Genomic DNA, 144179 nt, shown 5'->3' on the forward strand with positions numbered 1-144179 from the left:
ACAAGAGAGATTCTTCAGCTTTTATTATGCCCGCTCATCCAGGACCATGGCTGTTTCCACAGCTTTTTCCAGAGGTTTTCTGGTAGTTGACATCTGCCCAGGGGGCCAATAGTCATCTATGCATACGTTTGCTAATCAGTACTGCTAGAGAGCTCAAGACAGTTACGGATATATTTCCAGGGATGTGTTGTACACCTTTCTTGGTTAATTGGCACTACTCACGTCCATGGGATTATTGCTTTGGCACTCAGTCATTAAATGTGGATTCTGCAGGAACAAGTATCTATCTGGTAAAAAGTTACGTACCATTAGTCACAATATTTCTGGTAGATACTATATCATCACCCAGATTCCTCACTGCCCTGCCTACAACCTATGAGTTTGTGCCATTATTAATAAGATCCCACGATGTGAAAACATATCATATGTTTTGTCACTGTCATTGATGTTCTTTTGGTTCCACTTTGCACGCTTGGCGCAGCGTGGAAAGAGCACCAGGAACTGATGCCAACTTGACACTTTATCAATTCTTATGTCATAACATCAGGGACATATGGATTGTGGGTAAGGCTGTATAGCAAAAACCAAAGGAAATGACGGACGGAGTGTTGAACATTGCAAGCACTCACCCCCAGTCAACTGATCTGGGTTTAATCCATCACCGTTCTTTAGCCCACTCTGCCACCCCAGTTCAGACATGGCCATCTGCAAACCAGTCTGACCCTGTGCCTCATGGGAACAGTCCAGCCCGAACTGCCAAGCCATGTCTTCCCTGGACCGGAAACAAGCTTCCTGGGACCGGTTTCTGGCATTTCAGCCGTCTTCAGCCAGGCTTGCTTGAACCCAGTGGCAAAGTGAGCAAGGGACTCACGTCTGAGCATACCCTGCCAACTTATGGCGAACAAAGAAAAAAACAAAGGAAATGATGGACGGAGTGTTGAACATTGCAAGCACTCACCCCCAGTCAACTGATCTGGGTTTAATCCATCACCGTTCTTTAGCCCAATCTGTCACCCCAGTTCAGACATGGCCATATGCAAATCAGTCTAACCCTGTGCCTCATGGGAACAGTCCAGCCCGAACTGCCAAGCCATGTCTTCCCTGGACCGGAAACAAGCTTCCTAGGACCGGTTTCTGGCATTTCAGCCGTCTTCAGCCAGGCTTGCTTGAATCCAGTGGCAAAGTGAGCAAGGGACTCACGTCTGAGCATACCCTGCCAACTTATGGCAAACAAAGCATAGCGCCACCTGGTGTCTTAGCTATTGCTGAGGAAAAATGTTTCTGGATCCAGTCTGTTTAGGAATTTGTAGGAAGATATAGTGTCATGCAGAAATATTGTTACCAAAGCTAAGTAACCTTTTTACTCTTGATTTGTGTTCTATATCTGACAAAAAATCTATTCAAAATACCTAAAAAGAGTAACGTTTTTTTCAGATCCTTAGCTCTCCTCACATGCCTCACAAACAAACTTAAACATACCTCCCTCCAGTTAAATTGTCTGTCTTGAAGATGACATTCTCTCTGTTATTCTTAAAATGCAGATTATTTTGGGAGGGATTTCGGAGCGCATTTCCAAATTCAAGCAACTTCAACAGGAAAGCAGGAATTGACGCTCTTTTATTTAAACTCGAAAACTCATCCTGCCACATTAAGAACTTCGGAAGCTGCCATATCCCTAAGACCAAAAGGGAGCTGGTCAGCCAGTATATTTTGTTCACACAATAGACAAGGATCCCCAAAACATTTGCCTACCTCAATTACTGTTTTTTTGTTCGTACTCGATATATAACTATGCCGTTTGAGGTGATGTATTCTTGCCTTTCTTCTCATTCAAATTCAAATTCAAAATCTCGTTATTCGATTCAAAGAATAATTAAGCATTTCAAACACATCTTTAAAAACATTATAATAATATTCCAACTAGCACAAGCATTAAGAACAGTTTTCAATAAAAACTAAAGTGCAAAAAATTTAAACAATTAGAATTTCCCATTTTTAACATGGTACTAAAGATCATAATTCGACTAAATGTTTTGTAAATACAAAGTGCAAATGCTTGTTCAATTAGCCCTTAACTGCGCCCAAGTTAATTAAAAATTAAGGTAAAATAATTAAGTCCTAGCCAAGTTCACAACAAAAACATTCATATTGTTTTCCTTTATCCCAACATATGCTGTACCATTAATTCAATTATTGGATAAGCGAGCAATGAGTGCAGGGATGTGTATAGTGTGTTTACATTAACATTTTTGCCCTTTCTTTTTCCTTATGCAACTGGCGGCCATTAAAAATTTGCTGATACCTAATACAATAAGTTGAGAGCTACCTGATTTTAATATTCTAAGCGTCTCTAAGTAACTTCTGGTATTCAGGCTTTTACACAATAGCTTAATCCATTTACATCTGGGGGTTACAGAAGCTGTACAGAAGAATAAGACATGCCCAATATCTTCTTTTGCACCTGATGAGCATAATGTACATTTGGAATCCCTAAATTTCATTAGAGACTTTGCCCATTTAGCTCTAAAGAAGTTTAACTAAAGTATCTCTTATCTGAATTTCTTCTCATTCACCATGGCTGTTTTTTTGTGAAAAGTGTCAACATATCAGAGAACGATGACCATCGTATGTGTCCTTTTCCTGACTCTACCACTACTAAGGAATGTGGAATAGATCACAAGGCAAGACAGGGAGCATTAAAAATCTTCGAGGTCACTCGAGCTGCTTCCAGCTTGTCAAAAGGGGCAAGGTGCTAGTTTCTTTCTCTTCTACAGAATGAACCCACTTGCTGTCCCCTGGGTGAGTCTGTAAAATTCCACAACTTCTCTTGTTTTGGCGTAGATTCAATGCCCCAGAGGGTGCTAGAGTTTTGCGGACTTTGTAGTCGCACATTTGTGTCATCTGTTCGAGTGCTCCACATGCAGGGGCTGGATGTGGCTTAAAAAACATGCCAACCAAAGAACAAGCTGACTGGTCTGCATGTATTGCATCTGTAAGCGTGTGTAATTTATATATTTAAAACCATGCACAAGTGGTGTATTAGAATCATTAAATCTTTCCTAAATGTGAGGAAACAGAGATAAAGGTCTGTCCTGAAGAAAGCTGAAACATGTAGACCTGTAGATGCTGGAGAAACTGATGCTCTCCATTTGCATCAAACCTGTTTTTAGTCTTGCCAGCAGACCCCAAAATAAACTGATAGGTGATAATTGGGGAATCACCTAGTCAGTTTTATTCTTAGCTCCCCTGCCCCGCCACCCATAAGTGCTCCCTTGATGGTCAACATAGAGGCTGCCCAGATACACATGTTATCTGGGTGAGGACTCTATGATCTATGAAGTAGCGTGCCACTAAAAGTCTTAGTGGGTGAGGGTCCTTTAAAACAATACTAAATGACTTCCGGTTCAAGGTACGGGGCATTAATGTTCTTCAGAGTGGGATTCCTCTCCCACTGATATTTATACTTGGTGAGCTAAACATCTGGTTCAGTAAACCAAATATGCCTCAATCAAATGTAATCATATCAACACTAGGCCTGGGCAAAAATTTAGTTCCGTTCGCGGAAATTGCGATAATTTGACATTTTTGCGTTCCGCGGAGAGCGCGAAAATGTCAAAAATTCCGGTTTCCGCAGCTTGGCGATAATTTGTTTCTTGCTCGCGCTGTAAAATGATACATTCTCGCGCGCGCGCGATCGCCTTACCTGAATCCCTGCGTTCGCCGACAAGTTTTCTTGATCCGGTCGCGTTCTCCATGAGATGTTGTATTGTTTTTAGCCATTTGCGCTGTCTCGCGACAGTTCGCGCCCGCAGTGACGTCATGCGTCGCGCGATCACGTCTTTCTTCTCGCGATCATGCACCGCGAGAACAACTCAAAACAAGATGGCCGCGCCCGCAAGCAACCACATGGGTAAGTTGGCGACCCGCAACCATGCAGAAAATCTCGCGAACATGCCGGAAAAAAACTTCCGCATCTTCGCGATATTTCTGCTTGTTTGCGATAATTTTAAACATTCTCGCGATAATTTGCGAAGGTTAATTCCGCAAATTCCGCCCACCCCTAATCAACACTAGACACACACTTCTAGCAGATAGTTTTTTAGCCCACCCACATTGCAGGTCATACATTGAATGTTATTTTAGCGAACCCCAAAATAATGTCTATTCAACAAAATTCATCAGTCACATTGACCAGTCATCACCTTTTCAATGACAATCCCAATTAAATACCATCAAAATCCCTCCAAACCACACTAACTTTACACAATGGAACACTTTGAACATGCAGGATCTCTAATCTAACCTATTTACAAATACTCAATTGGAAACAATAATCTAAATAGAAAAACTATGATTGGAAGACCGCTGCATTTGACATAATAATTGCGAAAAGAACATCAGATAAAAACCAAAATGAAGGCTGCGGCTCCTTGGATGATTGAAGAGCCAAAATAGATAAATGGACAAATCTCAGCACTTTAACACAGATGGCTCAAATTCAAGAGCCCTTAAGACAAAATGCGCCTTTACAGACCCAATAAAATTATAGAATTTACATAAAGTTCAGAAAAATTCACTACTCAAATAGAATTGACAGTGCCAAATGCCCAGCCAAGAATCTGCATAAAATTCTATACTTGATATCTGGAGGGTCAGAAACGGGAGTAGTAGAGAGTATTCTTTTTATAGCCGCAGACATAGACACCACTCTACAATAGATTTCTTCCTGTTAGATCAAATTTTGCTATCTGGGGTAGACACCGTATCCTATATCCCAGCCATACTTTCAGATCATTCTATGGTGGAATTAAGGATAAGGCTTAAGCAAAAAGATCAAGTAAGGAGGTGGACTTTAGACAGATCAGTACTCTTAAAAGAGGAAGTGAGAGTTGACCTGGAGGCTGAGGTTGCAGAGTTCTTTAAAATAAATAGTGGTACCGCAACAGATCAAATGGTATGGGAGACTTTTAAGGCATGGTTGAGAGGATATCTAACCTCCTTAATGATCAGGAGAAATAAAGTACGAAGAAGAGAGGAAGAAGATCGCCTGATTAAAATAAAATTAACCCCTTGTGTGCCCATGACGAGCTGGACTCGTCATGGGCCGCGGTTGCGCTGTGCCCATGACGAGTCCAGCTCGTCATGAACCCCGCCCGCTAATGCAATGGCTGGCACAGGGCGGGGAAAGGGCGTGGCACACAAGGGGTTAAAAGAACAACAGTTGCAGAAGGCCTCATTAGACCATCAGGCTAATGTAGCCACTATACAGAACAAACTGGATTCCCTGAGAGCTGAATATCAGACTAACATCGATAAATTAGTCAAAGATAGATGGGAGGCAAGTAAATTGCAAAATTTCTCGTACGGGGAAAAATGTGGACGACTACTTGCCTGGAAGGTCAGATCAGATAGGGCCAGAAATTTGATTAAGGGTCTAAATATTTGTGGCACTGGGACCATTTCCCATGATAGCGATCTAATTTCTGGGGAAGCAAAACGGTTTATGCAGGATCTTTATGCAGAAGAGAGTGGTCCCTTAACCCATGACGCAGGAGAATGGTTAAATCAGCTCGACTTACCACAATTATCACATGCTGATAGAGGTTATCTGTGCTCTGAAATACAACAGGGCGAAGTTTACAACCAGATTAAAAAGATGGCAAAAGGGAAGGCCGCTGGTCCTGACGGACTCCCTGCAGAGATTTACCAAATAGGTTTAGAGAAGGTTGCCCCGGCTCTTACGTCCCTGTTTAATAAGATACTGATATCAGGCGAGATAACCCCACAAACCTGGTCTGAAGCGACAGTCACTCTGATCCTGAAACCTGACAAGGATCCTGCAAAAATTGAGTCGTATAGGCCAATCTCATTATTGAACGTGGACTATAAGATTTTTGCGGGAGTCCTGGCGGGGAGATTGGCTAAAGTCATAAAATCTATAGTACACGGGGATCAGAGAGGCTTTATTCCAGGCAGGCAGCTAAACGAATTAACCTTTCAGGTTATTGCCGCCATAGATGTTGCTACCGATAAAAAACTCCCCTTGACTATTGTAGCCATCGATGCAGCCAAGGCCTTTGACCAAGTTAATTGGTCTTATCTATGGCTGGCTCTGTCTAGCTTCGGATTCCCTGGAAACTTTATAACAGCTATTAGATCACTTTATTCTTCCCCTAGGGCGAAAATCCTGATAAATGGTTTACTTACAGATTGGGTTCATATTTCACGTGGAACAAGACAGGGGTGTCCTCTCTCCCCTTTATTGTTCAATCTTTACATTGAGCCCTTTGTCTGTCAGCTGAGAGCTGACCCTGTAATTAAACCCTTTACTATTGCGGATCTCACTTTAAAACTTGCTTTATACGCCGATGATCTTTTAATGTTTACATCTAACCCCGTAGTAGCCATTCCCAGGCTATTTGATCAGGCAGAGTCCTTCGGGAAGATCTCAGGCTATAAGGTCAACAAGGGAAAGACTGAGATCATGCAATGGAATCAGGAGGTGGTAGCCCCAGATGTAAAGCTACGTATGAGGTATCTCGGAATTCACCTAGTCCAAGATATCTCTGAGATACCAAAAGAAAATTTAAGTAGAGTCCACAAAGATGTGTGCAGTCTTCTGCAACGGTGGTCTGGCCTCCCGCTGAACATTTTTGGGAGAGTGAATTTAATCAAAATGATTATTCTACCTAAAATCACCTTCTTGTTTAATTCTATCCCACTAATCTTTAGTCCATCTGATATAGCCAAACTACAGGGGAAAATAGGCTCCTTTATTTGGAACACAAAGACATCAAGAATCTCCTGGAAGAAAATGAGGAGAACTCTGAAAACGGGAGGATTAGCTTTACCTGAGCTACTTATATATTGCCACTCCTTTCATTTTAAAAACTTTAGACTCCTGGCGGATAAGACAGATGCCTCCTCTCTAGGTCTATTGTTCCAGGCGCACCTCCATGGCATTCCACAAGGGCATGAATACTTTCTGTTTAAATATGGTGATCCTAAATACTATAAAAGGGTGAGATAAAAAGTTTTAGGCACAGCACTGAAAAACTGGATGTATATCAGGAAAAGTTTGGGCATCCCGTATTACGCCCCCAAGGCCCCTATATGGGACTCACCAGGGACACCAGACTGTCTCAAGGATAAGCTTTCATCTCCTCTTAAAACAGCAGGATTAATTTATTGGGGTGATATACAGAGAGATTCAGAGCTCCTAGATTGGGAATATCTGCTGAGGATGACCGGGGGAACACTCTCTAGATTTAAATACTATCAGCTCTCGGGTTGGTGGGCCACCATTTCATGGAGTTCTAACACCTCAAACCCGAAGTTTGATTTAGTAAATAGAAAGGGTAGATGGAAAAAAGAGCTATCTTACTGGTATTGGGCCTTGATTGAGGTGGAGGGTGTGACAGAGTGCGAACTGCAAAGGTTGTGGGGCAATGTTATTGATTCAGGCGTTAATGTCTTACAAGATTCATGGGCGGACTCCTTCAAGTTGCTCCACACGGTGGTCAAGTCTGCCCCCCTAAAAAGGAATCACCTTTTTACAATGCATAGAGTTTATATATCACCAAAAAAATTAGTCAAAATTACAAGCCTAGAACATTATTGCCCGAGATGTAAACTGTTGGCTGCAGATGACTTGCATATGTTTGTAGAATGCCCAATGTTAAAGAACTACTGGCTTAAAATACAAGGATTTTTGGTTGAGGTACTAGACACACAAGTAGTAGTCACTGCTGGGATGATTATGTTTGGATTAACATCGCATTTCGAATTGAACGATCCAGCTTCCAAATTAATTTTTTACGTTATCATCCTGGCACGACGGGAAATATGTAAGGCCTGGAAAAGCGAAAATGCCCCCGATTTCGCAGAATGTCTGAAGTACCTCATATACATAAGCGAATCCGATATGGCATGTGATAGCACAAGTCATGATAAGATCTGGGCGCCTCTTGTGGCATGGCGGAACAGATGAGAGTATTCCAATGATTTTCACCTGGGCACTGTTGGTTCTTTGTCTCCAAACCATCGAAGGGTCAAACAGATTGAATGGAACGGAGTGGGATAAGAAAACAGTTGTTACTAGAGGGGTGTCTCCTTCCCATCCTCAGACCTTATACACTGGGATCGGAACAACTTGGGAAGAGGAGAGAGGGCGGGTCTCTCCACCTAGAATGCCCGCTATGGTATATGAGGAATAAAAACAAAAAAAAAAGTCATATTGACCAGTCATCACCATTTCAATGACAATCCCAATTAAATACCATCAAAATCCCTCCAAACCACACTAACTTTACACAATGGAACACTTTGAACATGCAGGATCTCTAATCTAACCTATTTACAAATACTCAATTGGAAACAATAATCTCAATAGAAAAACTATGATTGGAAGACCGCTGCATTTGACATAATAATTGCGAAAAGAACATCAAATAAAAACCAAAATGAAGGCTGCGGCTCCTTGGATGTTTGAAGAGCTAAAATAGATAAATGGACAAATCTCAGCACTTTAACACAGATGGCTCAAATTCAAGAACCCTTAAGACAAAATGTGCCTTTACAGACCCAATAAAATTATAGAATTTACATAAAGTTCAGAAAAATTCACTACTCAAATAGAATTGACAGTGCCAAATGCCCAGCCAAGAATCTGCATAAAATTCTATTAGTGCTTCACGATCTCAAAAACGGACAATCTCCACCCCTATATTACAATTATTGTGCAGTGAACTAGTGACACGTGGGGGCTATCTGCAAATTTAATCCCAACTACCCAGTTGCAAGACACTTTTGTGAAGTCCTCAATAGTAATGCCCTATTACTTATCGTCAATCTTCATTAATCCTGGTCCCGTTGTCCTACTCCCATTCATGACAAGTGTAATAATCCTATCTTTCCAAAAGAAAAAGGAACAAAAGAATGCTGGACCCCTACCTCAGCTACTCCCACCAGGAGTACATAAGTGTACTTAACCAGCATTCCCTCTGAACTAGCAAACCCCAGATGAAGGCCGGCAGACTGGGAGGATAGGATGAAGGGAGGGAGGGATGTATTGAATGGGACAAGGACAACTGGACCAGGAGTAATAAAGTTTACCGGTAAGTAATAGGGCATTACCCCCAGGTCCCTCCCGTCCTCCTCCCATTCATGACAAGTGAGAATACCCAAGCAACACACCGGCATTCATTACCAACAAGCCACCAGGACACAAGGAAACAGCATTGCACAGTGATTTATTGGAACACAGATGCAAGAAGTCAGTAGCTCACAAGCCTGCAGCACCCCAACCCAAAATTAGCATTATCACCCAGCAAATTTTAGATCCCATAACACCTCACAAAAGTGTTAGAGGTCACCCATGTATCAACCCTACAGATCTCAGACAGGGAAACCCCCGCACCTAAGACCAGGAGGCCGCCATTCCATGAGTAAAATGTCCCTGCACCCAACCAGAGGAGGGGAACCAGAAAGGAAGTAAGCCAACTCAATCACTTGCCTCAACCAATGGCCAGTGGAAGAAGAAGAAGCCTTCCTGCTTGAGAGGAAACCCCAAGAGAGACAAACAGGGAGTCAGACTACCAGAAAGGACGAGTCCAATCCAGATAGACACTCACGGCATTACTGGCATCCAGTAAGGACCAAGGGAGATCATCCCCAGACAACTGACCCCGCTCATGGCAGGTAAAACCAACTCCTGGGAACAATGGAACTGCGAAGGCACCTTCGGGACAAAAGAGGAGTCCAAACGCAAGACCACCCCATCATCAGAAAACAACAGGAAGGGTTCCCGTGCTATCAGAGACCTCAACTCGCCATGGTGCTGGGCCAAAGTGATCGCCACCAAATAAAACACCTTCAAGGTGACAAACTTAAGGTCCACCTCAGCCAAAGGTTCAAACTAAGCCGCCACCAAAGCACGCAACACAAGGAGAAGGTCCCACAAAGGGAACAAGGTCCTCACCAATGAACAAGACAATGAAAAACTCCTCAGCAACCAGGAGACTAAGTCAACAAAACACTCTAATTGTGGCCCACTGAGCCCGCAAGGTGGAAACAGCCAAACATTACTCAAACCCTTCCCAGAGAAACTGCAGCACCTCCAGCAGAGAACACTCCAGGGGAGACAACTCCAGAGCATGACCCCAGCCCTGGATATTCACCCAATCCCTCTTTTAGGATTTCAGAGTTGAAGGCTGGCGAAAGCTAAATGCTCGGGGATACCCCTATGCCACCACCCCTGCCTCTCAACCTCCGAACCGACAGCCGCAGCCACAAGAGAGGCAACATGGGAGCCGACCATAGAGGGTACGGAAAGCAGGGGAGCAACCACAGATCCCGAACAGCCAACAGCCTCAGAGTGGGAAACCAAGACTAATGGGGCCAAAACGGCACCACCACCACCTCCCGGGACTCCTGCACCAGGTGAGCAAGGAATCGGAGAATCAGAGCAATGGGCTGGAAGGCTGGAAGGCATACAACAGGCAGTCTGGCCAAAGAAGAGTCATAGTACCCACTCTAGAGTCAAAGCATCCACTCCCCAAGCCCCTACCTGAGTAACCCTGGAACAAAAAGCAGATGCTGAGCATTTTGCCGGGAAGCAAACAGGTCGAGGAAGGTAAGACCAAACCTCCCGCACATCTCCTGAAAGATCTCCGGAGACAGAGACAGTTCCTGGGAGGGGGAGGAGGAACGACTGAGGGCATCCGCCACCCCATTGTCCACCCCCCTGATGTGAACTGCTGTTAGAGACAACATGTGCTCTTCTGTCCAATAAAACAAGGGAACCACCACTGCATCCAGAGACCAGGACTTGATCCTCCTCTGATGATTCAGATAGGCCACAGTCACCAAGTTGTCAGACCGCACAACCACATTCTCACCTAACAACATCTGCTGGAACCCCATGACCTCCAGTGACACCGCTGATGACTCCCTCCAATTGGAGGAGCGCCTCCCTTCCTGGAGAGACCAATGTTCCTGCAGCGAGCCCGACTCCAATGTCGCCCCCCACCCGGATGCACTGGCATCTGTTGTCTGGACCACAGGAGGAGAGGGTTGCAACGGCAACCCCCTGGAAAGGTTGGCTGACACTGTCCTCCAGCGCAGAGCGGGGAGAAGGGAAGAAGACACCAGAACAAGAAGCCCAAGATTCTGATACAAGGGAGCCCAACGGGCCAACTGATGCAACCACAGAGACTGGAGATGAAAGCGCGCCCATGGCACAGTTAACACATTCCCCATCATGAGCCCCAGAAGCCTCAACCGAAGCCGAACCGGAAAGGAGACCCCACTGCAAAAAGCGCAAAGCAAGGGAACCCCTGGTCAAAGCCTGGGAGTCTGGCAAGAATACCCTGTTCAGTTCCGTGCGAAAGCGGGCACCAATAAACGGCAGATTCTGAGAGGGTACCAGTTGACACTTGGTAAGATTCAACAGAAACCCATGAGGTTCCAAAGCCAAACACACCACCCTCTGATCGACCTGCAGCGGATTCCAAGATGGAGCATGGATCAGCCAATCGTTGATGTAAGGGTAAAGCAGGATCCCCTGAAGATGCAGGGAAGCCACCAACAGAGGGAGCCTCTAGACTGGTTAACACCCTTGGGGCAGACCGAAGGCCAAAGGGCAGGACATGGAACTGAAAATGACTGCAGCGGAGGCAAAACTTCAGGAACCTGCGACAGCTGGGAGTAATCAGGACATGATAGTAAGCGTCCTGCCGATCCATGATGCACTGAAAAAGCCCCGGGAGAACCAATGGGATCACCCGCTGAAGAGTCTCCATCTTGAAGGGCAGGTAAACCACAAACGTATTCAGAGCCTTCAAGTCCAGCACCAGACGGAACACCCTGGTCAATTTGGGCACAAGAAAAATCAGAGAGTATAACCCTTTTCCCCTCTTCGTTAGAGGCATCATCTGAACTGCCCCTTTGCGCAGGAGTGACTTGATCCCCAGGGACATCTCCATCCTCCTGGACTGACAAGACGGCCAAGGAGTTGAACAAACCCCGTAATCCAGCAGGGTCTCAGCAAACTGGATGTGGTACCCCTGGCGCACAATGTCCAAAACCCACACATCTGAAAAAGACTGCAACCAGGCTGGAAGAAAGTACTGAATCCATCGTCCTACTAACAATCCTTAGACAACCATCATATAGTCAGGAACGAGGTTTAGGCTACTTTGCCTTCCTGCCCCGACCCCATCCAGAAGAACATCTCTCATGAGCCCTAGAAAACTGCTTCCTGGAATGCTGACGGAAGGGGGATTTAGGCTTCAAAATCCCCTTAAGAGCGGAGGACTGCTTCAAAGAAGAGGAGGGCTTATTCTCCTCAAACAGTTTGGGCAACTTGCCCTTCAGCTCCTCCCCAAACAACATAGTCTCCTGAAAAGCCCACCGGTTCCTCGATATGATCTAGAAGCCCAGCACAGTGAGGTATCATTGTGGGGCTGAAAAAGAACCTTGACATTGGAAATGAGGGATTGCGCAACATAAGTCTCATAAATCCAAAACAACATAGTCCCCTGAAAAGGCAAAGGCAGGAAAGAGATATTTTTAGCAGAATCAGTGTTCCAATCCTTCAAAACCAAATTTCAGCGAGCTGCCACACAGGTGCCCCCCGAAAAAGCGAAAAAGCCGAGGCCCTCACCACATCAAAGGACACATCCGAAAGGAACTTCACCTGTCTCTCGATATGATCTAGAAGCCCAGCACAGTCTGAGGCATCATCCAGGGACTGACATCGGAAATGAGGGACTGAGCAACATAAGTCCCATAAAGCCCAGCACTCAGAGCCAGATGGGACCCCGAGAAAACTTTTCTCAAGGATGCATCCACCTTCTTATCCACTGGATCCTTAATAACAGTGCCCAAGAGGTCCGGCCCACCAGACTAGCCACAAAGGAATCGATTGGAGTCTGGCAAAACTGAGGACATGTCCTGCAGAGGATACAACTTGGCCATGAAAAGGGACAGCATAATTCGATCAGGATATTTCTACTCCCGCTTCAACACCTCATAAATGCTGGGATGGACAGGCATATCCACTGAGGCCATACTCTGGAACTGGCAAATTAATGAACCCCCAGACATGCTGGGCGCCTCATCCTCAGGGACGCCCATGTTGGATTTAACATGCCGCAGCAACTGAGGCAACATCTCCTTATCCACATATTTCCCTCTATGCTCCTCACCCCCCATCCACCCATCTTTATCTGGACTGGAAGAATGAGAGGGCAGAACTGGAAGAGAGCTCTTGGGCTGGCCCCCCCACCCATTTCCTGCAAAGTCTCTCTGATAAGCTTGATACGGGCATAGTCCCCATCCCTGTGACGTTTGGACCGCCCCAGAACAGGAGAAGAAAAGGAACCAGAGGATGAGGTAGATTCCTCCTCATGCTTGCGTTTCCTGGAATGCGTGCCCATCTTGACAAACACCAGCACCAGGGAAACACACAGCACCAGCAACAAGGACACCAACAGATGCCAATGCACAGCCCCGTCAAACTGACCCAGCACACAACACAACCCAACACAACCTCTATGCGGTACTCACCAGTCCCACCAGGAAAAGGAAGCAACCGGGACTTGTAATTCCAAACGTCCCTGAGCTTCCCACCGTCATCGGCTCTCCTGACTTCCTGGACTGCAACTACAGCCAGGACTCAGGCAACAGGATCCGGAAGCGCTCCACTCCCCAGGAGCGCAGAGCCGCTTCATCTGGAAACCATGTGCCTCTCGATCAATCAATCAATCAATCAATCACTGCATTTCTAAAGCACGCTACATACCCGTGAGGGTCTCAAGGCGCTGGGGGGTGGCCGCTATGTAGTGTGGGTTAACCACGCCCTATGTACAACGCTAAGTTAGCATAACCTCGATGGCTGCTAGAAAGCCAGCTTGCTGCTTCTGCTGCTTTTGCACGCGACACTGTTGTTACATGTTATTCATTCGAGAACTGCTGACTCGATTTTGCTTCACATGAGAACCGTCTGTTGTTTAACATCCTTAACAGCGAGCAGTGACCTTGGTCTGTACACCGTGTAAGGAACGAGTCTGGGTCACTAGACGGGGCAGGTTGTTGTGTTCAGGTTGATCGTACCACTTTTTAGCCATAACATACATACAGCTGCCAATACCTGAAAGACGAGCCCTTTAATATTACAGAGCAGCATGTTTTCTGTTACATTCGAAACGAAGAGCTGATGCAGGAGAGAGCCTAGCTGATCCTGTGATGTGATTCCACTAAGCTGATCTATAAGGTATGGGGTCCCCCATGCAAGCCTAAGAGACCTTCTATTAGTCTAATAATACCTTATTAGTTGCTAGCGAAAGGAGGGTGGTTGTGTTCCACGGTCATTATTATTATGATTGCTCCTTTCATTTTCTATGGTATTGTAACAATGCTGATGGTGCTGATCCTAACCATTTGTCTGCTTGTGTTAGCCAAAGTACTGCATCTTAGGACGCGAGGTTTATAAAATAAACTCTTTAAACTTTTACTGTGTCTTTGTTATTCTGTTGTGGACTGATATATAGCTACCAACGGGTATTTCGGGTTCCCACCACTCCTGAGAGTATCTAAGTCGCTTGTTCTGGGTTGTCTATACATTGGGACCGCCGAGCCAAATCTCGGATAACGAATGTGACACTAAGCTAGTCGGATAGGGGTTCTTAGTTCTGAGGGGAGTTTCTGGTACACCACAATTCTCTGAGGTCCTGGTTTCCTGCGCATAGTTCTGTGCATAAGCAGAATCCCTGCAACATGGCGCACCTAACGTTTGGTCTTTTGATCTGAAACGCCTTAGTAGTGCTTTTATTAGTCCACAACGCCCTCACTCTAGTTTCCGGATAACTTGAGTGACGGCTTAACCTACCTAGGTTTCGACTAAAGGTTCTTTCATGTATGATAATTAAAACGGATTTCTTTTTCTGAACCCAGTGCTACAGTAAAGCTTTTCGTTGTTCTTTCAAGTGTTCCGATGGCGGTCAACGTTGCCGCACATAGTAGGGTTCCCCTGACCGCACATTTGAGGGTCTATGGGGTCCCGGATGATGGCTTGGCTGTTATTTTAGTTGTAGGCGCTGATGCGGCGTTCCCGTATGAGTTGTTTTACTCTTGGGTGATGTTTGACAAAGTGGATGCAAACGACAATTTGTTCCACGATTATACTCACAACGCGATGCCTGCTGCCTATGCCCCATATCGGACACTTGAAATACCCCTTAGTGCCTGGCAGCATACTATTTGGTTTAATGGCGCCCTCCCCCATGTGGTAGCGCCGGCGAGAATAGGCCCGTTGTCAATTGCAGGGGCCACATGGCCGGTGCTAGCTGGTTATGCTCCCCATCCCCGCTACATGACTGTGGCGGTGGCGGAGTTACGAGTGCTACACACTGCCCTGATTACGGTCCATAGGGCGTTAGTGCAGTACGTGTCTCGCAATGTGCAGGTGGGGGCACCTGCGATTGCGGGACACACGACTGACCATCATGCGACGGTCATTAGTCCAGTTATGGTTAATTCGGTTGTCGGCAAGCGCCACCAGCAGAGGGATGAATTCCCTTACTGGCTTGCTGAAAAATTTGATCAATTTGAAGCCGTGTTTCCCAATACTTCTCCTGTGGATAAACACAGGATACTCACTATAACATTACCTAAGGACCTGGTCCCGGATATTGTCGACTGTGATAATTGGGGCAAGGTCTTTGCTGCGACCTATGCGAAGTGTTACGGCACTCCGTCTATGTCTGTACTGCCCTCGATCATCAAGAAGGTTCAAGACAATCATGGTGCCGAGGCGGCGATTGAGTTGGGATTGAGGCTTGTCGATAGCTTCGATGTGGTTAGTTCCATGGTTATGGGCAACCTCAAAGGAGATGCCATGCAATTCCAGGTGTGCAATATGATGGCGCTTGTGGATCCTGGCGACAGGCCAAAGGAGTTCGCTAAAGTAATAGCGAAAGCCTACAGAATGGTGGGTCGTAGCACCTTGGGTGTGAAACCCGCCGTAGTCATTCCGACTGCAGTACAGCAGCCTAAAGTGAGTTCGTCAACTAAAGACGAAAAGCCCAACTTTCCAAAACAAAGTTGGCGAGCTAAGTAACAGGGGAAGCAGTAAGAGAAACGGAGGTCTCGTTCTGCATCACCGGTGCAGACACAGAGTGAACGCACTTATGATTTGCGCGATCGTTCTAACATTAAGTCACCTGATAGATTTCAGGTTCCTGAACAACGTTCTCCTCGTTCTTCACAGGAAACATCGGCTTATCAATCCGGTGGCGGAGATCGTGGAAAGGGAAAGGGTGCTCAAGGTCGTGAGCAGCCCCGTCAGACTGACGGTAAAGGCAAACAGGACGAGTCTGCACGTCAAAGACCCCCGTTTCAAAAGAAGAAAGTTGCTGCACTGACTGCGAGATATGCCTCAGATGGTACGGACACAGCTTCTGAACCAGACATGGGCACTAACGCTGCTAGACAGCGCGGCGGAAGTTACAATAGTGCGACAAGCGCTGCGTCCGTTTCTGGCGGCGACAGCAACTGATACATTTGTAAGTGTTGAAACTGCTGATACTCGTGTAGCTCCCCCTGAAAGAATGTTTAAAATTACCCTTTTAATTGAAGGTGACATACAGCGTAAAATTAAGGTGGTATTTTGGGATCATCTAACCTCCACCTATGATATACTTTTGGCGGCGGCAGATTGGCCCCCGGCTTTCGTGTTGGAGGCTCCTAGAGGGGAGGTGGTAATCCTCCCTTCCTTTGGGCACACTGTGCCATTGGAACATTCTAACAGGTTAGCCGGGGAGTGGGCGCAGGTGCTCGCGCCTGCGTTGTACCGCACTCAGGTTGGCTGGGACAAATTTTCTCCCAATCATAAGATTCCGTTGCGGTCGGAACCCCAGCCACAACCCCAATACCCCATGCGGCGCGCAGCCCGATCTCACGTCGCGTCCATCCTTGAGCAATTGGAATATCAGGGAGTGATTGAAACATGTGTGTCACCCATGAATAATCCTTTATTTACTGTGACGAAGCCTGACGGTTTGTACCGCCTAGTTTTGGATTACCGGCATTTAAATTCGCACTGTCGGACATGTGCGGTACAGAATACACACAGTTCGGCTCTCGTCGATAGTCTTGTGAGAAAACGTTTTAAAACTACACTTTACATCTCCAATGGCTTTTATAGCCACAAGCTGTCTCCTCATAGCTATGAGTGGACGGCGTTTACCTCGGATGGCAAACAAAAATGGTTCAAGAGGCTCCCAATGGGCTATAAAAACAGCCCCGGGGTCTTTGCTGCTCGTGTGGTCTCACTCTTGGAGATGATTGACCCGGAAGCATAGTCGTATGTAGATGACATCTACCTAACGGACGACGAGTTGCTTCCACACCTTGCTCGTGTGGATAACATAATAACTATGTTTGCTGACTCTAGTTACAAGTTCAACTTTGGCAAGTTCCACATTGCCGAGTTCACAATGTTGTTTTTGGGGTACGAACTCAATAATGAGGGTCGAGGCTTGGCTCCGCAGTTCCTTGAGAAATGCGCACGCCTCAGTACTCCTTCGTCACTGAAGAAATTACAGTCTTTGCTGGGCTTTCTGAATTTCGGTCGTACCTACATTCCTGATTATGCCCAGCGTATCAAGCCGCTTTATGCCTTGGTACAACCTACTTATACCAAATCTTGCTGGCTGCCTGAGCATTCAGCTGCTTTGCAAGCATTGCAGTCTGATCTTCTAGCTTCAAAGTTTTTACAAACACGTGATAACCACACTAACCTGGTCATTAGAATCGTACCGGGTGCAGTGGATTTCACCTACATGACGTTCAATGAGGGCGACACAGTCCCCATTGCATACAAATCTCATCTGTACACTTCGGCTGAGCTGCGCTTTTCTGCTGTCGAGAAAGTACTGACAGCAGTTCAGATGGCGATCTTGAAAGAGCGAGCGCTATCACAGGGAAAGCACATGCTGGTGGTAACACCGTACCCTGCCCTTGAGGCGGTTACTAAAGCCAGTGTACCTAATTCTAAGGCTTTGCATCCAAGGTGGATACAATGGGCAACATCCTTGACTTCGCCTGACGTCACATATGTTTTTGACGCGGCATTACAGACACAGGAGTTCTTGGAGTATGAATTTGTTCATCCGGCTCCTCTGACTTTGCGCCCGCTCGAGGAGTACCATTGTGTCATATACACTGATGGGTCTGCGCAACCCGCAACTGGATCAAAGCACGCCTATTCAGCGGCCTGCGCAATTGTAGTAGGTACTTTCGTGAACGGTGAGTTCCAGTCTGATGTCGTGCATACGCAGTCATTGGGTGATTGTACCGCGCAGTTGGCAGAGCTGAAAGCTCTGGTGCTTGCACTGGAGTTTGCTGATGCTCGGGTCACCACTCTTATAGTGAGTGACTCGTTTTATTGTGTTCAATCATACAACGAGAATTTACACTTTTGGAGTCAGAATGACTTTCATGATTCGAAAGGTAGCACAGTTAAGCACAAGATGCTTTGGGTTCGAGTGGCAGAACTTAAAGAAGGCCTGCCCCTCGTGAATGTAATTCACACTCTTGGTCACCAGCGTGTTGGTGTCCATGCTGTCGGTAACAGTTTGGCTGACGAGGCATCAAAAACCGCAGTGGCGACATATTTAGTAGCAGCAGTTACAAGATCCAAAACTAGGATTGATGATGACATCTTGGCAGGTATTGCTGCGTCCGAGACAGGGACGGGCTTTCCGAAAGGATTCCCTTCCCGCTACCATTATCGTTTAAGTCCTGATAACGTTCCGTTAGTGAGGATTAACGACGTTGGTGACAGATTGATTCCCAATGCGGACTGCAGACCATCTCTGATTACAGCTGCCCACGAAGGTGTTGCGTCAGCGCACGCCGGCGTTTCGGCGACTGTGTCTCTTTTACAGGAGCGTTACTGGTGGTACGGTTTGTACAAACAAGCGCGAGCTTATGTCCTTTTATGTGACATTTGCCAGCAGATTAAACCTTCTACTGTCACGCGTCCACCACAAACGCAGCTGTTTATATCTAATCAACCACTTGCGTGTGTTTATTTAGATCACTGCGGTCCTTTTTCCTCTGATACTGCGTACAAGTACATCTTGGTTGCAGTGGATTCGTGCACACGTTTTCTGTGGGTGTGGCCGCAAAGGAGTACTGATGCCCGGACGGTCATCAAGGATTTGCGTGTCTTTATTGGGAGTTTTGCATGTGGTACCCTTCATTCTGATCAGGGCCCTGCGTTTGCCCCTAGGGCTTACAAAGAAGCCATGAGAAGTTTGGGGGTCCAAGTCAAATTTTCGTCTCCATCCCGGCCTGAGGGCAATAGTGTTGTGGAGCGAATGAACCGTGACCTAAAACAATCTTTGACAGCAAGGGTATTAGGTACAGGCCGAAGCTGGCTGACCCACTTGTATGACGTGCAACGTGCACTTAATAATCTCCCTAGAAGGTCTCTGGGTGGGCGGACCCCATACATGATGCTCTTTGGAGTACGAATGTTTGTTCCGGACCTTGAGGGTCTAGACATGGCGGCGGCTGCCGCGCCTTTTGACCTAGATGATCACTGTGCTGTATTGCAGAATCTACAAGAAGCAAGAGACATTCTGGCGAAGGAACACGTACCCTCTACATGCGAAGCTGAGCTCCAGATTCCGGTAGTCGGCTGGCTACCTCGAGTTGGTGATCTGGTCCGTGAGAAGGTGGAGAACAAGAAAGAGTTTGGCCCCTCTTATCGTGCACCAGTCCTGGTGCTTGGAGTCCAGGGTACCCGTACAGTCATTTTACCACCACTTCCTGGACGCAAGGAAAACAGGTACATCTCGATTGACAATGTCAAGCTACAGCGAGTGGCCGATACTTCATAGTATGACACCTTCAGTTTCTTGCCCTTCCATTCTACGAAATTCCGTTGTGCTGCCACCCTCGACCATCATGCCTGAGGTTGCCGTTGAGATGCATGCTGTTGCTTCCCCTCTTATACCGCTAGTTGATGGTGGTTTGCCTGATGATCCTGAGTATGCTTATCCTGCAAGTGTCCCATTGCCTCTTTTACATTCAACAGCGATTGACCAGTCCCGTTCTTCCTTTGACACTGAATCAATGACTTCCACTGCCCTATCCAAAATTGCTATATTTTTTGCCTGGTTCGAGAGACATTTTTAGTGGCACCATGGACTTACATCTGGCTGGTGCTAATCTGTGTTTTTTTGTTCATGACAATTGGCTTTGTGGTAGTGTTTTTTAAAATTATAAATGGACACTACCTGAATGAGCGATCTTCGATTGAATCCATTGCTGGAACTTTGGCCCCCCATTCCCCATCACACATTATGAAAAGGGACCAGACTTTTGTGAACATTACTGCCTGGCCTGTGCGTGATGGGATTGCTTGGGATGCTGCTAAATTTCAAATTCATGGACCTACAGAAGTGATTAATGTGCCTAATGTATTTCGTGTTTCTATGGGTGATGTGGTTAAACAGAATATTAGATCTGATGATTGGGATGTACACGCAATAGAAGCACTGTTTTCTGATCTAAAATATTATGCTGCATTTGATGCTGAGGATTTATATTTAAATTCTGCTAATTATGGTGAACAATTTTGTTATCAACATTATGGCACACATTTCCTACACAGAGCAAATACATTTGGAAATTTTGTTAATTACACACAATGGGAACATTGTCCGGCCCCTCTTCAACGTTAGTGAACAAGTTCACATACTTTTTGGATTTCAGTGTGTCTAAGCCGGCCTCCTTTTATTTTAAGATGGCACCTGAAACCGCCTCGAAGGTACAGTTAACACATATCAAATTATTATATTCCAAATCCTTTATGGACGAATTGGCAGTCGGAGGCTACGAGCTATGGAAAACTACTGTCGATCTTAAATCGGTTTGGGGTACTAAACAGTGGCCGGTTCAGGGGACAGAAGCTTTGCATCATGCCTGTCTTATCCCTAACTACATGTTATTTTTAAATTCATCTATTTTTCAGACGACTTGCTTTGGCTTATCTACGTCTAAAAGGATGAATTCCCCCGCAATCCCGGATCTGGGTGCTTATCCCGGATGGGGTAATTACACAGATCTTTCCCTTCTTAAGTTGCAGTCTCTTATTTCCAACTCCTCCTTTAATGTTTCGGCATTTAATCCTGAGGGTTGGTTGGTTTGGCAAACTGGTTCAGATTCTTGTAAACGTCAATTTTTAGCACTGGCACCTGGGTACACTCAAGTCAGGGTAGATCCTCGTTTTGAATCATCACACACTGTAACTACCTACTCTTTGGGTAAGTTATGCCAGTCATGGCTGCAACATTCCACATAAGCATCTGTTAAGCTACATTTGTCACGTTTAGACGACAAAATTGATTTGAATGATTTTATTAAAGGTCCTGCAGTACGCAGGTCCAAAAGATGGGTATATGCTATTTACAATGAAGTTTGGAAATTGTCGCAAATTGAGGCTGCCTCCAGATTACGTGCTATTGACCAAGCCAATATGGAAAAAGTGTTGGCTGTGATTGATAATAGTATAAATACCTTGTCTTCTAGGATTTACACTTTAGATAATATTGTTTCATCTGTCGTAGATATTGTGCAGGATGATTTGTCTGTATTATACCATGGCCAGAATCAGTTGCGTTCTGTTATGCAATTTGCATGGACTTTGCAAACGTTAAAGGCAGGGAAAGTGCCATGGGATTACATGAATGTTTCCTCTTTGTTCCTACCTTTTAATTTAACTGCAAAGCAACAGTTTATGTCTATGAAGGATGCCACTTATACATTACTGCACATTGAGAAATTAGAACCTTTGCCTTTCTCTATTGCCGAGTTAAATTCGGCCACGTGGCTTATACACGGCGTAATCACTTTACCTTTTTCGCTTTTTAAGTTTAGTTCATGCATGAAACATTATGCTCTGGGCAGATATGAACAACTTGGTAGTGCGTTCCTGCACGAAGTTTTTTCGCTCCCATTTACATATAGATGCATGCGGGAGGGCAGAGAAGTTTATCTGAAAGGTGAGGAATGCACTTCTGCTCCTGATCATTCTGTAGTGTGTAGACATATACAATTACATGGTGCTTGCAATGTACACGCTCCTAATTTAGCTTGCGTTTTGAAAGGTGTACCTGTACCAGTTATAACCCCTTCATTTTCACTGCTTGCTAACGGTAGTTATTTGCTTTTAAATAATGAGAATTGCTGTGGGATGCTGAAGGGCATTCCGTACATAGTCACCGTTTCCCAGCGTGTAGTTTGCTGTAATAATGTCCTTTTCCCGCCCCCAGCATGGCCGGCTCGATGTTCCATCTGGCCTTCGATTCCAACCTTGAGCGCAGAGTTCAACCAGATGAGAAGAATAAGGGCTCTTTTGTCTCAAAGGGAGGTCGCTTTAACTTCATCCCGTGAAACCTTTCTTCTTCACGTGGCTAACACCCGCACGGAGGTGCAGGCGCTTTTGAATACTGACCTCCCCTTCCATTTTGGAACATTGATACAGACTATCTTTAATGCCTCGTCTACGACCGGCATTGTGCATTTTTTTAAACTAGTGGGCTCCGGCCTCGTGACCTCCTTTCAGACTATTTTTGGTGTGATCCCCGCATTTTTTCATTCTATTTTTTCCAGCGTCTTCGGAGGTCTTCCTTTGCTTCTTGCCCTTATTGCTGTAATACTTTTGCTGGTTTGCGTCCTACGCAATGGCTGCGCAACTTGCGTACAGAGACAACATGCCCCAGCTGTTTCACCTGCGCAACCGGATGCTTGAATACTATGGCACGTTGCCCCTGGCGACTTTAAGTGTCGCGTATGGATTGTCCTTCCGGTTTCCGTTCTTTACTTGTGTACAACCCGTCTTTCACTGCCTGGATTGTCCTTTCCAGTGGGCTCTGGATTTGTGCCTTTCAACCTCGGTGTCACCTGTACCGGATTTTGGTCAACTGATGGGCCCCTTAACGGCTCATGAGTTTGAATGTTCTGGTGTTGGGTTTATGGCCTTGGGTGCGGCACAGGTAGTCCTTGGTAATTGGGCCATCGAAGAGGCTGCGATTGACTTTCTGGAACGAAGTTATATCGAGGAACCTTCCTGTTGTCCCCGTGTGGTGCTGGAAGCTCCGATTGTGAGTGAACACGTGTGTTCCTTTCCCCTGTTAAACTGGATGGCAGATACTTTTGCGGAACACTCCAATGATTTCCTCTTGGAGGCTGTTGCAACTTATTGTGCCTATACTTTTATGGATTGACTTTTTATCATGGTCGACCCTTGATGTATCGAGCGGTGTCGTTTTTTCCCATTTTTCATGGTTTTTTCCACCTGACGACATCTTTTTTCTTTTTTTGTATATTTTTTTCTTTTCGAACTTACACTTACCTTATATGGACTTATAGTTCATGCCCTTGGTTCCGTTCTTTCTAACTTGAACTCTGTGTTCTTGATAAGTGCGCCCCTAGTGGTTAGTAGTCCCATCAAAGGGGGATGTAGTGTGAGTTAACCACGCCCTATGTACTACGCTAAGTTAGCATAACCTCGATGGCTGTTAGAAAGCCAGCTTGCTGCTTCTGCTGCTTTTGCACGCGACACTGTTGTTACATGTTATTCATTCGAGAACTGCTGACTCGATTTTGCTTCACATGAGAACCTTCGTCTGTTGTTTAACATCCTTAACAGCGAGCAGTGACCTTGGTCTGTAAACCGTGTAAGGAACGAGTCTGGGTCACTAGACGGGGCAGGTTGTTGTGTTCAGGTTGATCGTACCACTTTTTAGCCATAACATACATACAGCTGCCAATACCTGAAAGACGAGCCCTTTAATATTACAGAGCAGCATGTTTTCTGTTACATTCGAAACGAAGAGCTGATGCAGGAGAGAGCCTAGCTGATCCTGTGATGTGATTCCACTAAGCTGATCTATAAGGTATGGGGTCCCCCATGCAAGCCTAAGAGACCTTCTATTAGTCTAATAATACCTTATTAGTTGCTAGCGAAAGGAGGGTGGTTGTGTTCCACGGTCATTATTATTATGATTGCTCCTTTCATTTTCTATGGTATTGTAACAATGCTGATGGTGCTGATCCTAACCATTTGTCTGCTTGTGTTAGCCAAAGTACTGCATCTTAGGACGCGAGGTTTATAAAATAAACTCTATAAACTTTTACCGTGTCTTTGTTATTCTGTTGTGGACTGATATATAGCTACCAACGGGTATTTCGGGTTCCCATCACTCCTGAGAGTATCTAAGTCGCTTGTTCTGGGTTGTCTATACATTGGGACCGCCGAGCCAAATCTCGGATAACGAATGTGACACTAAGCTAGTCGGATAGGGGTTCTTAGTTCTGAGGGGAGTTTCTGGTACACCACAATTCTCTGAGGTCCTGGTTTCCTGCGCATAGTTCTGTGCATAAGCAGAATCCCTGCAACAGCTACTGATCGAAGAGCCAGGTCTTGAGGAGTCTTCTGAAGGCCAGCAGGTCCTGGGTCTGTCGTAGGCTGGTAGGGAGAGTGTTCCAGGTCTTGGCGGCGAGGTAGGAGAAGGATCTGCCGCCGGCTGTGGTTTTCCGGATACGAGCGACTGTGGCAAATGCAGGGTTGGCTGAGCAGAGGCTTCGGGTGGGGGTGTGGATGCTGAGTCGGTTGTTGAAGTAAGTAGGTCCGGTGTTGTGTAGTGCTTTGTGTGCGTGGATGAGGAGTTTGAAGGTGATCCTCTTGTTGACGGGGAGCCAGTGCAGGCCTCTCAGGTGGGGTGTGATGTGGCTGCGGCAGGGGACGTTGAGGATCAGTCGAGCCGAGGCGTTCTGGATTCGTTGTAGTCGTCTCAGGAGCTTGTTTGTTGTTCCTGAGTAGAGGGCGTTCCCGTAGTCGAGTCTGCTGGTGATGAGGGTCTGGGTGACGGTTTTTCTCGTGTCGAGGGGGATCCATTTGAAGATCCTGTGGAGCATTCGAAGGGTGTTGAAGCAGGACGCGGAGACGGCGTTGACTTGGCTGGTCATGGAGAGAGTGGGGTCAAGGATGACCCCCAGGTTGCGTGCGTGGTCCGTGGGTTCCGGGTTCTGTGCCTTGCGATGTGGGCCACCAAGAGTCGTCCCAGGCTGATGGGGTGGGTCCGAGAATGAGGACCTCCGTCTTGTCTGAGTTCAGCTTCAGTCTGCTGTCCTTCATCCAGTCGGCTACGGCCTTCATTCCTCTGTGGAGGTTGGCTTTGGCGGTGTGGGGGTCTTCTGTGAGGGATATGATCAGCTGGGTGTCGTCGGCATAGGAGATGATGTTGAGGTTATGTTGTCGTGCGACGTGGGCGAGAGGTGCCTTGTAGATATTTAACAGCGTCGGGCTGAGGGAGGATCCCTGTGGGACGCCGCAGATGATCTCGGTGGTTTTTGAGCGGAACGGTGGGAGGCGGACGCTCTGGGTTCTGCCGGAGAGGAAGGATGTGGTCCAGGCCAGCGCCTTCTCTTGAATACCGGCGTCATGGAGGCGTGCTGATAGGGTGCGGTGGCAGACTGTGTCAAAGGCTGCTGATAGGTCCAGGAGGATGAGGGCGGCTGTTTCTCCTTTGTCCATCAGGGTCCTGATGTCGTCAGTGGCGGCGATGAGGGCGGTCTCGGTGCTATGGTTGCTGCGAAAACCGGATTGGGAAGGGTCCAGGATGTTGTTGTCTTCGAGGTAGCGGGTCAGCTGTTTGTTGACAATCTTCTCAGTCACTTTTGCTGGGAATGGGAGCAGGGAGATGGGCCGGAAGTTCTTGAGGTCCTTGGGGTCCGCCTTGGGCTTCTTCAGAAGGGCGTTGATCTCGGCCTGCTTCCAGCTTTCTGGGAAGGTTGCTGTCTCGAAGGAACAGTTGATTGTTTTCCGGAGGTGGGGCGCGATGGTTGTGCTGGCTTTGTTGAAGACGTGGTGAGGGCAGGGGTCCGATGGGGATCCGGAGTGGATGGAGTTCATGGTTTTGATGGTGTCTTCGTTGCTGATGCTGGACCAGGCGGTCAGGTGACTGGTGCGGGTGGTAGTATCAAGGGTGGTGGACTCGGAGGTGGGTGCGGGGGGGTCGGAGTTGAAGCTGTCGTGGATTTCGGTGATCTTGCAGTGAAAGATGGTGGCGAGGGAGTCGCACAGGTCTTGTGATGGTGGGATGTCGTTGGTGTTGGAGCTGGGGTTGGAGAGTTCTTTCACGATGCTGAAGAGCTCTTCGGTGTTGTGTGCTTTGTTGTCTAGGCGGTCCTTGAAGGCGGTCTTCTTGGTGGTCCTGATGAGTTGGGGGTGTCTGTGGGTGGCGCTCTTGAGGGCTGTGTGGTTGTCTGGTGTTCGGTCATGGAGCCATTTCTTCTCCAGCTTCCGACAAGTGTGCTTGGAGATCCGGAGGTCTTCGGTGAACCAGGCGGCTTTCTTGTTGGTTTGGTTGGTTGTGGAGGTCTTGAGAGGGGCGAGGGTGTGGGCGCAGTCGTTGATCCACTGTGTGAGGTTGGTTGCGGCGGTGTCTGGGTCGGTGGGGTCGGTGGGTGGTCTCAGGGCGAGGGTGGTGGTCAGTTGGCCCTCGGTGACCTTGCACCAGCAGCGTCGCGGTAGCTGTTGGGTGCGGTGGTGTGTGGTGGGTTTCCTGAAGGTGAAGTGGACGCATCTGTGGTCGGTCCAGTGGGGTTCGGTGGTGTGGTTGAAGGAGATGTGGGGGCTTGCGGAGAAGATGGGGTCCAGCCTGTGTCCAGCGGCGTGGGTGGGTGTCGTTACGAGCTGTTTGAGTCCAAGGTTGGCGAGGTTGGCGATCAGGGCGGTGGAGTTGGCGTCGTTGTTGTTCTCGAGGTGGAAATTCAGGTCCCCGAGGAGGATGTAGTCCGTGGAGGCGAGGGCGTGGGTGCTGATGAGGTCGGCGATGGTGTTGCTGAACTGTGGTCGGGGTCCGGGAGGTCTGTAGATAAGTGTTCCTCTGAGGGTGGTGTTGGGGTTGGTGTGGATCTGGAAGTACATGTGCTCGGCGGTGGTGAGGGTGTCGTCGGTGTTAGTTGAGATTCTGATGGAGACTTTGTGGATGATGGCGATTCCTCCTCCCACTCCGTTGGTGCGGTCTCTGCGGGAGATCTTGTGGGATGGCTATGGCGATGTCTGGTGCTGAGGTGGCGTTCAGCCATGTCTCCGTCAGGAAGGTGACGTCGGGGGCGTGGTGTCTAGGAGGTCCCAGAGTTCGATGGCGTGCTTGTGAGCGGAGCGGGTGTTGAGGAGGTGGTTGGGTCCTCTGGCTGGTGGTTTGGAGGGTTGGATGCTGGTGAATCTGCAGTTCCGGCAGGTGAAGGGCCCTTGGGTGCACTTCGGGGTGGCCCGGTAGCAGGGGTGGTCTCGTCGGTGTTGAGTGCGTGGAGGGTGCTGGCGTCGTAGTGCAGTCTGGCGTTGCGGGGGGCGCGGGGTCCACGGGTTTTGGCGCTGGGCGCGGTCCAGGCGCGGACGGGCGCAGACGGGCTTGCCTTTGGCGTGCCTTCTGCGCGCCAGCGGCGCGGCCGCTGCGCAGCCTCCATATGAGGCGAAGTGGGAGGGAGGAGCAGCTGGGAGGCGGGAGCGGGGCGGCCAATGGGCGAGGGCAGGGGAACCAGAAGGGAAAGGGGGCGGGGCGACGGGGGAGCAGCGGCGGGAAGCGGGGAACGGGGGGGCACAGAGGGTTGCAGGGAGCGCCTAAAAATACAATACAATACAAGGATACAAATAAAATACAGACCACGGCGAGTACAGTGGGGGAAAGACAAAAAACACGGTTACCGGATACCAGGGGCGAACCCTCGGCAGCGGCAGAGCGGAGGGCAGATACTCGGTCAGGCACGAAGAGCCGTGCGTCGTGGGGGGTGATCTGGGGTCAGGTCACACTCACCTTCGCCGCTCGGCCTCCATATGAGGCCAAGTGGGAGGGAGGAGCAGCTGGGAGGCGGGAGCGGGGTGGCCAATGGGCGAGGGCAGGGGAACCAGAAGGGAAAGGGGGCGGGGCCACGGGGGAGCAGCGGCAGGAAGCAGGGAGCGGGGGGGCACAGAGGGTTGCAGGGAGCACCTAAAAATACAATACAATACAATACAAGGATACAAATAAAATACAGACCACGGCGAGTACAGTGGGGGAAAGACAAAAAACACGGTTTCCGGATACCAGGGGCGAACCCTCGGCGGAGGGCAGAGACTCGGTCAGGCACGAGGAGCCGTGCGGCGTGGGGGGTGATCTGGGGTCAGGTCACCGTGTTTTTTGTCTTTCCCCCACTGTACTCACTGTGGTCTGTATTTTATTTGTATCCTGACATGACACCAGCAACACTGGAGGCGCGCACAGCAAAGGAACCACAACAGCGGCCTGAAGGCGAACTGCATACTTCTCCCTCCAAGCCCGGCAGGGAGGGAGACAAGACAGCAGCAACGCCACTACCTGGCAGCGTAAATACAAACCCGCCAGAACCTCCAGTTACTGAATCGTCCCATTCTGTTGCAAGACAGGAAAAAGAACAGAGGGAATGCTGGGTAAGTACGCTTATGCACTCTCGGTGGGAGGGGGTTGGGTAGGGGTCTAGCATTCCTTTGTTCTTTTTTCTGTCAGTGAGATAGGGTTATCTCACTTGTCATGAATGGGACGAGGCCAGGAGGGACCTGGGGGTAATGTGAATTTATTGAGACTGCATACCTAAAAATCAGGGGATGGAGGATGTAGCAACCGAGTGTTGAAGTTAAGGCGCCTAGAGTCATCATTTTGGAGATCACTAGTATGGGTTAAATGTCTTGGATACATTACCTCCTCTCTATTCTTTGGTTTATCTCATGTATATATTCATATATATTTGGTTTTAGACATTTCTTTCTCTCTTAGGTATAGTGTGATGCATGGTGTACAATACACCTGTTGTTATACCACATCTTCACGCTCCATACATTAGAAGAAATTGATAGCCCACACAAGCATGATCAGTTATATTTTATAAGGTGATTACCTTGAATGATCCAGGGAGATATAACTGGATAGTATAATTGCTCAATTCCACTGTATTGACATTGAGATCCATAAGGCAAATGAGCAAGACTTCCATTGTATTTAATTTTAGCTCACTTTGGAATGGTGAGCTGTTTTAATGAAATGATGGCCTTCAGTGAAACTATTGATTGTGAGCGGATGGACGTTTTTGCATAACTTCAGCGGAGCTGTAACTATCTCAAATGCAAATTATGGATACTAATTTAGGTTTATGTACAATTACTGTAATTTTGCATAATTAGGGTGTTTTTTCTCCCATGAGGCATAAGGTTGCGGACAAACAATGATGAAATAAATTGAACAATGCCAATATGCCTTTTGATGAATCCTTGTACATGAAGCGGCCGATGGTTTTAGTACTTTGTTGACATTTGTGAATGTTACAGGAATCGTCTTTCTACACTTTTCATCATTCCATGTACCTTGCACTATGGGAGAATTCTGTATTGAACTAAGCAGTGAGGTGATATGCATCCATTCCTGATCTGCTGTCATCTGAATGAAAAGTCACACCACAAAAATAGGACATACCCTTTTCACTAACCCTCAGGGGACTGTGGTCAGCAGTTAACACCAACACTTGGGCGTTTATAATAATGATCGTGCACTACTGCAACATTCGAAACACAAAGTATGTTAAACAACGATTAGTGATCAAGAAAAACAACAATTTGTGAGATATATAAACAACGGATTATCAAGTACCATGTAGAGTAGCAGCTAAAAAATGTATTATTTATGTAAGTAAAATAGCTATAGTTCAGCGGAAAACCCCATCCATCAACCCTTTCTAACCTAAATATAACCAATATGTACACAATAACACAGATTTAAACATGGTAATACAAATAAACAAGCAAGGGAATACAGATCAGCGAGAAAGCGAAAGGAGTAAACACAAGGTCTACTATTTCTGATTCTGTCTGACGGTTGATCTACAGGTTATTCAAATTGCTGAGTCCAATCCCTACGAAGGTACAATATGTCAACCCTTCTGTCCCACTTGACTACTCATCACAACCATCTTCAGAACTAGTTGAGTATTTGTGCAAGTAGAGTGTGATTCTCGTATCTAATACCTCCGAGCAAACCTCTTATTACAAGTCATCGAATGATTCAGCTCCCAGGGGCGGCCTTAGGCATGTGCAAGCTGTGCACCTGCACAGGGCCACCAAACCCCAGGGGCCACCACGAGGAATCGGATACAATACATATTCGTGACGGCCCCTGGCAGGGATTTGGCGCATGAACGACTGAGGCGTGCTAAATCTAATGTGATGCACGCTGAATGGTTGTTCTTATACTCTTTTCCTTTCTAACCCAGTCTCGTCTTTGTGTGGGGTCGGCCTTGTTTCGGGCTCTTCTGGTAGGTCTTGTGCTTGTTTAGAACTTTTTTTCCAGGAGAATCGAGCTTGTTTTAATAGTCCAGATCTGGCACCTCCGGAGGCTCGCATGCGTGCGCATGCGCAGTGCCCGCGAGTCCTGCAGCGAAGGGGTTACAGAAGCACCATGCATCACTGGCGGCAGGAGGGGTGGCAGCACCCGTGCCCGGCGTGCAGCACCGAGACCGGCCGAGGCCATGCACCGGCGCGCCTAGAGACCCTGGGCAAGAAAGGCCGCCTTGCAGAGGATAGCATGCCAGTGTGCAACCTTTGGTGCCTGCTGCGAGGTGAGCAGCCCGAGGGTCAGGGCATGGGGAGGGGGAGTGAGGAGGTCAGCGTGTGCCACTGCAGAGTGAACCCGAGGGAAGGTGAGCCATTGGACGAGGGTGTGGGGAGCCCTGGGGAGGAGGGCAGATCAGGCATAGGAATGTATCCCAGCCCGTGGGGGTGAGGAGCCGGGGGCGTGGGGAAGGTTGGGTGAGGATGTTATTGTAGATGGTGTGTGCTTTGGGTCTGGGTGGAGGTAAGCCATGTGAGGTGGCGAGCTGGAGGTATTCTGGTGGTCATGGGAAGGGAGGGCATGATGAATCGTAAGAGAGAGCCTCTCTCTCACGATTCATCTCGGAGAGGGCGCGGGTCGGAGAGGTGGTCACCGTGCGCCAGGGGTAGGGAGTGGTACAGATCGGCGCTGTATGTTGAGGGAAATGTGAGTCAGGAGTGCAGGGGCGGTGTTTACTTGTGGCTGAGGGGAGGCATGGTGACTTTTGGAGGTGTAAGTTGGGAGGCACGGTCGTATTGGGGGGAAGAGGAGAGCAGGGTACGAGGTGTTAGACGTAATGTTAAGGATTCATTAAAATGATTACAATTACTTATCAACAATCATGAAAACAGAGTATGAAGCTGATACTTGTGATCTAATGAGTGATTCTGCCTGCACAAATCTTTTAAAACATCGAGTGTTCGAATGTACTTGGCATTTGGTTATGTCTGTTTATATGGTGTTGAGGCAGACATGAAATGCAAGCACCTATGGATGGACGCCTGGAATAGGATGGCAGTGCCTACCCATGTTAACTCAATCTAATGCCCTTTTGCAGAGACCTTGGTAGGAGACTGGCTTCTTGATCATTTCTTTAATTACATTCCAGTGCTTGTCATGTGACTAGCAGAGAAAACTAGTTTAACTAGTCCTCAGTTTGCAATTGGTGAAGCAGCCTTCTCTGTCCATACTAGGGGCATAGTTACCATTGGTTCAGCAAGTACAGTGGTACTGAGACCCAAAACCCTCAGGGGCCCATTGAACCCTGATAATTGCTATATTTTACTTCCTGAGCAGCAGCCAAAGGGGCCATTTTCCTTGCTTATGCCACGGCCCATGGGGTCGTTGGTACGCTGTGCTAGTGATTCGTACGTCTGCTTGAAAGTTGTCTCCTGACTGGATGTTCCTTGCACATTAATTTTGCTTCAGTGAACCTCTAGTGCCTTTTCATAGCCTTAGGACTCACTGTAATTAATCCTTGTTTAATAGGTGCTCTGTAAAGCGAGCAGAACTGGTTGCTGGAATATGGCACTATACAAGAAACCTTAATTACATATATTGTATTTTGTCTTTTGACAATGTGGTAAAGTGGACGAGTCTTTCGTTACCTGTAGGCTGTCTTCAGGATCAGTTAGTGACGTACTGAGACAGGTCTCTGTGTGCCATGATTTCAAGGTAGCTTACTCTCTTCCTGCTAAGGTCACATCCCAAATAGATCATGAACTATTCTCCAGGCTCTACTGTTCTCAGTGGACTGAGAAAACAGACCTTGTATGCCAAGTCACATGATCTACCCTATAGTTTTATAACACTCTTCAAATAAACCTTCCATATGTGGCTAGTCCTCATAATGTGTCATACATGTAGTGGGAAGGGTAATTACTATCAATCAGTCAGGGTTTGTAAAGCTCAGCTGCTTCACACATAAGGGTCTCGAGGCGGTGTGGGATTCATGCTGCTAATGAAAAGGATCTGAAAAAAACGTTACTCTTTTTAGGTATTTTGAATAGATTTTTTTATCAGATATAGAACACAAATCAAGAGTAAAAAGGTTACTTAGCTTTGGTAACAATATTTCTGCATGACACTATATCTTCCTACAAATTCCTAAACAGACTGGATCCAGAAACATTTTTCCTCAGCAATAGCTAAGACACCAGGTGGCGCTATGCTTTGTTTGCCATAAGTTGGCAGGGTATGCTCAGACGTGAGTCCCTTGCTCACTTTGCCACTGGATTCAAGCAAGCCTGGCTGAAGACGGCTGAAATGCCAGAAACCGGTCCTAGGAAGCTTGTTTCCGGTCCAGGGAAGACATGGCTTGGCAGTTCGGGCTGGACTGTTCCCATGAGGCACAGGGTTAGACTGATTTGCATATGGCCATGTCTGAACTGGGGTGACAGATTGGGCTAAAGAACGGTGATGGATTAAACCCAGATCAGTTGACTGGGGGTGAGTGCTTGCAATGTTCAACACTCCGTCCATCATTTCCTTTGGTTTTTTCTTTGTTCGCCATAAGTTGGCAGGGTATGCTCAGACGTGAGTCCCTTGCTCACTTTGCCACTGGATTCAAGCAAGCCTGGCTGAAGACGGCTGAAATGCCAGAAACCGGTCCTAGGAAGCTTGTTTCCGGTCCAGGGAAGACATGGCTTGGCAGTTCGGGCTGGACTGTTCCCATGAGGCACAGGGTCAGACTGGTTTGCAGATGGCCATGTCTGAACTAGGGTGGCAGAGTGGGCTAAAGAACGGTGATGGATTAAACCCAGATCAGTTGACTGGGGGTGAGGGCTTGCAATGTTCAACACTCCGTCCATCATTTCCTTTGGTTTTTGCTATACAGCCTTACCCACAATCCATATGTCCCTGATGTTATGACATAAGAATTGATAAAGTGTCAAGTTGGCATCAGTTCCTGGTGCTCTTTCCACGCTGCGCCAAGCGTGCAAAGTGGAACCAAAAGAACATCAATGACAGTGACAAAACATATGATATGTTTTCACATCGTGGGATCTTATTAATAATGGCACAAACTCATAGGTTGTAGGCAGGGCAGTGAGGAATCTGGGTGATGATATAGTATCTACCAGAAATATTGTGACTAATGGTACGTAACTTTTTACCAGATAGATACTTGTTCCTGCAGAATCACATTTAATGAGTGCCAAAGCAATAATCCCATGGACGTGAGTAGTGCCAATTAACCAAGAAAGGTGTACAACACATCCCTGGAAATATATCCGTAACTGTCTTGAGCTCTCTAGCAGTACTGATTAGCAAACGTATGCATAGATGACTATTGGCCCCCTGGGCAGATGTCAACTACCAGAAAACCTCTGGGAAAAGCTGTGGAAACAGCCATGGTCCTGGATGAGGGGGCATAATGAAAGCTGAAGAATCTCTCTTGTCCAAGACATAGACGATTTTAATACATAAGATAGCCTAATGCTGGGTCACCGCTTTGCCCTGCTTGACTACTTCAGAGCTCACAAAGAGCTGATCATCCACTGTGGCATATAGGGCAATCAAACACTGCCCGACGGGCTGGAGGTTAGTGTGTGGATCTGTTTTATGGTCTGCTGGGATAGTTTTTACTGTTGTTTTCCTTAATATTAAAACAAATATTGCCTGAGGCAAGCTCAACTCCATGCAGTCCACCATACCTTGCGAAACATCTAAACAGCTTGGCTTTACAAGTTCAAAACGGCCCCAATTTGCAAACTAGCTGTCAGATTGGCTAATGTGGGCCACTTTTATTTTGGTGCCCGGACCTATTTTCAAGTCCCAGTCTAACCCTGACAATGTCTTGTCATGGGAGCAATGTGGTAAGATTTAGCACACATGGGTGCAGTGTACGTAGCATCTACACTACTTTGATGTAATGAGGCTGATGAAAGAGTAATAGACTCGCCCAACTGAAAGGGTGGCACCATGTTTAGGATGAAAAATGGGCATGTGAGAAGGAAAAGATTATCTACGTGTAATAGTTGTATTGCTGTATATAACCTGCTGAGCACACTCCTGCCATATAGTGTTGCAAGTTGTTCTTTGACAAAGTTGTTTCTGTTTTGAGGAGACTCGTGATACATCCTCTAAAACTCATAATGCACCAGGAAACAGACGACTTCAGATTTTGTTTTACCCTGCAATAAGTGTTTTGATATGTAAAGCATTATAATGTCTGTGAACTAGGGACGAAATATGTATAGATTAAACAGATAACCATTAATAAAAGTACTATATGTGCTAATATGAGCTTGCATCCAGGGAAGTGAGTAGCTCACGTCATTCTACAGAATTACAAGTTGCAAACACATTGTTACAATGAAGCAATGTTTTTCATTTGAGGCACATGGTACTCTAGAGCACATGCAATGCATATACTGAAAAGCAGTACCCAATCCCTAAAACAGTGGCTTGTAAGCAGGAGATGGGTGAAGGAATATGTTATTTACCTGTTCATAGCTAGTAGTGCTGTAGATTCACATGCTCTGTATGCTCCTATACTGTATCTAGTGTTGGGCTTGGACATTTGCAAGTTGTTTTTGTTTGAAGAAGTCTTTCGAGTCATGAGGCCTAGTGACTACTCCTTTGACTGGCAATAAGCATGGGCACGATTCCCTTGATAGACTGTTTTACGCACAGCGGGTGAGCGTTAAGATGGAGCGTAAGAAAAGTACAGTGACCATGAAAAAGGTAAGAAACTTAGAAATGAGATAATTGCGCTTACATATGCAACAACCATAGGTTTCCGGGGAGGTGGGCACATGTGAATCTAAGGAACTACATGCTTCAAATAGATGCTTACAGCGTATATAACATATTCTGATCGTAGCATGTGTGGCTCTAGATACACATGCTCTGCACAGACTATAAGGCAGTTCTCCTGTAAGCGGTGGTTAGCCAGTGGATCATGCAGACAATTGAAAAAAAGTCCTTAAGACATTCTGGCCAACCTATGCTTGTTGGTATGCTAAGACATCCACACGGTAGTGTTTAGTGAATGTTGGTGGAGTGGACAAGGTAGTAGCTCCTTTACAGATGTCAGCTAAGGGTATGTTACCTAAGAAAGCCATAAAGATTCCTTTCTTGTGAGTGGAATGATGCCTGGGCAGAACAGGCAGATACTTTTTGCTTTAATTTAGCAAGTCTGCATGCATTTGACATGTCGCCGAGCTATGCCTGCCACCTTTGCGCACTTTGGCAAAAGTGACAAATAGCTGCTGAGTTTTGCGAAAGGGCTTCATTCCATTGATGTAGTACAAGAGGTCACGCTTAACATCAAGAGTGTGAAGGGCTATCTCTGCTACAGTCTGGTTTTAGGAAGCTCAATAGTTTGATTCAGATAGAATAGAATTTGGAATTCGTTGTAAGGACAATTCTGTCCTTGTAAACCTGAAAGAAAGGCTCCTCCAGAGTGAGGGCCTTATGTGTTTTAAGGATGTGATAGTGAGAAGGAATGGCACCGTCCAGGAGACTAACTGGAAGGGGCATTCATGTAAAGGTTCAAAAGGAGGGCCCATGACTCTGGTAAGGATGGCATTAAGGTTTTCTAAAGTGGGGCAGGAGGTACTCTGGGAGGTATCATCTGTTTTAGACACTATATAAAGGCCTTGACTATAGGGATTATGACTAAGGAAGTGTGTTCCCTGTTCTGCACGTAGGAAGCTATGGCGACTAGGTGCAGGTGTATGGATTTGTAGGCAAGACACGATTTTTGAAAGTTAAGAAGATAATAGAGAAGTCCTGGACTGGAGGCTTAAGTGGGTCAATGTGCTTAGGAATGCAGTAGTGGACAAACCTTTTCCACTTGGAAGCATAGCAAGCCAGCTTAGTGGGTCTGCACGCTTCTTTGAGGATGGACATGCACTCTTGAGGGAGGTTGAGGTAGCAAAATTCTAGGACCTTGGGAGCAAGATCGCTAGATTAAGCTACCTATAATTGGGCTGCCTGATTTTGCCTTGGTTCTGCCTGATTTGGAGCTTCTAATGGGGAACCACTGACATTTCTAGCAGGGTGGAGAATCACGGTTGCTTGGAACCAGTGGAAGCCACTAGGATGAGAGTGGGGGAGGTCTGCCGAAGCTTCCAGGCCATTAATGGAAGGAGTGGGAGAGGCGGAAAAGAGTAGGCAAATATTCCTGACCAGTTAATCCAAGTTGCATTACCCATGGACTGTGGGTTTGGGAACCTGGAGATAAAACTTTGCCATTTTCTGTTTTGGGAAGTAGCAAACATGTTGATCTCGGGTACCCCTTCATCAGCTGAAGTACAGGAGTAGGATTTGCAGGTGGATTGTCCACTAGTGGACTTGTCACTGCATCCTGCAAAGCAGGTCTGCAAAATCGTTTTCCACTCCAGGAATGTATTCCGCCAGGAGGTGTCTCTGATAGTGAATTGCCCAGTGCTTTGCGTTAGTGCTGGTAGGACTGGTGAGTACCGCCTTGTTTTGGAGTTAATACATGTTAGTCATATTATCCATTCTTATGAGGAATACCTTATGCAGAATTTGCTAGAAGAATGCCTTGAGTGCTAGCTGGATGGCCCACAGCTCGGGGTAATTGATGTGGAAGTCCTGTTGCTGTGACGACTAAATTCCCTAGACAGTGAGATGGTGAAGATGCTCTCCCCCCCACCCCCCCCCCAGAATGTAATACATCCGTGGTCATAGTCACCTGCAGAATAAGGTCCATTAAGAGCTGGCCCTGTAACAGGTTGATGCTGTTCCACTACTGCAGAAAGCGATGGGTGCTGGCCATATCAACACTAGATCCTCCCAGGGACCCTTCGCTTGTGACCACTGTGTTGAGAGGCTGCGCTGGAGCGGGCGCATGTTTAGAAAGGCGTTGGAAACAATGGCTATACTTGAGGCCAAGAGTGTGAAGGGCCATCTCTGCTACAGTCTGGTTGTAGGAAGCTCAACAGTTTGATTCAGATAGAATAGAATGTGGAATTCGTTGTAAGGACAATTCTGTCCCTGTAAACCTGAAAGAAAGGCTCCTCCAGAGTGAGGACCTAACGTGTTTTAAGGATGTGATAGTGAGAAGGAATGGCACCGTCCAGGAGACTAACTGGAAAGGGCATTCATGTAAAGGTTCAAAAGGAGGGCCCATGACTCTGGTAAGGATGGCATTAAGGTTTTCTAAAATGGGGCAGGAGGTACTCTGGGAGGTATCATCTGTTTTAGACACTATATAAAAGGCTTGACTATAGGGATTATGACCAAGGAAGTGTATTCCCTGTTCAGCATGTAGGAAGCCATAGCGGCTAGGTGCAGGTGTATGGCTTTGTAGGCAAGGCCCGATTTTTGAAAGTTAAGAAGGTAATAGAAGAAGTTCTGGACTGGAGGCTTAAGTGGGTCAATGTGCGTAGGAATGCAGTAGTGGACAAACCTTTTCCACTTGGAAGCATAGCAGGCCAGCTTAGTGGGTCTGCACGCTTCTTTGAGGATGGACACGCACTCTTGAGGGAGGTTAAGGTAGCCAAATTCTAGGACCTCGGGAGCAAGATCGCTAGATTACGCTGCCTGGAATTGGGCTGCCTGATTTTGCCGTGGTTCTGCCTTATTTGGAGCTTTTCATGGGGAACCGCCGACATTTCTAGTAGGGTGGAGAATCATGGTTGCCTGAAACCAGTGGGAGCCACTAGGATGAGAGTGGGGGAGGTCTGCCGAAGCTTCCAGACCATTAATGGAAGGAGTGGGAGAGGCGTAAAAGAGTAGGCAAATATTCCTGATCAGTTCATCCATGGTGGATTACCCATGGCCTGTGGGTTTGGGAACCTGGAGACAAAGCTTTGCCATTTTTTGTTTTGGGAAGTAGCGAACATGTTGATCGCGGGTACCCCTTCATCAGCTGAAGTACAGGAGTAGGATTTGCAGGTGGATTGTCCACTAGTGGACTTGTTGCTGCAACCTGCAAAGCAGGTCTGCAAAATCGGTGTCCACTCCAGAGGGGTATTCTGCCAAGAGGTGTCTCTGATGGTGAATGGCCCAGTGCTTTGCGTTAGTGCTGGTAGGACTGGTGAGTACTGCCTTGTTTTGGAGTTAATACATGGTAGTCATATTATCAATTTTTATGAGGAATACTTTATGCAGAATTTGCTAGAAGAATGCCTTGAGTGCTAGCTGAATGGCCCACAGCTCGGGGTAATTGATGTGGAAGTCCTGTTGCTGTGACAACCAAATGCCCTAGACAGTGAGACGGTGAAGATGTGCTCCTCCCCCCCCATAATGTAATACGTCCGTGGTCATAGTCACCTGCAGAATAGGGTCCATTAACAGGTTGATTCTGTTCCAACACTGCAGAAAGCGATGGGTGCTGGCCATATCAACACTAGATCCTCCCAGGGACCCTTCGCTTGTGACCACTGTGTTGAGAGGCTGTGCTGGATCGGGCGCTTGTTTAGAAGGGCGTTTGAAACAATGGCTATGCTTGTGGCCATCATATTTAGAAGGCACATAACTGTTCTAAGAATCTGATAAGGAGGCAGGAGGCCGTGGAAGGCCTGCACCCTTGCTTAGCTGGAGTAAGCCTTCACAATAACTGTGTTCAGTATGGCTCCTAGAAAGGATTGAATCTGCAGAGGCTGGAGGTTGAACTTGACACTGTTTATTGGGAAACCAACTTTGTGAAGGAGGGAAATAGTTGTCTGGGTATGTTCAAGGCAGTGGTGATCGATTGAGCTCTTGATCAGCCAATCGTCTAAATATGAGAATACATGTATGCCCCTTGCAGCATTGGTGGGCAGCCACAACAATGAGGCATTTTGAGAACACTCTGGGGGCAGTTGTGATCCTGAATGGCAACGTATTGATTAATAATGCGGACCACTTACCATGAATCGTAGGTAACAGGATGGATGGGTATATGAAAGTAGGCATCCTGTAGATTGAGAGCTTTCAAAGTCACCTTGCTGTAGAACACTCTGGGGGCAGTTGTGATCCTGAATGGCAACGTATTGATTAATAATGCGGACCACTTACCATGAATCGTAGGTAACAGGATGGATGGGTATATGAAAGTAGGCATCCTGTAGATTGAGAGCTTTCAAAGTCACCTTGCTGTAGAAGAGGGATGACATCCATCACAGTGACCATAGGGAAGTGTTCTGAGAAAATGTACTTGTTGAGGGGCCTGAGGTCTAGTATTGGCCTAAGAGAGCTTTCCTTCTTGGGGATGAGAAAATACAGCAAGTAAGCTATCCTTGCCTCGGTGTTGCAATAGCACTAGTTTTATTGTGCGCTTATGGATAAGTACCTGGACCTCTTCTGGAAGAAGGCTCTGGTGTTCTGCAGGGAGGGTGTGTGTGCAGGTTAGGATGTCTAGTGGAGTTGCAGTGAGTTCTAGGCAGTAATCGTGCTGTATTATGGAATGTACCCAATGATCAGTGGTGATCTCTTCCGAGCATGAAAGAAGCCCCTGAAGCCTTCCTCGACAGGGGTAGTGTGATAAGGAAGCGGGGGAAGTGAAAGGGTGTCACAGCTTGGTGGAGGCTGCTACCCTAGCACCCCCTCCCATGGTTCTACCTTTGAAATTACTGCCCCTGTAACCATCATGAGCACCCCAATGTGGACTATGGGTGGTACTTCTGCTGCCTTTGTTAGGATGAAGGAGATTTGGATGATTTGGTTTTACTACCACTGCTGAACTGGGGCCTAGGACATGACCCTCGTGGTGCAGGAGCCTGAAGGTCCCCCATCACCTTCGCTGCATCCATGTCCTTCTTTAGTTTCTCGAACATCTGATGCACCTGCGTCTTGAACAAATATTCACAGTTGAATGGCAGGATTAAAGAATGCTGTTGGACTTCTGTCATGAAGCCAGAGACACTGAGCCAGGCATGACGTCAGACCAGGATGCTGGTGTTAACACATCTGGCTGCAGTGCCAGCTGCATCAAGAGCGCAGCAGATTGTGGCATTGGAGATAGTTTTGTCCTCGACCAAAAGCTCCTGACCACACTGTTTGCATTGCTCGGGGTGGTTATGGCAAAGTTCGTCCATTTTGTTCCAGTGTGCCATGTTGTACCTGGCGAACAATGTGCCACTGTGTGGATGATTGCACGGCCACTCTTTTGCCTACTTCATCAGTCTTTTTGCTCTTCTTACCCAGAGGTGGAGAGTCCCCTATACCTTGGGCATCTGCACACTTGCACATCGTATGAATCACCAGGGAGTCTGGTGGAACATACCTGCGGATGTAAGCCCGTGCCCAACAAAAACAATATCAATGTTCCATCTGTAACGCAACTGGTGCTCATGTAAAGCGCTCTGATACCTTCAAGTCAAGTTCTCGTTAAATAAAACTCCGGGGGAAAAAAGGCAGATAATTGGGCAAGGGTTTATACTTTTTGTCTACCCTTGACATGACAACCCGGGGTTTGATCAGTTCTTGGAATGCCTCCGGTGAGGTATTCAGCATTCCCTTAAGCATGGGGAGGAATTGAAGGTACACTATGTTTTGGATAGCGTTTTAACTAGGAAGTCATTGTCTTCCTGGATGACATGGATGTCTACTTTATGAAAAGTAGCTGCTCTGTGGATGACCTCACGATAGGAGATAGTATAATCAGGTGAGGATGGTTTCGCCTAATGGATGCCAGGGTCTGTGTCGTACAGGGGACCAATATCTTAGTCATCCCGTGGGTCATCTCTTGGTTCAAGGTCATAGGGAGCATCGTAAGGCTCCCATGGCTACAATGGGCTGTGTTCCCCTTCCACATCTAAAGAGGGTTATGTGCTCAGTGGTGAAGCCAAAGGTGGTGGTATCCATGTTGGTAGAAGGAGAAAAAAGAGGAGGAGGGCGAGCAGGGATGCCACTGATGCCTCTGTCTTTGTGTGTCTTGTGCTAAGAGAAGGTGCGGGTTCCAGACATTGAAGGACACTCCTTTGGCAAAGTGTCTTGAGGCTTCTGGGGGTGCTTGGTAGTCATTTTTCATATCTGCGGATATATAAAGGCCTCTTTTGCTGAGCATTGAGCTCTTCTTGTAGATGCTTGAGAATTGGTTGCTTCGAGTCCTCGAAGCTTGCTGTTAAGAGCAAAACACATGACAGTTGGACCTCCAAAAATGAGGACTGGTCTATTCTTCAGGCGCATGTACACCTGAGGGCCATGGCCGGCTGCTTACATGACAGGACACGCCAGCTCATCTTCAAAATTCCTGTTGTTAAACCTTTATAGAAGGTCCTAAGAGACATCCCTCTTAGATAACAACTAAACCTTATTGTTAATCTTACTCAACTTGTGGGACCTCATTTTCAACCCTTGTGTGAGAAATTGGGTTGTTGGTTGAGGGGAGTGTGAGCTCTTTTCAAGCAACAGTCACAACCCTTGTCAGGATGAACCTCAAAAAGTCACTACATTTACCTGTGGTTAAATCTCTGCTAGCTTGGCACAAAAGCAGTTAGGCTTAACTTAGAGGTAATGTGTAAAGGATTTATGCAGTACACAAATAATAATCAAGTGAAAACACAACCCACGAAAAATCCCATATTAGTTTAAAAAAAAATTAGTAAAATGTAATAAATTATGTGACTTCAAAATTATCAAATTCCAATCAGAAGACCAGATGATAAGAAATTTCAAAGATTTAGGTAGGTGCCGTGCTCACAAGCACAAAGCGCCACTCGGGGCCATCTCGTCATGCTAGACCGCGGGAGAGTTGCAAGTTCATGTCAACTGACATGGAGAAAGTGCTGGATACAGAGACTTGATTAGTTCTGCCAAAAAAGTTAGCTTTTCAATGTCCGGCGCAGAGTCAAGTTCACGGAGGGGGCGGCAACGAGGAGCAGGGAGAATGTCATGGATGGTTGTTGCTGTAGCGTGAAGAGCATACCAGGCATTGCGGACGGTCATCACTTTAGTGTGAATATTCCGTGGAGTGTCGTGGGCAGTTGTTGCTGGAGTTTTGCATTGGTGGTCACTGCAGGCTTTCAATGCTATTGCGCAATTGGCAGATATTGCATTGCCTGCTGTCGCTGGCGGTTACTGTAACGCAGAGTCGGATTCACCAGAGCCTCTGCTGGTGGTTGTTGTGGGAGGCATGATCTTGAGGCAAACAGGCCCATTCGCGGTTGCAAAGAGCCCAAAACTTCTAGATTTCTCCCTTTCTTCACAGGAGAAGCGCAACTGATGCCAACCAAGGGTCCAGGACCTTGGAGGTACTTCCGGAGGTTCAGGAACTCACTCAAGCAGTGGCCAGAATGGCTCAGATGGGTCCAGTTCAGCTGGCCAGTTGGGCAGTTGCAGGGAGCCTCTGGAGCTTGTTATGTCTTTACAGCTCTCAACAGGAGGTTAGTCGGCTGACCATGGAGTCACTTCAGGTAGCCTGGGATGTACGGAGTTGGCCCATTTTTTCCCCTCAGACAGCAGGGCAGGTCTCTGGAAGCAGGGCAGTTCTTCTGCTGAAGAATCCACAGGTTAAGGACTGTACTGAATCAATAAATCAATCAGGGAATTGTGAAGCGCACTTCTCACCCATGAGGGTCTCAAGGCGCTGGAGGGTTGGGGGGGAGGGTGCAGCTCCAAGTCAGCCGAAAAGCCAGTTCTTGAGGATCTTCCTGAAGGTGTGCAGAGTAGGGGCGCTTCTGATGTTGACCGGAAGCTTGTTCCAGGCCTTAGTCGCGACGTAGGAGAAGGCTCTTCCACCCGCTCTGCTTCTGCGGATGCACGGGGTTTCTGCTAGGGCGAGGTCGGAGGAGCAGAGGATTCTTTTGGGTACATGGAAGATTACTCTTTCGTTGAGGTATTTGGGTCCGGTGTTGTGGAGAGATTTGAAGGCGTGGGTGAGTAGCTTGAAGGGTACACTCTTCTCAACGGGGAGCCAGTGGAGGTCTCGCAGGTGTTGGGTGATTTGCTCATGTCGTGGGATGCCGAGGACGAGTCTGGCCACGGTGTTCTGGATGGCCTGGAGTTTGTGTAGCAGGGATTTGTTGATTTCAGCATAGAGGGCGTTTCCGTAGTCCAGTCTGCTTGTTATGAGTGCGTGGGTGATGGCCTTTCTGGCTTCGGGGGATCCACTTGAAGGTCTTGCGAAGGATGCGGAGGGTGTTGAAGCAGGTGGAGGCGACTGCGTTGATCTGGTGGGTCATGGTGAGGGAGGAGTAGAGTATGATGCAGAGGTTCTGGGCGTAGTCCGTGGAGGAGGGGCGGTTTCTGATGGCAGTGGGCCATCAGGTGTTGTCCCAAGCTGAGGGGGTGGGTCCAAGACGAGGACTTCTGTCTTCTCCGAGTTGAGCTTCAGACAGCTGCTGCTCATTCAAGCTGCGTCGTCTTTCATTCCTTCCTGGAAGCTGAGTCTGCTGGAACTGAAGAGTTGGTTTGAGGGGCCAATATTTATACCTGGTTCCAGTTCTGAAGTGGGAGAAACTTCTAGACGTCTACCCACATCTGGTTCTGGAATTTCCTTCCTCCCCGCCCTGGTTTTAGGATGTCTGGAGGGTCACAAAATGCCAGTGTGACATTTTTTGTGCATGTGCTGAGGCAGCTCCTTTAAAGAGAATGTGTAGTAAGTAACAGCTCTGCCTTTCCCATCAGATCAGGGCGGCCCATGCTGTCAACACCCAGTCCCCCTTTGTGGTACTGTCTAAGAGCAATACACCAAGGCCAACTGTTAACTGCCAACTACACCTAGTCAGGTGACCCAGGACAAGTGGACAAGTGGACAAGAAAAGTATAACTTTCTAAAACTGGCATTTTCAGAATACTGATTTAAAATGCTACTTTACCGTTAAAGACGGGATTTACATTATAATTCATTAGAGACCAAACATGACATTTCTACCTGTTCCCAAACCAAAGTTATCACTTATTAAATGTATTAAGGTAACAATGTTATCATATGTGAGAAATATGCCCTGCAGTAGTGAAAAACAAATTTAGGAGTTTTCCACTCCCAGGACAAGTAAAACTTAATAGTACATGTCCAAGTTTTATAATACAATGCACCCTCCTCCATGGGCTGTTTAGGGCCTACCCTAGAGGTGACGTATATGTACTAAGAAGGAAGTTTTAGTCCTGGAAAAGGGTTATTTTGCCAGGTTGAAATGGCAGTTTAAAACTGTGGTGGAAAGTGGCGGTGAGACAATATGTTTAGTGTTCAGGTCAGTATATATATTGTTCTCTGTCTGCAATCCGGCTGCTCACCTTCCTCAAATATCCTCAGTCTGGGTTTTGCTCAGAGTCAACCTTGGTGCCAAAGGCTGGTCGCCTTCAAGGCTCCGTGCCTCATTTTCAAGATCTCGCTGTTTCATTGTCCAGGTTGACTCATTCAACATATTCGGCAACTGTGGCTGATGGTGGTACAGTATTATCCTGGGGCTGCATCGTGGAATAGTGCACCCATCTTCAATCCCGTTGGTAATGAATCATCTTTTGTAAGATGAAGGGATTGTAGGTTGAACATGCGCTCTTTTTCAGATCTCTTGGTAGGCAAATGTTACAGATCTCATACTGATCTGATCACAGAAATGTATTATTACATGAAGGCCAGAACTTAACTGATATATTCTTCATATCCTCACTTGAAATTAATTATCCTCATCTGACCTAGTCAAACAATTAGGTGTCTTGAATGATAAGTGCTCCATGCATCCGTTATAGAGATATGGACTTTCAGTGCAGAGCGATAAGAGAGCGCTTGGATATCCATTCAAATCCAATAACAGTAAAAATCGATCTAAGGTGGGTCTACGTCCTAGTGCACTGTGCGTTTCACGCATGACTTTGAAACTGAAACACGGACAAAAACAACTTGCAATGTGTAAGCCCAATATTAGATACAGAAGTGTGCACAGCAAGTGCCCCAATGCAGCACATGCTTCAAAACCAATATATCTGTATCAAGCACTATAAGTGGTAGTTGGACCAAGAGTGCATGGAGTTTACTGATTACAGACCAAAGCCATTGCCAATAAGACAGCAGTTTTGAAAGTCAGAAGTTGAACCATGCATTAAGCCATTCAACTATGCATCAGCTCGAATTGAGATGTCACAAGCAACAATTATAATCATGCCTAAGAAAATAAAACAGAGCTGGAGAATAGAGGTAAAGCAAACCTTTCAGAAAACATGTGACTAGTTGTGTCTTAAACAGAGCAAGCTGAGTAGGGAGATATATGCAGGTGGATAGGGCAGCCAAATAACCATTTCCAGTAGCCACTACTAGGCCCTGCTGGGGAAGAGACCTGCATACATGGATTTTTTTTTTCTTTTTCTGGCAGCCAGTATAACAACTGCAACATTGGAGATTGGGATGAAGAACTTCTACAAGAGTAAATCCACTCTGCGTGGCAGAGGAAAAAGGAACAGTGCAGAGTTTAAATAGCAAGCAGTCCCATTGTGTGCTTACGATGTTACATCACTAGCACAAGAGACCCTGACTTCACCAGCCGATTGCTCCATTTGGGAAATACGTGGATTCCAGGATTCTGCAGTAAAACTGGCCCATGGCCATGAACTAGGTGATTACTCGTGGAAGAGCGGCCAGTCCAATAGCCAGAATTGTGAACTGGTAGTGCAGAGACCCCACGATAACCTCAGATGACATCTGTGAGAAGGACATTTTAGCAGAGGGAAATAGGAATCCTGTAGGGCCCAGGGACACCAGCCAATCCCCTGAATTAAGGGAAAGAAAACCTGGCTCAAGAACAGCATCTTGAACTTCACCTGCCAAATGAAAATGCTCAGGAGGTGAAAGGCCAGGATGGGTCTAAGACTAAGACCTCCGTCTTGTGCGCCTATCCTCCATGAGCACCATCTGTATGATCTCTTTGTTCAGCAGTCTCAAAACCTCCACCTCCAGAAGCAAGTCATGCACCTGACAGCATGTTCAGGTAGAAGTAGGATGATACAGAGCAAAGAAAACGAAAGGGGGTAGCACTTGCAGATTAGATGGATACCCAGTGATCCATCATGATCATCTCCCCATTGTTGGGGAGATGGGAAATCCTAAACTCCAACAGAGGCTACTGGTGTGGTGAATCAAAGAGGCTTTGAGGCTGTAGAGCTAGTGGAGCTGCTGCTAATAGTTATGATGGATTCACCTATGCCTTATAGGGAGCAGTACATTTGTTGGGATGTTTGAGTTGGCTGAAGCACAGATATGCCCTAGAGTAGCATCAAAACTTCCTGTACTTCTAGTTTAATTGAATCACCAGGGGGAGACTAGGCTCAGCACTTATGCTGTGGCTCTTCTGTTTTTGAACACTCCAGTAAGAAGTCAGGCTTTTCGTGGAGCAGCCACTCGCCATAGACAGGCATATCCATAAAGGCTGCCTGGCTATCTCTCGAGAAACCATTGGAAAACATACAAGTGTGGTGACTTACTGTGTAAGCCAGCCCATGGATTTAAGCTAGTTATCCACAGAATTCAGGCCACCATCGAATGTTTGGAAGTCCAAACCATTGTTGACTACATCAGCGAATGGCCTTTCCATGAGCTCTGGTAAAGTGATGTGTTTTCACCAGCTCCGAGAAGACATGGGCCTAGCAGCCCAGAAAGAGGTACAGTGTAAAGGGCAAGGCTGCCCTAAGCAAGGGAGAAGGAGACGTTCTTCCTCCAAATTATTGTCCTCCATATGGCCAAAATCTTTATTGAGCATGAAAAGAGCCAAATTAAAGACACCGTCCTCAGGGGACATCTCTGTGCCCTAATGGAGTGTTGTGTCAAATATTCATCATTAAAACAGGATCAAAGGTTTTCCTCTGCCACTCGTATGATGACTGTTGCCTTTGAGTGTTTTGGAGGTATTAAACAAATGTACTCAGAATACAGCCTCCTGGGTATTGGTGTCAGACTACTCCAAACACAGGGTTTTCGACGTCTTGGAGGGCAGAGGCTTCATTGGAAGTGGCACTAAAATCAGAGTCTGTGGGCGTGCAGATATGGTGGGGTTGTGGTGTGACCCACCAGAAACGCAAAATGCCGCAGGAGAGGACCCACTCCTAGGAAGTGGCACAGAGGGCAACAGAGCTATTGTGCAGATATTCAGCATGGCCTGGCGAAAAGCTTCGACCTGTGTGGAATCAGTGCATGGAGTCACGAATTCTGGCTTCTCCTTTTCAACATTGAATCAGCTCTAACAAGGAAATATTGGGGAATGGCGTTGGAACTCCATAATGTTCCGGAAGCAAGACTGTTTCCTCAAGGAAGAAGTAGATTTCTTATTGCTTTGTTATGATCATTTGTATAGCGCAAAATGACTCACTCCCGAAGGAGTATCCTGGCGCTAGGCAGACTTAAGCAGAGAAAAGGCAACTTAACAGAAGAGCCATGTTTTCAGCATTTTTTTGAAGTTTCCGAAGTCAGAACAAAAAGAATGTGGTGTGGGAGACTGTTCCAGTAGCGTGGGGCCAGATAGGAAAAGGAGAGACCCCGTGTCTTGAGGTTCGAATGTGATGAGGCCTTAGAAGGGCTTTGTCCATGGATCTCAGGTTTCAAGTGGGGTTTTACCAGGAGAGTCTGGCTCGGTGTCAAGACAGGCCATTTCCCACAAGAGATTTATGGATAAGACATAGAAATTTGAACATTGAAAATTTCCTGCCTGGAAGCCTGCGCAAAGCTCTCAGAGTAGGAGTAGAAGGCGTGCCAGCAGGAAGTCTACAGACTAGGCGGGCCCCGGTGTTTTGAACCACCTGAAGTTTTGGACAGAAACGTCTCATTGGCAGCTGCTTGAAGAGCCTTGCCATAATCCAGGAGGCTGGTAATAGGAGCCTGGACCAATGTTCTCCTAGAACTCAGAGGGAGCCATGAGAATAACTTATTTTGTAATCATAATGTGTTAAAACATAACACAGATGCTTGATCTTTCATGGATAGATTATTGTCCACCAGAATGCCCAGGTATTTTACAACTCTCTTGGCACTCAGAGCAGGCACGAATTCTTTGGGCCACCAGTCATCTGACCAAAATGTCTGTGCTTTGCCAAGCAAAATAATTTTGGTTGTTCCTCCATTTGTTTGGAGACAGTTAAGGGTCATCCAGGCTCCCACCTTACGCATGGAGTCTATGAACCTAACTTTAGATGACTCAGAGTGCTTCCCAAAAGAGATTATCAATTGGATGTTGTTGGTGTACGATATTATATTAAAGCCGCAGGGCTGCATAGATGTTGGAAAGGGTTGGGCTTAAGGAAAACCCCTGCGGCACTCCTTTATCAATGGTCATAGATTTAGAATGAAAAGGATGTAGTGTGACCACTTGGGTTTTGTCGGCCCAAAAAACTTGAAGCCAATCTAGAGCTTTCCCACCAAGGCCAATCTCATACAATCTCTGGATAAAAATAGAATGTGGAACCATATCGAAGGCCGCAAACAGGTCAAGTAATACCAGCATGGCTGGAATACCTTTGTCCAACAGTAATCGAGTGGAATCAATTACTGCTAGTAGGGCGATCTCAGTACTATGAGAGGCCCTGAAACCTGATTGTGACGTATCCAATATACCATTTTCCTCCAGAGAATTGGAGAGTTGTTCATTGACAAGGCATTCCATAATTTTGCTAAGAAGAGGTAAAAGGGGGATGGGCCTATAATTCACAAAGTCAGTGGGATCTGCGTTAGGTTGTTTTAAAATAGGGATAACCTGAGCAGATTTCCAATTCTGTGGCAACTTTGCCATATCTAAAGATCAACTGAGCAGGGGCTGAATGAGGAAGAGAATTCTGATTGCACAAGTCCGCAGAACTACCTATCGCTGTATGAAAGCTCTTACAGATCCTAGAGATCTTGTCCTCAAAATAGTTTGCAAGTGCATCACAGAACACTTGAGAAGAAGGTATTGCAAGCTTGCAGGCTGACTGTTTGGTAAATTAATTAAGAACTTTAAATACTTCTTTTGAGGTGTTGCCTGCCTGATCTATTTTTTTAATAACATGGGATTTACAAACTTCCCTAATCTTCTTATGATAGGTGCAAAGGGCATGTTTATAGGAACTTTAATCCAGGGAGGCTTTATTCTGCGCCATCTCCTTTCCAGCCTTTTTCTGGTGGATTTAACAGTTCTTAACTCGGCTGACTAGCATGGGGCTTGCGATTTGGAAGGTCTATTTTAGAACCTTCAATAAGGGCCACTACATCTAAAGCTTTGAGGGGATTGTGATAGATGGAAACTGTGTCATTGACATTATCAAAGTTTTGTATCATTGGAGGACTAAAAACAGAGAGGAAATTTGGGGGATTAATTTGTCTCCAGGGTCTGATCACACTTCTCCCTGTTGTTTCTTGTGCTTTTTGTCAGAAGATCTATTGGAAAATAATTTTCTAATGAGAGACGTACAGGAAGGGGAACGCTTCAGTGTATCCCTGAGGGCAATGGTCAAAAATTGCTTGGGCTGCTGCTTTCTGATTGTCTTCAATGTATCAATGAACAGGAGTGATGGGCTGAAGGGCTGTGGCTTGATCCAAGACCCTGCATGCAAATTTTGTGTGGGATCGGCATTTTATGACATCTGCAGCAGGGTGTTAGGAATCAGGAAGGTAAAGTTACTCACTGAAATCCTAGTTCTCTTTTAGATCAAAGTCATAGCAATGAGTAGTCCCGCCCATGTGTGAGCATCCCGGAGCACTTTAAAAACAGATATATGAACATACAACTTTGCACAACAGTAGTTTAACATACATGTTTAAAGTCTTTAAAAAGGCTAGAAATGGCCTGATTTCAGATTTTTTTTATTTTTTAAAAAGAAGTTAGTTAGATAAAAATAATCCCTGAGTAAGAAAAGTAACCTCAGAAAAAGGAAAGGAGAAAAAGGACAGTGTTATAAAATATGCTGCAATGCACAGCATTGAAGAAAAGTGGCACAGTGCCTTTAACGGCCTCACAACACACCCTGTATCCCATTATAGCTCACAGATGACAGTTCAGTAGGATAATTTCTATGGAAAGTTGATTATAGCTGTAAGTATTCTTACTCAAGGAGGTGAGATGGTAGCTTATGACTATGATGAGGAATCCTCTGGAAGAGTACTAGGATAACAGGTGAGTGGCCGTTCCTTCTCTTCCAGGGGACCCTCATCAATAGTCATAAGCACATAATAGAATAGCAAGCTCATTCCACAAATGAGGCAGACAAAAAATAAAAATACCTTCAAAAATAACACAAAAGGTTCCTTAAAGAAGCCTGCTATACTTGAGCAGCCACTCTGAAGTCTGAATCCAGACAACGCCTAGTGAAATTGTGAATAGTCCTCCAACTAGCAGGCTTACAAATTTCTAAAATGGGAACATTTCTAGGAAGGGCTATAGTAGCAGAGTTCCCCTGTGTAGAGTGTGCTTTAGGTCTACCAAGGAGGGGCTAATTAGTTAACAGGCTTGAAGACGATTTGCAAGATACAATCCAGCTAGATATAAACTGCTTTGTTGAAGGTAGACAAGTCCTTACTGGGTCATACTTTATGGAAAGACAATTTCATTGTCCTATTTATTCTGTTGTTTCTAGATGGAATTTTAACATCTATCAACTGTGGAGACTCAGCTGGAGTTGATGGATTTGGAAAGAACATAAGCAAAGAGATTGTTTGGTTACAGTGAAAATCTGAAATCACTTTAGGATCAAAACTTGGATGGATTATTATTACCACTCCTACTGCAGAATACACTGCATGGCTCAGTAGACCAAAGGTCTTGAACAGTAGAGGTCCGTGGAGGGAGTTCCGTGGGGCGGTGAGGCGGGGCGGGGGAGGGGCAGGGTGGGGAAATGTAAACACCGGAATATGGATGAATGGAGGTAAGTACACATTTAAATAAATAAAACAAATTTCGTTGCGCGCGCTGCATCGCATTTTGCGATGCAGCGCATGCAAAGGAATTCATTTTATTTATTTAAATGTGTACTTACCTCCGTTAATCCATATTCCGGTGTTTACATTTCCCCACCATGCCCCTTCCCCGCCCTGCCTCACCGCCCCACGGAACTTCCTCCACGGACCGCTACTGGTCTTGAATTTCATTAGCTCTGTCTGCGGAAAAAAGCTTGTCAAGTAAAATGTTGTAAGGAAGCTTTGCGAATGGGTTCAAAGGACGGTCCCATTAATTTAGATAGTACAATGTTAAGTTCCCAAGGAGGAGAAGGTGACCTAACAGGAGAGAATTTTTTTTTAATACCTCTAAGAAATCCATAAACACAGGCATTATAAAGAAGGAGGTTTGTGAAGGAGATTTCCTACACGCAGTTATAGCTGCAATGCACACATTAATAGATGAAAATTGTAGACCAGATCTTGCTAAATGTAGTAAAAAATTTGATTACCACATTTTTTTCACACATGGAAGGATCATAGCTGTTTTGAATGCATCAAATGCAAAACCACTTCCACTTTAAGGCATATTATTTTCTGATACAAGGATGTTTGACTTCCCTTAGAATGTCTATGCAGTCTTGTGGTGAACTTAGATGTTCATATTGAAGAAAATCAAGAACCAGACGGCTAAGTTAACTTATAGAAGGTTGAGGAGCAGGACCTGGCACATAAACTCATACAGGAGATCCTGCCTTCAGGGCAGGCTCTTGTGTGGCCACTTGAATTGGTGAAGGAGGTTCATAAACCAGCATTGTCGTCCTTAAATCACCATTGTCGGCCCACTCTAGTGCTATCATTATTACTATCTTGGAACTGCAAAATTTGATTAGAACAGTCTGAGGATAGCCCCAGTCTTGCAAAATTGTTTTGAAAACCATGGTTTTCTTAAAATGTTTGACTGAGAGAGTCTGCTTCTACCTTCTGAACGCCTGGGAGGTGGAGAGCTGTGATAGTTACATTTCTCATGATAAGTCATTTCCAGATGGCTGGAGACTTAAGAGACAGTGGTCTTGAATGATTTCCTCCTTGCATGCTCTGTTAATACATTGTTGTGGTACTGACGCAAAGTTCATAAAGCAAGACTCCATCTTGAGGCAGCTAAGACTCCATTTTTGTCTATTTTTGAGGAATCATTGAACTGTCTGCTTTTGATGCAGATGTCATCTGTTCTTATCTCTCCAAAAACATGTGAAATTGTCAAGTCATTCAGAAAATTACATCGATAACAACACTTGATGAGATACCAATCTGTGGCAAGTGCCTTGTTATCTCTATGTCAAGGTCAGACAGGAACAATAACAAACAGTGTAGTCTGAATTAATGTGATGTTACCTTATTATATATAAGAATGTGCCTAAGGGCCAATATGAGTTTGGCGGTCCTCCTGTAGAACCGCCACCGCTGCACCCACAGGTAGACCACCAAGCCCGAGGCATTCTGAGTAGAATCCTGGGCAGATGGGCAGTGCGGTTGCGGTGGTCCCATGACGGTGGCATGCTTCGGCTGAGGATTACAGTCAGCAGTAATGCCGCCGCCGTAGGACCGATGCCATGTTGTGTGCACTGTGTGGCATGCACCATGTCGTGCATGCCACACAGTGCACGCAGGAGCATGAGCTTGTGGGGGAACATATTGAGCCCCCTGCTCCTACCCTCATGAGCAGATTTGCCCGGGGGCCCAGTTGGAGGCCCCTTACCCTACCTTTCAGTCAAGAATTTCATGGTGGGCTCACTGCTATTAAATGCTTGGTGTTAAGGCAGGTTGTAATTCGCTCATCAGTGCCGCAAATGCGGCCTCCAATCTGCACTACCACTGCCGCGAGATCTTGGATCCCGCTTGTGGCGGCGATCAGACCTGCAGTGATGGCGGTGGTCAGACCGCCACCGCAAGTGCGGTGGCCACAGGACCACCGTACTCGTAATAAGGTCCTAAGACTAGCATATTGATGCACACAGATTATGGCAGATATTCCTAAAATTATGTCAGAAATTCCCATCTCAGATAAGGTACGGTATAAAAGGGCTGCCACTTGACCACTTGTGAGGAGAGGTACTTTGCACAAGATTATCGAGCAAGACACTGCCAGAAGATCTTCAGACTGCTGTGATGTTGCTGCATCTTGTTCTGCACTGAAAGCTGATACCGAGCCAATTCATGGAGGAGAGGAGCTGATGCGATGCATGTTTTTCTTTCGAGGAACACTCTCTTCCAAACTGCTGATAAATACAGCATTGTGCTGTAAACAGGTATGCACAGCATTGATTTGCCCTAAGAAACTCTGGATGCAAGTTAAATTGCTCCATGCTCTCCTAATGTAGTGCATAAAAGTCTGTTTTAGGGTGTTAGGTTGATAATTAGATTTCAACTATGGTAGAAATGTTAATTTTATTCTCGATGTTTGCAACATGCATTTGTGCAATTTGAATATTTTTTGGGGTTATTTTAGATGTCCTAACCACCAGGGTGAGACTGTTGAAATAAACGCTTTACAGTTAAAGTATCTTTTTCTTAGTGCAGTTTATGTTGAGATGTTGTAAAGAGTGAAACTGGGCTTCTCATACTACTACTGTGTCCCTGAAACCCTGTTTATGGACTGTTAGTGACCAAAAAGCACTGGCACCACTTCAACTATGTATTGGGTGGAGTCCTGAGGGGCTACAATAACCTGTATTTCACATTCAATCGCTGGTGTATTGAACTACGTTCACTTGTGTCACCTGTAGGTTCTAAAACAAACCTGTAGAGCTAAACCAGAGTTTTTCGCAACAGTATTGTCCCCTGGAAAAACAAGAGAGGTTCTTGTGAATGAGGGCTGAAAGGATTTCTAAGCCAGACAGGCCGTTCTTCACTTTAGTAAGTTGATACTGTAGGTCTTTTCTTTGTCCTTGTGTCCTTAAATCGCCCATTTGAGCTACCCATACTTGCAGAGATGCATATGTGACTAGAGTTTGTACTGGGAGATCCTGATGGAATGTTGTCCCTTTCATCATGTTTTTCAGTTTAGTCCACATGGAAGTGACTGAATTGTTGACTGTGTCTCTTTTCCCAGCCGTCTGAGAACTGATTCCACTGGTCCTCTAGGCATTGTTGCAAGGATCTTATGTGAAGCCTGTCGTAAAGGAACCAGGAAGATACAAAACGCCATTGACAATAGCATGGAGGCTGTCTGTTGTGCAATGGGGGATGAGTGATCAATAGATTATGACACTTCAAATGGATAGATATTAGTCTCTCCTTTAAAGAATACACTTTTGCAGATTGGGTATCCAATACTGTGCCGGGGTAGTGTATTTTGGCAAATGGAAAGGTTATTGATTTTTTGGTGCTCACCTGAAGACCAGATCTGGAAAGAGTGTCGAGGAATGTCTGTAATGTTTTTAAGTCTCCTCTGAGGATGTATCCTTTGTAGCCAGTTGTCATGGTAAGGGCAGACAAAAATATTATGCCTTCTTCTATATGCTGCGACGACAGCCATACAATTTGCGAATGTCCGAGGAACGGACTTTAGTCAGAATAGTTCTAAAAGTGCTTGAAGTTACTATGAATCAAAGAAAGTCCGGATGCTTTTTTACAACTGGCTTATCAAAGTAGGCATCTAGACGATCTATTGCACACATCTAGCCACCTAGATGTAGTTGAGGGTAGGTATGTTGTAATGCAAACATTTTGAACTTCTCTTTACTATGCATTTGTTCAGAATTTAGAGATTGAGAATGAGTCTGAATTCTTCTTTTGCTCCTTTTTCCCCACAAAAGAAAGTATCAGTAATAAGTTCCCAATTCTTTTTGGAGAAATTGCATTTTTAAGTAATACTATTTTGACTTCCTTTTTCAAGAGATCGAGTTGATGGGCCGATGTTTTGACTGGTGAACAGGAGAATAGGATTTGAAAAGGAGAGACTATGCATTCTGAACAATATTCAAAACCAATCTGTCTGTCCTTATACGCTGCCACTCTTGTAAATAATTGGTTATGTTTCCCACCCATTAGAGTGATCAACAGAGAAAAGGGGAGAAGGCAGGAGGCTTTCCTGCAGCCACAGGTTGTGGTTGTTGAACTCCTCTACTTCAGGTGTACCTTCAAGGATGGTACAGTTGCCTTTGTTGTTGATGGGACCATTGAGGGGGTTTATACCCTCTGAAGGAAGTACTGCATATCGTAGGGCCTATATCTTCTTCTGTATTCTCTTTTCTTTTCTAATTCAAGAGATTTTAATGTCTCCATCTCAGTTTTCATAAGAGACATTTCATTAACTGCATGAGAGCCAAAATGAGTTTTCTCTGCTGTGCCTCTGGCTTCAGACGACCATAATCTAAGCCAGGAACTATACCTCATGCAGATTACATGGCAATATTCATGTTCCACTAGATCGGATGTGTCCACTGCTGCTCCAATGATCTGATTTAAGACAACAGCAGAGTCTGGTATAGAATATGCTCTCAGAAACAGAGGATCCTAATCTGATGGCTTATACATTTCCAAAAGCTGAGGTGGTGCTGACTCTTGTTGCAGATGGGAGGAACAGTTGCACTGCAGGATCAAGCAGACCAGGTACTAGTGGGAGTTGAGGTTTTGAAGATGTTTCCTGATGCAAGGTCTCGAATATGACTGATGTTGAAGTAGTAGTATTGGGCATTGCAATATTAAGTTTTGCTGCCCCCCTTATAAATACGTCACTAAAGGTTGTAAGGTTGTCAAATGGTGAGACTCTTGCTAGAGCTGTGTCTGTCAGAGTAGGAGAAGAGTCAAAGAGAGATGAATGGGATGAAGTTGTCCAGATGGAGTGCGCCTTCTATGGCAGGTTCAAGATTTGAGGCTAGATTTCCTACTGGATCTCTGGAACGAGAATAAGAAGAACTACCTCCAAATGTTCTCAAAGATCGAGACCTAGACCTAACCTGTCAATACATACATTGTTTCTCTCTGTTTCCGTTGCCGGCAGTTGACTGCAGAGGGCGCTGCGCTTTCGAAAGCCGAGCAAACGGCAGCGGCGAGTGAGCTGAGCGGTGCCGGGTGTGTCAGACCAGAGACGAGGAGCCGGGAGCGAGTTGGGATAAGGCAGGGGGAGAAGGTCCCTCGTCGTCCCTCTCTCTCTCGCAGACAGATATTGCCCCCGGGGGGCCTGGAGGGCTGCATCTGTCGCTGTGCCCGGTTTTGTCTACGGCTCGGGGAGCTCAGAACAGCAGGAGCCGCTAGCTTCTCAGCGACCATTGCAACACAACGCAGGCAGGTGAGTCCGCTGTGATCCTTGCCTTGCCTTGCCAGCAGCCGTGGCCCGCTCATGCCCACGCCCCCGCTCTTGCCCCGGTCTTGCCCCGCTATTGCCCAGCTCTTGCCTTTCGCCCTTCCGCTGTGTTGTTGGCTGGGTGTGGCTCCTGGAGTCCGCCCTGGGCGTCCTGGGCGTCTTGGGCTTTTGGCTTCCACTGAGCTTCCCGTAGTACCTCGGGAGCGGCACGCTAGAGAGTGGAAAGCGGTGGAAAGCGGTGGCAGCCAAAACAGCAACCACAGTGTTTTTTCTTGCAATCAGCAATCAGCAAGGATAAAACTTCACTAAAACTTAATTCAACAGTAAACATCTAACGGCTAAGGCTCAACCAGCCAGCCAATCAAGGTGGGAAATTGGAGCATAAACTCGAGCAAAATTACTTTCTCCATTTCTTCGGTCCCAGCTTCAGTTTTATTCAGTTTTATTCTTAGCTACACTCTCAGAAAAAACTTTACATTTTACAATCCAAGTACTTTCGACCAAAACATACCCCTCTTGGTTAGGAGTTACAGAAAGTAATAGCAACAAATTAACAATTAATAAATAACAAAAGCTAGATAAAGCTAGATAAAGGAACCCTTGACAAGACGCAAAGTTGCCGCTAATCCACCAATTAATCTATATCAAAGGAACCCTGAGATAGTTGGTGGTACACAGAAGCCAAAAAAAAAAAAACTAAAAGACCCTCAAGAACTAGCGCCAAATTAAGCACGCCATGAGGTCAGGCAAAATTAGGAAAACAATCGAAAATGACAACGTACCTGCCAAACGACGCAGGGCCAACAAGCGGAAACTTAACACTGACATGGACACAGATAATGTGCTGATAGATCAAGAAGATGCTGTGCTACTAGACTTAACGCCAGAAATCACAGATAGAACAGCCTTCAACAACAGTAAAACGGAGAGTAAGAGCGTTCAACCTAAACTTTACTCCTTTTTCTCATTTCTGAAAGAGCCCGGTTCCTATCTAAGCTCCACAAACAGCAATCTGAGGGGGCTGCCCTCGCCAATGGTTCCACAAGGGGGCATGCAACCCAACCACTGTGAAGGCATCGATGAGAAGTACGGTACAAAAACGTGGGTTACCCACACACCCGAGGATAGTAGCGTACATTTCGAGAACACAAAGAACCACCACAATAGTGGGGACAACAGTGGGGTCAATACCACAACCACAGATGCTACCATCATAAGGGGTCCTCCCCTGGAGCCAAACATCGTAATCCAGGTGATCGCACAGCTTCAAGATCCAGCAACAGGGAACGCGAACAGCTGTGACGAGCAAAACCTAGTAAGAAAACTAGATTCATTAGGATCCACCGAGCTGAAAACTTCAATCGAGCCACATCCAGAACCCCCTAACAAAACCGAGATAAAAAACAAAGTAAAACCCAACACAGGGAGCAGTAGCGGTACCACGAGGTCTGCACAGGCCATACTTCGAGATCAGCACTACAACCCGGTGATCCAGTCAGACAGAGACCATACTGACTTGGGGTGGAACACAGAGACAGAACCAAAGCTGGAAGGAGAAGAAACTGAAGCAACCGAGGACACGGCAAAAACCTTAACCGCTGGTGCGCGGCGGGCAAGTAAGCTAGAGAAAACACAGGCAAGGGAGCTAAAAGAAGCAATCGATCCTTCGGAATAAAACAGAAGTACTGACACAAGCCAGGCCCTTACCCAACTTGCATCCTCTAACATGGTAGAGCACGCTCAGCTAACAACAGAAGAATGGGAGAGGCTGGTTGCATCATATTCACCATCTGCCACACAGCTCGACGTTAGCACCCCAGAGAGAAAGCAAGATCTCGAGAAGATTCCATCAACTGATGACTCTGAGAAGACGCCGTCAACCGACGACCTCCCAAAAAGCGCAGATGCACTATGGTCATCCTTGCTAAACACGCTCCAACTATCCATTAAGGCTATGCAGTACCACTCTGAGAAAATGGACATCCAACTATCCCTCCTGAACTTCTTGGCCATTCACGTAGCCAAAATTGATAACAAACTGGCAGACATGACCAGCATGATTAAGAGGGTGCAAGCGGAACCAAAAATAGAGCAGCCGAGCTGCGCATGCTATACAATAGTAGACAAACTCACTTCCTTCCCTCAACTCCTGGGAGACATCCTAGCAGATCTAAAACAAAAAACGGAAAATACAACTTACAGCCACCCAGGAACTGGGAAAGAGGGCCAAACTCAACAACTTATACTACCCAGAGAACACTCAGTTATCACAAACACACAGAACCCACCAACAACATCAAATAGCCAAAAAGGTCAAACTGAGCCAAACAGCCGAACCGGCCTAGAAGTTATTAAACCGACCAATGACACCTATGCGGAGACCCTAGGGAAATCCCTAAGGCAGTTTCCTGCCAATCAAAGGAGCGAAGTCCCGTCACAAACAAATACACAACTTGAACACACGCAAGGGCATGAATCTGACACAGTGACAGCTGCCCTCAATGACTCCTCAGGAAAGGCAAGCAAGGAAGTACCTAAGACAGAAAATAAAAGACTACGAAAACAAAAAAGGAAAGGAAGAAATAAGACGGCCAACATACAAACTTTCTTCCATAGGGCAATCACCACCTCAGAAGCTGCAGCAACAGAACCATCAGAAGAAGAAGCAGCAGAAGATACAGCTAATCCGCCCATAATCACAACAACCCAACTGGCCAGGAATGTGGAAGAGCCACCACAAATTAAAAACCCCACCCTCACAATCGTAAGGGAGGGACTAACGGCAGATAGAAGTAAAGGCCCGCCCCCAAAAGAAGACTCCAGAGTCAAGGCCAACATGCTAATCTGGGAAGGGCAGAGGAAGGACCCAAAACCAGTCATAATAAACGAAATCCCACATAGGCATAAGGGCACAAAAGATGTCAATCAACGGGACCCCATCCAGGCGGACACTGATAGTAGCATAATACTGTTCATCCCAGACTATAACTCAAGAGGGAGCGGGGACACCCTCAACCGAGGCAACATCTTACTCCTACTATCCACCATTAGCAGTCTGACTGACATCAGCACAAAAGATCTAGCGGCAGTGGAATTTATCCACAGCAACCACTTGTCAAATTTGGAGGTTACAAAAACAACATGGTCAAGGAACGAAACTGTGAAGAGAATTATGGAATATGAGTCAACTTTTCTATCCAGGGGGATACGCATAAAAAGAATTAGCCGGAACCACTATGCCAGGCACGTAAAAAGAGACAAATCCACGAGCCAACATGCAGGCCACCATCAGGAAAAACTGAAAGCATCCTAAAGGGGGCTAGAAGCCACTCAGCATCCAGGATAAACAGGCAAGAGCAATGCCCAACTGATCAAACCGACTGGAATTGGATAGCGAGGACAATAAACACAAGATCCGAAAAGTCTTGACAAAATACTCAATTAAATCCGGCCATTCAGCCTCAACTAAGAACATGCTCTTGGAACATTAATGGCTTAGGAAATAAAAGAGACGACCTTCAGCTATTCTCCTACTTTCAAACATTTGACATAATAGCCTTACAGGAGACCTGGCTAGAACAACCACATCACATTCAAGGCTTCAACACATATCACCTTCCAGCGACCAGAACTACTAAATACGGCCATCCAAAGGGCGGTCTTACAATATACACTACTATAAAGTCCTTTAACAAATCAAAGTACATAAGCGCGAAACAGAAAGGTAACAATTGCACCCTCACAATAGAACTAGAAGTGAGGGGAAAAGATTCAAAACAAAACTTAAGACTGATGAATGTATATCTACATCCCCGGGGAAAAAAAGCAGGAATGACTCTCCTGGTAGAAGAGATCTCAAAAACACTGACTGAGAGAGCGAACACAAGTCTCATAGTCACAGGGGACTTCAATATGTTTCTGGGAGGGCCTCAAACAAGGGACACATCGCTAGAAGAACTGTTCCTTGCATGGGAAATCCCACAACAAGCAACAAGCAACAAGCAAATGGGGTAACCAAAACGGTTGTCAAGCTTAAGCATTAAGGATCTAAAACACCTTAATCTGGCAGCACTAAATGGCCGCTTTGCAAATGACAGCCCCCCGTCAGCTACTTTTCACAATTCAACAGTCAGCTCTTCCATAGATTTTACATTTGTATCCTTGCATCTCTTCGCGAAAATCACCGACTTCCGAATTGGCACAATGTCAACTAGCGACCATCAGCCCCAAGAATTTGTCCTTGACCTCCAGGGGGTGGTGCAAGCCAGACCAGCGATAAACATGGACAATTCACTGCAGGTGGCACAAAAAAGAATCAAATGCAACACGTCAAACCTGGAAGGCCTTACATCTGACGCAAAAAGCCGGTGGGAAAAGTGCATTACAAACAACACTGAGTACCTGAATGCCTGGGAACATTTCACGAGGAGCCTGGGACAGGCCCACACGAGGAAACCTAATACTCACCGCCAAAATTATAAAAGTCAATGAAAGAGGACCGACTCAACTGGCAACTGCGACAAGGCCATAAATCAAAACATCAAGATAAAGCACCTGAAAAGTAACATCAATAAACTGCTGCGCAAACTACATCGTGACGGACCGGACCCCATAATTCAATTGGAGATGCATAACTTAAAACAGGAAAAAAAGAGAATAATCTGGCAGGGCAAAAGGGAAGAAGAGGATGAAATGTGGGCAAGACTGCTACACGATGCTAAAGGAACCAACACAAGTGGAAGATTCTGGAAAACAGACAACTCACTCCAGAACTCCAGGACTTCGACCATTGATTCCTATGTATCAGAGGAAGCCTGGGACAATCATCTCCAGGCACATTTCAACACAGCGCCACAGCCCAAACCCACAGGGCGATTGGTTAACGCCAAAAAAAGTCCATCGCGGACGTTACAATTGGGCATTAACATTTTTGTCCCTACGGAAAAACAAATAATAAACAGGATCGCGAAGGGGAAAGCAGAGGGGGCGCCAGGCCCTAATGGGATCCCCCCAATATTGTATAAACAAAACCCGGATTACTGGGCAGCAGCCCTAGACCCACTCTTCAAGCAGATAACAGACACTGCAACAATCCCAGCTTCATGGAAAGGCTCTATAATAGCACCAATACACAAGAAGGGCAACGTAAAGGACCCAAAAAACTACAGATTAATAGCCCTAATCGACAACAAAGCCAAATATTACGCTGGTCTCCTATTAGAGGAGCTTCTGGACTGGACAGAAGAAAATGCAGTAATTCACCCAGACAGGTTTCCCTAAACAAATGGGCACTACAACAAACATGCTAGCTCTCTCGCTCCTCATTGACACTACAAAGGCAACCAACCTCCCCCTGTATGTATGCTTTATTGATTTCACCTCAGCGTTTGACACCGTCAACAGAAATTTACTATGGTCAAAACTGGAAAAAAGGAACATCCCACCTGGCCTTCTCACACAGCTGATTCTACTTCACACGGACACATGGGTCCAAGTCAAGCTAGGGCCAGGAGACCTTCTTTCAAGAAAAATAACGACCACGAAAGGTTTAAAACAAGGCTGTGTCCTAGCTCCAACACTTTTCAATATTTTCATGTCCAACCTGGCACAGCTGCTGGATGAAACCAACTCTCATGCCCCTAGCCTAGGCGGCCTTACTATCTCCAACCTAATGTACGCCGATGACATTGCCCTAATAAGTAGAACACCGATAGGGCTACAACATCTGATCAGCACCACGTTTAAGTATTCGACAGATAATAACCTTATCATCAACCTTTCAAAAACTAAAATAATGAGGATTAACGCAAAAAGACCACCAGCAGGATTCCGCTGGCATATGGGAGGGTCCACACTGGAGACAGTAGAGGAGTACAGGTACCTGGGGGTAATCTTTGACAGAAAGGGCTCATTCAACCAGCAAAAGGAAGCAATAAAACAGAGGGGCACCAGCGTAGGGATTGCACTAAGGAACCTCAAAACAAAAGCAGTCGGCCGAAGCTTCACACCTCTGCTTCAAGTGCTACAGGCAAAATTAACACCGGCCCTGACCTACGGAAGCGAATGCCTCCGAGGAAGGGATGCCCAGCAACTGAACAGCACAATAGCGAAGGCCATGAGAATAATCTTCAGTCTGCCCAACTACACTTCCCAGGCACAAATTAGGCTGGAATTTGGCCTGAGAAACCAAACTCTAGAGCGAATGGGTGCCTATGCCAAAAGTTGGCACAAGATACAGAGAGGGGAATCCACAAGCCTAAATCATCACCTATGGAAAGAGATGGAAAGTAAGAGTATGAGCGCGGCCGCGCTATATCTTAACCACTCTCTAAATTCCTTGAGTCTTCAAGAAGCCTGGATGAGCAGCGGATCTCATAACATCTTCAAACAATTAGTCAATAAATCAGTAAGATCCACGTCGTTAATCGAGGACAAAGCAAGCCTAGCAACCCGGGCCCATGGCTGGACAGTTATCCAAAGCTATACAACCAGCCTCTGCCAAAGCTACCTAGGAGTCGGGTTTACTAGGCGCACAAAGGAGAAGTTCCTACGTCTACGGCTGGGCCAACTTCCTGTCCAAAACCATCTTCCCCCATGGATAAGACCCAAAGAAACCATCAATTGCCAAATTTGTGGGAACTCAAAGGAAGACATCCTGCATTTATTATGTACCTGCAAAGGTCTGGACGCAGAGCGCAGATCCCTTCTAAAAAAGCACTTCAACAGGCTGGGCATAAGAGCTCACCGGCAGGCAGTAAAGGCCTGCTTGGACGGAACGAACATTCAAATAGCAAGCCACGTTGTCAAATTCTTGGACAAAGCAGAAAAGAAACAAGAATGACAGAGGGCGAAACAGGCCGACACCAACTAACAAAGTAAAACCCAAAACTGATAAGTAATCATCTCATTTGATATGGACAATGGCCTGATACCCGAATGGTAAAAACAGGACACAATAACACTGCAGGGGACTGTCACGACCCAACAGACCCAGTAATAAATATCACAGCTTGGCTAACATCCAGGCGCAAAGCTAACAGACAGTCCTCTTTTCTGTAATCATTATAATTATTCGAAGCTAATTTTGCTGTATATACATATCTGCCATTTTCTCTTTTAAACATCAATTGTATTTAATTTATGGTTTTTATATGTTAATAATTGCAATGGTTTTAATTAACTGAGCAATAAAGACTTTACTTACTTACTCAAATATCTAGTTTTTGATCTGGACCTTGAACTGTGCTGTATCCTTGAACTTCTAGACCTTCGAGGAGGTGGAGTTGATAAACCAGGCTATCTCTCTGAAGAAGTAGGAGGTTGTGATGGTCATGACCTAGGACGGATCCTAGGTGATAAGGGAGCATTATTGGATGGACTAAGTGAAAGCCTGAGTGACAATTACCTATTTTGTGATAAGAGTATTAGAAATAAGTACTTCGGGAGTAGCCAGAGAAAGTAAATACGTTTGGGAATACTCCTAGTCTGAAGTGCCAGGTACCCATTTTTTCCACAGGTCTTCAAGTCATTGTGGTGAAATCTGAATCGAGGGAGATGGAGATCTTGTCCTCGAGGTTGAATGAGGCTTAGATGGTGTTTTCGACATTGATGGTGATAGCCTCAATGCCAATGGCGATGGCTTTGACGCTGATGGTGAATTTGATAGACAAGTGTTTACCTGATGACCATTGGGGATCTTTCAATGGTGCCTCGACAATGAGTGATATCTTGGTGGAGTTTTAGAAGACACCTGTCGATGGAGAGCATGCAGGTATGTTACCAATACTCGGCGTCATGCTCCTCAATGTCAATCAGGACCAATGCCTCTTCACCTGGTGTCCCCTCTCCTTGGATCGGTCCCTGGGGGAGTCCATGGAGAGAAACAGGAAAGCGCTCTGCTGGAAGAATGACCTTCCCCATGGCCTCTTAATGCCCAGCAGCTGTTTTCTGTTGTTTTCTTTCCTGGAGTCCATGCAGCCTGATCTTCTTCCTGTCCTTCAGAGTTCTTCTTGGAAACATCTGACAGGGGCTGCAGGATTATGAAAGATGATCTACTGTAAGGCAGATAATCTAGAAACTGTGAGGGTCTGCTTGTGCCGTCTCCTTTTTCACACGAAGGACATGTCACAAATAGTGAATGTCTTTCCTGTCAGAAAAAGGTTTAACTACACTCTATGTTTTATAAAACATTGAGTGAAACACAAAAAACAAGAATTCACAAAGTTGTTTAGCCAAAACATACAGAGCCCAGTGCCCCAGGATCCTGTTTGGAGCCAGAAAAATGAACTGAAGGGCATGATGGGATGCAGAGTAAATTATGAGGCCCTTAAATGCACGGTCACAGTTTGCTCCTAGGCTCTGCATTCCAGCCTATTGGCTAACACTGTCCTTTATTACCTTTCTTTTAAAAAAATGATTCTGAAAGATATTCTATGGTCACTTTTCCTAGGCATTGACTGATTTTATATAATTGTTTTTTTTAAATGAAAAGTAAATAACATTTGGTAATTTTTGCCTTTTATGGGCAGCAAACATATATGTTAAAGTACAGTTGTAAGAAGTTGTGTCTAAAAATAAGTATGTTTTTAAAAGTGCTTCAGGATCCCCGTGTATGGGCAGGACTGCCCAGTGCTTATGGCTATTGATGAGGATCCCCTGTAAGAGAACTGATAGTCCCCTCTGCTGCCTTCCCAGAAGCAACTTTGTGACATGCTGGGGTTGGGAAGTAGTTCAGAATTGCATCACAAATACAATAAAAGTAATTTAGGGGGGAAGACCCAAACATAGCAACAGTATGCAGCATGGGGAAACTACATTCATAGTGATAGTTTGGAGACAGGCACCATTGCAAGTCTCAATTCTTTTTTCTCTGTGCTTTCCTTAAAGTTATTTTTTTTCCAGGTTTTGGATACAAGCTCAGAGGACGTCTGAGCTCTCTCGATTCCTTCTTTGGTTTGGAGTTCATGTCCTCCTGCGAAATTTGATATGATTTGGAAATCTCAGCACTGTACTGGATTGATCCTTAAAAAAGCTGCACTCAGCTTCTGGTGCTTCGTATTGAGGAAAGCTGTGATTCTGAGAATCTCTGGAGTTCCAGTGTCAGAGTGGTTCAGCACTGCTGTCTGGAACTGTGCTAAAAATCATGTCTTCCAGTGCAGAGACCCCTTTTTCATTTCAGTTTGAAAACGTACTATTGAACATGAATTACTATTTTAGTGCTTGCACGTTTCTGCCATGTGTTTTTATTCTGTAAATACGTGTTGAATATGTAATGAAGTTTTGATAAGTCATATCATGCAAAAACAACATTCAGTGATTATTTAGTTTAGAATGATTCCAAAAATGTCATAAATGCATTGACTGTTTCCCTTCAAAATTCTATTATTTTAATCACTTGCTTTAGGCTTCTTTGTTTTGGTTTTAGGTTCTGAAGCACATACAGGACAGGTTCTATTTTAGCTGCAGTCTCATTTTAGTTAGTTTGTCTAGGTTGTTTACTTTTGTCCCACACACTGAATGTCAATATCTTTCACAGAACTCGTGAAAATGTCAAATCATCTAAACAATAACTTTGCAAATACCTTATGTGATATACATCTGATATAAGTTCCCTGTTATGTCTGTCTCATGGTCAGACAAGGAATGCTTAAAGTAAACATGATCTGATGCATATGATTAGAGGCTCTTACAGAATTGACATTCTTTTGTCTGCCTGACCATTGACCTGTCTATCTCTGACCTAGATACAGCATGTCATTGTCTTTCTAGGAACCTGTGAAGGTGTAAACTCATTCTGAGAATGAAATGGATAAAAACACTTAATGATACATAAATCTGGCGTGGATGCCTTTTTTAAGGTCAAATAACAACCATAACCCAAACAATGAAGTCGGTATTGACATATTTTTACCTTAGTACATCTATCTGATATATAGGATTATGCCAAGACATTTCTCAAGTGAGATACGATAGGTGAAAGATACTATAAAACCCCTGTGAAATCTCTGTCAAGTTGGTGAGGGAAACCTCACCCAGGTTGCAGATTGCAGATGAGCGCAGCACCAGATACCAACTGGACTGAAGAAGCCTCCAGCAAGACTCTCAGAGGCATTCCATTCTACCTTCACTAACTGGTGCCAGGATTGTGTTCCCGCATAGATGCAATCTCCTTGCCCTTGTGCTCAAAATAGCTGGCAAGATATTCCAAAGAGACAACAAATCATGTTGGCCGGGTATGCACACCAAGGAAAACTACTTAAATGAAGGAGGGTCTGAGGGAGAAATTTATAGACCTAGCATGTATATAATCCCCAAATACATATGAATAAACAACACTAATATCCACGGGTCTAATAGGCAATGAAACCTCAAAAGAACTCACAACTGAACTTGTCTCACTCTCTCAAAACAATAAAGGAAAAATGCACACCACCTCTGAAACTGAGGCTTATTATTTATTCACCAGCTAGAAATAGTATAGTGCTTAGAGAAAGCACAGTGAGAGCGTTAAGGGCTTCAAATTGTGATGCAACGATTTTCCCTGTTTTTACTGTTATTGTAAAGCTTAGCTGCTTTTAATTCTTATCGTCTGTGAAGTTACCATTATCATGTGCTCTAGATCCCAGAATTTTTTTAATAACTATTTTAAAATAAATACGTTGAAATACATATTCTGTTTCTAGTGATCTTGAATGTGTAAAACATTAATGAACGATCATTTGCATTATCACTGCTGACTGTTAGTAACCTAAAAGCATTAACATCACTTCAACTACATAGTGGGTAAGATTCTGAGGGGGCTACAATAACCTGTGTTTCACATTCAAGAGTTGGTGCATTGAAGTAAGATTACTCGTGTCACCTGTTGGTGTGAAAACGAACTTTCTAGAGCTAAGCCAAAGTCTTAGTTTATGCTACAGAATCACCACCGCCAGGTCATCTTCAGGTAAATCCCTGGCATCAATGGGCTTCTCTTGTGGTAGTTAGCCTGGTGTATTGCCTTTGGAGTTACCACTATAAAGGACCTTAAGGCAGTTTCTACCTTTTAAGCAAAGATGTGTGACTCAACAGTATTATCATAGGCCTTGGGTACCTGTTTACTGTATCATTATCCTTGCAGGGTATCTTTAGCCTTGATCTATGACTCCAATACCACTGTAGCAAGTTGAGTACCTAATCAGAGTTAACAGACTCTTGACCCGTTAACCTTAGGAAAAACAGAAATGCATGTGCAAAAAGGTTAGTCACTTTCGTAATAAGTTAACTAGTAGATACTCTATCTACCTGTAGATTCCCCACTTTTAAATATCCCTATGCGCCATACTGTAACAGGAAGATTTTCCATAGCTCCTCATGCCAGTATGGCGCACTGGCTGCATTTCAACACTGCAAATGATGCTGGGGTGATATCACTGGAGCAATGAAGTGCCCACTCTGGAACACCAAGGTCTGTTCTTCATCCATGTTTTCAATGCTTTAAAGGCAGAGACAAGGATGTAACAATCAGTATGAGACAGTGCAGTGCAGCAAGCTAATCTGAAATCTGCTGAATGTGGCCTTTGACCGTCATTCAGCATGGAGAGCTGGGCTTGATAGTCAAGGAATCTGACTGTTCATATCCACCAGAAAGATAGTTACCAAAAGTAAGTAACTTTTTCTTCTGTTTGATACCTACAGATTCCTCGCCCTGTTGAATAAATTCCAAATCAGTACTCATCACAGGAGACGGGTCGTATGGAATGGTCAAATGAGGAAATCCTGGAAGAGTAAGGGTGCGAAATGGCTTCTCTTCTCATCTCGGTATCCAAGCGATAATACTTACCAACGGTATGAAGAGAAGCCCATATAGCCGCACAACAAACCTAAGCCAGAGGGGCACCCCAGGTAGGTGCTGATGTTGAATACTTTGCTCTTGTGGCGTGAGCACAGCTTTCCTCCGGCATTTCCATACTGGCAAGGATGTAACGCATTTTTGTACAGCACATTATCCAGTGGGACTCAGTCATTTTCTGAACTGCTGTGCCTTTCTTGCTGCGGGAACTCCCCACAAAGAACTGGTCACCAAACTGATGTCCTTTGTGGGATGTAAGATGAAACCACGCATACCTTTACCACGTGTCCCTTACCACACAATGGATTTAACATGCATTGCCTTTACCACGGCCAGTCCCTCCTCACACCTGACTACGCACACCTGTCATCTGAAGAGAGGTCTGAAAGGAGAGGGCAGTCCCTCCCACACTCTACTACACACACCTATCATTACAGAGAGAGGTCTCTGCAGAGAGGCCAGTCTCTCCACACACCCAACTATGCATACCCATCATCAAAGACAGAGGTCTCAGTGCAGAGGCCAGTTACTCTCTATACTCTACTACACACCCGTCATGGTATTGAACCAAGTATGATGGCATGTTAGAATTTAAATGTGGTAAAAATGCATTGGTTTAGGGTGTTGAATTCTTCAAGAGAAAGGAATATGAAGTCTGTGGTACAGTACATATACCTATGTAATTGTGGGTGAAAAATATAAAGATGGTTTAGAGTATATAATGATGTGTGTCTACAGATTTCTTTCCTTAATAGCTTTTAAAGATTTCATTATTACAGTCTTGCAATGTTGACTTAAAGTGGTTGTTCCATCTTCAAGAACTGTAACTGTTCTGCTGCATGCATAACGTACTATAGAGAGATTAGTACTTCTTCTCACTGTAGTATAAAGATTTGTATACAAGAGACAGATTTTGGCACAGAAGCCAGTGCCTTCTCCAAGTGTATTACGCACTGCTTTCAGCTGCTGGAGAGGGCTGTTCTTTTGTGTATCTTAGTATATAAGCTTGTCACTCTGGAGATAAGTTTCATCACAGAGGTCTCTCTCTGCATACACATTACTATAAATGCCTGTCCCCATAAGGAGATGTCTGAGAGAGAGGTGAGAGTGCCCTTACATTCAAATAAGCACACTGTTTGTCCAAGACACAGTTGTCAACAGAGAGGATACTCCATTTTATACTCTACTTATGGACATTTATAATCATGAACAGAGGTATGAGCAGAGAGAGCAGTCTCTACCCGCAGCTTATTTTGCACATGTTACTCTAGGGAGATGTCAGAGTTGACCTTCCAGTCTCTCTATAACCTAGTCTGTATGGTTGTCGTCCAAGAGAAACTTTTCAGTATAGAGATCATTTCTACCCCACCACTGGCTGTAGATCTGTCGTTCAACAGACATGTCTCAGCAGACAGGCCTGTCCCTCCCAACACCCTACTATGCATACCCATCATCCACTAGAGAGATCTAAGGAAAGGGGCCAGTCCCTACCCACACACTACCACACACTCCCATCATCCCAGACGGAGTCCCCAGTGGAGAAGCCAGGACCTCCCCACACCCTACTACACATACCAGTAATCTGAGAGAGGTCTCAGAATAGAGGCCAGTTTCTTCCTACATCCTAGTATGCACGGCCTTCATTCACGAGAGAGTTTTGGCGTCGAGGAAAGCCCTTCCCCACACTGTATTGTGCATCCTAGTTGTTCTGGGGATATGTCTTGGTGAAATGTCCAGTCACTATTTAGCCCTACTATGTAGAGTGGTTATCTTGTGTGTAGGAGTGTAGGATTTGCTTCAAATGGGTACCCCCACTTTTTGCTGGTGTTTCACTGTTTTTCGACCTTAGTCTGGCTGTGGCCCTGCTAATCAAGACCACAGCCCAGCTGCTTCCTCTCTAAAATGGTTTGCATGTACATTAGGTACAGATCTAATTGGATTCTGGAGTGCCTTATAAGCCCCTAGTATATGGTATACTATGTACCTAGGGCATAGATACCTCAGAGGCCTACCAGGGGCTGAAGCATGTATTATGCCACCCCTAGGAAGCACTCCAAAATGGCACCACAGGTCTGCTACTGCAGCCTGGGTAAGGGTGTGCTTGCACCCCTTACAGTGGTATAGGCTACCTTTATCACTACCATTGCACACACATATAAAACCTATAAGTCACTCCTATGGCAGGCCTTAACAATCCTGAAGGCAGAGTGCTTGGTTCGGAGTATCTCCTCTGATGCTGTTTGTGGTTCAGCCTGACCATATACTCTTAAGTGCATTATAACCTCGCGGTAAATGCTAACTTTGGGATGGCTGCACGGAAACATGTCGTGTTTGGTGTCAAGCGCTTTGGAATACTACCCCCCCCCCCCCCCCGCCAGTTCTGGCGGCAGGGGGTAGCATTCCACCCTTCTAGAGACATGTTCACACTGGTTTAACCCGGTAGGACTTTCTACAGCCCTGGCATCACAAACCCGATGCCTCTGCCACAAACACGGGTATGGCCTCCTGCTGCTGACCGAAACTCCGGCAAGGGAGGCCTGGACAATAGGTTTCCTGTCCCAGGGAGTTGTAACCACCTCCCCAGACAGGCAGATGTGTATTGGGGCTGGGCGGGAGCACTCTCTGGTGCTTTGAAGTCCTGCACTGGGGGCACACTTGGTGTCCCTGTGCATAGTCCAGTTCAAACCAGTTGCAGGGGCTAACTGCCCCTGCTCTGGCGTGAAACTGGACAAAGGAAATGGGTGTAACCACCCCTCTTTCCAAACCCTCCCATAGGTGGGTCCCTAGAGTATGTCCAACCCCCAAACTTTGTATAAGTATGGGAACCCGGTCCTTACGACTTTAGATTACTCTGGACGAAACTCTGCAACATATATCCTGGACCTTCGACGTTCTATCCTGACTAGAAGACTGAAGAAATCTCCCTTGGAGTCAAGGAGTCACTCCCCTGCTTGGCAGGCACCAAAGAAGCAACTGCCCGGTCTGCAATTCCAAAGCTCCCGTTGGACGCCGAAGTCTCTGCATCACCAGAGGTGGTACATCGACTTCCTGTTTATCCTTGAAGTTCTGCTTTGGGCTCCGAGTAGCCCCAGCCTTGAGCACTGACGGCACTGAAGATCTCTGGCCTCCACTCCACGAGTGACCCGTGGGCCGGGTTCCAGTACGTCCGCTCGAGGCTCCTTCGCGATCGCTAGCACGTTGGCTAGTGGGTCCCCACAAAGGCAACTCCTCTTCTGCTTGGGCTTTCCTGGTTGCTCCAGACATGCCCTGACTTACCTTCGCTGGGAGAGTCCCTCAGACGTTGCTGGTCTGCACCGACGTCCTTCTTCTCTTTCCATGAGACTTGCCGTTGCCAAGGCTTGTTGGGTCCATTCTGGTCGCCGACACTGCAGCACTCGACAGAATTCGTGGGACAGCTCGAATCTAGCTCGTGGACTTCGTCAATGCCTCCTGGACCTCGTGGCTGAAGAGTCAAGACACCCATCAACTCACCTGAAGCACCCGACATCTGTGGGCATTGGTCCATCCTGCCCTTGGTCACTGGTAAGTGACCCAGACTCTGTCCCCTCTGCTTTCAGGTTCCTTCCATCCTAGATCCAGGCTTGGATCTCTTCGGACACTTCTCCTCTTCACGGCAGCAGCACTTATTCGCCAGCTTCCATTGTAATCGATGACGCGACGCGACACCAAAAGACACCTATGGACCCGGCTTCCCTGGGTGAGGTAACACGAGTACTCCAGTGCTCCCGTGGGTGCTAGCCCTAGAACTGCCTAAGTCCAAAAGGGTTTGGTCCTAACTCGATTCTAAGTGTCCCTAATCTTTAATTTTCCAACCGAAACATTGCCCATAGAAGCTAACGGGTACACGCGGTTGTGTTTACACACTGCACACAGTCCCCGTGGGTCCCCTGGGTCACTACCTTGGGTGGTTCCTTGGAGTCCCAGTGATTCTACAGGCTCTAGGCCTTGTGTCTAGTTCAGTCGTGATTCTTATACCACTTTATTGGTATATGGTTTGGTACGCCCCTAGGGTCCAAACGTGTATTTGTGCTATTACTGTTGATTGCTAACTTGTAAACTAAGTACTTCGAACTCCAGTCTCATAAAGAGACTAGAGGGGTGTGTTTTATCTACAAATACATATATTTTAAATATATACCTGGTGTGGTTGTCCTTTCATTTGGTCATTCAAGAGATTATAGACTGGTAAAACAAGCTGCTTTACATTCCTTCAAGAATTAGCCTGAAGGCTGCTCTCCATAGCTACCACTAGGATAGCTTTCAATAAAGGTTGTCTTTAACTAATTCACCATAGGGGTTGTTTGGACTGATACAAGGTGCCCACTATAATTAGTGGGCAGCATGTATCAGGCCAACTTCTCACACTGTGGTGAAGTGTTTTTTAAAGACTCCAGTCTCTCATCACTCTCTACTATATACTACTGGCATACTGTGGAAAGCTGGGACTGGAGTGGCTACTTTTTCCTAAAGTCCCAGGAGAAGGAACTGAAAGCTGTAAGTACTGTAACAATGGAGAGTGTACATTATATCACCACATCCCAGTGGTACTCATGCTGTATTTCTTATTTCTGTGCCGCTGAACTCCTTTTTGCATATTTTACATATGAAATTTTTTTTTTCAAAAATGTTTCTGGTCTTCTTCGCTGGCAGTTGGGCGAGGCTGAGCAGTTCATCACAGCGAGCAGAGCGGATCGGTGCACGGGCAGCTGGATTGCTCATTTCAACACCGATGCGGCTCGTTTCAACACCGCTGCTGGAGGTTCGGCACCCGAGCATCAGTATCTAGTACCTGGCTACCGCTGGTGGGGGCAGAGCCACAGGCCTTTCATCGGCGCCCTTATCGGCGTTCTCATCACTCCTATGGCTTTGTGCTTCCAACGAGCGTTCCACCGCCTGTGAGAGCGTGCGCCATTAGGGTTGGCGGCTCGGCATCCTCCGCAGCTGCCACTTGCTTGCCCTTACTCTGCTTTCCCCCTGATTCTTTACACCATGCAACCTAGTCGCCCCACCAGCGCCCGGACAGTTGGCAGCAGGGTCAAGGACCCGGACTCTGAAAAAAGTGGCAAAGGTGGGCGGCTTGAGTAAGTGGCGGGTTTAGATCTCACAGCACGGGTAGAGTCCTAGCTCCACAGAGGTAGCCCAGCTAGGTTTCGGTGAGGCTTGCGACCCGGGCGTGTTCCCTAACCCCACTGTCTGCCCTCTCTTTCAGTCATAGATCTCCAGTTGCACTTAGCTTCACCTGATCATGGCCATACTGCTTTCAAGGGGGACCCAGAGCCTCCACCTCAAGTGGCCGCAACCATATCACAGAAGCTCTTCCCAATTTTCCAGAACACAGTGTCTTCTAATGGCCTTTACTCCAGCCAGGAAGCATGAACGTTAATGCATCAGCAAAGTGCAAGATTGGGGTCCTTGGCAGGCATGGACGTAGCGAGGCCACACCACGCTCATCTATTGAACAGCATCCCTACAGTTCCCACTCCTTCAGCAAACGGTGAAAAGTGCCACTGCCTTGCCTTCCAGCTTGCCTGCTCAATCCGCGTCTTCACGTAGCTCAGTACCCAAAGGGGCGAGGGCACTCTTCAAGGGGGAATACCCATGCCATTGGCTGGTCTTCGTGCAGCTGAACGTTTGGAGGGGCTCCTATTTGTCCCAGTCCTCCTCTTTATCATTGTTAGCCCCTGCCTCAAGCTGTGCAGACTATGCACCTTGAAGAGTAGTTTGTATAATAGCTTAAATGGCAGCTTCTAGCAAAGTTTCCAGCTGAGTTGAGGGTGCCTGAGTTTCTTATGTCAGATGAGAGGCTTTCTGTAGCTGCTTTTAGGCGTTTCACACTGCTGCGTTGAGGCAAATCTAATGTATTAAAACAGCTGGGCTATTGTGTTTCAGATCCTCAATTTTTCTGGTGGTTTGATGGTTTAGTTGCTGGACTTCTGGTTTAGGTGCTAGAAGGTATGCACCAGGGATTTTTCCCCAGTTACCGTTGGAGCTGGACTGAAAGAGAGGGCAGACAGTGGGGTTAGGGAACACGCCCGGGTCGCAAGCCTCACCGAAACCTAGCTGGGCTACCTCTGTGGAGCTAGGACTCTACCCGTGCTGTGAGATCTAAACCCGCCACTTACTCAAGCCGCCCACCTTTGCCACTTTTTTCAGAGTCCGGGTCCTTGACCCTGCTGCCAACTGTCCGGGCGCTGGTGGGGCGACTAGGTTGCATGGTGTAAAGAATCAGGGGGAAAGCAGAGTAAGGGCAAGCAAGTGGCAGCTGCGGAGGATGCCGAGCCGCCAACCCTAATGGCGCACACTCTCACAGGCGGTGGAACGCTCGTTGGAAGCACAAAGCCATAGGAGTGATGAGAACGCCGATAAGGGCGCCGATGAAAGGCCTGTGGCTCTGCCCCCACCAGCGGTAGCCAGGTACTAGATACTGATGCTCGGGTGCCGAACCTCCAGCAGCGGTGTTGAAACGAGCCGCATCGGTGTTGAAATGAGCACTCCAGCTGCCCGTGCACCGATCCGCTCTGCTCGCTGTGATGAACTGCTCAGCCTCGCCCAACTGCCAGCGAAGAAGACCAGAAACATTTTTGAAAAAAAAAATGTCATATGTAAAATATGCAAAAAGGAGTTCAGCGGCACAGAAATAAGAAATACAGCATGAGTACCACTGGGATGTGGTGATATAATGTACACTCTCCATTGTTACAGTACTTACAGCTTTCAGTTCCTTCTCCTGGGACTTTAGGAAAAAGTAGCCACTCCAGTCCCAGCTTTCCACAGTATGCCAGTAGTATATAGTAGAGAGTGATGAGAGACTGGAGTCTTTAAAAAACACTTCACCACAGTGTGAGAAGTTGGCCTGATACATGCTGCCCACTAATTATAGTGGGCACCTTGTATCAGTCCAAACAACCCCTATGGTGAATTAGTTAAAGACAACCTTTATTGAAAGCTATCCTAGTGGTAGCAATGGAGAGCAGCCTTCAGGCTAATTCTTGAAGGAATGTAAAGCAGCTTGTTTTACCAGTCTATAATCTCTTGAATGACCAAATGAAAGGACAACCACACCAGGTATATATTTAAAATATATGTATTTAAGATAAAACACACCCCTCTAGTCTCTTTATGAGACTGGAGTTCGAAGTACTTAGTTTACAAGTTAGCAATCAACAGTAATAGCACAAATACACGTTTGGACCCTAGGGGCGTACCAAACCATATACCAATAAAGTGGTATAAGAATCACGACTGAACTAGACACAAGGCCTAGAGCCTGTAGAATCGCTGGGACTCCAAGGAACCACCCAAGGTAGTGACCCAGGGGACCCACGGGGACTGTGTGCAGTGTGTAAACACAACCGCGTGTACCCGTTAGCTTCTATGGGCAATGTTTCGGTTGGAAAATTAAAGATTAGGGACACTTAGAATCGAGTTAGGACCAAACCCTTTTGGACTTAGGCAGTTCTAGGGCTAGCACCCACGGGAGCACTGGAGTACTCGTGTTACCTCACCCAGGGAAGCCGGGTCCATAGGTGTCTTTTGGTGTCGCGTCGCGTCATCGATTACAATGGAAGCTGGCGAATAAGTGCTGCTGCCGTGAAGAGGAGAAGTGTCCGAAGAGATCCAAGCCTGGATCTAGGATGGAAGGAACCTGAAAGCAGAGGGGACAGAGTCTGGGTCACTTACCAGTGACCAAGGGCAGGATGGACCAATGCCCACAGATGTCGGGTGCTTCAGGTGAGTTGACGGGTGTCTTGACTCTTCAGCCACGAGGTCCAGGAGGCATTGACGAAGTCCACGAGCTAGATTCGAGCTGTCCCACGAAGTTTGTCGAGTGCTGCAGTGTCGGCGACCAGAATGGACCCAACAAGCCTTGGCAACGGCAAGTCTCATGGAAAGAGAAGAAGGACGTCGGTGCAGACCAGCAACGTCTGAGGGACTCTCCCAGCGAAGGTAAGTCAGGGCATGTCTGGAGCAACCAGGAAAGCCCAAGCAGAAGAGGAGTTGCCTTTGTGGGGACCCACTAGCCAACGTGCTAGCGATTGCGAAGGAGCCTCGAGCGGACGCACTGGAACCCGGCCCACGGGTCACTCGTGGAGTGGAGGCCAGAGATCTTCAGTGCAGTCAGTGCTCAAGGCTGGGGCTACTCGGAGCCCAAAGCAGAACTTCAAGGATAAACAGGAAGTCGATGTACCACCTCTGGTGATGCAGAGACTTCGGCGTCCAACGGGAGCTTTGGAATTGCAGACCGGGCAGTTGCTTCTTTGGTGCCTGCCAAGCAGGGGAGTGACTCCTTGACTCCAAGGGAGATTTTTTCAGTCTTCTAGTCAGGATAGAACGTCGAAGGTCCAGGATATATGTTGCAGAGTTTCGTCCAGGGTAATCTAAAGTCGTAAGGACCAGGTTCCCATACTTATACAAAGTTTGGGGTTTGGACATACTCTAGGGACCCACCTATGGGAGGGTTTGGAAAGAGGGGTGGTTACACCCATTTCCTTTGTCCAGTTTCACGCCAGAGCAGGGGCAGGTAGCCCCTGCAACTGGTTTGAACTGGACTATGCACAGGGACACCAAGTGTGCCCCCAGTGCAGGACTTCAAAGCACCAGAGAGTGCTCCCGCCCAGCCCCAATACACATCTGCCTGTCTGGGGAGGTGGTTACAACTCCCTGGGACAGGAAACCTATTGTCCAGGCCTCCCTTGCCGGAGTTTCGGTCAGCAGCAGGAGGCCATACCCGTGTTTGTGGCAGAGGCATCGGGTTTGTGATGCCAGGGCTGTAGAAAGTCCTACCGGGTTAAACCAGTGTGAATATGTCTCTCCCTCTAGAAGGGTGGAATGCTACCCTCTGCCGCCAGAACTGGCGGGGGGGGGGGGGGGGGTAGTATTCCAAAGCGCTTGACACCAAACACGACATGTTTCCGTGCAGCCATCCCAAAGTTAGCATTTACCGCGAGGTTATAATGCACTTAAGAGTATATGGTCAGGCTGAACCACAAACAGCATCAGAGGAGATACTCCGAACCAAGCACTCTGCCTTCAGGATTGTTAAGGCCTGCCATAGGAGTGACTTATAGGTTTTATATGTGTGTGCAATGGTAGTGATAACGGTAGCCTATACCACTGTAAGGGGTGCAAGCACACCCTTACCCAGGCTGCAGTAGCAGACCTGTGGTGCCATTTTGGAGTGCTTCCTAGGGGTGGCATAATACATGCTTCAGCCCCTGGTAGGCCTCTGAGGTATCTATGCCCTAGGTACATAGTATACCATATACTAGGGGCTTATAAGGCACTCCAGAATCCAATTAGATCTGTACCTAATGTACATGCAAACCATTTTAGAGAGGAAGCAGCTAGGCTGTGGTCTTGATTGGCAGGGCCACAGCCAGACTAAGGTCGAAAAACAGTGAAACACCAGCAAAAAGTGGGGGTACCCATTTGAAGCAGATCCTACACTCCTACACACAAGATAACCACTCTACATAGTAGGGCTAAATAGTGACTGGACATTTCACCAAGACATATCCCCAGAACAACTAGGATGCACAATACAGTGTGGGGAAGGGCTTTCCTCGATGCCAAAACTCTCTCGTGAATGAAGGGCGTGCATACTAGGATGTAGGAAGAAACTGGCCTCTATTCTGAGACCTCTCTCAGATTACTGGTATGTGTAGTAGGGTGTGGGGAGGTCCTGGCTTCTCCACTGGGGACTCTGTCTGGGATGATGGGAGTGTGTGGTAGTGTGTGGGTAGGGACTGGCCCCTTTCCTTAGATCTCTCTAGTGGATGATGGGTATGCATAGTAGGGTGTTGGGAGGGACAGGCCTGTCTGCTGAGACATGTCTGTTGAACGACAGATCTACAGCCAGTGGTGGGGTAGAAATGATCTCTATACTGAAAAGTTTCTCTTGGACGACAACCATACAGACTAGGTTATAGAGAGACTGGAAGGTCAACTCTGACATCTCCCTAGAGTAACATGTGCAAAATAAGCTGCGGGTAGAGACTGCTCTCTCTGCTCATACCTCTGTTCATGATTATAAATGTCCATAAGTAGAGTATAAAATGGAGTATCCTCTCTGTTGACAACTGTGTCTTGGACAAACAGTGTGCTTATTTGAATGTAAGGGCACTCTCACCTCTCTCTCAGACATCTCCTTATGGGGACAGGCATTTATAGTAATGTGTATGCAGAGAGAGACCTCTGTGATGAAACTTATCTCCAGAGTGACAAGCTTATATACTAAGATACACAAAAGAACAGCCCTCTCCAGCAGCTGAAAGCAGTGCGTAATACACTTGGAGAAGGCATTGGCTTCTGTGCCAAAATCTGTCTCTTGTATACAAATCTTTATACTACAGTGAGAAGAAGTACTAATCTCTCTATAGTACGTTATGCATGCAGCAGAACAGTTACAGTTCTTGAAGATGGAACAACCACTTTAAGTCAACATTGCAAGACTGTAATAATGAAATCTTTAAAAGCTATTAAGGAAAGAAATCTGTAGACACTTAAAACATTCTATTTAGAAAAAAACTATTGAAAAAAATTACAAACAACAACTACATTAAACTACAACAAATGTAAAAATCTAAAACAACAAACATTATCAATTTTTTTAATTTCCTGTTTTCTCCAAAAACCAGGCCCCAACACGGCCTCCGCTTTTGCTTCATTTGCCTACTGGATTTTGATGTACGCAGATCTTCTTTTCCTTTTTTTTATCCACCTTAGCCTGCCAAACAATATTCGCTTTAATAGTCTTTTTCGCTAGCTGTCTAGGTGGCAAAAGATTCTCTTTAAATAAAATATAATTTGCAAAAAGATATTCAGCCGGGAAATCTGAAACAACCAGTGCCTTACACCATTACAGGAATCTACACCTGCTCAATCAGATAACAAGCCTTCCCTTCTAAATAAAGCACTTTTTTGCTGTTTAAGTATGTAGATCATTTTGTCATTAAAAACAAGTAGAGCTACACAGAACAAGCTTCTCCAAGTATACAAATGTCACCGTAGTCAGTAACAACAACATCAGTTGTGCAATTAATTTTTTCCCAGACTTTCCGCAAAGTTACTGTTCCCTCTTACTTCCAAAGTGAAAATTGTTTGTTTTCCTCCTGCATATATTCTGTGACATACTTGTGTTTTTCAAAACTTCTGTTTTCCATTTTCCACCTACATAAAGACATAAAAAACAAAAAATTTAGTTACAGACTAATCAATAATTGCTACAGTCATACATCATTATATACTCTAAACCATCTTTATATTTTTCACCCACAATTACATAGGTATATGTACTGTACCACAGACTTCATATTCCTTTCTCTTGAAGAATTCAACACCCTAAACCAATGCATTTTTACCACATTTAAATTCTAACATGCCATCATACTTGGTTCAATACCATGACGGGTGTGTAGTAGAGTATAGAGAGTAACTGGCCTCTGCGCTGAGACCTCTGTCTTTGATGATGGGTATGCATAGTTGGGTGTGTGGAGAGACTGGCCTCTCTGCAGAGACCTCTCTCTGTAATGATAGGTGTGTGTAGTAGAGTGTGGGAGGGACTGCCCTCTCCTTTCAGACCTCTCTTCAGATGACAGGTGTGCGTAGTCAGGTGTGAGGAGGGACTGGCCGTGGTAAAGGCAATGCATGTTAAATCCATTGTGTGGTAAGGGACACGTGGTAAAGGTATGCGTGGTTTCATCTTACATCCCACAAAGGACATCAGTTTGGTGACCAGTTCTTTGTGGGGAGTTCCCGCAGCAAGAAAGGCACAGCAGTTCAGAAAATGACTGAGTCCCACTGGATAATGTGCTGTACAAAAATGCGTTACATCCTTGCCAGTATGGAAATGCCGGAGGAAAGCTGTGCTCACGCCACAAGAGCAAAGTATTCAACATCAGCACCTACCTGGGGTGCCCCTCTGGCTTAGGTTTGTTGTGCGGCTATATGGGCTTCTCTTCATACCGTTGGTAAGTATTATCGCTTGGATACCGAGATGAGAAGAGAAGCCATTTCGCACCCTTACTCTTCCAGGATTTCCTCATTTGACCATTCCATACGACCCGTCTCCTGTGATGAGTACTGATTTGGAATTTATTCAACAGGGCGAGGAATCTGTAGGTATCAAACAGAAGAAAAAGTTACTTACTTTTGGTAACTATCTTTCTGGTGGATATGAACAGTCAGATTCCTTAGCTATCAAGCCCAGCTCTCCATGCTGAATGACGGTCAAAGGCCACATTCAGCAGATTTCAGATTAGCTTGCTGCACTGCACTGTCTCATACTGATTGTTACATCCTTGTCTCTGCCTTTAAAGCATTGAAAACATGGATGAAGAACAGACCTTGGTGTTCCAGAGTGGGCACTTCATTGCTCCAGTGATATCACCCCAGCATCATTTGCAATGTTGAAATGCAGCCAGTGCGCCATACTGGCATGAGGAGCTATGGAAAATCTTCCTGTTACAGTATGGCGCATAGGGATATTTAAAAGTGGGGAATCTACAGGTAGATAGAGTATCTACTAGTTAACTTATTACGAAAGTGACTAACCTTTTTGCACATGCATTTCTGTTTTTCCTAAGGTTAACGGGTCAAGAGTCTGTTAACTCTGATTAGGTACTCAACTTGCTACAGTGGTATTGGAGTCATAGATCAAGGCTAAAGATACCCTGCAAGGATAATGATACAGTGCAACAGGTACCCAAGGCCTATGATAATACTGTTGAGTCACACATCTTTGCTTAAAAGGTAGAAACTGCCTTAAGGTCCTTTATAGTGGTAACTCCAAAGGCAATACACCAGGCTAACTACCACAAGAGAAGCCCATTGATGCCAGGGATTTACCTGAAGATGACCTGGCGGTGGTGATTCTGTAGCATAAACTAAGACTTTGGCTTAGCTCTAGAAAGTTCGTTTTCACACCAACAGGTGACACGAGTAATCTTACTTCAATGCACCAACTCTTGAATGTGAAACACAGGTTATTGTAGCCCCCTCAGAATCTTACCCACTATGTAGTTGAAGTGATGTTAATGCTTTTAGGTTACTAACAGTCAGCAGTGATAATGCAAATGATCGTTCATTAATGTTTTACACATTCAAGATCACTAGAAACAGAATATGTATTTCAACGTATTTATTTTAAAATAGTTATTAAAAAAATTCTGGGATCTAGAGCACATGATAATGGTAACTTCACAGACGATAAGAATTAAAAGCAGCTAAGCTTTACAATAACAGTAAAAACAGGGAAAATCGTTGCATCACAATTTGAAGCCCTTAACGCTCTCACTGTGCTTTCTCTAAGCACTATACTATTTCTAGCTGGTGAATAAATAATAAGCCTCAGTTTCAGAGGTGGTGTGCATTTTTCCTTTATTGTTTTGAGAGAGTGAGACAAGTTCAGTTGTGAGTTCTTTTGAGGTTTCATTGCCTATTAGACCCGTGGATATTAGTGTTGTTTATTCATATGTATTTGGGGATTATATATATGCTAGGTCTATAAATTTCTCCCTCAGACCCTCCTTCATTTAAGTAGTTTTCCTTGGTGTGCATACCCGGCCAACATGATTTGTTGTCTCTTTGGAATATCTTGCCAGCTATTTTGAGCACAAGGGCAAGGAGATTGCATCTATGCGGGAACACAATCCTGGCACCAGTTAGTGAAGGTACAATGGAATGCCTCTGAGAGTCTTGCTGGAGGATTCTTCAGTCCAGTTGGTATCTGGTGCTGCGCTCATCTGCAATCTGCAACCTGGGTGAGGTTTCCCTCACCAACTTGATAGAGATTTCACAGGGGTTTTATAGTATCTTTCACCTATCGTATCTCACTTGAGAAATGTCTTGGCATAATCCTATATATCAGATAGATGTACTAAGGTAAAAATATGTCAATACCGACTTCATTGTTTGGGTTATGGTTGTTATTTGACCTTAAAAAAGGCATCCACGCCAGATTTATGTATCATTAAGTGTTTTTATCCATTTCATTCTCAGAATGAGTTTACACCTTCACAGGTTCCTAGAAAGACAATGACATGCTGTATCTAGGTCAGAGATAGACAGGTCAATGATCAGGCAGACAAAAGTATGTCAATTCTGTAAGAGCCTCTAATCATATGCATCAGATCATGTTTACTTTAAGCATTCCTTGTCTGACCATGAGACAGACATAACAGGGAACTTATATCAGATGTATATCACATAAGGTATTTGCAAAGTTATTGTTTCGATGATTTGACATTTTCACGAGTTCTGTGAAAGATATTGACATTCAGTGTGTGGGACAAAAGTAAACAACCTAGACAAACTAACTAAAATGAGACTGCAGCTAAAATGGAACCTGTCCTGTATGTGCTTCAGAACCTAAAACCAAAACAAAGAAGCCTAAAGCAAGTGATTAAAATAATAGAATTTTGAAGGGAAACAGTCAATGCATTTATGACATTTTTGGAATCATTCTAAACTAAATAATCACTGAATGTTGTTTTTGCATGATATGACTTATCAAAACTTCATTACATATTCAACACGTATTTACAGAATAAAAACACATGGCAGAAACGTGCAAGCACTAAAATAGTAATTCATGTTCAATAGTACGTTTTCAAACTGAAATGAAAAAGGGGTCTCTGCACTGGAAGACATGATTTTTAGCACAGTTCCAGACAGCAGTGCTGAACCACTCTGACACTGGAACTCCAGAGATTCTCAGAATCACAGCTTTCCTCAATACGAAGCACCAGAAGCTGAGTGCAGCTTTTTTAAGGATCAATCCAGTACAGTGCTGAGATTTCCAAATCATATCAAATTTCGCAGGAGGACATGAACTCCAAACCAAAGAAGGAATCGAGAGAGCTCAGACGTCCTCTGAGCTTGTATCCAAAACCTGGAAAAAAAATAACTTTAAGGAAAGCACAGAGAAAAAAGAATTGAGACTTGCAATGGTGCCTGTCTCCAAACTATCACTATGAATGTAGTTTCCCCATGCTGCATACTGTTGCTATGTTTGGGTCTTCCCCCCTAAATTACTTTTATTGTATTTGTGATGCAATTCTGAACTACTTCCCAACCCCAGCATGTCACAAAGTTGCTTCTGGGAAGGCAGCAGAGGGGACTATCAGTTCTCTTACAGGGGATCCTCATCAATAGCCATAAGCACTGGGCAGTCCTGCCCATACACGGGGATCCTGAAGCACTTTTAAAAACATACTTATTTTTAGACACAACTTCTTACAACTGTACTTTAACATATATGTTTGCTGCCCATAAAAGGCAAAAATTACCAAATGTTATTTACTTTTCATTTAAAAAAGACAATTATATAAAATCAGTCAATGCCTAGGAAAAGTGACCGTAGAATATCTTTCAGAATCATTTTTTTAAAAGAAAGGTAATAAAGGACAGTGTTAGCCAATAGGCTGGAATACAGAGCCTAGGAGCAAACTGTGACCGTGCATTTAAGGGCCTCATAATTTACTCTGCATCCCATCATGCCCTTCAGTTCATTTTTCTGGCTCCAAACAGGATCCTGGGGCACTGGGCTCTGTATGTTTTGGCTAAACAACTTTGTGAATTCTTGTTTTTTGTGTTTCACTCAATGTTTTATAAAACATAGAGTGTAGTTAAACCTTTTTCTGACAGGAAAGACATTCACTATTTGTGACATGTCCTTCGTGTGAAAAAGGAGACGGCACAAGCAGACCCTCACAGTTTCTCGATTATCTGCCTTACAGTAGATCATCTTTCATAATCCTGCAGCCACTGTCAGATGTTTCCAAGAAGAACTCTGAAGGACAGGAAGAAGATCAGGCTGCATGGACTCCAGGAAAGAAAACAACAGAAAACAGCTGCTGGGCATTAAGAGGCCATGGGGAAGGTCATTCTTCTAGCAGAGTGCTTTCCTGTTTCTCTCCATGGACTCCCCCAGGGACCGATCCAAGGAGAGGGGACACCAGGTGAAGAGGCATTGGTCCTGATTGACATTGAGGAGCATGACGCCGAGTATTGGTAACATACCTGCATGCTCTCCATCGACAGGTGTCATCTAAAACTCCACCAAGATATCACTCATTGTCGAGGCACCATTGAAAGATCCCTAATGGTCATCAGGTAAACACTTGTCTATCAAATTCACCATCAGAGTCAAAGCCATCGCCATTGGCATTGAGGCTATCACCATCAATGTCTAAAACACCATCTAAGCCTCATTCAACCTCGAGGACAAGATCTCCATCTCCCTCGATTCAGATTTCACCACAATGACTTGAAGACCTGTGGAAAAAATGGGTACCTGGCACTTCAGACTAGGAGTATTCCCAAACGTATTTACTTTCTCTGGCTACTCCCGAAGTACTTATTTCTAATACTCTTATCACAAAATAGGTAATTGTCACTCAGGCTTTCACTTAGTCCATCCAATAATGCTCCCTTATCACCTAGGATCCGTCCTAGGTCATGACCATCACAACCTCCTACTTCTTCAGAGAGATAGCCTGGTTTATCAACTCCACCTCCTCGAAGGTCTAGAAGTTCAAGGATACAGCACAGTTCAAGGTCCAGATCAAAAACTAGATCTTTGAGTAAGTAAGTAAAGTCTTTATTGCTCAGTTAATTAAAACCATTGCAATTATTAACATATAAAAACCATAAATTAAATACAATTGATGTTTAAAAGAGAAAATGGCAGATATGTATATACAGCAAAATTAGCTTCGAATAATTATAATGATTACAGAAAAGAGGACTGTCTGTTAGCTTTGCGCCTGGATGTTAGCCAAGCTGTAATATTTATTACTGGGTCTGTTGGGTCGTGACAGTCCCCTGCAGTGTTATTGTGTCCTGTTTTTACCATTCGGGTATCAGGCCATTGTCCATATCAAATGAGATGATTACTTATCAGTTTTGGGTTTTACTTTGTTAGTTGGTGTCGGCCTGTTTTCGCCCTCTGTCATTCTTGTTTCTTTTCTGCTTTGTCCAAGAATTTGACAACGTGGCTTGCTATTTGAATGTTCGTTCCGTCCAAGCAGGCCTTTACTGCCTGCCGGCGAGCTCTTATGCCCAGCCTGTTGAAGTGCTTTTTTAGAAGGGATCTGCGCTCTGCGTCCAGACCTTTGCAGGTACATAATAAATGCAGGATGTCTTCCTTTGAGTTCCCACAAATTTGGCAATTGATGGTTTCTTTGGGTCTTATCCATGGGGGAAGATGGTTTTGGACAGGAAGTTGGCCCAGCCGTAGACGTAGGAACTTCTCCTTTGTGCGCCTAGTAAACCCGACTCCTAGGTAGCTTTGGCAGAGGCTGGTTGTATAGCTTTGGATAACTGTCCAGCCATGGGCCCGGGTTGCTAGGCTTGCTTTGTCCTCGATTAACGACGTCGATCTTACTGATTTATTGACTAATTGTTTGAAGATGTTATGAGATCCGCTGCTCATCCAGGCTTCTTGAAGACTCAAGGAATTTAGAGAGTGGTTAAGATATAGCGCGGCCGCGCTCATACTCTTACTTTCCATCTCTTTCCATAGGTGCTGATTTAGGCTTGTGGATTCCCCTCTCTGTATCTTGTGCCAACTTTTGGCATAGGCACCCATTCGCTCTAGAGTTTGGTTTCTCAGGCCAAATTCCAGCCTAATTTGTGCCTGGGAAGTGTAGTTGGGCAGACTGAAGATTATTCTCATGGCCTTCGCTATTGTGCTGTTCAGTTGCTGGGCATCCCTTCCTCGGAGGCATTCGCTTCCGTAGGTCAGGGCCGGTGTTAATTTTGCCTGTAGCACTTGAAGCAGAGGTGTGAAGCTTCGGCCGACTGCTTTTGTTTTGAGGTTCCTTAGTGCAATCCCTACGCTGGTGCCCCTCTGTTTTATTGCTTCCTTTTGCTGGTTGAATGAGCCCTTTCTGTCAAAGATTACCCCCAGGTACCTGTACTCCTCTACTGTCTCCAGTGTGGACCCTCCCATATGCCAGCGGAATCCTGCTGGTGGTCTTTTTGCGTTAATCCTCATTATTTTAGTTTTTGAAAGGTTGATGATAAGGTTATTATCTGTTGAATACTTAAACGTGGTGCTGATCAGATGTTGTAGCCCTATCGGTGTTCTACTTATTAGGACAATGTCATCGGCGTACATTAGGTTGGAGATAGTAAGGCCGCCTAGGCTAGGGGCATGAGAGTTGGTTTCATCCAGCAGCTGTGCCAGGTCGGACATGAAAATATTGAAAAGTGTTGGAGCTAGGACACAGCCTTGTTTTAAACCTTTCGTGGTCGTTATTTTTCTTGAAAGAAGGTCTCCTGGCCCTAGCTTGACTTGGACCCATGTGTCCGTGTGAAGTAGAATCAGCTGTGTGAGAAGGCCAGGTGGGATGTTCCTTTTTTCCAGTTTTGACCATAGTAAATTTCTGTTGACGGTGTCAAACGCTGAGGTGAAATCAATAAAGCATACATACAGGGGGAGGTTGGTTGCCTTTGTAGCGTCAATGAGGAGCGAGAGAGCTAGCATGTTTGTTGTAGTGCCCATTTGTTTAGGGAAACCTGTCTGGGTGAATTACTGCATTTTCTTCTGTCCAGTCCAGAAGCTCCTCTAATAGGAGACCAGCGTAATATTTGGCTTCGTTGTCGATTAGGGCTATTAATCTGTAGTTTTTTGGGTCCTTTACGTTGCCCTTCTTGTGTATTGGTGCTATCATAGAGCCTTTCCATGAAGCTGGGATTGTTGCAGTGTCTGTTATCTGCTTGAAGAGTGGGTCTAGGGCTGCTGCCCAGTAATCCGGGTTTTGTTTATACAATATTGGGTGGATCCCATTAGGGCCTGGCGCCCCCTCTGCTTTCCCCTTCGCGATCCTGTTTATTATTTGTTTTTCCGTAGGGACAAAAACGTTAATGCCCAATTGTAACGTCCGTGATGGACTTTTTTTGGCGTTAACCAATCGCCCTGTGGGTTTGGGCTGTGGCGCTGTGTTGAAATGTGCCTGGAGATGATTGTCCCAGGCTTCCTCTGATACATAGGAATCAATGGTCGAAGTCCTGGAGTTCTGGAGTGAGTTGACTGTTTTCCAGAATCTTCCACTTGTGTTGGTTCCTTTAGCATCGTGTAGCAGTCTTGTCCACATTTCATCCTCTTCTTCCCTTTTGCCCTGCCAGATTATTCTCTTTTTTTCCTGTTTTAAGTTATGCATCTCCAATTGAATTATGGGGTCCGGTCCGTAACGATGTAGTTTGCGCAGCAGTTTATTGATGTTACTTTTCAGGTGCTTTATCTTGATGTTTTGATTTATGGCCTTGTCGCAGTTGCCAGTTGAGTCGGTCCTCTTTCATTGACTTTTATAATTTTGGCGGTGAGTATTAGGTTTCCTCGTGTGGGCCTGTCCCAGGCTCCTTGTGAAATGTTCCCAGGCATTCAGGTACTCAGTGTTGTTTGTAATGCACTTTTCCCACCGGCTTTTTGCGTCAGATGTAAGGCCTTTCAGGTTTGACGTGTTGCATTTGATTCTTTTTTGTGCCACCTGCAGTGAACAGTCCATGTTTATCGCTGGTCTGGCTTGCACCACCCCCTGGAGGTCAAGGCCAAATTCTTGGGGCTGATGGTCGCTAGTTGACATTGTGCCAATTCGGAAGTCGGTGATTTTCGCGAAGAGATGCAAGGATACAAATGTAAAATCTATGGAAGAGCTGACTGTTGAATTGTGAAAAGTAGCTGACGGGGGGCTGTCATTTGCAAAGCGGCCATTTAGTGCTGCCAGATTAAGGTGTTTTAGATCCTTAATGCTTAAGCTTGACAACCGGTTTTGGTTACCCCATTTGCTTGTTGCTTGTTGCTTGTTGTGGGATTTCCCATGCAAGGAACAGTTCTTCTAGCGATGTGTCCCTTGTTTGAGGCCCTCCCAGAAACATATTGAAGTCCCCTGTGACTATGAGACTTGTGTTCGCTCTCTCAGTCAGTGTTTTTGAGATCTCTTCTACCAGGAGAGTCATTGCTGCTTTTTTTCACCGGGGATGTAGATATACATTCATCAGTCTTAAGTTTTGTTTTGAATCTTTTCCCCTCACTTCTAGTTCTATTGTGAGGGTGCAATTGTTACCTTTCTGTTTCGCGCTTATGTACTTTGATTTGTTAAAGGACTTTATAGCAGTGTATATTGTAAGACCGCCCTTTGGATGGCCGTATTTAGTAGTTCTGGTCGCTGGAAGGTGATATGTGTTGAAGCCTTGAATGTGATGTGGTTGTTCTAGCCAGGTCTCCTGTAAGGCTATTATGTCAAATGTTTGAAAGTAGGAGAATAGCTGAAGGTCGTCTCTTTTATTTCCTAAGCCATTAATGTTCCAAGAGCATGTTCTTAGTTGAGGCTGAATGGCCGGATTTAATTGAGTATTTTGTCAAGACTTTTCGGATCTTGTGTTTATTGTCCTCGCTATCCAATTCCAGTCGGTTTGATCAGTTGGGCATTGCTCTTGCCTGTTTATCCTGGATGCTGAGTGGCTTCTAGCCCCCTTTAGGATGCTTTCAGTTTTTCCTGATGGTGGCCTGCATGTTGGCTCGTGGATTTGTCTCTTTTTACGTGCCTGGCATAGTGGTTCCGGGTAATTCTTTTTATGCGTATCCCCCTGGATAGAAAAGTTGACTCATATTCCATAATTCTCTTCACAGTTTCGTTCCTTGACCATGTTGTTTTTGTAACCTCCAAATTTGACAAGTGGTTGCTGTGGATAAATTCCACTGCCGCTAGATCTTTTGTGCTGATGTCAGTCAGACTGCTAATGGTGGATAGTAGGAGTAAGATGTTGCCTCGGTTGAGGGTGTCCCCGCTCCCTCTTGAGTTATAGTCTGGGATGAACAGTATTATGCTACTATCAGTGTCCGCCTGGATGGGGTCCCGTTGATTGACATCTTTTGTGCCCTTATGCCTATGTGGGATTTCGTTTATTATGACTGGTTTTGGGTCCTTCCTCTGCCCTTCCCAGATTAGCATGTTGGCCTTGACTCTGGAGTCTTCTTTTGGGGGCGGGCCTTTACTTCTATCTGCCGTTAGTCCCTCCCTTACGATTGTGAGGGTGGGGTTTTTAATTTGTTGTGGCTCTTCCACATTCCTGGCCAGTTGGGTTGTTGTGATTATGGGCGGATTAGCTGTATCTTCTGCTGCTTCTTCTTCTGATGGTTCTGTTGCTGCAGCTTCTGAGGTGGTGATTGCCCTATGGAAAAAAGTTTGTATGTTGGCCGTCTTATTTCTTCCTTTCCTTTTTTGTTTTCGTAGTCTTTTATTTTCTGTCTTAGGTACTTCCTTGCTTGCCTTTCCTGAGGCGTCATTGAGGGCAGCTGTCACTGTGTCAGATTCATGCCCTTGCGTGTGTTCAAGTTGTGTATTTGTTTGTGACGGGACTTCGCTCCTTTGATTGGCAGGAAACTGCCTTAGGGATTTCCCTAGGGTCTCCGCATAGGTGTCATTGGTCGGTTTAATAACTTCTAGGCCGGTTCGGCTGTTTGGCTCAGTTTGACCTTTTTGGTTATTTGATGTTGTTGGTGGGTTCTGTGTGTTTGTGATAACTGAGTGTTCTCTGGGTAGTATAAGTTGTTGAGTTTGGCCCTCTTTCCCAGTTCCTGGGTGGCTGTAAGTTGTATTTTCCGTTTTTTGTTTTAGATCTGCTAGGATGTCTCCCAGGAGTTGAGGGAAGGAAGTGTGTTTGTCTACTATTGTATAGCATGCGCAGCTCGGCTGCTCTATTTTTGGTTCCGCTTGCACCCTCTTAATCATGCTGTTCATGTCTGCCAGTTTGTTATCAATTTTGGCTACGTGAATGGCCAAGAAGTTCAGGAAGGATAGTTGGATGTCCATTTTCTCAGAGTGGTACTGATTAGCCTTAATGGATAGTTGGAGCGTGTTTAGCAAGGATGACCATAGTGCATCTGCGCTTTTTGGGAGGTCGTCGGTTGACGGCGTCTTCTCAGAGTCATCAGTTGATGGAATCTTCTCGAGATCTTGCTTTCTCTCTGGGGTGCTAACGTCGAGCTGTGTGGCAGATGGTGAATATGATGCAACCAGCCTCTCCCATTCTTCTGTTGTTAGCTGAGCGTGCTCTACCATGTTAGAGGATGCAAGTTGGGTAAGGGCCTGGCTTGTGTCAGTACTTCTGTTTTATTCCGAAGGATCGATTGCTTCTTTTAGCTCCCTTGCCTGTGTTTTCTCTAGCTTACTTGCCCGCCGCGCACCAGGGGTTAAGGTTTTTGCCGTGTCCTCGGTTGCTTCAGTTTCTTCTCCTTCCAGCTTTGGTTCTGTCTCTGTGTTCCACCCCAAGTCAGTATGGTCTCTGTCTGACTGGATCACCGGGTTGTAGTGCTGATCTCGAAGTATGGCCTGTGCAGACCTCGTGCTACCGCTACTGCTCCCTGTGTTGGGTTTTACTTTGTTTTTTATCTCGGTTTTGTTAGGGGGTTCTGGATGTGGCTCGATTGAAGTTTTCAGCTCGGTGGATCCTAATGAATCTAGTTTTCTTACTAGGTTTTGCTTGTCACAGCTGTTCGCGTTCCCTGTTGCTGGATCTTGAAGCTGTGCGATCACCTGGATTACGATGTTTGGCTCCAGGGGAGGACCCCTTATGATGGTAGCATCTGTGGTTGTGGTATTGACCCCACTGTTGTCCCCACTATTGTGGTGGTTCTTTGTGTTCTCGAAATGTACGCTACTATCCTCGGGTGTGTGGGTAACCCACGTTTTTGTACCGTACTTCTCATCGATGCCTTCACAGTGGTTGGGTTGCATGCCCCCTTGTGGAACCATTGGCGAGGGCAGCCCCCTCAGATTGCTGTTTGTGGAGCTTAAATAGGAGCCGGGCTCTTTCAGAAATGAGAAAAAGGAGTAAATTTTAGGTTGAACGCTCTTACTCTCCGTTTTACTGTTGTTGAAGGCTGTTCTTTCTGTGATTTCTGGCGTTAAGTCTAGTAGCACAGCATCTTCTTGATCTATCAGCACATTATCTGTGTCCATGTCAGTGTTAAGATTCCGCTTGTTGGCCCTGCGTCGTTTGGCAGGTACGTTGTCATTTTCGATTGTTTTCCTAATTTTGCCTGACCTCATGGCGTGCTTAATTTGGCGCTAGTTCTTGAGGGTCTTTTAGTTTGTTTTTTTTTGGCTTCTGTGTACCACCAACTATCTCAGGGTTCCTTTGATATAGATTAATTGGTGGATTAGCGGCAACTTTGCGTCTTGTCAAGGGTTCCTTTATCTAGCTTTATCTAGCTTTTGTTATTTATTAATTGTTAATTTGTTGCTATTACTTTCTGTAACTCCTAACCAAGAGGGGTATGTTTTGGTCGAAAGTACTTGGATTGTAAAATGTAAAGTTTTTTCTGAGAGTGTAGCTAAGAATAAAACTGAATAAAACTGAAGCTGGGACCGAAGAAATGGAGAAAGTAATTTTGCTCGAGTTTATGCTCCAATTTCCCACCTTGATTGGCTGGCTGGTTGAGCCTTAGCCGTTAGATGTTTACTGTTGAATTAAGTTTTCTTGAAGTTTTATCCTTGCTGATTGCTGATTGCAAGAAAAAACACTGTGGTTGCTGTTTTGGCTGCCACCGCTTTCCAACGCTTTCCACTCTCTAGCGTGCCGCTCCCGAGGTACTACAGGAAGCTCAGTGGAAGCCAAAAGCCCAAGACGCCCAGGACGCCCAGGGCGGACTCCAGGAGCCACACCCAGCCAACAACACAGCGGAGGGGCGAAAGGCAAGAGCTGGGCAATAGCGGGGCAAGACCGGGGCAAGAGCGGGGGCGTGGGCATGAGCGGGCCACGGCTGCTGGCAAGGCAAGGCAAGGATCACAGCGGACTCACCTGCCTGCGTTGTGTTGCAATGGTCGCTGAGAAGCTAGCGGCTCCTGCTGTTCTGAGCTCCCCGAGCCGTAGACAAAACCGGGCACAGCGACAGATGCAGCCCTCCAGGCCCCCCGGGGGCAATATCTGTCTGCGAGAGAGAGAGGGACGACGAGGGACCTTCTCCTCCTGCCTTATCCCAACTCGCTCCTGGCTCCTCGTCTCCGGTCTGACACGCCCGGCACCGCTCAACTCACTCGCCGCTGCCGTTTGCTCGGCTTTCGGAAGCGCAGCGCCCTCTGCAGTCAACTGCCGGCAACGGAAACAGAGAGAAACAATGTCTGTATTGACAGGTTAGGTCTAGGTCTAGATCTTTGAGAACATTTGGAGGTAGTTCTTCTTATTCTCGTTCCAGAGATCCAGTAGGAAATCTAGCCTCAAATCTTGAACCTGCCATAGAAGGCGCACTCCATCTGGACAACTTCATCCCATTCATCTCTCTTTGACTCTTCTCCTACTCTGACAGACACAGCTCTAGCAAGAGTCTCACCATTTGACAACCTTACAACCTTTAGTGACGTATTTATAAGGGGGACAGCAAAACTTAATATTGCAATGCCAAATACTACTACTTCAACATCAGTCATATTCGAGACCTTGCATCAGGAAACATCTTCAAAACCTCAACTCCCACTAGTACCTGGTCTGCTTGATCCTGCAGTGCAACTGTTCCTCCCATCTGCAACAAGAGTCAACACCACCTCAGCTTTTGGAAATGTATAAGCCATCAGATTAGGATCCTCTGTTTCTGAGAGCATATTCTATACCAGACTCTGCTGTTGTCTTAAATCAGATCATTGGAGCAGCAGTGGACACATCCGATCTAGTGGAACATGAATATTGCCATGGAATCTGCATGAGATATAGTTCCTGGCTTAGATTATGGTCGTCTGAAGCCAGAGGCACAGCAGAGAAAACTCATTTTGGCTCTCATGCAGTTAATGAAATGTCTCTTATGAAAACTGAGATGGAGACATTAAAATCTGTTGAATTAGAAAAGAAAAGAGAATACAGAAGAAGATATAGGCCCTACGATATGCAGTACTTCCTTCAGAGGGTATAAACCCCCTCAATGGTCCCATCAACAACAAAGGCAACTGTACCATCCTTGAAGGTACACCTGAAGTAGAGGAGTTCAACAACCACAACCTGTGGCTGCAGGAAAGCCTCCTGCCTTCTCCCCTTTTCTCTGTTGATCACTCTAGTGGGTGGGAAACATAACCAATTATTTACAAGAGTGGCAGCGTATAAGGACAGACAGATTGGTTTTGAATATTGTTCAGAATGCATAGTCTCTCCTTTTCAAATCCTATTCTCCTGTTCACCAGTCAAAACATCGGCCCATCAACTCGATCTCTTGAAAAAGGAAGTCAAAATAGTATTACTTAAAAATGCAATTTCTCCAAAAAGAATTGGGAACTTATTACTGATACTTTCTTTTGTGGGGAAAAAGGAGCAAAAGAAGAATTCAGACTCATTCTCAATCTCTAAATTCTGAACAAATGCATAGTAAAGGGAAGTTCAAAATGTTTGCATTACAACATACCTACCCTCAACTACATCTAGGTGGCTAGATGTGTGCAATAGATCGTCTAGATGCCTACTTTGATAAGCCAGTTGTAAAAAAGCATCCAGACTTTCTTCGATTCATAGTAACTTCAAGCACTTTTAGAACTATTCTGACTAAAGTCCGTTCCTCGGACATTCGCAAATTGTATGGCTGTCGTCGCAGCATATAGAAGAAGGCATAACATTTTTGGCTGCCCTTACCATGACAACTGGCTACAAAGGATACATCCTCAGAGGAGACTTAAAAACATTACAGACATTCCTCGACACTCTTTCCAGATCTGGTCTTCAGGTGAGCACCAAAAAATCAATAACCTTTCCATTTGCCAAAATACACTACCCCGGCACAGTATTGGATACCCAATCTGCAAAAGTGTAGTCTTTAAAGGAGAGACTAATATCTATCCATTTGAAGTGTCATAATCTATTGATCACTCATCCCCCATTGCACAACAGATAGCCTCCATGCTATTGTCAATGGCGTTTTGTATCTTCCTGGTTCCTTTACGACAGGCTTCACATAAGATCCTTGCAACAATGCCTAGAGGACCAGTGGAATCAGTTCTCAGACGGCTGGGAAAAGAGACACAGTCAACAATTCAGTCACTTCCATGTGGACTAAACTGAAAAACATGATGAAAGGGACAACATTCCATCAGGATCTCCCAGTACAAACTCTAGTCACAGATGCATCTCTGCAAGTATGGGTAGCTCAAATGGGCGATTTAAGGACACAAGGACAAAGGAAAGACCTACAGTATCAACTTACTAAAGTGAAGAACGGCCTGTCTGGCTTAGAAATCCTTTCAGCCCTCATTCACAAGAACCTCTCTTGTTTTTCCAGTGGACAATACTGTTGCGAAAAACTCTGGTTTAGCTCTACAGGTTTGTTTTAGAACCTACAGGTGACACAAGTGAACGTAGTTCAATACACCAGCGATTGAATGTGAAATACAGGTTATTGTAGCCCCTCAGGACTCCACCCAATACATAGTTGAAGTGGTGCCAGTGCTTTTTGGTCACTAACAGTCCATAAACAGGGTTTCAGGGACACAGTAGTAGAATGAGAAGCCCAGTTTAGCTCTTTACAACATCTCAACATATACTGCACTAAGAAAAAGATACTTTAAAGGTAAAGCGTTTATTTCAACAGTCTCACCCTGGTGCTTAGGACATCTAAAATAACCCCAAAAAATATTCAAATTGCACACAAATGCATGTTGCAAACATCGAGAATAAAATTAACATTTCTACCATAGTTGAAATCTAATTATCAACCTAACACCCTAAAACAGACTTTTATGCACTACATTAGGAGAGCATGGAGCAATTTAACTTGCATCCAGAGTTTCTTAGGGCAAATCAATGCTGTGCATACCTGTTTACAGCACAATGCTGTATTTATCAGCAGTTTGGAAGAGAGTGTTCCTCGAAAGAAAAACATGCATCGCATCAGCTCCTCTCCTCCATGAATTGGCTCGGTATCAGCTTTCAGTGCAGAACAAGATGCAGCAACATCACAGCAGTCTGAAGATCTTCTGGCAGTGTCGTGCTCGATAATCTTGTGCAAAGTACCTCTCCTCACAAGTGGTCAAGTGGCAGCCCTTTTATACCGTACCTTATCTGAGATGGGAATTTCTGACATTATTTTAGGAATATCTGCCATAATCTGTGTGCATCAATATGCTAGTCTTAGGACCTTATTACGAGTACGGTGGTCCTGTGGCCACCGCACTTGCGGTGGCAGTCTGACCACCACCATCACTGCAGGTCTGATCGCCGCCACAAGCAGGATCCAGGATCTCGCGGCAGTGGTAGTGCAGATTGGAGGCCGCATTTGCGGCACTGCCGAGCGAATTACAACCTGCCTTAACACCAAGCATTTAATAGCAGTGAGCCCACCATGAAATTCTTGACTGAAAGGTAGGGTAAGGGGCCTCCAACTGGGCCCCCGGGCAAATCTGCTCATGAGGGTAGGAGCAGGGGGCTCAATATGTTCCCCCACAAGCTCATGCTCCTGCGTGCACTGTGTGGCATGCACGACATGGTGCATGCCACACAGTGCACACAACATGGCATCGGTCCTACGGCGGCGGCATTACTGCTGACTGTAATCCTCAGCCGAAGCATGCCACCGTCATGGGACCACCGCAACCGCACTGCCCATCTGCCCAGGATTCTACTCAGAATGCCTCGGGCTTGGTGGTCTACCTGTGGGTGCAGCGGTGGCGGTTCTACAGGAGGACCGCCAAACTCATATTGGCCCTTAGGCACATTCTTATATATAATAAGGTAACATCACATTAATTCAGACTACACTGTTTGTTATTGTTCCTGTCTGACCTTGACATAGAGATAACAAGGCACTTGCCACAGATTGGTATCTCATCAAGTGTTGTTATCGATGTAATTTTCTGAATGACTTGACAATTTCACATGTTTTTGGAGAGATAAGAACAGATGACATCTGCATCAAAAGCAGACAGTTCAATGATTCCTCAAAAATAGACAAAAATGGAGTCTTGGCTGCCTCAAGATGGAGTCTTGCTTTATGAACTTTGCGTCAGTACCACAACAATGTATTAACAGAGCATGCAAGGAGGAAATCATTCAAGACCACTGTCTCTTAAGTCTCCAGCCATCTGGAAATGACTTATCATGAGAAATGTAACTATCACAGCTCTCCACCTCCCAGGCGTTCAGAAGGTAGAAGCAGACTCTCTCAGTCAAACATTTTAAGAAAACCATGGTTTTCAAAACAATTTTGCAAGACTGGGGCTATCCTCAGACTGTTCTAATCAAATTTTGCAGTTCCAAGATAGTAATAATGATAGCACTAGAGTGGGCCGACAATGGTGATTTAAGGACGACAATGCTGGTTTATGAACCTCCTTCACCAATTCAAGTGGCCACACAAGAGCCTGCCCTGAAGGCAGGATCTCCTGTATGAGTTTATGTGCCAGGTCCTGCTCCTCAACCTTCTATAAGTTAACTTAGCCGTCTGGTTCTTGATTTTCTTCAACATGAACATCTAAGTTCACCACAAGACTGCATAGACATTCTAAGGGAAGTCAAACATCCTTGTATCAGAAAATAATATGCCTTAAAGTGGAAGTGGTTTTGCATTTGATGCATTCAAAACAGCTATGATCCTTCCATGTGTGAAAAAAATGTGGTAATCAAATTTTTTACTACATTTAGCAAGATCTGGTCTACAATTTTTATCTATTAATGTGTGCATTGCAGCTATAACTGCGTGTAGGAAATCTCCTTCACAAACCTCCTTCTTTATAATGCCTGTGTTTATGGATTTCTTAGAGGTATTAAAAAAAAATTCCCTCCTGTTAGGTCACCTTCTCCTCCTTGAGAACTTAACATTGTACTATCTAAATTAATGGGACCGTCCTTTGAACCCATTCGCAAAGCTTCCTTACAACATTTTACTTGACAAGCTTTTTTCCGCAGACAGAGCTAATGAAATTCAAAACCAGTAGCGGTCCGTGGAGGAAGTTCCGTGGGGCGGTGAGGCAGGGCGGGGAAGGGGCATGGTGGAGAAATGTAAACACCGGAATATGGATTAACGGAGGTAATTACACATTTAAATAAATAAAATGAATTCCTTTGCATGCGCTGCATCGCAAAATGCGATGCAGCGCGCGCAACGAAATTTGTTTTATTTATTTAAATGTGTACTTACCTCCGTTCATCCATATTCCGGTGTTTACATTTCCCCACCCTGCCCCTCCCCCGCCCCGCCTCACCGCCCCACGGAACTCCCTCCACGGACCTCTACTGTTCAAGACCTTTGGTCTACTGAGCCATGCAGTGTATTCTGCAGTAGGAGTGGTAATAATAATCCATCCAAGTTTTGATCCTAAAGTGATTTCAGATTTTCACTGTAACCAAACAATCTCTTTGCTTATGTTCTTTCCAAATCCATCAACTCCAGCTGAGTCTCCACAGTTGATAGATGTTAAAATTCCATCTAGAAACAACAGAATAAATAGGACAATGAAATTGTCTTTCCATAAAGTATGACCCAGTAAGGACTTGTCTACCTTCAACAAAGCAGTTTATATCTAGCTGGATTGTATCTTGCAAATCGTCTTCAAGCCTGTTAACTAATTAGCCCCTCCTTGGTAGACCTAAAGCACACTCTACACAGGGGAACTCTGCTACTATAGCCCTTCCTAGAAATGTTCCCATTTTAGAAATTTGTAAGCCTGCTAGTTGGAGGACTATTCACAATTTCACTAGGCGTTGTCTGGATTCAGACTTCAGAGTGGCTACTCAAGTATAGCAGGCTTCTTTAAGGAACCTTTTGTGTTATTTTTGAAGGTATTTTTATTTTTTGTCGGCCTCATTTGTGGAATGAGCTTGCTATTCTATTATGTGCTTATGACTATTGATGAGGGTCCCCTGGAAGAGAAGGAACGGCCACTCACCTGTTATCCTAGTACTCTTCCAGAGGATTCCTCATCATAGTCATAAGCTACCATCTCACCTCCTTGAGTAAGAATACTTACAGCTATAATCAACTTTCCATAGAAATTATCCTACTGAACTGTCATCTGTGAGCTATAATGGGATACAGGGTGTGTTGTGAGGCCGTTAAAGGCACTGTGCCACTTTTCTTCAATGCTGTGCATTGCAGCATATTTTATAACACTGTCCTTTTTCTCCTTTCCTTTTTCTGAGGTTACTTTTCTTACTCAGGGATTACTTTTATCTAACTAACTTCTTTTTAAAAAATAAAAAAATATCTGAAATCAGGCCATTTCTAGCCTTTTTAAAGACTTTAAACATGTATGTTAAACTACTGTTGTGCAAAGTTGTATGTTCATATATCTGTTTTTAAAGTGCTCCGGGATGCTCACACATGGGCGGGACTACTCATTGCTATGACATTGATCTAAAAGAGAACTAGGATTTCAGTGAGTAACTTTACCTTCCTGATTCCTAACACCCTGCTGCAGATGTCATAAAATGCCGATCCCACACAAAATTTGCATGCAGGGTCTTGGATCAAGCCACAGCCCTTCAGCCCATCACTCCTGTTCATTGATACATTGAAGACAATCAGAAAGCAGCAGCCCAAGCAATTTTTGACCATTGCCCTCAGGGATACACTGAAGCGTTCCCCTTCCTGTACGTCCCTCATTAGAAAATTATTTTCCAATAGATCTTCTGACAAAAAGCACAAGAAACAACAGGGAGAAGTGTGATCAGACCCTGGAGACAAATTAATCCCCCAAATTTCCTCTCTGTTTTTAGTTCTCCAATGATACAAAACTTTGATAATGTCAATGACACAGTTTCCATCTATCACAATCCCCTCAAAGCTTTAGATGTAGTGGCCCTTATTGAAGGTTCTAAAATAGACCTTCCAAATCGCAAGCCCCATGCTAGTCAACCGAGTTAAGAACTGGTAAATCCACCAGAAAAAGGCTGGAAAGGAGATGGCGCAGAATAAAGCCTCCCTGGATTAAAGTTCCTATAAACATGCCCTTTGCACCTATCATAAGAAGATTAGGGAAGTTTGTAAATCCCATGTTATTAAAAAAATAGATCAGGCAGGCAACACCTCAAAAGAAGTATTTAAAGTTCTTAATTAATTTACCAAACAGTCAGCCTGCAAGCTTGCAATACCTTCTTCTCAAGTGTTCTGTGATGCACTTGCAAACTATTTTGAGGACAAGATCTCTAGGATCTGTAAGAGCTTTCATACAGCGATAGGTAGTTCTGCGGACTTGTGCAATCAGAATTCTCTTCCTCATTCAGCCCCTGCTCAGTTGATCTTTAGATATGGCAAAGTTGCCACAGAATTGGAAATCTGCACAGGCTATCCCTATTTTAAAACAACCTAACGCAGATCCCACTGACTTTGTGAATTATAGGCCCATCCCCCTTTTACCTCTTCTTAGCAAAATTATGGAATGCCTTGTCAATGAACAACTCTCCAATTCTCTGGAGGAAAATGGTATATTGGATACGTCACAATCAGGTTTCAGGGCCTCTCATAGTACTGAGATCGCCCTACTAGCAGTAATTGATTCCACTCGATTACTGTTGGACAAAGGTATTCCAGCCATGCTGGTATTACTTGACCTGTTTGCGGCCTTTGATATGGTTCCACATTCTATTTTTATCCAGAGATTGTATGAGATTGGCCTTGGTGGGAAAGCTCTAGATTGGCTTCAAGTTTTTTGGGCCGACAAAACCCAAGTGGTCACACTACATCCTTTTCATTCTAAATCTATGACCATTGATAAAGGAGTGCCGCAGGGGTTTTCCTTAAGCCCAACCCTTTCCAACATCTATGCAGCCCTGCGGCTTTGATATAATATCGTACACCAACAACATCCAATTGATAATCTCTTTTGGGAAGCACTCTGAGTCATCTAAAGTTAGGTTCATAGACTCCATGCGTAAGGTGGCAGCCTGGATGACCCTTAACTGTCTCCAAACAAATGGAGGAACGACCAAAATTATTTTGCTTGGCAAAGCACAGACATTTTGGTCAGATGACTGGTGGCCCAAAGAATTCGTGCCTGCTCTTAGTGCCAAGAGAGTTGTAAAATACCTGGGCATTCTGGTGGACAATAATCTATCCATGAAAGATCAAGCATCTGTGTTATGTTTTAACACATTATGATTACAAAATAAGTTATTCTCATGGCTCCCTCTGAGTTCTAGGAGAACATTGGTCCAGGCTCCTATTACCAGCCTCCTGGATTATGGCAAGGCTCTTCTAGCAGCTGCCAATGAGACGTTTCTGTCCAAAACTTCAGGTGGTTCAAAACACCGGGGCCCGCCTAGTCTGTAGACTTCCTGCTGGCACGCCTTCTACTCCTACTCTGAGAGCTTTGCGCAGGCTTCCAGGCAGGAAATTTTCAATGTTCAAATTTCTATGTCTTATCCATAAATCTCTTGTGGGAAATGGCCTGTCTTGACACCGAGCCAGACTCTCCTGGTAAAACCCCACTTGAAACCTGAGATCCATGGACAAAGCCCTTCTAAGGCCTCATCACATTCGAACCTCAAGACACGGGGTCTCTCCTTTTCCTATCTGGCCCCACGCTACTGGAACAGTCTCCCACACCACATTCTTTTTGTTCTGACTTCGGAAACTTCAAAAAAATGCTGAAAACATGGCTCTTCTGGTAAGTTGCCTTTTCTCTGCTTAAGTCTGCCTAGCGCCAGGATACTCCTTCGGGAGTGAGTCATTTTGCGCTATACAAATGATCATAACAAAGCAATAAGAAATCTACTTCTTCCTTGAGGAAACAGTCTTGCTTCTGGAACATTATGGAGTTCCAACGCCATTCCCCAATATTTCCTTGTTAGAGCTGATTCAATGTTGAAAAGGAGAAGCCAGAATTCGTGACTCCATGCACTGATTCCACACAGGTCGAAGCTTTCCGCCAGGCCATGCTGAATATCTGCACAATAGCTCTGTTGCCCTCTGTGCCACTTCCTAGGAGTGGGTCCTCTCCTGCGGCATTTTGCGTTTCTGGCGGGTCACACCACAACCCCACCATATCTGCACGCCCACAGACTCTGATTTTAGTGCCACTTCCAATGAAGCCTCTGCCCTCCAAGACGTCGAAAACCCTGTGTTTGGAGTAGTCTGACACCAATACCCAGGAGGCTGTATTCTGAGTACATTTGTTTAATACCTCCAAAACACTCAAAGGCAACAGTCATCATACGAGTGGCAGAGGAAAACCTTTGATCCTGTTTTAATGATGAATATTTGACACAACACTCCATTAGGGCACAGAGATGTCCCCTGAGGACGGTGTCTTTAATTTGGCTCTTTTCATGCTCAATAAAGATTTTGGCCATATGGAGGACAATAATTTGGAGGAAGAACGTCTCCTTCCCCCTTGCTTAGGGCAGCCTTGCCCTTTACACTGTACCTCTTTCTGGGCTGCTAGGCCCATGTCTTCTCGGAGCTGGTGAAAACACATCACTTTACCAGAGCTCATGGAAAGGCCATTCGCTGATGTAGTCAACAATGGTTTGGACTTCCAAACATTCGATGGTGGCCTGAATTCTGTGGATAACTAGCTTAAATCCATGGGCTGGCTTACACAGTAAGTCACCACACTTGTATGTTTTCCAATAGTTTCTCGAGAGATAGCCAGGCAGCCTTTATGGATATGCCTGTCTATGGCGAGTGGCTGCTCCACGAAAAGCCTGACTTCTTACTGGAGTGTTCAAAAACAGAAGAGCCACAGCATAAGTGCTGAGCCTAGTCTCCCCCTGGTGATTCAATTAAACTAGAAGTACAGGAAGTTTTGATGCTACTCTAGGGCATATCTGTGCTTCAGCCAACTCAAACATCCCAACAAATGTACTGCTCCCTATAAGGCATAGGTGAATCCATCATAACTATTAGCAGCAGCTCCACTAGCTCTACAGCCTCAAAGCCTCTTTGATTCACCACACCAGTAGCCTCTGTTGGAGTTTAGGATTTCCCATCTCCCCAACAATGGGGAGATGATCATGATGGATCACTGGGTATCCATCTAATCTGCAAGTGCTACCCCCTTTCGTTTTCTCTGCTCTGTATCATCCTACTTCTACCTGAACATGCTGTCAGGTGCATGACTTGCTTCTGGAGGTGGAGGTTTTGAGACTGCTGAACAAAGAGATCATACAGGTGGTGCTCATGGAGGATAGGCGCACAAGACGGAGGTCTTAGTCTTAGACCCATCCTGGCCTTTCACCTCCTTAGCATTTTCATTTGGCAGGTGAAGGTCAAGATGCTGTTCTTGAGCCAGGTTTTCTTTCCCTTAATTCAGGGGATTGGCTGGTGTCCCTGGGCCCTACAGGATTCCTCTTTCCCTCTGCTAAAATGTCCTTCTCACAGATGTCATCTGAGGTTATCGTGGGGTCTCTGCACTACCAGTTCACAATTCTGGCTATTGGACTGGCCGCTCTTCCACGAGTAATCACCAAGTTCATGGCCATGGGCCAGTTTTACTGCAGAATCCTGGAATCCACGTATTTCCCAAATGGAGCAATCGGCTGGTGAAGTCAGGGTCTCTTGTGCTAGTGATGTAACATCGTAAGCACACAATGGGACTGCTTGCTATTTAAACTCTGCACTTTTCCTTTTTCCTCTGCCACGCAGAGTGGATTTACTCTTGTAGAAGTTCTTCATCCCAATCTCCAATGTTGCAGTTGTTATACTGGCTGCCAGAAAAAGAAAAAAAAATCCATGTATGCAGGTCTCTTCCCCAGCAGGGCCTAGTAGTGGCTACTGGAAATGGTTATTTGGCTGCCCTATCCACCTGCATATATCTCCCTACTCAGCTTTCTCTGTTTAAGACACAACTAGTCACATGTTTTCTGAAAGGTTTGCTTTACCTCTATTCTCCAGCTCTGTTTTATTTTCTTAGGCATGATTATAATTGTTGCTTGTGACATCTCAATTCGAGCTGATGCATAGTTGAATGGCTTAATGCATGGTTCAACTTCTGACTTTCAAAACTGCTGTCTTATTGGCAATGGCTTTGGTCTGTAATCAGTAAACTCCATGCACTCTTGGTCCAACTACCACTTATAGTGCTTGATACAGATATATTGGTTTTGAAGCATGTGCTGCATTGGGGCGCTTGCTGTGCACACTTCTGTATCTAATATTGGGCTTACACATTGCAAGTTGTTTTTGTCCGAGTTTCAGTTTCAAAGTCATGCGTGAAACGCACAGTGCACTAGGACGTAGACCCACCTTAGATCGATTTTTACTGTTATTGGATTTGAATGGATATCCAAGCGCTCTCTTATCGCTCTGCACTGAAAGTCCATATCTCTATAACGGATGCATGGAGCACTTATCATTCAAGACACCTAATTGTTTGACTAGGTCAGATGAGGATAATTAATTTCAAGTGAGGATATGAAGAATATATCAGTTAAGTTCTGGCCTTCATGTAATAATAAATTTCTGTGATCAGATCAGTATGAGATCTGTAACATCTGCCTACCAAGGGATCTGAAAAAGAGCGCATGTTCAACCTACAATCCCTTCATCTTACAAAAGATGATTCATTACCAACGGGATTGAAGATGGGTGCACTATTCCACGATGCAGCCCCAGGATAATACTGTACCACCATCAGCCACAGTTGCCGAATATGTTGAATGAGTCAACCTGGACAATGAAACAGCGAGATCTTGAAAATGAGGCACGGAGCCTTGAAGGCGACCAGCCTTTGGCACCAAGGTTGACTCTGAGCAAAACCTAGACTGAGGATATTTGAGGAAGGTGAGCAGCCGGATTGCAGACAGAGAACAATATATATACTGACCTGAACACTAAACATATTGTCTCACCGCCACTTTCCACCACAGTTTTAAACTGCCATTTCAACCTGGCAAAATAACCCTTTTCCAGGACTAAAACTTCCTTCTTAGTACATATACGTCACCTCTAGGGTAGGCCCTAAACAGCCCATGGAGGAGGGTGCATTGTATTATAAAACTTGGACATGTACTATTAAGTTTTACTTGTCCTGGGAGTGGAAAACTCCTAAATTTGTTTTTCACTACTGCAGGGCATATTTCTCACATATGATAACATTGTTACCTTAATACATTTAATAAGTGATAACTTTGGTTTGGGAACAGGTAGAAATGTCATGTTTGGTCTCTAATGAATTATAATGTAAATCCCGTCTTTAACGGCAAAGTAGCATTTTAAATCAGTATTCTGAAAATGCCAGTTTTAGAAAGTTATACTTTTCTTGTCCACTTGTCCACTTGTCCTGGGTCACCTGACTAGGTGTAGTTGGCAGTTAACAGTTGGCCTTGGTGTATTGCTCTTAGACAGTACCACAAAGGGGGACTGGGTGTTGACAGCATGGGCCGCCCTGATCTGATGGGAAAGGCAGAGCTGTTACTTACTACACATTCTCTTTAAAGGAGCTGCCTCAGCACATGCACAAAAAATGTCACACTGGCATTTTGTGACCCTCCAGACATCCTAAAACTAGGGCGGGGAGGAAGGAAATTCCAGAACCAGATGTGGGTAGACGTCTAGAAGTTTCTCCCACTTCAGAACTGGAACCAGGTATAAATATTGGCCCCTCAAACCAACTCTTCAGTTCCAGCAGACTCAGCTTCCAGGAAGGAATGAAAGACGACGCAGCTTGAATGAGCAGCAGCTGTCTGAAGCTCAACTCGGAGAAGACAGAAGTCCTCGTCTTGGACCCACCCCCTCAGCTTGGGACAACACCTGATGGCCCACTGCCATCAGAAACCGCCCCTCCTCCACGGACTACGCCCAGAACCTCTGCATCATACTCTACTCCTCCCTCACCATGACCCACCAGATCAACGCAGTCGCCTCCACCTGCTTCAACACCCTCCGCATCCTTCGCAAGACCTTCAAGTGGATCCCCCGAAGCCAGAAAGGCCATCACCCACGCACTCATAACAAGCAGACTGGACTACGGAAACGCCCTCTATGCTGAAATCAACAAATCCCTGCTACACAAACTCCAGGCCATCCAGAACACCGTGGCCAGACTCGTCCTCGGCATCCCACGACATGAGCAAATCACCCAACACCTGCGAGACCTCCACTGGCTCCCCATTGAGAAGAGTGTACCCTTCAAGCTACTCACCCACGCCTTCAAATCTCTCCACAACACCGGACCCAAATACCTCAACGAAAGAGTAATCTTCCATGTACCCTCTGCTCCTCCGACCTCGCCCTAGCAGAAACCCCGTGCATCCGCAGAAGCAGAGCGGGTGGAAGAGCCTTCTCCTACGTCGCGACTAAGGCCTGGAACAAGCTTCCGGTCAACATCAGAAGCGCCCCTACTCTGCACACCTTCAGGAAGATCCTCAAGAACTGGCTTTTCGGCTGACTTGGAGCTGCACCCTCCCCCCCAACCCTCCAGCGCCTTGAGACCCTCATGGGTGAGAAGTGCGCTTCACAATTCCCTGATTGATTTATTGATTCAGTACAGTCCTTAACCTGTGGATTCTTCAGCAGAAGAACTGCCCTGCTTCCAGAGACCTGCCCTGCTGTCTGAGGGGAAAAAATGGGCCAACTCCGTACATCCCAGGCTACCTGAAGTGACTCCATGGTCTGCTGACTAACCTCCTGTTGAGAGCTGTAAAGACATAACAAGCTCCAGAGGCTCCCTGCAACTGCCCAACTGGCCAGCTGAACTGGACCCATCTGAGCCATTCTGGCCACTGCTTGAGTGAGTTTCTGAACCTCCGGAAGTACCTCCAAGGTCCTGGACCCTTGGTTGGCATCAGTTGCGCTTATCCTGTGAAGAAAGGGAGAAATCTAGAAGTTTTGGGCTCTTTGCAACCGCGAATGGGCCTGTTTGCCTCAAGATCATGCCTCCCACAACAACCACCAGCAGAGGCTCTGGTGAATCCGACTCTGCGTTACAGTAACCGCCAGCGACAGCAGGCAATGCAATATCTGCCAATTGCGCAATAGCATTGAAAGCCTGCAGTGACCACCAATGCAAAACTCCAGCAACAACTGTCCACGACACTCCACGGAATATTCACACTAAAGTGATGACCGTCCGCAATGCCTGGTATGCTCTTCACGCTACAGCAACAACCATCCATGACATTCTCCCTGCTCCTCGTTGCCGCCCCCTCCGTGAACTTGACTCTGCGCCGGACATTGAAAAGGTAACTTTTTCGGCAGAACTAATCAAGTCTCTGTATCCAGCACTTTCTCCATGTCAGTTGACATGAACTTGCAACTCTCCCCCGGTCTAGCATGACGAGATGGCCCCGAGTGGCGCTTTGTGCTTGTGAGCACGGCACCTACCTAAATCTTTGAAATTTCTTATCATCTGGTCTTCTGATTGGAATTTGATAATTTTGAAGTCACATAATTTATTACATTTTACAAATTTTTTTTTAAACTAATGTGGGATTTTTCGTGGGTTGTGTTTTCACTTGATTAATATTTGTGTGCTGCATAAATCCTTTACACATTACCTCTAAGTTAAGCCTAACTGCTTTTGTGCCAAGCTAGCAGAGATGTAACCACAGGTAAATGTAGTGACTTTTTGAGGTTCATCCTGACAAGGGTTGTGACTGTTGCTTGAAAAGAGCTCACACTCCCCTCAACCAACAACCCAATTTCTCACACAAGGGTTGAAAATGAGGTCCCACAAGTTGAGTAAGATTAACAATAAGGTTTAGTTGTTATCTAAGAGGGATGTCTCTCTTAGGACCTTCTATAAAGGTTTAACAACAGGAATTTTGAAGATGAGCTGGCGTGTCCTGTCATGTAAGCAGCCGGCTATGGCCCTCAGGTGTACATGCGCCTGAAGAATAGACCAGTCCTCATTTTTGGAGGTCCAACTGTCATGTGTTTTGCTCTCAACAGCAAGCTTCGAGGACTCGAAGCAACCAATTCTCAAGCATCTACAAGAAGAGCTCAATGCTCAGCAAAAGAGGCCTTTATATATCCGCAGATATGAAAAATGACTACCAAGCACCCCCAGAAGCCTCAAGACACTTTGCCAAAGGAGTGTCCTTCAATGTCTGGAACCCGCACCTTCTCTTAGCACAAGACACACAAAGACAGAGGCATCAGTGGCATCCCTGCTCGCCCTCCTCCTCTTTTTTCTCCTTCTACCAACATGGATACCACCACCTTTGGCTTCACCACTGAGCTCATAACCCTCTTTAGATGTGGAAGGGGAACACAGCCCATTGTAGCCATGGGAGCCTTACGATGCTCCCTATGACCTTGAACCAAGAGATGACCCACGGGATGACTAAGATATTGGTCCCCTGTACGACACAGACCCTGGCATCCATTAGGCGAAACCCTCCTCACCTGATTATGCTATCTCCTATCGTGAGGTCATCCACAGAGCAGCTACTTTTCATAAAGTAGACATCCATGTCATCCAGGAAGACAATGACTTCCTAGTTAAAACGCTATCCAAAACATAGTGTACCTTCGATTCCTCCCCATGCTTAAGGGAATGCTGAAGACCTCACCGGAGGCATTCCAAGAACTGATCAAACCCCGGGTTGTCATGTCAAGGGTAGACAAAAAGTATAAACCCTTGCCCAATTATCTGCCTTTTTTCCCCCGGAGTTTTATTTAACGAGAACTTGACTTGAAGGTATCAGAGCGCTTTACATGAGCACCAGTTGCGTTACAGATGGAACATTGATATTGTTTTTGTTGGGCACGGGCTTACATCCGCAGGTATGTTCCACCAGACTCCCTGGTGATTCATACGATGTGCAAGTGTGCAGATGCCCAAGGTATAGGGGACTCTCCACCTCTGGGTAAGAAGAGCAAAAAGACTGATGAAGTAGGCAAAAGAGTGGCCGTGCAATCATCCACACACTGGCACATTGTTCGCCAGGTACGACATGGCACACTGGAACAAAATGGACGAACTTTGCCATAACCACCCCGAGCAATGCAAACAGTGTGGTCAGGAGCTTTTGGTCGAGGACAAAACTATCTCCAATGCCACAATCTGCTGCGCTCTTGATGCAGCTGGCACTGCAGCCAGATGTGTTAACACCAGCATCCTGGTCTGACATCATGCCTGGCTCAGTGTCTCTGGCTTCATGACAGAAGTCCAACAGCATTCTTTAATCCTGCCATTCAACTGTGAATATTTGTTCAAGACGCAGGTGCATCAGATGTTCGACAAACTAAAGAAGGACATGGATGCAGCGAAGGTGATGGGGGACCTTCAGGCTCCTGCACCACGAGGGTCATGTCCTAGGCCCCAGTTCAGCAGTGGTAGTAAAACCAAATCATCCAAATCTCCTTCATCCTAACAAAGGCAGCAGCAGTACCACCCATAGTCCACATTGGGGTGCTCATGATGGTTACAGGGGCAGTAATTTCAAAGGTAGAAACATGGGAGGGGGTGCTAGGGTAGCAGCCTCCACCAAGCTGTGACACCCTTTCACTTCCCCCGCTTCCTTATCACACTACCCCTGTCGAGGAAGGCTTCAGGGGCTTCTTTCATGCTCGGAAGAGATCACCACTGATCATTGGGTACATTCCATAATACAGCACGATTACTGCCTAGAACTCACTGCAACTCCACTAGACATCCTAACCTGCACACACACCCTCCCTGCAGAACACCAGAGCCTTCTTCCAGAAGAGGTCCAGGTACTTATCCATAAGCGCGCAATAAAACTAGTGCTATTGCAACACCGAGGCAAGGATAGCTTACTTGCTGTATTTTCTCATCCCCAAGAAGGAAAGCTCTCTTAGGCCAATACTAGACCTCAGGCCCCTCAACAAGTACATTTTCTCAGAACACTTCCCTATGGTCACTGTGATGGATGTCATCCCTCTTCTACAGCAAGGTGACTTTGAAAGCTCTCAATCTACAGGATGCCTACTTTCATATACCCATCCATCCTGTTACCTACGATTCATGGTAAGTGGTCCGCATTATTAATCAATACGTTGCCATTCAGGATCACAACTGCCCCCAGAGTGTTCTCAAAATGCCTCATTGTTGTGGCTGCCCACCAATGCTGCAAGGGGCATACATGTATTCTCATTTTTAGACGATTGGCTGATCAAGAGCTCAATCGATCACCACTGCCTTGAACATACCCAGACAACTATTTCCCTCCTTCACAAAGTTGGTTTCCCAATAAACAGTGTCAAGTTCAACCTCCAGCCTCTGCAGATTCAATCCTTTCTAGGAGCCATACTGAACACAGTTATTGTGAAGGCTTACTCCAGCTAAGCAAGGGTGCAGGCCTTCCACGGCCTCCTGCCTCCTTATCAGATTCTTAGAACAGTTATGTGCCTTCTAAATATGATGGCCACAAGCAAAGCCATTGTTTCAAACGCCCTTCTAAACAAGCGCCCGCTCCAGCACAGCCTCTCAACACAGTGGTCACAAGCGAAGGGTCCCTGGGAGGATCTAGTGTTGATATGGCCAGCACCTATCACTTTCTGCAGTGTTGGAACAGAATCAACCTGTTAATGGACCCTATTCTGCAGGTGACTATGACCACGGACGTATTACATTATGGGGGGGGAGGAGCACATCTTCACCGTCTCACTGTCTAGGGCATTTGGTTGTCACAGCAACAGGACTTCCACATCAATTACCCCGAGCTGTGGGCCATCCAGCTAGCACTCAAGGCATTCTTCTAGCAAATTCTGCATAAAGTATTCCTCATAAAAATTGATAATATGACTACCATGTATTAACTCCAAAACAAGGCAGTACTCACCAGTCCTACCAGCACTAACGCAAAGCACTGGGCCATTCACCATCAGAGACACCGCTTTGCAGAATACCCCTCTGGAGTGGACACCGATTTTGCAGACCTGCTTTGCAGGTTGCAGCAACAAGTCCACTAGTGGACAATCCACCTGCAAATCCTACTCCTGTACTTCAGCTGATGAAGGGGTACCCGCGATCAACATGTTCGCTACTTCCCAAAACATAAAATGGCAAAGCTTTGTCTCCAGGTTCCCAAACCCACAGTCCATGGGTAATCCACCATGGATGAACTGATCAGGAATATTTGCCTACTCTTTTACGCCTCTCCCACTCCTTCCATTAATGGTCTGGAAGCTTCGGCAGACCTCCCCCACTCTCATCCTAGTGGCTCCCACTGGTTTCAGGCAACCATGATTCTCCACCCTACTAGAAATGTCGGTGGTTCCCCATGAAAAGCTCCAAATAAGGCAGAACCACGGCAAAATCAGGCAGCCCAATTCCAGGCAGCGTAATCTAGCGATCTTGCTCCCGAGGTCCTAGAATTTGGCTACCTTAACCTCCCTCAAGAGTGCGTGTCCATCCTCAAAGAAGCGTGCAGACCCACTAAGCTGGCCTGCTATGCTTCCAAGTGGAAAAGGTTTGTCCACTACTGCATTCCTACGCACATTGACCCACTTAAGCCTCCAGTCCAGAACTTCTTCTATTACCTTCTTAACTTTCAAAAATCGGGCCTTGCCTACAAAGCCATACACCTGCACCTAGCCGCTATGGCTTCCTACATGCTGAACAGGGAATACACTTCCTTGGTCATAATCCCTATAGTCAAGCCTTTTATATAGTGTCTAAAACAGATGATACCTCCCAGAGTACCTCCTGCCCCATTTTAGAAAACCTTAATGCCATCCTTACCAGAGTCATGGGCCCTCCTTTTGAACCTTTACATGAATGCCCTTTCCAGTTAGTCTCCTGGACGGTGCCATTCCTTCTCACTATCACATCCTTAAAACACGTTAGGTCCTCACTCTGGAGGAGCCTTTCTTTCAGGTTTACAGGGACAGAATTGTCCTTACAACGAATTCCAAATTCTATTCTATCTGAATCAAACTGTTGAGCTTCCTACAACCAGACTGTAGCAGAGATGGCCCTTCACACTCTTGGCCTCAAGTATAGCCATTGTTTCCAACGCCTTTCTAAACATGCGCCCGCTCCAGCGCAGCCTCTCAACACAGTGGTCACAAGCGAAGGGTCCCTGGGAGGATCTAGTGTTGATATGGCCAGCACCCATCGCTTTCTGCAGTAGTGGAACAGCATCAACCTGTTACAGGGCCAGCTCTTAATGGACCTTATTCTGCAGGTGACTATGACCACGGACGTATTACATTCTGGGGGGGGTGGGGGGAGAGCATCTTCACCATCTCACTGTCTAGGGAATTTAGTCGTCACAGCAACAGGACTTCCACATCAATTACCCCGAGCTGTGGGCCATCCAGCTAGCACTCAAGGCATTCTTCTAGCAAATTCTGCATAAGGTATTCCTCATAAGAATGGATAATATGACTAACATGTATTAACTCCAAAACAAGGCGGTACTCACCAGTCCTACCAGCCCTAACGCAAAGCACTGGGCAAATCACTATCAGAGACACCTCCTGGCGGAATACCTTCCTGGAGTGGAAAACGATTTTGCAGACCTGCTTTGCAGGATGCAGTAACAAGTCCACTAGTGGACAATCCACCTGCAAATCCTACTCCTGTACTTCAGCTGATGAAGAGGTACCCGAGATCAACATGTTTGCTACTTCCCAAAACACAAAATGGCAAAGTTTTATCTCCAGGTTCCCAAACCCACAGTCCATGGGTAATGCACCATGGATTAACTGGTCAGGAATATTTGCCTCCTCTTTTCCGCCTCTCCCACTCCTTCCATTAATGGCCTGGAAGCTTCGGCAGACCTCCCCCACTCTCATCCTAGTGGTTTCCACTGGTTCCAAGCAACCGTGATTCTCCACCCTGCTAGAAATGTCAGTGGTTCCCCATTAGAAGCTCCAAATCAGGCAGAACCAAGGCAAAATCAGGCAGCCCAATTCCAGGTAGCTTAATCTAGCGATCTTGCTCCCGAGGTCCTAGAATTTTGCTACCTCAACCTCCCTCAAGAGTGCATGTCCATCCTCAAAGAAGCGTGCAGACCCACTAAGCTGGCTTGCTATGCTTCCAAGTGGAAAAGGTTTGTCCACTACTGCATTCCTAAGCACATTGACCCACTTAAGCCTCCAGTCCAGGACTTCTCTATTATCTTCTTAACTTTCATAAATCGTGTCTTGCCTACAAATCCATACACCTGCACCTAGTCGCCATAGCTTCCTACGTGCAGAACAGGGAACACACTTCCTTAGTCATAATCCCTATAGTCAAGGCCTTTATATAGTGTCTAAAACAGATGATACCTCCCAGAGTACCTCCTGCCCCACTTTAGAAAACCTTAATGCCATCCTTACCAGAGTCATGGGCCCTCCTTTTGAACCTTTACATGAATGCCCCTTCCAGTTAGTCTCCTGGACGGTGCCATTCCTTCTCACTATCACATCCTTAAAACACATAAGGCCCTCACTCTGGAGGAGCCTTTCTTTCAGGTTTACAAGGACAGAATTGTCCTTACAACGAATTCCAAATTCTATTCTATCTGAATCAAACTATTGAGCTTCCTAAAACCAGACTGTAGCAGAGATAGCCCTTCACACTCTTGATGTTAAGCGTGACCTCTTGTACTACATCAATGGAATGACCCCTTTCGCAAAACTCAGCAGCTATTTGTCACTTTTGCCAAAGTGCGCAAAGGTGGCAGGCATAGCTCGGCGACATGTCAAATGCATGCAGACTTGCTAAATTAAAGCAAAAAGTATCTGCCTGTTCTGCCCAGGCATCATTCCACTCACAAGAAAGGAATCTTTATGGCTTTCTTAGGTAACATACCCTTAGCTGACATCTGTAAAGGAGCTACTACCTTGTCCACTCCACCAACATTCACTAAACACTACCGTGTGGATGTCTTAGCATACCATTTTTTCAATTGTCTGCATGATCCACTGGCTAACCACCGCTTACAGGAGAACTGCCTTATAGTCTGTGCAGAGCATGTGTATCTAGAGCCACACATGCTACGATCAGAATATGTTATATACGCTGTAAGCATCTATTTGAAGCATGTAGTTCCTTAGATTCACATGTGCCCACCTCCCCGGAAACCTATGGTTGTTGCATATGTAAGCGCAATTATCTCATTTCTAAGTTTCGTACCTTTTTCATGGTCACTGTACTTTTCTTACGCTCCATCTTAACGCTCACCCGCTGTGCGTAAAACAGTCTATCAAGGGAATCGTGCCCATGCTTATTGCCAGTCAAAGGAGTAGTCACTAGGCCTCATGACTCGAAAGACTTCTTCAAACAAAAACAACTTGCAAATGTCCAAGCCCAACACTAGATACAGTATAGGAGCATACAGAGCATGTGAATCTACAGCACTACTAGCTATGAACAGGTAAATAACATATTCCTTCACCCATCTCCTGCTTACAAGCCACTGTTTTAGGGATTGGGTACTGCTTTTCAGTATATGCATTGCATGTGCTCTAGAGTACCATGTGCCTCAAATGAAAAACATTGCTTCATTGTAACAATGTGTTTGCAACTTGTAATTCTGTAGAATGACGTGAGCTACTCACTTCCCTGGATGCAAGCTCATATTAGCACATATAGTACTTTTATTAATGGTTATCTGTTTAATCTATACATATTTCGTCCCTAGTTCACAGACATTATAATGCTTTACATATCAAAACACTTATTGCAGGGGAAAACAAAATCTGAAGTCGTCTGTTTCCTGGTGCATTATGAGTTTTAGAGGATTTATCACGAGTCTCCTCAAAACAGAAACAACTTTGTCAAAGAACAACTTGCAACACTATATGGCAGGAGTGTGCTCAGCAGGTTATATACAGCAATACAACTATTACACGTAGATAATCTTTTCCTTCTCACATGCCCATTTTTCATCCTAAACATGGTGCCACCCTTTCAGTTGGGCGAGTCTATTACTCTTTCATCAGCCTCATTACATCAAAGTAGTGTAGATGCTACGTACACTGCACCCATGTGTGCTAAATCTTACCACATTGCTCCCATGACAAGACATTGTCAGGGTTAGACTGGGACTTGAAAATAGGTCCGGGCACCAAAATAAAAGTGGCCCACATTAGCCAATCTGACAGCTAGTTTGCAAATTGGGGCCGTTTTGAACTTGTAAAGCCAAGCTGTTTAGATGTTTCGCAAGGTATGGTGGATTGCATGGAGTTGAGCTTGCCTCAGGCAATATTTGTTTTAATATTAAGGAAAACAACAGTAAAAACTATCCCAGCAGACCATAAAACAGATCCACACACTAACCTCCAGCCCGTCGGGCAGTGTTTGATTGCCCTATATGCCACAGTGGATGATCAGCTCTTTGTGAGCTCTGAAGTAGTCAAGCAGGGCAAAGCGGTGACCCAGCATTAGGCTATCTTATGTATTAAAATCGTCTATGTCTTGGACAAGAGAGATTCTTCAGCTTTCATTATGCCCGCTCATCCAGGACCATGGCTGTTTCCACAGCTTTTTCCAGAGGTTTTCTGGTAGTTGACATCTGCCCAGGGGGCCAATAGTCATCTATGCATACGTTTGCTAATCAGTACTGCTAGAGAGCTCAAGACAGTTACGGATATATTTCCAGGGATGTGTTGTACACCTTTCTTGGTTAATTGGCACTACTCACGTCCATGGGATTATTGCTTTGGCACTCAGTCATTAAATGTGGATTCTGCAGGAACAAGTATCTATCTGGTAAAAAGTTACGTACCATTAGTCACAATATTTCTGGTAGATACTATATCATCACCCAGATTCCTCACTGCCCTGCCTACAACCTATGAGTTTGTGCCATTATTAATAAGATCCCACAATGTGAAAACATATCATATGTTTTGTCACTGTCATTGATGTTCTTTTGGTTCCACTTTGCACGCTTGGCGCAGCGTGGAAAGAGCACCAGGAACTGATGCCAACTTGACACTTTATCAATTCTTATGTCATAACATCAGGGACATATGGATTGTGGGTAAGGCTGTATAGCAAAAACCAAAGGAAATGATGGACGGAGTGTTGAACATTGCAAGCACTCACCCCCAGTCAACTGATCTGGGTTTAATCCATCACCGTTCTTTAGCCCACTCTGCCACCCCAGTTCAGACATGGCCATCTGCAAACCAGTCTGACCCTGTGCCTCATGGGAACAGTCCAGCCCGAACTGCCAAGCCATGTCTTCCCTGGACCGGAAACAAGCTTCCTGGGACCGGTTTCTGGCATTTCAGCCGTCTTCAGCCAGGCTTGCTTGAATCCAGTGGCAAAGTGAGCAAGGGACTCACGTCTGAGCATACCCTGCCAACTTATGGCGAACAAAGAAAAAACCAAAGGAAATGATGGACGGAGTGTTGAACATTGCAAGCACTCACCCCCAGTCAACTGATCTGGGTTTAATCCATCACCGTTCTTTAGCCCAATCTGTCACCCCAGTTCAGACATGGCCATATGCAAATCAGTCTAACCTTGTGCCTCATGGGAACAGTCCAGCCCGAACTGCCAAGCCATGTCTTCCCTGGACCGGAAACAAGCTTCCTAGGACCGGTTTCTGGCATTTCAGCCGTCTTCAGCCAGGCTTGCTTGAATCCAGTGGCAAAGTGAGCAAGGGACTCACGTCTGAGCATACCCTGCCAACTTATGGCAAACAAAGCATAGCGCCACCTGGTGTCTTAGCTATTGCTGAGGAAAAATGTTTCTGGATCCAGTCTGTTTAGGAATTTGTAGGAAGATATAGTGTCATGCAGAAATATTGTTACCAAAGCTAAGTAACCTTTTTACTCTTGATTTGTGTTCTATATCTGACAAAAAATCTATTCAAAATACCTAAAAAGAGTAACGTTTTTTTCAGATCCTTAGCTCTCCTCACATGCCTCACAAACAAACTTAAACATACCTCCCTCCAGTTAAATTGTCTGTCTTGAAGATGACATTCTCTCTGTTATTCTTAAAATGCAGATTATTTTGGGAGGGATTTCGGAGCGCATTTCCAAATTCAAGCAACTTCAACAGGAAAGCAGGAATTGACGCTCTTTTATTTAAACTCGAAAACTCATCCTGCCACATTAAGAACTTCGGAAGCTGCCATATCCCTAAGACCAAAAGGGAGCTGGTCAGCCAGTATGTTTTGCTCACACAATAGACAAGGATCCCAAAAACATTTGCCTACCTCAATTACTGTTTTTTTGTTCGTACTCGATATATAACTATGCCGTTTGAGGTGATGTATTCTTGCCTTTCTTCTCATTCAAATTCAAATTCAAAATCTCGTTATTCGATTCAAAGAATAATTAAGGATTTCAAACACATCTTTAAAAACATTATAATAATATTCCAACTAGCACAAGCATTAAGAACAGTTTTCAATAAAAACTAAAGTGCAAAAAATTTAAACAATTATAATTTCCTATTTTTAACATGGTACTAAAGATCATAATTCGACTAAATGTTTTGTAAATACAAAGTGCAAATGCTTGTTCAATTAGCCCTTAACTGCGCCCAAGTTAATTAAAAATTAAGGTAAAATAATTAAGTCCTAGCCAAGTTCACAACAAAAACATTCATATTGTTTTCCTTTATCCCAACATATGCTGTACCATTAATTCAATTATTGGATAAGCGAGCAATGAGTGCAGGGATGTGTATAGTGTGTTTACATTAACATTTTTGCCCTTTCTTTTTCCTTATGCAACTGGCGGCCATTAAAAATTTGCTGATACCTAATACAATAAGTTGAGAGCTATCTGATTTTAATATTCTAAGCGTCTCTAAGTAACTTCTGGTATTCAGGCTTTTACACAATAGCTTAATCCATTTACATCTGGGGGTTACAGAAGCTGTACAGAAGAATAAGACATGCCCAATATCTTCTTTTGCACCTGATGAGCATAATGGACATTTGGAATCCCTAAATTTCATTAGAGACTTTGCCCATTTAGCTCTAAAGAAGTTTAACTAAAGTATCTCGTATCTGAATTTCTTCTCATTCACCATGGCTGTTTTTTTGTGAAAAGTGTCAACATATCAGAGAACGATGACCATCGTATGTGTCCTTTTCCTGGCTCTACCACTACTAAGGAATGTGGAATAGATCACAAGGCAAGACAGGGAGCATTAAAAATCTTCGAGGTCACTCGAGCTGCTTCCAGCTTGTCAAAAGGGGCAAGGTGCTAGTTTCTTACTCTTCTACAGAATGAACCCACTTGCTGTCCCCTGGGTGAGTCTGTAAAATTCCACAACTTCTCTTGTTTTGGCGTAGATTCAATGCCCCAGAGGGTGCTAGAGTTTTGCGGACTTTGTAGTCGCACATTTGTGTCATCTGTTCGAGTGCTCCACATGCAGGGGCTGGATGTGGCTTAAAAAACATGCCAACCAAAGAACAAGCTGACTGGTCTGCATGCATTGCATCTGTAAGCGTGTGTAATTTATATATTTAAATCCATGCACAAGTGGTGTATTAGAATCATTAAATCTTTCCTAAATGTGAGGAAACAGAGATAAAGGTCTGTCCTGAAGAAAGCTGAAACATGTAGACCTGTAGATGCTGGAGAAACTGATGCTCTCCATTTGCATCAAACCTGTTTTTAGTCTTGCCAGCAGACCCCAAAATAAACTGATAGGTGATAATTGGGGAATCACCTAGTCAGTTTTATTCTTAGCTCCCCTGCCCCGCCACCCATAAGTGCTCCCTTGATGGTCAACATAGAGGCTGCCCAGATACACATGTTATCTGGGTGAGGACTCTATGATCTATGAAGTAGCGTGCCACTAAAAGTCTTAGTGGGTGAGGGTCCTTTAAAACAATACTAAATGACTTCCGGTTCAAGGTACGGGGCATTAATGTTCTTCAGAGTGGGATTCCTCTCCCACTGATATTTATACTTGGTGAGCTAAACATCTGGTTCAGTAAACCAAATATGCCTCAATCAAATGTAATCATATCAACACTAGACACACACTTCTAGCAGATAGTTTTTTAGCCCACCCACATTGCAGGTCATACATTGAATGTTATTTTAGCGAACCCCAAAATAATGTCTATTCAACAAAATTCATCAGTCATATTGACCAGTCATCACCTTTTCAATGACAATCCCAATTAAATACCATCAAAATCCCTCCAAACCACACTAACTTTACACAATGGAACACTTTGAACATGCAGGATCTCTAATCTAACCTATTTACAAATACTCAATTGGAAACAATAATCTAAATAGAAAAACTATGATTGGAAGACCGCTGCATTTGACATAATAATTGCGAAAAGAACATCAGATAAAAACCAAAATGAAGGCTGCGGCTCCTTGGATGATTGAAGAGCCAAAATAGATAAATGGACAAATCTCAGCACTTTAACACAGATGGCTCAAATTCAAGAGCCCTTAAGACAAAATGCGCCTTTACAGACCCAATAAAATTATAGAATTTACATAAAGTTCAGAAAAATTCACTACTCAAATAGAATTGACAGTGCCAAATGCCCAGCCAAGAATCTGCATAAAATTCTATACTTGATATCTGGAGGGTCAGAAACGGGAGTAGTAGAGAGTATTCTTTTTATAGCCGCAGACATAGACACCACTCTAGAATAGATTTCTTCCTGTTAGATCAAATTTTGCTATCTGGGGTAGACACCGTATCCTATATCCCAGCCATACTTTCAGATCATTCTATGGTGGAATTAAGGATAAGGCTTAAGCAAAAAGATCAAGTAAGGAGGTGGACTTTAGACAGATCAGTACTCTTAAAAGAGGAAGTGAGAGTTGACCTGGAGGCTGAGGTTGCAGAGTTCTTTAAAATAAATAGTGGTACCGCAACAGATCAAATGGTATGGGAGACTTTTAAGGCATGGTTGAGAGGATATCTAACCTCCTTAATGATCAGGAGAAATAAAGTACGAAGAAGAGAGGAAGAAGATCGCCTGATTAAAATAAAATTAACCCCTTGTGTGCCCATGACGAGCTGGACTCGTCATGGGCCGCGGTTGTGCTGTGCCCATGACGAGTCCAGCTCGTCATGAACCCCGCCCGCTAATGCAATGGCCGGCACAGGGCGGGGAAAGGGCGTGGCACACAAGGGGTTAAAAGAACAACAGTTGCAGAAGGCCTCATTAGACCATCAGGCTAATTTAGCCACTATACAGAACAAACTGGATTCCCTGAGAGCTGAATATCAGGCTAACATCGATAAATTAGTCAAAGATAGATGGGAGGCAAGTAAATTGCAAAATTTCTCGTACGGGGAAAAATGTGGACGACTACTTGCCTGGAAGGTCAGATCAGATAGGGCCAGAAATTTGATTAAGGGTCTAAATATTTGTGGCACTGGGACCATTTCCCATGATAGCGATCTAATTTCTGGGGAAGCAAAACGGTTTATGCAGGATCTTTATGCAGAAGAGAGTGGTCCCTTAACCCATGACGCAGGAGAATGGTTAAATCAGCTCGACTTACCACAATTATCACATGCTGATAGAGGTTATCTGTGCTCTGAAATACAACAGGGCGAAGTTTACAACCAGATTAAAAAAATGGCAAAAGGGAAGGCCGCTGGTCCTGACGGACTCCCTGCAGAGATTTACCAAATAGGTTTAGAGAAGGTTGCCCCGGCTCTTACGTCCCTGTTTAATAAGATACTGATATCAGGCGAGATAACCCCACAAACCTGGTCTGAAGCGACAGTCACTCTGATCCTGAAACCTGACAAGGATCCTGCAAAAATTGAGTCGTATAGGCCAATCTCATTATTGAACGTGGACTATAAGATTTTTGCGGGAGTCCTGGCGGGGAGATTGGCTAAAGTCATAAAATCTATAGTACACGGGGATCAGAGAGGCTTTATTCCAGGCAGGCAGCTAAACGAATTAACCTTTCAGGTTATTGCCGCCATAGATGTTGCTACCGATAAAAAACTCCCCTTGACTATTGTAGCCATCGATGCAGCCAAGGCCTTTGACCAAGTTAATTGGTCTTATCTATGGCTGGCTCTGTCTAGCTTCGGATTCCCTGAAAACTTTATAACAGCTATTAGATCACTTTATTCTTCCCCTAGGGCGAAAATCCTGATAAATGGTTTACTTACAGATTGGGTTCATATTTCACGTGGAACAAGACAGGGGTGTCCTCTCTCCCCTTTATTGTTCAATCTTTACATTGAGCCCTTTGTCTGTCAGCTGAGAGCTGACCCTGTAATTAAACCCTTTACTATTGCGGATCTCACTTTAAAACTTGCTTTATACGCCGATGATCTTTTAATGTTTACATCTAACCCCGTAGTAGCCATTCCCAGGCTATTTGATCAGGCAGAGTCCTTCGGGAAGATCTCAGGCTATAAGGTCAACAAGGGAAAGACTGAGATCATGCAATGGAATCAGGAGGTGGTAGCCCCAGATGTAAAGCTACGTATGAGGTATCTCGGAATTCACCTAGTCCAAGATATCTCTGAGATACCAAAAGAAAATTTAAGTAGAGTCCACAAAGATGTGTGCAGTCTTCTGCAACGGTGGTCTGGCCTCCCGCTGAACATTTTTGGGAGAGTGAATTTAATCAAAATGATTATTCTACCTAAAATCACCTTCTTGTTTAATTCTATCCCACTAATCTTTAGTCCATCTGATATAGCCAAACTACAGGGGAAAATAGGCTCCTTTATTTGGAACACAAAGACATCAAGAATCTCCTGGAAGAAAATGAGGAGAACTCTGAAAACGGGAGGATTAGCTTTACCTGACCTACTTATATATTGCCACTCCTTTCATTTTAAAAACTTTAGACTCCTGGCGGATAAGACAGATGCCTCCTCTCTAGGTCTATTGTTCCAGGCGCACCTCCATGGCATTCCACAAGGGCATGAATACTTTCTGTTTAAATATGGTGATCCTAAATACTATAAAAGGGTGAGATAAAAAGTTTTAGGCACAGCACTGAAAAACTGGATGTATATCAGGAAAAGTTTGGGCATCCCGTATTACGCCCCCAAGGCCCCTATATGGGACTCACCAGGGACACCAGACTGTCTCAAGGATAAGCTTTCATCTCCTCTTAAAACAGCAGGATTAATTTATTGGGGTGATATACAGAGAGATTCAGAGCTCCTAGATTGGGAATCTCTGCTAAGGATGACCGGGGGAACACTCTCTAGATTTAAATACTATCAGCTCTCGGGTTGGTGGGCCACCATTTCATGGAGTTCTAACACCTCAAACCCGAAGTTTGATTTAGTAAATAGAAAGGGTAGATGTAAAAAAGAGCTATCTTACTGGTATTGGGCCTTGATTGAGGTGGAGGGTGTGACAGAGTGCGAACTGCAAAGGTTGTGGGGCAATGTTATTGATTCAGGCGTTAATGTCTTACAAGATTCATGGGCAGACTCCTTCAAGTTGCTCCACACGGTGGTCAAGTCTGCCCCCCTAAAAAGGAATCACCTTTTTACAATGCATAGAGTTTATATATCACCAAAAAAATTAGTCAAAATTACAAGCCTAGAACATTATTGCCCGAGATGTAAACTGTTGGCTGCAGATGACTTGCATATGTTTGTAGAATGCCCAATGTTAAAGAACTACTGGCTTAAAATACAAGGATTTTTGGTTGAGGTACTAGACACACAAGTAGTAGTCACTGCTGGGATGATTATGTTTGGATTAACATCGCATTTCGAATTGAACGATCCAGCTTCCAAATTAATTTTTTACGTTATCATCCTGGCACGACGGGAAATATGTAAGGCCTGGAAAAGCGAAAATGCCCCCGATTTCGCAGAATGTCTGAAGTACCTCATATACATAAGCGAATCCGATATGGCATGTGATAGCACAAGTCATGATAAGATCTGGGCGCCTCTTGTGGCATGGCGGAACAGATGAGAGTATTCCAATGATTTTCACCTGGGAACTGTTGGTTCTTTGTCTCCAAACCATCGAAGGGTCAAACAGATTGAATGGAACGGAGTGGGATAAGAAAACAGTTGTTACTAGAGGGGTGTCTCCTTCCCATCCTCAGACCTTATACACTGGGATCGGAACAACTTGGGAAGAGGAGAGAGGGCGGGTCTCTCCACCTAGAATGCCCGCTATGGTATATGAGGAATAAAAAAAAAAAAAAAGTCATATTGACCAGTCATCACCTTTTCAATGACAATCCCAATTAAATACCATCAAAATCCCTCCAAACCACACTAACTTTACACAATGGAACACTTTGAACATGCAGGATCTCTAATCTAACCTATTTACAAATACTCAATTGGAAACAATAATCTCAATAGAAAAACTATGATTGGAAGACCGCTGCATTTGACATAATAATTGCGAAAAGAACATCAAATAAAAACCAAAATGAAGGCTGCGGCTCCTTGGATGTTTGAAGAGCTAAAATAGATAAATGGACAAATCTCAGCACTTTAACACAGATGGCTCAAATTCAAGAACCCTTAAGACAAAATGTGCCTTTACAGACCCAATAAAATTATAGAATTTACATAAAGTTCAGAAAAATTCACTACTCAAATAGAATTGACAGTGCCAAATGCCCAGCCAAGAATCTGCATAAAATTCTATTAGTGCTTCACGATCTCAAAAACGGACAATCTCCACCCCTATATTACAATTATTGTGCAGTGAACTAGTGACACGTGGGGGCTATCTGCAAATTTAAGCCCAACTACCCAGTTGCAAGACACTTTTGTGAAGTCCTCAATAGTAATGCCCTATTACTTATCGTCAATCTTCATTAATCCTGGTCCCGTTGTCCTACTCCCATTCATGACAAGTGTAATAATCCTATCTTTCCAAAAGAAAAAGGAACGAAAGAATGCTGGACCCCTACCTCAGCTACTCCCACCAGGAGTACATAAGTGTACTTAACCAGCATTCCCTCTGAACTAGCAAACCCCAGATGAAGGCCGGCAGACTGGGAGGATAGGATGAAGGGAGGGAGGGATGTATTGAATGGGACAAGGACAACTGGACCAGGAGTAATAAAGTTTACCGGTAAGTAATAGGGCATTACCCCCAGGTCCCTCCCGTCCTCCTCCCATTCATGACAAGTGAGAATACCCAAGCAACACACCGGCATTCATTACCAACAAGCCACCAGGACACAAGGAAACAGCATTGCACAGTGATTTATTGGAACACAGATGCAAGAAGTCAGTAGCTCACAAGCCTGCAGCACCCCAACCCAAAATTAGCATTATCACCCAGCAAATTTTAGATCCCATAACACCTCACAAAAGTGTTAGAGGTCACCCATGTATCAACCCTACAGATCTCAGACAGGGAAACCCCCGCACCTAAGACCAGGAGGCCGCCATTCCATGAGTAAAATGCCCCTGCACCCAACCAGAGGAGGGGAACCAGAAAGGAAGTAAGCCAACTCAATCACTTGCCTCAACCAATGGCCAGTGGAAGAAGAAGAAGCCTTCCTGCTTGAGAGGAAACCTCAAGAGAGACAAACAGGGAGTCAGACTACCAGAAAGGACGAGTCCAATCCAGATAGACACTCACGGCATTACTGGCATCCAGTAAGGACCAAGGGAGATCATCCCCAGACAACTGACCCCGCTCATGGCAGGTAAAACCAACTCCTGGGAACAATGGAACTGCGAAGGCACCTTCGGGACAAAAGAGGAGTCAAAACGCAAGACCACCCAATCATCAGAAAACAACAGGAAGGGTTCCCGTGCTATCAGAGACCTCAACTCGCCATGGTGCTGGGCCAAAGTGATCGCCACCAAATAAAACACCTTCAAGGTGACAAACTTAAGGTCCACCTCAGCCAAAGGGTCAAACTAAGCCGCCACCAAAGCACGCAACACAAGGAGAAGGTCCCACAAAGGGAACAAGGTCCTCACCAAAGAAAAAGACAATGAAAAACTCCTCAGCAACCAGGAGACTAAGTCAACAAAACGCTCTAATTGTGGCCCACTGAGCCCGCAAGGTGGAAACAGCCAAACATTACTCAAACCCTTCCCAGAGAAACTGCAGCACCTCCAGCAGAGAACACTCCAGGGGAGACAACTCCAGAGCATGACCCCAGCCCTGGATATTCACCCAATCCCTCTTTTAGGATTTCAGAGTTGAAGGCTGGCGAAAGCTAAATGCTCGGGGATACCCCTATGCCACCACCCCTGCCTCTCAACCTCCGAACCGACAGCCGCAGCCACAAGAGAGGCAACATGGGAGCCGACCATAGAGGGTACGGAAAGCAGGGGAGCAACCACAGATCCCGAACAGCCAACAGCCTCAGAGTGGGAAACCAAGACTAATGGGGCCAAAACGGCACCACCACCACCTCCCGGGACTCCTGCACCAGGTGAGCAAGGAATCGGAGGATCAGAGCAATGGGCTGGAAGGCTGGAAGGCATACAACAGGCAGTCTGGCCAAAGAAGAGTCATAGTACCCACTCTAGAGTCAAAGCATCCACTCCCCAAGCCCCTACCTGAGTAACCCTGGAACAAAAAGCAGATGCTGAGCATTTTGCCGGGAAGCAAACAGGTCGAGGAAGGTAAGACCAAACCTCCCGCACATCTCCTGAAAGATCTCCGGAGACAGAGACAGTTCCTGGGAGGGGGAGGAGGAACGACTGAGGGCATCCGCCACCCCATTGTCCACCCCCCTGATGTGAACTGCTGTTAGAGACAACATGTGCTCTTCTGTCCAATAAAACAAGGGAACCACCACTGCATCCAGAGACCAGGACTTGATCCTCCTCTGATGATTCAGGTAGGCCACAGTCACCAAGTTGTCAGACCGCACAACCACAATTTCCCCTAACAACATCTGCTGGAACCCCATGACCTCCAGTGACACCGCTGATGACTCCCTCCAATTGGAGGAGCGCCTCCCTTCCTGGAGAGACCAATGTTCCTGCAGCGAGCCCGACTCCAATGTCGCCCCCCACCCGGATGCACTGGCATCTGTTGTCTGGACCACAGGAGGAGAGGGTTGCAACGGCAACCCCCTGGAAAGGTTGGCTGACACTGTCCTCCAGCGCAGAGCGGGGAGAAGGGAAGAAGACACCAGAACAAGAAGCCCAAGATTCTGATACAAGGGAGCCCAACGGGCCAACTGATGCAACCACAGAGACTGGAGATGAAAGCGCGCCCATGGCACAGTTAACACATTCCCCATCATGAGCCCCAGAAGCCTCAACCGAAGCCGAACCGGAAAGGAGACCCCACTGCAAAAAGCGCAAAGCAAGGGAACCCCTGGTCAAAGCCTGGGAGTCTGGCAAGAATACCCTGTTCAGTTCCGTGCGAAAGCGGGCACCAATAAACGGCAGATTCTGAGAGGGTACCAGTTGACACTTGGTAAGATTCAACAGAAACCCATGAGGTTCCAAAGCCAAACACACCACCCTCTGATCGACCTGCAGCGGATTCCAAGATGGAGCATGGATCAGCCAATCGTTGATGTAAGGGTAAAGCAGGATCCCCTGAAGATGCAGGGAAGCCACCAACAGAGGGAGCCTCTAGACTGGTTAACACCCTTGGGGCAGACCGAAGGCCAAAGGGCAGGACATGGAACTGAAAATGACTGCAGCGGAGGCAAAACTTCAGGAACCTGCGACAGCTGGGAGTAATCAGGACATGATAGTAAGCGTCCTGCCGATCCATGATGCACTGGAAAAGCCCCGGGAGAACCAATGGGATCACCCGCTGAAGAGTCTCCATCTTGAAGGGCAGGTAAACCACAAACGTATTCAGAGCCTTCAAGTCCAGCACCAGACGGAACACCCTGGTCAATTTGGGCACAAGAAAAATCAGAGAGTATAACCCTTTTCCCCTCTTCGTTAGAGGCATCATCTGAACTGCCCCTTTGCGCAGGAGTGACTTGATCCCCAGGGACAACTCCATCCTCCTGGACTGACAAGACGGCCAAGGAGTTGAACAAACCCCGTAATCCAGCAGGGTCTCAGCAAACTGGATGTGGTACCCCTGGCGCACAATGTCCAAAACCCACACATCTGAAAAAGACTGCAACCAGGCTGGAAGAAAGTACTGAATCCATCGTCCTACTAACAATCCTGAGACAACCATCATATAGTCAGGAACGAGGTTTAGGCTACTTTGCCTTCCTGCCCCGACCCCATCCAGAAGAACATCTCTCATGAGCCCTAGAAAACTGCTTCCTGGAATGCTGACGGAAGGGGGATTTAGGCTTCAAAATCCCCTTAAGAGCGGAGGACTGCTTCAAAGAAGAGGAGGGCGTATTCTCCTCAAACAGTTTGGGCAACTTGCCCTTCAGCTCCTCCCTAAACAACATAGTCTCCTGAAAAGCCCACCGGTTCCTCGATATGATCTAGAAGCCCAGCACAGTGAGGTATCATTGTGGGGCTGAAAAAGAACCTTGACATTGGAAATGAGGGATTGCGCAACATAAGTCTCATAAATCCAAAACAACATAGTCCCCTGAAAAGGCAAAGGCAGGAAAGAGATATTTTTAGCAGAATCAGTGTTCCAATCCTTCAAAACCAAATTTCAGCGAGCTGCCACACAGGTGCCCCCCGAAAAAGCGAAAAAGCCGAGGCCCTCACCACATCAAAGGACACATCCGAAAGGAACTTCACCTGTCTCTCGATATGATCTAGAAGCCCAGCACAGTCTGAGGCATCATCCAGGGACTGACATCGGAAATGAGGGACTGAGCAACATAAGTCCCATAAAGCCCAGCACTCAGAGCCAGATGGGACCCCGAGAAAACTTTTCTCAAGGATGCATCCACCTTCTTATCCACTGGATCCTTAATAACAGTGCCCAAGAGGTCCGGCCCACCAGACTAGCCACAAAGGAATCGATTGGAGTCTGGCAAAACTGAGGACATGTCCTGCAGAGGATACAACTTGGCCATGAAAAGGGACAGCATAATTCGATCAGGATATTTCTACTCCCGCTTCAACACCTCATAAATGCTGGGATGGACAGGCACATCCACTGAGGCCATACTCTGGAACTGGCAAATTAAAGAACCCCCAGACATGCTGGGCGCCTCATCCTCAGGGACGCCCATGTTGGATTTAACATGCCGCAGCAACTGAGGCAACATCTCCTTATCCACATATTTCCCTCTATGCTCCTCACCCCCCATCCATCCATCTTTATCTGGACTGGAAGAATGAGAGGGCAGAACTGGAAGAGAGCTCTTGGGCTGGCCCCCCCACCCATTTCCTGCAAAGTCTCTCTGATAAGCTTGATACGGGCATAGTCCCCATCCCTGTGACGTTTGGACCGCCCCAGAACAGGAGAAGAAAAGGAACCAGAGGATGAGGTAGAATCCTCCTCATGCTTGCGTTTCCTGGAATGCGTGCCCATCTTGACAAACACCAGCACCAGGGAAACACACAGCACCAGCAACAAGGACACCAACAGAGGCCAATGCACAGCCCCGTCAAACTGACCCAGCACACAACACAACCCAACACAACCTCTATGCGGTACTCACCAGTCCCACCAGGAAAAGGAAGCAACCGGGACTTGTAATTCCAAACGTCCCTGAGCTTCCCACCGTCATCGGCTCTCCTGACTTCCTGGACTGCAACTACTGCCAGGACTCAGGCAACAGGATCCGGAAGCGCTCCACTCCCCAGGAGCGCAGAGCCGCTTCATCTGGAAACCATGTGCCTCTCGATCAATCAATCAATCAATCAATCACTGCATTTCTAAAGCACGCTACATACCCGTGAGGGTCTCAAGGCGCTGGGGGGTGGCCGCTATGTAGTGTGGGTTAACCACGCCCTATGTACAACGCTAAGTTAGCATAACCTCGATGGCTGCTAGAAAGCCAGCTTGCTGCTTCTGCTGCTTTTGCACGCGACACTGTTGTTACATGTTATTCATTCGAGAACTGCTGTCTCGATTTTGCTTCACATGAGATCCGTCTGTTGTTTAACATCCTTAACAGCGAGCAGTGACCTTGGTCTGTACACCGTGTAAGGAACGAGTCTGGGTCACTAGACGGGGCAGGTTGTTGTGTTCAGGTTGATCGTACCACTTTTTAGCCATAACATACATACAGCTGCCAATACCTGAAAGACGAGCCCTTTAATATTACAGAGCAGCATGTTTTCTGTTACATTCGAAACGAAGAGCTGATGCAGGAGAGAGCCTAGCTGATCCTGTGATGTGATTCCACTAAGCTGATCTATAAGGTATGGGGTCCCCCATGCAAGCCTAAGAGACCTTCTATTAGTCTAATAATACCTTATTAGTTGCTAGCGAAAGGAGGGTGGTTGTGTTCCACGGTCATTATTATTATGATTGCTCCTTTCATTTTCTATGGTATTGTAACAATGCTGATGGTGCTGATCCTAACCATTTGTCTGCTTGTGTTAGCCAAAGTACTGCATCTTAGGACGCGAGGTTTATAAAATAAACTCTTTAAACTTTTACCGTGTCTTTGTTATTCTGTTGTGGACTGATATATAGCTACCAACGGGTATTTCGGGTTCCCACCACTCCTGAGAGTATCTAAGTCGCTTGTTCTGGGTTGTCTATACATTGGGACCGCCGAGCCAAATCTCGGATAGGGGTTCTTAGTTCTGAGGGGAGTTTCTGGTACACCACAATTCTCTGAGGTCCTGGTTTCCTGCGCATAGTTCTGTGCATAAGCAGAATCCCTGCAACATGGCGCACCTAACGTTTGGTCTTTTGATCTGAAACGCCTTAGTAGTGCTTTTATTAGCCAACAACGCCCTCACTCTAGTTTCCGGATAGCTTGAGTGACGGCTTAACCTACCTAGGTTTCGACTAAAGGTTCTTTCATGCATGATAATTAAAAAGGATTTCTTTTTCTGAACCCAGTGCTACAGTAAAGCTTTTCGTTGTTCTTTCAAGTGTTCCGATGGCGGTCAACGTTGCCGCGCATAGTAGGGTTCCCCTGACCGCACATTTGAGGGTCTATGGGGTCCCGGATGATAGCTTGGCTGTTATTTTAGTTGTAGGCGCTGATGCGGCGTTCCCGTATGAGTTGTTTTACTCTTGGGTGATGTTTGACAAAGTGGATGCAAACGACAATTTGTTCCACGATTATACTCACAACGCGATGCCTGCTGCCTATGCCCCATATCGGACACTTGAAATACCCCTTAGTGCCTGGCAGCATACTATTTGGTTTAATGGCGCCCTCCCCCATGTGGTAGCGCCGGCGAGAATAGGCCCGTTGTCAATTGCAGGGGCCACATGGCCGGTGCTAGCCGGTTATGCTCCCCATCCCCGCTACATGACTGTGGCGGTGGCGGAGTTACGAGTGCTACACACTGCCCTGATTACGGTCCATAGGGCGTTAGTGCAGTACGTGTCTCGCAATGTGCAGGTGGGGGCACCTGCGAATGCGGGACACACGACTGACCATCATGCGACGGTCATTAGTCCAGTTATGGTTAATTCGGTTGTCGGCAAGCGCCACCAGCAGAGGGATGAATTCCCTTACTGGCTTGCTGAAAAATTTGATCAATTTGAAGCCGTGTTTCCCAATACTTCTCCTGTGGATAAACACAGGATACTCACTATAACATTACCTAAGGACCTGGTCCCGGATATTGTCGACTGTGATAATTGGGGCAAGGTCTTTGCTGCGACCTATGCGAAGTGTTACGGCACTCCGTCTATGTCTGTACTGCCCTCGATCATCAAGAAGGTTCAAGACAATCATGGTGCCGAGGCGGCGATTGAGTTGGGATTGAGGCTTGTCGATAGCTTCGATGTGGTTAGTTCCATGGTTATGGGCAACCTCAAAGGAGATGCCATGCAATTCCAGGTGTGCAATATGATGGCGCTTGTGGATCCTGGCGACAGGCCAAAGGAGTTCGCTAAAGTAATAGCGAAAGCCTACAGAATGGTGGGTCGTAGCACCTTGGGTGTGAAACCCGCCGTAGTCATTCCGACTGCAGTACAGCAGCCTAAAGTGAGTTCGTCAACTAAAGACGAAAAGCCCAACTTTCCAAAACAAAGTTGGCGAGCTAAGAAACAGGGGAAGCAGCAAGAGAAACGGAGGTCTCGTTCTGCATCACCGGTGCAGACACAGAGTGAACGCACTTATGATTTGCGCGATCGTTCTAACATTAAGTCACCTGATAGATTTCAGGTTCCTGAACAACGTTCTCCTCGTTCTTCACAGGAAACATTGGCTTATCAATCCGGTGGCGGAGATCGTGGAAAGGGAAAGGGTGCTCAAGGTCGTGAGCAGCCCCGTCAGACTGACGGTAAAGGCAAACAGGACGAGTCTGCACGTCAAAGACCCCCGTTTCAAAAGAAGAAAGTTGCTGCACTGACTGCGAGATATGCCTCAGATGGTACGGACACAGCTTCTGAACCAGACATGGGCACTAACGCTGCTAGACAGCGCGGCGGAAGTTACAATAGTGCGACAAACGCTGCGTCCGTTTCTGGCGGCGACAGCAACTGATACATTTGTAAGTGTTGAAACTGCTGATACTCGTGTAGCTCCCCCTGAAAGAATGTTTAAAATTACCCTTTTAATTGAAGGTGACATACAGCGTAAAATTAAGGTGGTATTTTGGGATCATCTAACCTCCACCTATGATATACTTTTGGCGGAGGCAGATTGGCCCCCGGCTTTCGTGTTGGAGGCTCCTAGAGGGGAGGTGGTAATCTTCCCTTCCTTTGGGCACACTGTGCCATTGGAACATTCTAACAGGTTAGCCGGGGAGTGGGCGCAGGTGCTCGCGCCTGCGTTGTACCGCACTCAGGTTGGCTGGGACAAATTTTCTCCCAATCATAAGATTCCGTTGCGGTCGGAACCCCAGCCACAACCCCAATACCCCATGCGGCGCGCAGCCCGATCTCACGTCGCGTCCATCCTTGAGCAATTGGAATATCAGGGAGTGATTGAAACATGTGTGTTACCCATGAATAATCCTTTATTTACTGTGACGAAGCCTGACGGTTCGTACCGCCTAGTTTTGGATTACCGGCATTTAAATTCGCACTGTCGGACATGTGCGGTACAGAATACACACAGTTCGGCTCTCGTCGATAGTCTTGTGAGAAAACGTTTTAAAACTACACTTGACATCTCCAATGGCTTTTATAGCCACAAGCTGTCTCCTCATAGCTATGAGTGGACGGCGTTTACCTCGGGTGGCAAACAAAAATGGTTCAAGAGGCTCCCAATGGGCTATAAAAACAGCCCCGGGGTCTTTGCTGCTCGTGTGGTCTCACTCTTGGAGATGATTGACCCGGAAGCATAGTCGTATGTAGATGACATCTACCTAACGGACGACGAGTTGCTTCCACACCTTGCTCGTGTGGATAACATAATAACTATGTTTGCTGACTCTAGTTACAAGTTCAACTTTGGCAAGTCCCACATTGCCGAGTTCACAGTGTTGTTTTTGGGGTACGAACTCAATAATGAGGGTCGAGGCTTGGCTCCGCAGTTCCTTGAGAAATGTGCACGCCTCAGTACTCCTTCGTCACTGAAGAAATTACAGTCTTTGCTGGGCTTTCTGAATTTCGGTCGTACCTACATTCCTGATTATGCCCAGCGTATCAAGCCGCTTTATGCCTTGGTACAACCTACTTATACCAAATCTTGCTGGCTGTCTGAGCATTCAGCTGCTTTGCAAGCATTGCAGTCTGATCTTCTAGCTTCAAAGTTTTTACAAACACGTGATAACCACACTAACCTGGTCATTAGAATCGTACCGGGTGCAGTGGGTTGCACCTACATGACGTTCAATGAGGGCGACACAGTCCCCATTGCATACAAATCTCATCTGTACACTTCGGCTGAGCTGCGCTTTTCCGCTGTCGAGAAAGTACTGACAGCAGTTCAGATGGCGATCTTGAAAGAGCGAGCGCTATCACAGGGAAAGCACATGCTGGTGGTAACACCGTACCCTGCCCTTGAGGCGGTTACTAAAGCCAGTGTACCTAATTCTAAGGCTTTGCATCCAAGGTGGATACAATGGGCAACATCCTTGACTTCGCCTGACGTCACATGTGTTTTTGACGTGGCATTACAGACACAGGAGTTCTTGGAGTATGAATTTGTTCATCCGGCTCCTCTGACTTTGCGCCCGCTCGAGGAGTACCATTGTGTCATATACACTGATGGGTCTGCGCAACCCGCAACTGGATCAAAGCACGCCTATTCAGCGGCCTGCGCAATTGTAGTAGGTACTTTCGTGAACGGTGAGTTCCAGTCTGATGTCGTGCATACGCAGTCATTGGGTGATTGTACCGCGCAGTTGGCAGAGCTGAAAGCTCTGGTGCTTGCACTGGAGTTTGCTGATGCTCGGGTCACCACTCTTACAGTGAGTGACTCGTTTTATTGTGTTCAATCATACAACGAGAATTTACACTTTTGGAGTCAGAATGACTTTCATGATTCGAAAGGTAGCGCAGTTAAGCACAAGATGCTTTGGGTTCGAGTGGCAGAACTTAAAGAAGGCCTGCCCCTCGTGAATGTAATTCACACTCTTGGTCACCAGCGTGTTGGTGTCCATGCTGTCGGTAACAGTTTGGCTGATGAGGCAGCAAAAACCGCAGTGGCGACATATTTAGTAGCAGCAGTTACAAGATCCAAAACTAGGATTGATGATGACATCTTGGCAGGTATTGCTGCGTCCGAGACAGGGACGGGCTTTCCGAAAGGATTCCCTTCCCGCTACCATTATCGTTTAAGTCCTGATAACGTTCCGTTAGTGAGGATTAACGACGTTGGTGACAGATTGATTCCCAATGCGGACTGCAGACCATCTCTGATTACAGCTGCCCACGAAGGTGTTGCGTCAGCGCACGCCGGCGTTTCGGCGACTGTGTCTCTTTTACAGCAGCGTTACTGGTGGTACGGTTTGTACAAACAAGCGCGAGCTTATGTCCTTTTATGTGACATTTGCCAGCAGATTAAACCTTCTACTGTCACGCGTCCACCACAAACGCAGCTGTTTATATCTAATCAACCACTTGCGTGTGTTTATTTAGATCACTGCAGTCCTTTTTCCTCTGATACTGCGTACAAGTACATCTTGGTTGCAGTGGATTCGTGCACACGTTTTCTGTGGGTGTGGCCGCAAAGGAGTACTGATGCCCGGACGGTCATCAAGGATTTGCGTGTCTTTATTGGGAGTTTTGCATGTGGTACCCTTCATTCTGATCAGGGCCCTGCGTTTGCCTCTAGGGCTTACAAAGAAGCCATGAGAAGTTTGGGGGTCCAAGTCAAATTTTCGTCTCCATACCGGCCTGAGGGCAATAGTGTTGTGGAGCGAATGAACCGTGACCTAAAACAATCTTTGACAGCAAGGGTATTAGGTACAGGCCGAAGCTGGCTGACCCACTTGTATGACGTGCAACGTGCACTTAATAATCTCCCTAGAAGGTCTCTGGGTGGGCGGACCCCATACATGATGCTCTTTGGAGTACGAATGTTTGTTCCGGACCTTGAGGGTCTAGACATGGCGGCGGCTGCCGCGCCTTTTGACCTAGATGATCACTGTGCTGTATTGCAGAATCTACAAGAAGCAAGAGACATTCTGGCGAAGGAACACGTACCCTCTACATGCGAAGCTGAGCTCCAGATTCCGGTAGTCGGCTGGCTACCTCGAGTTGGTGATCTGGTCCGTGAGAAGGTGGAGAACAAGAAAGAGTTTGGCCCCTCTTATCGTGCACCAGTCCTGGTGCTTGGAGTCCAGGGTACCCGTACAGTCATTTTACCACCACTTCCTGGACGCAAGGAAAACAGGTACATCTCGATTGACAATGTCAAGCTACAGCGAGTGGCCGATACTTCATAGTATGACACCTTCAGTTTCTTGCCCTTCCATTCTGCGAAATTCTAGTTGATGGTGGTTTGCCTGATGATCCTGAGTATGCTTATCCTGCAAGTGTCCCATTGCCTCTTTTACATTCAACAGCGATTGACCAGTCCCATTCTTCCTTTGACACTGAATCAATGACTTCCACTGCCCTATCCAAAGTTGCTATATTTTTTGCCTGGTTCGAGAGACATTTTTTAGTGGCACCATGGACTTACATCTAGCTGGTGCTAATCTGTGTTTTTTTGTTCATGACAATTGGCTTTGTGGTAGTGTTTTTTAAAATTATAAATGGACACTACCTGAATGAGCGATCTTCGATTGAATCCATTGCTGGAACTTTGGCCCCCCATTCCCCATCACACATTATGAAAAGGGACCAGACTTTTGTGAACATTACTGCCTGGCCTGTGAGTGATGGGATTGCTTGGGATGCTGTTAAATTTCAAATTCATGGACCTACAGAAGTGATTAATGTGCCTAATGTATTTCGTGTTTCTATGGGTGATGTGGTTAAACAGAATATTAGATCTGATGATTGGGATGTGCACGCAATAGAAGCACTGTTTTCTGATCTAAAATATTATGCTGCATTTGATGCTGAGGATTTATATTTAAATTCTGCTAATTATGGTGAACAATTTTGTTATCAACATTATGGCACACATTTCCTACACAGAGCAAATACATTTGGAAATTTTGTTAATTACACACAAGGGGAACATTGTCCGGCCCCTCATCAGGGCAGTTCTTCAACGTTAGTGAACAAGTTCACATACTTTTTGGATTTCAGTGTGTCTAAGCCGGCCTCCTTTTATTTTAAGATGGCACCTGAAACCGCCTCGAAGGTACGGTTAACACATATCAAATTATTATATTCCAAATCCTTTATGGACGAATTGGCAGTCGGAGGCTACGAGCTATGGAAAACTACTGTCGATCTTAAATCGGTTTGGGGTACTAAACAGTGGCAGGTTCAGGGGACAGAAGCTTTGCATCATGCCTGTCTTAACCCTAACTACATGTTATTTTTAAATTCATCTATTTTTCAGACGACTTGCTTTGGCTTATCTACGTCTAAAAGGATGAATTCCCCCGCAATCCCGGATCTGGGTGCTTATCCCGGATGGGGTAATTACACAGATCTTTCCCTTCTTAAGTTGCAGTCTCTTATTTCCAACTCCTCCTTTAATGTTTCGGCATTTAATCCTGAGGGTTGGTTGGTTTGGTAAACTGGTTCAGATTCTTGTAAACGTCGATTTTTAGCACTGGCACCTGGGTACACTCAATTCAGGGTAGATCCTCGTTTTGAATCATCACACACTGTAACTACCTACTCTGTGGGTAAGTTATGCCAGTCATGGCTGCAACATTCCACATAAGCGTCTGTTAAGCTACATTTGTCACGTTTAGACGACAAAATTGATTTGAATGATTTTATTAAAGATCCTGCAGTAGGCAGGTCCAAAAGATGGGTATATGCTATTTATAATGAAGTTTGGAAATTGTCGCAAATTGAGGCTGCCTCCAGATTACGTGCTATTGACCAAGCCAATATGGAAAAAGTGTTGGCTGTGATTGATAATAGTATAAATACCTTGTCTTCTAGGATTTACACTTCAGATAATATTGTTTCATCTGTCGTAGATATTGTGCAGGATGATTTGTCTGTATTATACCATGGCCAGAATCAGTTGCGTTCTGTTATGCAATTTGCATGGACTTTGCAAACGTTAAAGGCAGGGAAAGTGTCATGGGATTACATGAATGTTTCCTCTTTGTTCCTACCTTTTAATTTAACTGCAAAGCAACAGTTTATGTCTATGAAGGATGCCACTTATTCATTACTGCACATTGAGAAATTAGAACCTTTGCCTTTCTCTATTGCCGAGTTAAATTCGGCCACGTGGCTTATACACGGCGTAATCACTTTACCTTTTTCGCTTTTTAAGTTTAGTTCATGCATGAAACATTATGCTCTGGGCAGATATGAACAACTTGGTAGTGCGTTCCTGCACGAAGTTTGGTCGCTCCCATTTACATATAGATGCATGCGGGAGGGCAGAGAAGTTTATCTGAAAGGTGAGGAATGCACTTCTGCTCCTGATCATTCTGTAGTGTGTAGACATATACAATTACATGGTGCTTGCAATGTACACGCTCCTAATTTAGCTTGCGTTTTGAAAGGTGTACCTGTACCAGTTATAACCCCTTCATTTGCACTGCTTGCTAACGGTAGTTATTTGCTTTTAAATAATGAGAATTGCTGTGGGATGCTGAAGGGCATTCCGTACATAGTCACCGTTTCCCAGCGTGTAGTTTGCTGTAATAATGTCCTTTTCCCACCCCCCGCATGGCCGGCTCGATGTTCCATCTGGCCTTCGATTCCAACCTTGAGCGCAGAGTTCAACCAGATGAGCAGAATAAGGGCTCTTTTGTCACAAAGGGAGGTCGCTTTAACTTCATCCCGTGAAACCTTTCTTCTTCACGTGGCTAACACCCGCACAGAGGTGCAGGCGCTTTTGAATACTGACCTCCCCTTCCATTTTGGAACATTGATACAGACTATCTTTAATGCCTCGTCTACGACCGGCATTGTGCATTTTTTTAAACTAGTGGGCTCCGGCCTCGTGACCTCCTTTCAGACTATTTTTGGTGTGATCCCCGCATTTTTTCATTCTATTTTTTCCAGCGTCTTCGGAGGTCTTCCTTTGCTTCTTGCCCTTATTGCTGTAATACTTTTGCTGGTTTGCGTCCTACGCAATAGCTGCGCAACTTGCGTACAGAGACAACATGCCCCAGCTGTTTCATCTGCGCAACCGGATGCTTGAATACTATGGCACGTTGCCCCTGGCGACTTTAAGTGTCGCGTATGGATTGTCCTTCCGGTTTCCGTTCTTTACTTGTGTACAACCCGTCTTTCACTGCCTGGATTGTCCTTTCCAGTGGGCTCTGGATTTGTGCCTTTCAACCTCGGTGTCACCTGCACCGGATTTTGGTCAACTGATGGGCCCCTTAACGGCTCATGAGTTTGAATGTTCTGGTGTTGGGTTTATGGCTTTGGGTGCGGCACATGGAGTCCTTGGTAATTGGGCCATCGAAGAGGCTGCGATTGACTTTCTGGAACGAAGTTATATCGAGGAACCTTCCTGTTGTCCCCGTGTGGTGCTGGAAGCTCCGATTGTGAGTGAACACGTGTGTTCCTTTCCCCTGTTAAACTGGATGGCAGATACTTTTGCGGAACACTCCAATGATTTCCTCTTGGAGGCTGTTGCAACTTATTGTGCCTATACTTTTATGGATTGACTTTTTATCATGGTCGACCCTTGATGTATCGAGCGGTGTCGTTTTTTCCCATTTTTCATGGTTTTTTCCACCTGACGACATCTTTTTTCTTTTTTTGTATATTTTTTTCTTTTTGAACTTACACTTACCTTATATGGACTTTTATAGTTCATGCCCTTGGTTCCGTTCTTTCTAACTTGAACTCTGCGTTCTTGATAAGTGCGCCCCTAGTGGTTAGTAGTCCCATCAAAGGGGGATGTAGTGTGAGTTAACCACGCCCTATGTACAACACTAAGTTAGCATAACCTCGATGGCTGTTAGAAAGCCAGCTTGCTGCTTCTGCTGCTTTTGCACGCGACACTGTTGTTACATGTTATTCATTCGAGAACTGCTGACTCGATTTTGCTTCACATGAGAACCGTCTGTTGTTTAACATCCTTAACAGCGAGCAGTGACCTTGGTCTGTAAACCGTGTAAGGAACGAGTCTGGGTCACTAGACGGGGCAGGTTGTTGTGTTCAGGTTGATCGTACCACTTTTTAGCCATAACATACATACAGCTGCCAATACCTGAAAGACGAGCCCTTTAATATTACAGAGCAGCATGTTTTCTGTTACATTCGAAACGAAGAGCTGATGCAGGAGAGAGCCTAGCTGATCCTGTGATGTGATTCCACTAAGCTGATCTATAAGGTATGGGGTCCCCCATGCAAGCCTAAGAGACCTTCTATTAGTCTAATAATACCTTATTAGTTGCTAGCGAAAGGAGGGTGGTTGTGTTCCACGGTCATTATTATTATGATTGCTTCTTTCATTTTCTATGGTATTGTAACAATGCTGATGGTGCTGATCCTAACCATTTGTCTGCTTGTGTTAGCCAAAGTACTGCATCTTAGGACGCGAGGTTTATAAAATAAACTCTATAAACTTTTACCGTGTCTTTGTTATTCTGTTGTGGACTGATATATAGCTACCAACTGGTATTTCGGGTTCCCATCACTCCTGAGAGTATCTAAGTCGCTTGTTCTGGGTTGTCTATACATTGGGACCGCCGAGCCAAATCTCGGATAACGAATGTGACACTAAGCTAGTCGGATAGGGGTTCTTAGTTCTGAGGGGAGTTTCTGGTACACCACAATTCTCTGAGGTCCTGGTTTCCTGCGCATAGTTCTGTGCATAAGCAGAATCCCTGCAACAGCTACTGATCGAAGAGCCAGGTCTTGAGGAGTCTTCTGAAGGCCAGCAGGTCCTGGGTCTGTTGTAGGCTGGTAGGGAGAGTGTTCCAGGTCTTGGCGGCGAGGTAGGAGAAGGATCTGCCGCCGGCTGTGGTTTTCCGGATACGAGGGACTGTGGCGAATGCGAGGTTGGCTGAGCGGAGGCTTCGGGTGGGGGTGTGGAAGCTGAGTCGGTTGTTGAAGTAAGTAGGTCCGGTGTTGTGTAGTGCTTTGTGTGCGTGGATGAGGAGTTTGAAGGTGATCCTCTTGTTGACGGGGAGCCAGTGCAGGCCTCTCAGGTGGGGTGTGATGTGGCTGCGGCAGGGGACGTTGAGGATCAGTCGAGCCGAGGCGTTCTGGATTCGTTGTAGTTGTCTCAGGAGCTTGTTTGTTGTTCCTGAGTAGAGGGCGTTCCCGTAGTCGAGTCTGCTGGTGATGAGGGTCTGGGTGACGGTTTTTCTCGTGTCGAGGGGGATCCATTTGAAGATCCTGTGGAGCATTCGAAGGGTGTTGAAGCAGGACGCGGAGACGGCGTTGACTTGGCTGGTCATGGAGAGAGTGGGGTCGAGGATGACCCCCAGGTTGCGTGCGTGGTCCGTGGGTTCCGGGTTCTGTGCCTTGCGATGTGGGCCACCAAGAGTCGTCCCAGGCTGATGGGGTGGGTCCGAGAATGAGGACCTCCGTCTTGTCTGAGTTCAGCTTCAGTCTGCTGTCCTTCATCCAGTCGGCTACGGCCTTCATTCCTCTGTGGAGGTTGGCTTTGGCGGTGTGGGGGTCTTCTGTGAGGGATATGATCAGCTGGGTGTCGTCGGCATAGGAGATGATGTTGAGGTTATGTTGTCGTGCGACGTGGGCGAGAGGTGCCTTGTAGATATTTAACAGCGTCGGGCTGAGGGAGGATCCCTGTGGGACGCCGCAGATGATCTCGGTGGTTTTTGAGCGGAACGGTGGGAGGCGGACGCTCTGGGTTCTGCCGGAGAGGAAGGATGTGGTCCAGACCAGGGCCTTCTCTTGAATACCGGCGTCATGGAGGCGTGCTGATAGGGTGCGGTGGCAGACTGTGTCAAAGGCTGCTGATAGGTCCAGGAGGATGAGGGCGGCTGTTTCTCCTTTGTCCATCAGGGTCCTGATGTCGTCAGTGGCGGCGATGAGGGCGGTCTCGGTGCTATGGTTGCTGCGAAAACCGGATTGGGAAGGGTCCAGGATGTTGTTGTCTTCGAGGTAGCGGGTCAGCTGTTTGTTGACAATCTTCTCAGTCACTTTTGCTGGGAATGGGAGCAGGGAGATGGGCCGGAAGTTCTTGAGGTCCTTGGGGTCCGCCTTGGGCTTCTTCAGAAGGGCGTTGATCTCGGCGTGCTTCCAGCTTTCTGGGAAGGTTGCTGTCTCGAAGGAACAGTTGATTGTTTTCCAGAGGTGGGGCGCGATGGTTGTGCTGGCTTTGTTGAAGACGTGGTGAGGGCAGGGGTCCGATGGGGATCCGGAGTGGATGGAGTTCATGGTTTTGATGGTGTCTTCGTTGCTGATGCTGGACCAGGCGGTCAGGTGACTGGTGCGGGTGGTAGTATCAAGGGTGGTGGACTCGGAGGTGGGTGCGGGTGGGTCGGAGTTGAAGCTGTCGTGGATGTCGGTGATCTTGCGGTGAAAGATGGTGGCCAGGGAGTCGCACAGGTCTTGTGATGGTGGGATGTCGTTGGTGTTGGAGCTGGGGTTGGAGAGTTCTTTCACGATGCTGAAGAGCTCTTCGGTGTTGTGTGCTTTGTTGTCTAGGCGGTCCTTGAAGGCGGTCTTCTTGGTGGTCCTGATGAGTTGGTGGTGTCTGCGGGTGGCGCTCTTGAGGGCTGTGTGGTTGTCTGGTGTTCGGTCATGGAGCCATTTCTTCTCCAGCTTCCGACAAGTGTGCTTGGAGATCCGGAGGTCTTCGGTGAACCAGGCGGCTTTCTTGTTGGTTTGGTTGGTTGTGGAGGTCTTGAGAGGGGCGAGGGTGTTGGCGCAGTCGTTGATCCACTGTGTGAGGTTGGTTGCGGCGGTGTCTGGGTTGGTGGGGTTGGTGGGTGGTCTCAGGGCGAGGGTGGTGGTCAGTTGGCCCTCAGTGACCTTGCCCCAGCAGCGTCGCGGTAGCTGTTGGGTGCGGTGGTGTGTGGTGGGTTTCCTGAAGGTGAAGTGGACGCATCTGTGGTCGGTCCAGTGGGGTTCGGTGGTGTGGTTGAAGGAGATGTGGGGGGTTGCGGAGAAGATGGGGTCCAGCCTGTGTCCAGCGGCGTGGGTGGGTGTCGTTACGAGCTGTTTGAGTCAAGGTTGGCGAGGTAGGCGATCAGGGCGGTGGAGTTGGCGTCGTTGTTGTTCTCGAGGTGGAAATTCAGGTCCCCGAGGAAGTAGTCCGTGGAGGCGAGGGCATGGGTGCTGATGAGGTCGGCGATGGTGTTGCTGAACTGTGGTCGGGGTCCGGGAGGTCTGTAGATAAGTGTTCCTCTGAGGGTGGTGTTGGGGTTGGTGTGGATCTGGAAGTACATTTGCTCGGCGGTGGTGAGGGTGTCGTCGGTGTTAGTTGAGATTCTGATGGAGTCTTTGTGGATGATGGCGATTCCTCCTCCCACTCCGTTGGTGCGGTCTCTGCGGGAGATCTTGTGGGATGGCTATGGCGATGTCTGGTGCTGAGATGGCGTTCAGCCAGGTCTCCGTCAGGAAGGTGACGTCGGGGGCGTGGTGACTAGGAGGTCCCAGAGTTCGATGGCGTGCTTGTGAGCGGAGCGGGTGTTGAGGAGGATGCAGCGGAGGTGGTTGGGTCCTCTGGCTGGTGGTTTGGAGGGTTGGATGCTGGTGAATCTGCAGTTCCGGCAGGTGAAGGGCCCTTGGGTGCACTTCGGGGTGGCCCGGTAGCAGGGGTGGTCTCGTCGGTGTTGAGTGCGTGGAGGGTGCTGGCGTTGTAGTGCAGTCTGGCGTTGCGGGGGGCGCGGGGTCCACGGGTTTTGGCGCTGGGCGCGGTCCAGGCGCGGACGGGCGCAGACGGGCTTGCCTTTGGCGTGCCTTCTGCGCGCCAGCGGCGCGGCCGCTGCGCAGCCTCCATATGAGGCGAAGTGGGAGGGAGGAGCAGCTGGGAGGCGGGAGCGGGGCGGCCAATGGGCGAGGGCAGGGGAACCAGAAGGGAAAGGGGGCGGGGCCACGGGGGAGCAGCGGCGGGAAGCGGGGAGCAGGGGGGGCACAGAGGGTTGCAGGGAGCACCTAAAAATACAATACAATACAATACAAGGATACAAATAAAATACAGACCACGGCGAGTACAGTGGGGGAAAGACAAAAAACACAGTTACCGGATACCAGGGACGAACCCTCGGCAGCGGCAGAGCGGAGGGCAGAGACTTGGTCAGGCACGAAGAGCCGTGTGGCGTGGGGGGTGATCTGGGGTCAGGTCACACTCACCTTCGCCACGCGGCCTCCATATGAGGCCAAGTGGGAGGGAGGAGCAGCTGGGAAGCCAGAGCGGGGCGGCCCATGGGCGAGGGCAGGGGAACCAGAAGGGAAAGGGGGCGGGCCACGGGGGGGCAGCGGCGGGAAGCGGGGAACGGGGGGGCACAGAGGGTTGCAGGGAGAGCCTAAAAATACAATACAATACAAGGATACAAATAAAATACAGACCACGGCGAGTACAGTGGGGGAAAGACAAAAAACACGGTTACCGGATACCAGGGGCGAACCCTCGGCAGCGGCGGAGCGGAGGGCAGATACTCGGTCAGGCACGAGGAGCTGTGCGTCGGGGGGGGTGATCTGGGGTCAGGTCACACTCACCTTCGCCGCTCGGCCTCCATATGAGGCCAAGTGGGAGGGAGGAGCAGCTGGGAGGCGGAAGCGGGGTGGCCAATGGGCGAGGGCAGGGGAACCAGAAGGAAAAGGGGGCGGGGCCACGGGGGAGCAGCGGCAGGAAGCAGGGAGCGGGGGGGCACAGAGGGTTGCAGGGAGCACCTAAAAATACAATACAATACAATACAAGGATACAAATAAAATACAGACCACGGCGAGTACAGTGGGGGAAAGACAAAAAACACGGTTTCCGGATACCAGGGGCGAACCCTCAGCGGAAGGCAGAGACTCGGTCAGGCACGAGGAGCCGTGCGGCGTGGGGGGTGATCTGGGGTCAGGTCACCGTGTTTTTTGTCTTTCCCCCACTGTACTCACTGTGGTCTGTATTTTATTTGTATCCTGACATGACACCAGCAACACTGGAGGCGCGCACAGCAAAGGAACCACAACAGCGGCCTGAAGGCGAACTGCATACTTCTCCCTCCAAGCCCGGCAGGGAGGGAGACAAGACAGCAGCAACGCCACTACCTGGCAGCGTAAATACAAACCCGCCAGAACCTCCAGTTACTGAATCGTCCCATTCTGTTGCAAGACAGGAAAAATAACAGAGGGAATGCTGGGTAAGTACGCTTATGCACTCTCGGTGGGAGGGGGTTGGGTAGGGGTCTAGCATTCCTTTGTTCTTTTTTCTGTCAGTGAGATAGGGTTATCTCACTTGTCATGAATGGGACGAGGCCAGGAGGGACCTGGGGGTAATGTGAATTTATTGAGACTGCATACCTAAAAATCAGGGGATGGAGGATGTAGTAACCAAGTGTTGAAGTTAAGGCGCCTAGAGTCATCATTTTGGAGATCACTAGTATGGGTTAAATGTCTCGGATACATTACCTCCTCTCTATTCTTTGGTTTATCTCATGTATATATTCATATATATTTGATTTTAGACATTTCTTTCTCTCTTAGGTATAGTGTGATGCATGGTGTACAATACACCTGTTGTTATACCACATCTTCACGCTCCATACATTAGAAGAAATTGATAGCCCACACAAGCATGATCAGTTATATTTTATAAGGTGATTACCTTGAATGATCCAGGGAGATATAACTGGATAGTATAATTGCTCAATTCCACTGTATTGACATTGAGATCCATAAGGCAAATGAGCAAGACTTCCATTGTATTTAATTTTAGCTCACTTTGGAATGGTGAGCTGTTTTAATGAAATGATGGCCTTCAGTGAAACTATTGATTGTGAGCGGATGGACGTTTTTGCATAACTTCAGCGGAGCTGTAACTATCTTAAATGCAAATTATGGATACTAATTTAGGTTTATGTACAATTACTGTAATTTTGCATAATTAGGGTGTTTTTTCTCCCATGAGGCATAAGGTTGCGGACAAACAATGATGAAATAAATTGAACAATGCCAATATGCCTTTTGATGAATCCTTGTACATGAAGCGGCCGATGGTTTTAGTACTTTGTTGACATTTGTGAATGTTACAGGAATCGTCTTTCTACACTTTTCATCATTCCATGTACCTTGCACTATGGGAGAATTCTGTATTGAACTAAGCAGTGAGGTGATATGCATCCATTCCTGATCTGCTGTCATCTGAATGAAAAGTCACACCACAAAAATAGGACATACCCTTTTCACTAACCCTCAGGGGACTGTGGTCAGCAGTTAACACCAACACTTGGGCGTTTATAATAATGATCGTGCACTACTGCAACATTCGAAACACAAAGTATGTTAAACAACGATTAGTGATCAAGAAAAACAACAATTTGTGAGATATATAAACAACGGATTATCAAGTACCATGTAGAGTAGCAGCTAAAAAATGTATTATTTATGTAAGTAAAATAGCTATAGTTCAGCGGAAAACCCCATCCATCAACCCTTTCTAACCTAAATATAACCAATATGTACACAATA

The sequence above is a fragment of the Triturus cristatus genome, chromosome 1_1 (assembly GCF_964204655.1).
Source record: "Triturus cristatus chromosome 1_1, aTriCri1.1, whole genome shotgun sequence".
In the NCBI taxonomy this organism is placed as follows: domain Eukaryota; kingdom Metazoa; phylum Chordata; class Amphibia; order Caudata; family Salamandridae; genus Triturus; species Triturus cristatus.